Source organism: Lytechinus variegatus, chromosome 17 (genome assembly GCF_018143015.1).
Source record: "Lytechinus variegatus isolate NC3 chromosome 17, Lvar_3.0, whole genome shotgun sequence".
NCBI lineage: Eukaryota > Metazoa > Echinodermata > Echinoidea > Temnopleuroida > Toxopneustidae > Lytechinus > Lytechinus variegatus.
Genome location: NC_054756.1, coordinates 25,648,993 through 25,767,217, shown reverse-complemented (window position 1 = coordinate 25,767,217; position 118,225 = coordinate 25,648,993). Strand labels below are relative to the sequence as shown.

The window sequence follows — 118,225 nt, the reverse complement described above, 5'->3', positions numbered from 1 at the left end:
CCATTTTTTCACTTTGTAATTCTATTGTGCTCATTCAGGACATTAGATAATCAAGCTTTGGTAAAAGAGGATTCTGTTCTTTTTTTGGTTCGTCCAATCGGAGGCCAAGACTGAGCCTGCATATTCAACGAGTTGTCTGAACATATTAATCATGGAGTGGCATCGTACAGTAACTACAGCGGACCGTCTGTGAAAGGCATCTGAAAGAAGATTACCCTGACAGGATGGTGAAACTATCAATTGTGCTTGAATACTATGAGACGCCTGTGGTGTGTCGATACTATACATTGTTCACACCAAACTGCTTTCTCTGCAACAGGACATGGGGACTTGTTTACCAGGCTTCTCATGGATGTCTAGGAGAATCATCAAGTGGATTCTAGTGATAACGCTGAATCATCGTAGTAGGGGCTTGAATACCTTGATCCGTTGGAGGATCGATCCTCTTCGTTGGGTCTATACACTAGATGTTCCCTCTCTTCCTCTGCCTCACTCTCAAGATGAGGGTGTCCAAGGGTGGGAATCAGTTCACCTTCACAATATCCAGAGGATAGTTCGGGGACAGATCTAGGGCGTCCAGGGAGTCCCTGGGAGCTAGGGTAGATGCTTTTGCGACTCCTGTCTATTGACAGCTGACTCTCGGAACATTTAATGAGACTGTCCAAATCAATTCCATCAGGTTTGAGAGGGTCCACAGGCTTGAATGTGACTTTACTTGGCTGAAGCTTCTCTTTGGATCCTAAAAGAGAGAATGAATAAGAATTAAAACAAAGAGAATTCTCTGTCCTCATCATTCATTTATACTAGAAATTTGAGGTCCTATGCATTGATCATGCAGTAACACAAATCAAGCACCTTCAATAACTTAATGCAAAGCCACATCAGCAGGAATGCATAAGTATTATTTTCTTCCCCAATCCTAACATCTCTTCAAAAGAATCCAGGGGCCCGTTGCATATAAGTTATTAAATTCCGCATTCTAAGAATCTTGCTATAGGGTTGGACAGAAGTGGGTCACGTGATAAAAAAAATAGTTTCCCCCATCTATCATCACCTGCAGGGATGGACCTTTTTGGTTTCTCTTATCTTTTTCAACCAATAGGGTCATTATACAAATAATGAGAGTGCAATTGGCAGAATACTTCAAGGAGTGAAGGATGAAACGATCCATGAATGGATCATTCATATCATCTTTCACCGAATGAAGCATGCGCAGTTCAACGTTGAGGGAACACATCGAGTACGAGCATGCGCATTTCTCCCCATGAAAGCATATCAAAATACATGTATATACGCAGCTGGAAGAAAATTATACGGAGCTATTTGCAGCGATGTGCTTTCGTATGGAAATCATACTTTGTCACATGATCGCAAATTGACCAATCGATTGTCTAGAATACTCAATGTAGATTTTAGATTTGCAGTTATATGCTTCAATTATGCACTAGATTATATCTTTTTGTGTTAAATGGCTAAGCAACGATACTATACCGCCCTTCCAATTCTAAACTGACTATGTTTCATCTATATGTACCTCTTTCATTTTGTTTCATGTCTTTATATCTTTTCGCGTACACAAGGGCTAGCACAACCACAATGAGAAGAACTCCCCCAAGACAAGATACCATAATCACCAGTGGGGAGGCAGCTGGGGTCTCTGGAAGAAAAGGAATTAAGGACAGAGAACATATGAAATACCTGAATCATATGAAACATAAGAATTATACAAAACAAATTAATCACATCAAAGCTAAGAATCATGAGAAACATAATTATTAATCATTTGAGACATAAGAATTCTCGGTAACAAATGAATCATTAAAAACCTAAGAATGATATGAAACGTATGAATCATATGAGCATAAGAGCTGTATAGGAAACATGATTCCTGAAAAACCTTAAAATTTATATGAACACATGGATTATAATATGAAACACATAGCTCATATGAAACAAGGGTATTTTATGAAATACATGAATTTTACGCAACATAAGAACGGACACACATGAAATATAAGAATTATAAGAAACATATTAAACACAAGAATTATGTGAAACACATGGATGATGCAAAAAAAAAATGAGAATAATATCTAACACATCGACCATGTAAAATAAGAGAACAACATGACCAAGTGAATCATAAACACACAGGGGCCCGTTGCATAAAACTTTTGACCTGAGAAAACTCCGGTTGTTTTTACCGAAGTTTTTGCCCTGTGTTAAAGTCAATGGCAGAAATCAGACTAACCTTAGTTTTCAGTTCTTACCGGAGTTTTCTCGGGTAAAAAGTTTCATGCAACAGGCCCCAGCGATTACATGAAATAAATCTGAACCATATTTGAAACATGTCCCGGGGATGGGTGGCAGATAAAAGACAACTGTGATAGCTTCAGCAAGGTTTGGGGGGAAATGTGGAGAACTATTTCAAAAGAGGATTTCCCTTGTGGTGTAGTTGTGGTGTGGTGTAGATATTGGTAGACAATTTTGGACTACCGACTGACTATGATACATGATTAACCATGTGAAACACATGAGATACACATTAAAATATTCTTAGAAAGTAATGAGCCATGTGAACAAATGTCAGTCTCGAAAACGCAAGAAACTTAATGCCAATAAGAACCATAAGAACCATAATTATGTAATACATTAATCAAGTAAATGAGGTGTATATAAATCAATCCATCATTTTATATCAGAACCAGGAAAAGTACTGGATCTTTATGTATATATATATATATATATATATATAATTGTGATGAGCAAGGACCTAAACATTGCGTGGGTGCTTCAGTGAGTGATATATTGGCGAAGAAGCTCAAAAAGCATTGAAGCGGGAGACGTAGCCTGGATTTCTTCAACTTTTATTAATACAAGCTTTCGGCCATTTAGTTCGGCCTTCTTCAGGTATCTGAAGATGTAAAAGACATAATGGCTTTACATGTAATATGCATATATTTGGATTAATTTACTAAATAGAGGTATATCTTAAAAGAATATGTTTTACATCGGTAATGTTTAATTAGGATTAATCCTAATTAAACATTACCGATGTAAAACATATTCTTTTAAGATATACCTCTATTTAGTAAATTAATCCAAATATATGCATATTACATGTAAAGCCATTATGTCTTTTACATCTTCAGATACCTGAAGAAGGCCGAACTAAATGGCCGAAAGCTTGTATTAATAAAAAGTTGAAGAAATCCAGGCTACGTCTCCCGCTTCAATGCTTTTTGAGCTTCTTCGCCAATATATATATATATATATATATATATATATATATATATTGGAATATTGTAGGTATATGTTATCATCGTTTGGAATACATATATATATATATATATATATATATATATATATTGTCACGAAATGGGTTTTATTTCGTGTTAGGAAATTATTTTTGGTTGATTTATAATGATTTTGTCGTAGCTGGCGATATTACATGCATGTTTCTACAGTAATAACGACGTAGATAAGACATTGAAAGTTATGCATGTTTTGAACCGTTTTTGTGGAATAACAATTTTCTGGAGATGCTTAACTGATTATTATGGTTATCACTAGCTTGATCTAAATGAAAGCTTTAATTTGATATGTCATTCATGCATATCCGGTTTTGGAGACCAAAGTTATAGCTGTTTTAAGATTGTAACAGAGGTTAACTATAACAGATATTGTATAATTAATGCATAAGTACAGTAAGTTGATGTACTCGTGAGGCTTTGCCGATGATCTGTTGAAATACGGCGCCCACGGGGTGCATTGCACGTAAAGTATGCAGATCGATTTGGATTCGCTATCCAATAAATAAAGTTGGTGGATGCGATCGAAATGATTTATATGATCGTTCGCATGTCTTTCCACGGGGAAACCTAGAATCCTAGGCGACGACTGTGGTTAGATTTCCTTGTATGTTGGGTCTTTTGCACGCCAGCAAGAGACTATACCAGGGCTTGCTCTTTTGGTAGTCTGGTTGGTCTGGAGGCGGACGGTTCGGAGTCTGGAGCAGACGGCTGGTGGTCCGGAGCAGACGGGTTGGTCTGAAGCGGATGGTTGCTGGTCTGAAAGCAGACGGTCGGAGGTCCGGAGCAGACAACGGGGAAAACTACAAGTAGAGCAGAGCCAATGGGTGTGGTCGTGGGAGCCTGACTGCAGAAGGACCCATACATATGGTCGAAGAACCAGACGTCGTTCCGGTACTGAACAGAGGTCGCTGGTTGCAGTACGGTAACAGACGTGGTTGCGGTACTGAACAGACGTGGTTGCAGTACGGAATCAGACGTGCATGGTTGCAGTACTGAACAGATGTCAGTGGTTGCAGTACGGACTCAGACGTGGTCGTGGTACTGAACAGACGTGGTTGCAGTACTGAACAGATGTCAGTGGTTGCAGTACGGACTCAGACGTGGTCGTGGTACTGAACAGACGTGGTTGCAGTACTGAACAGATGTCAGTGGTTGCAGTACGGACTCAGACGTGGTCGCGTACTGAACAGACGTGGTTGCAGTACGGAATTCAGACGTGGTTGCAGTACGGAGCAGACGTGGTTGCTGTACTGAACAGACGTAGTAGCTGGTCGTAAGCAGACGACGGATGAAATTAACAGAGTCCATGGGTATGGTCGTAGGAGTATAACTACAGAGAAACCCATACCTATGGTCGAGAGAGCTTAACTACAGGAATCAGATGCATATGGTCGTAGGAGCTTAACTACAGGAATCAGATGCATATGGTCGGGTGAGCTGTTGGAGCTGATAACAAAGAGTGTAGCCGTCTGGAGGTTGCCTGGTGGTGGTACTGACAGGATCGAGGCGTGTGCAAGTGTCAACTGCGGCAGTATATCTCTGCCAAACGGATCCACGACTAAAAGTTTGGAAATCGACGTGGCGACGCACCCGCCGGCGGCAGGCATCCTGACAAGAGCGAGCTGCCGGCGGACCGAACCCACGCCGCCGCCCAGCGGTTCCGTCACAAGTGGTGTCAGAAGTGGGATCCAGTGACAATGGCACAACAAGGAAATATGCAGTATCGACCGACGCCAGGAGAGATGATGGCGCACTTAGAGAGGAGCATGACAGAGATTGACCAAATGATGGAGCAGTTAAGATTGTCCATGAGATTCAGCTCAACGCCCAGAGAGCAGATGAGACGAACATCTACTGCAAGACCCGGTGTTCAATTTACACCCCCACAGTTTTCCCCACATATTCAGGATGCGGGGATGGCAAATTTTGATGCTATGATTGGCAGACGACCACATCTGGTACCGGACAGATTTGATGGACGCACACCTGTCGAAGATTATTTGCATCACTTTGAGGCCTGTGCTGGAGTAAACGGATGGACAAAAAGGGAAGCAGTTCAGTTTCTTGCTGCAAGTCTGAGGGGCCCTGCTGTGAAGTTGTTGACCCAACAACCTGGAGTGGTGTTGACATACGACGAGTTGGTATACAGGCTCAGAAACAGGTTTGGCCTAGGAGGCAAAGCTGAGGTATACCTGGCGGAGTTGAGGCAACGTCGTCGCCAACCAAAGGAAAGTCTCCAGGAGTTAGGACAAAGAATACGGGAGCTGTGTGGATTGGCATATCCCGAATTTGACGAAAAGGGGCAAGATCGGCTTGCCCGAGGGCATTTCCTAGATGCCATAGTAACACCAGAAATAAGAGAGGGATTGTTCCGTGCTCAACCTCGCACATTGGATGATGCTGTGGAAGCTGCTTTAAACACAGAGGCCTTTCTGAGAATGGAGGGTCAGAGGAATGAAGTGAAGCGGGCTACAAGGTACAGCCGAGCTCTGGAAGAGCAGGAGTGTGAGGTTGCAGCAGTGGAGGAAAAGCAACCAAGAAATCCAACTATCGACAAGATAGTAAAGGCTGTCATAGACGCCTTGGATGAAAGAGACAAGAAAAAGGAAACAAAAATCAGGACCAAATATCAGGAATCAAGAAAAGATGGCTTTGAGCCACAAAGAAAAAGAGAGGAACCAAATAAATCAAGGATTGATGAACAAGAGGAACAAAGATGTTTCAACTGCAATGGATTGGGGCATTGGAGGAACAACTGCCCATATCCAAAGAAAATAAAAGGAAGAACAGCAGCTTTACAAGTACCCGAAAGGGAAATGATGAACGAAATAAAAGGAAAAGAGGAACAAATCAGAGTCAGAACGACTCTAGATGGACAAGACAAGAAAGGAACAAGAGAACAAGAAACAGATGAACAAATCAGAGTCGAAGCGACTCTAGATGGACAAGAGAAAAGAGGAACAAAGGAACAAGAAAATGAGGAGCAAACAAGAGTCGAAGTGACTCTAGATGAACAAAATAAAAGAGGACAAACGAAAGAGGAACAAACCAGAGTCGGAGCGACTCTAGATACCAAGAGAAAAGGGCTTTACCTTCAAGGCAAAGCAAATGGACAAGAACTGAAATTACTGGTTGACACTGGAGCTACGAATACTCTCATCGGAGAGAAAGTGTTTGACCAGATAGAGGAAATCAGAAGACCAGAATTACTACCAGTGACAAGTGTTGTACTACAAGCAGATGGATCTCAATTGAGAATCAGAGGAAAGTCAATGTTGGAAGTGCAGATTGGAGATATAGTCGTCACTACAATGGCTACAGTGGCTAGTCTAAAGAATGAGGGCATTCTAGGGCTAGATTTTCTAGTCAAAATCAATGCTGTGTTAGACTGCCAAAAGATGGAATTGAGGACCAACTATGGCATAATTCCATGCCTAGATAGTAACGGAGAATCATTCTGCAGGAGGATAGTGGCGGGAGAAGATTATTCAATTCCTCCAGGACACGAGATGGTATTAGCAGGTAGAGTTACAGGCAGAAAAGTGTCACTAGGTGATGGATTAGTAGAACCACCTGCAAATCCAACAGAACTAATCAAGAAAGGACTCATCGTCGCCAGATCTGTTGTGAAGGCAGACGAAGATGTACTACCTGTTCGGGTTTTCAACCCAACCAAGGAACAAAGGATCATAAAGGCAGGCACTGCCATTGCTTCATTGTCAGGGCTGGAAGAAGTAAGCATGGAAATGTGTAACCTTGCCGAGCCAACTGAGACCAATACCAACAAAGACATACCAGAACATTTGAAGGACCTCTTTGTTCGCAGTACTGACGAAGTGCCAGCCCAATGCCATGATTTGATAAAAGAACTGCTGGTTGAGAATGCAGATGTTTTCTCTACAGGACCTTCGGATCTTGGACAGACCAGTTTTGTCCAACATAGCATAGATACTGGTACTGCGAAACCAATATGTCAAGCCCAGAGGAGACATCCCCTGACGCAGAGGAAAGAAATAGACGAGCAAGTAAAGAATCAACCAGCTCAAGGCCTGATTGAGCCAGTGAACAGCCCATGGGCATCCAACATCGTACTAGTCAAAAAGATAGATGGCAGCCAAAGATTGTGTGTTGACTACCGTCAACTCAATGCTGAGACCATAAAGGATGCCTACCTGCTGCCTAGAATTGATGACATTCAGGAACAGGTACAACTGGATGAAACATCACTGACCGGAGCTCACAGGAAAAAGCTGACTGGCAAGAAGAAGACAAGGACATACGTCCTATCTACACGGCCAAGAAACTTGGCAACAGGCCAGATCAAGATGAAGTATGCACGTGTTCCATGGCTTCTAGACATCTACTGGAACATTGGGATGCTTTAGAACTGACGGAAGATTCTACATGCCGTCTTGTTCGAATAGACCCTGTTCCGCCGGACCGGGAAGATAGGGAACTGCGAGTGAGTCGATCTCTTAATAGGTCACTATGTCGCACTGACTCTCGCTCACCACGTCAGTCAGAACGTGGAAGCTTGGCTCGACGCTCCTGTTCCCGATCACCAAGACGGAGGTCCAGGACACCACAAAAGGACGTACCTAAATCATCCGTTCCAGATCGTCCAAAGTTTCCTCAACCTGACCGACCAGAAGTATCTCCAGTGCATGGTCGGAATTCTACCCTTGAACCGGAGAAGGAGCTGGACTATGATGAAAGGTCACCGTCACTGATGTGAGATACGCTTCTTGGAAAGTGGAGTCGGAGATGCCGTCTCCCAGTGACTGGATAGAATGCACCGGTAGGAATGCTGAGTCGCAGACTGACAACCCCCGCCAGAGAATTCAGACTATGAGAACCGGCGGATCAGAAGACAAGGTGACCCTGAACAAGTCAACAGACACATTCCAGATTCCACCAGACGTCACCTAGCTTTGTTCGGAGCGGTACATCACTATGGAAGGAGAACTGTTAAAAGTAGTGATAGTGGAACTCAAAAAGGCGTCGTCTTGAACAGTATCTCTCGTGTTCTCTGGACTTATGTTGTTAATACAAGGACACTATATGACAGCATGTCACCATGTACCTTGGACATTATTCTTCATGCCGAGTTTACTTTGGACTTTAGCTGTTGTGTTTTGTTGAACCTCAACACTAGTTGTTTTAGGACTCCTTTATGCATTTTTGTTTGTGGAGAAAAGACACAATGCATAGTTTGATATACAGATATGATTTATTTTCGTGCTACAGTGTCTGATGTTGTTAAATGACGCTCGGGGGCCGAGCTTTGAAAAATAAGGGAGTTGTGTCACGAAATGGGTTTTATTTCGTGTTAGGAAATTATTTTTGGTTGATTTATAATGATTTTGTCGTAGCTGGCGATATTACATGCATGTTTCTACAGTAATAACGACGTAGATAAGACATTGAAAGTTATGCATGTTTTGAACCGTTTTTGTGGAATAACAATTTTCTGGAGATGCTTAACTGATTATTATGGTTATCACTAGCTTGATCTAAATGAAAGCTTTAATTTGATATGTCATTCATGCATATCCGGTTTTGGAGACCAAAGTTATAGCTGTTTTAAGATTGTAACAGAGGTTAACTATAACAGATATTGTATAATTAATGCATAAGTACAGTAGGTTGGTGTACTCGTGAGGCTTTGCCGATGATCTGTTGAAATACGGCGCCCACGGGGTGCATTGCACGTAAAGTATGCAGATCGATTTGGATTCGCTATCCAATAAATAAAGTTGGTGGATGCGATCGAAATGATTTATATGATCGTTCGCATGTCTTTCCACGGGGAAACCTAGAATCCTAGGCGACGACTGTGGTTAGATTTCCTTGTATGTTGGGTCTTTTGCACGCCAGCAAGAGACTATACCAGGGCTTGCTCTTTTGGTAGTTTGGTTGGTCTGGAGGCGGACGGTTCGGAGTCTGGAGCAGACGGCTGGTGGTCCGGAGCAGACGGGTTGGTCTGAAGCGGATGGTTGCTGGTCTGAAAGCAGACGGTCGGAGGTCCGGAGCAGACAACGGGGAAAACTACAAGTAGAGCAGAGCCAATGGGTGTGGTCGTGGGAGCCTGACTGCAGAAGGACCCATACATATGGTCGAAGAACCAGACGTCGTTCCGGTACTGAACAGAGGTCGCTGGTTGCAGTACGGTAACAGACGTGGTTGCGGTACTGAACAGACGTGGTTGCAGTACGGAATCAGACGTGCATGGTTGCAGTACTGAACAGATGTCAGTGGTTGCAGTACGGACTCAGACGTGGTCGTGGTACTGAACAGACGTGGTTGCAGTACTGAACAGATGTCAGTGGTTGCAGTACGGACTCAGACGTGGTCGTGGTACTGAACAGACGTGGTTGCAGTACTGAACAGATGTCAGTGGTTGCAGTACGGACTCAGACGTGGTCGCGTACTGAACAGACGTGGTTGCAGTACGGAATTCAGACGTGGTTGCAGTACGGAGCAGACGTGGTTGCTGTACTGAACAGACGTAGTAGCTGGTCGTAAGCAGACGACGGATGAAATTAACAGAGTCCATGGGTATGGTCGTAGGAGTTTAACTACAGAGAACCCATACCTATGGTCGAGAGAGCTTAACTACAGGAATCAGATGCATATGGTCGTAGGAGCTTAACTACAGGAATCAGATGCATATGGTCGGGTGAGCTGTTGGAGCTGATAACAAAGAGTGTAGCCGTCTGGAGGTTGCCTGGTGGTGGTACTGACAGGATCGAGGCGTGTGCAAGTGTCAACTGCGGCAGTATATCTCTGCCAAACGGATCCACGACTAAAAGTTTGGAAATCGACGGGGCGACGCACCCGCCGGCGGCAGGCATCCTGACAAGAGCGAGCTGCCGGCGGACCGAACCCACGCTGCCGCCGAGCGGTTCCGTCACAATATATATACACACACAGATGTGTTCTATTCTGTGCTTTTCAAAAATATAAATTGCATTTTCATGGTCAAATACATGGATAAAATAAATGAGAATAAATTACTTCAAATGTCAGCAATAGTGTCCTTTGGCAAATTATTTTAATATTACATTCATTATCTGTGCTAGTCTGAATACAAAAGTGAAATGAATGTTTTGCATTGACAACGAAAATATATCTAACCTTTGATATAAACAGACAAGCTACACTTTGCTGTGTTATTGTAGGTATCTGTTATCTTGTGCTTGACAGTGGTGTTCACACCCACAGGAAACGTAAAGAAGGTCTCATCGTTTGGAATACATGTATTGGGATGTGAAAATGGTCATTACCGTGTCCGATGTGTCACTAAACTGTGGACTGTCCGAGTGGATTTCTGCATTTTTCATCTTAAGTTGTCCGTTCACATAATGTTTAAAGACTTTTGTGTATGTGTATTCTGACTCTAATTCACCCTTGATTGCCTTGAACTCATACTAATCTGATTCGCCCGGGATCTCCACCTTGTTATGTTGTCGTTGGGATCTTTTACACTTTTGCTTTTAACCAGACTTAAATGAAGAAAACGTAATGCAGGAAGTACGGTTCATACATTTATTGAAGATGATTATAAATAAGTTGATGATAACAAATATATGAGTAACTCTGATGGTGACTGTACTCTGAAGGTGACGATAAACTCTGCAGTATAAAGTATAAACTCTTCTGAGCTCTTTCTCTAATCTATCTGCATGCTGGAACAATTTCTAAAGTAATCTAAACTCCTATCTCTAATCTGATTTGGGTTCAGAAGTGAACCCCTTTTATATTGGTCTGGTCAAGACTCTTTATACAGAAGTCAGGATTGCATCTTATCCTACAAGTGTAAATGAACTTAACATGACATTCTGACCATCACGCAAGGCACCGACGCTCGCAATAAATATCCACACTTCCATTCTTCAGAACTTCTTGCTATTTCTCTCTCTCTCTTTCTTTTTCTCTATCCATCTTTTACCTCCTATTTCGCTCTATCTCTAACTCTCTCTCTCTCTTTCTTCTTTTTCTTTTCTTACATACCTGCCCTGACTTCGATATTGAAGGTGCATTCAGACACTGATGAATACTGCCATGCCACGTTCCTGATGGAAGTAGTCGTCCCAACTCGGAAGGCAGTACTAGTGTTATTTGGATCATGAGAACTATTGGAGCCAGACCCGCAATCGCCCTGGAAGACTGGTGTTGGAGGCGACCATTGGACGGGAATCATCTCATCCATTGGTTTCCTCATTTCAACCTCTCTGATGATGTCATGCTCTGGGCAATTGTTGAATTTCGGTGCTACACCTGAAAAAAAATCGCTGTAAGTAATTACTCTACACCTGAATAATTATCACCTATCATGTCTATAGAGAGGAGACAAATAAACCCTCTATGAAATATAACAGGGCCCTGTTGCATAGAAGTTATTAAAATGGTAGCTGCCATGGTAACAATGCTCAACAGCTAATCAAAATTACTATTGGATGGTAAATTCAAGGCCAAGGGTAGTTCCCTCCATTGGACTTCCAGCTGAAACTTCCAGACAAGGGAATTGCTATGAGTTGTAGTTTACGTATGTGGGAGGTAGGGAACGGCACATGTTTGTAAAAAGATATTTTTTAAGATGAGAGCCCATTTTTTTAGGCAGATGGAGGAATTTCACACAGACAAAGTGAATCGTTCAATCTCGATACATGTGATAATAATTTGAGGCCCCTCTAAAGATTTGTGTAGAAAAACACAGATGTCTGTAATTCAAAGAATACCAAAGTTCAAACAAGTGGAGCGCCTCTTTGAGAATGACTATGAAATAATTATATTCCCGAAAACACCATTCATATAATATGCTACTGCGTTCATTGACCCTAAATGATTTTTGACCTTGAATAAGTGACCTACAACTTGTGCAAGATGAGCGATGATACTGGATTACCCCGATGTCCACATTTCAATAACTATATTCAAAAACGTTTAAAGTTATGATAGCAATTCAACAATTACTTCCAATATGGCCAAAGTTCATCGACCTTAAATGACCTTCGATCTTGGTCATGTGACCTGAAACTCGCACAGGATGTTAAGCAATACAATCACTCTTATGTTCAAGTTTCATGAACTACATGTAGATCCATAGTTTTGACATAAAAAAACAACCTCAGTTAAGATTTTGTTTGATTTCCCAACATTTTTGTATTGATTAATAAGATCCAATCTTGGCCATTTAAAAAGCCTCATATTTCAAAGCTTCAAGGTGCTCCGCCCCCTCGAGCCCATCAGGGATTTCGCTGGTAGCGCTAGCTAGTGGAGCAGTATACAGATTCTCAACAAGAAATGTGGAGCTTCAACAGAAGTAATTGAGAATGGCTGGTCTAGGTTCATTGACCCTAAATGACATTTGACCTTGGTCATGTGATATCACACTCAGGCAGGAAGTTCAGTAACACTTAATTACCCTTATGTCCAAGTTTCATGAACTACATGTAGCTCGATATACTTTCTAAGTTATGATGACATTTCAAAAACTTAACCTTAGGTTAAAATTTCAACGTTGACACTGCTGCCGCTTTCGGAAAAGAGGCGCCTATATTCTTGCTCTGCTGTGCAGACAAGACAAAAATGTATTGCGAGAAACAACTATTTCATAATATTAAGGCATTTCAACTTTACCTTGAACTTGAATTTTAGTCACGTTTTCCAGACACAACTGGCACTCTTCGGGTTTAACCTAAAGTTGTATATAAACATTTAAAATTATACAGTATTATTATGTTTCTGCTTGGTGTTTTTCTTTAAAGTGGAACAAAATATTACCCCCACAGTTTAAACCAAGGGTTCTCAATTAGCTTCGTGTACACGAATTGCGGCGTCTCACGCTTTGCAAGCAGAGCATGTAAACTGCTATGAAAAAGTATTGGTTTAGGTTTGATCTGTGATTACAGAATCGTTTTTATATTTTTTAGATCAAGATATAAAAAAGTAGCAGGTTTAGGACCAACTGATTAAGGAGACCTCATATCTAAAAGGATTTCAGGAGGCTGTGTCCCCCCCCCCCCCACCCCACCATGGGCCCTAAAGCGGTTCTTCTGGACCCAATGCCATGACTACAGAACTAGTTGAAATGTTTGTGTTAAACAAACCCCAAAAATAAGCTGAATTCCTTTAGAAATATAATTTGTCGTATGACAGACCTTTAACACACATGAACAAAAAGACAGCATATATCACTGCAAACAAAGCAATACCTGTATAAAACAAATTTTTAAAAAGAGAAAAAATGCTTCAATTATATCACTAAAGCTAAAAGTTGAAATTCATTTTTATTTACATATAATTTCAGCTTAGCTGTTGTTGGCTCTATGCACTCAAAGAGGATATTTGTGCCGTTTTTCCCATCCATCTCATAAATATCTGCAGTCTGGAGAGGAAATTGCAAAGAAATAATACATCATTTTAAAGTTTTTATATCTCTCTTCTTATTGATTGATGATTATTACGATTGTGTTATGGTCTCGGGTGCCCAGCCTTAGAAATGCCATTGGCCTATGCTCGCTCCCTCATATTCTCATTTATTCTCTTGTTTAATGTATTTTTATGTATCTTTGATTTGTATGTTGTATGTTTTTAATGAGAATTTGGAATAAATAAATGAAATGAGATGATGAAATGCTGCCTACATTAGTGTTATATTCGTAGTATCATCATGTTTCCCTGAGCCCCCAGAGGGCTTATAACAAAAGTACCCAATCAATATATAAAATTTAGGTTATCAGAGAATCCTATTCTTACACATCACAACTATATCATTAATGATATTCTGTAAAACTATTGAAACACGATTTCCCTTTATCAAATCATCAACAGAATAAATGTACGGGGAACTCAATCACTCGATTTGAAAGAGGAATACATAATTTATTCATTCCTCTTTCTAATACTCCACAATTTCTGAACAGTTTAAATCTTGTTTGATTTATCCCCGCTATTGAATACATACATGTATGATACCTAATGCAAACAACATATACCTCTTAAATGACAACAGACGTGAAAAGAATTAGCTCACAATAACAAAACTATTAAATAATTTTCAATGAAAAAGTGTAACAATAGTAAGGTGTAGCATTATTCAGAAGTAAAACTAGCAGAAATCCTTCAAATTGCCACTATTAAGACTACTAATTGGCTCTTATATCTAAATGTAACATTTAAATGAAATCTCACTAAAAGTATAATAGAAGAGAACTATCAAGATGGATGATTGTGCGAACACTGAAGATAAAATGCATTGTGTGAGACAGATAGATTACTGGTACATACACTGAAATCCACAGTTAAAGAGCGTGGTTTGTATGGATCATCGAAAAGACGGACTTTAAAACGTTGGAACCCGTATTTTAGATCTTTGAAGAGGGTGAAATTGACGGCAAATGGTGTTTCATGGATTTTCAGGTCTGGAACCCAACCTAGATAAACATTTAAAATAAACGAAAACAAAAATTAGTTCTCTTATATGAGCTCATATTACTCTACCGAGGGCAGGGGCAGATGCAGGATTTTCCATAAGGGGAGGGGATTTTTGGAGGAAAATTTTGACAAGCCAACAAAAAAAAGTTTTCAACCGTAAATTAAGGATGTTTTGTACTCGAACAAATTTGACAAGCCCCCCCCCCCCTAAAAAAAGTTTAACCGCATATTAAGGAGGTTTGTATCCGCAAAAAAATTGACAAGAAAAAAATGGGTCTTCAATTTCCAAACATGCCAAAGGGGGCACATCTCGGTTTAAATGACATTTCTTACATTACTAATTTTAACTTTTCTTCTCAAATGGGTTGGGGCACGTGCCCCCCCCCCCTGCCTGACCGGGGGGGGGGCACTGCTCTACATCTGCGCAGCCACAGGTTTTACAAGCCCACCCTAAACAAGTTCAATTATTTTCCCATGCCTCTTCGATGATTTTTGCCCCGCAAACAAGTAAAAACTCCAATTAAAATATTAAGCGTTAATCGTCGAATACTGTATCGTAATTTTATGGTCATTTTTCATTGATAATGATGTTTTACGAGGATCGATTCATTGAGGAAAATATACTGTACTTACAGGACTCCCAAGGGATTTCTATATTTTTTGATAAATTATTATCCCATTGACTCCTGGTTGGTAGAGTTAAAACGCTGACTGTATAACGTTCTCCTGGTACGAGACCAATGAAGCCATCATAGACGAACTCATGCTATAAAACAACAAGTATATATATCTTACGATTAATACATAAATTTCACAATTTGTAATTAGATCTTTTAGGGTGTTTTTCATATATAAACTCCTCAAAAAAGTTTGGAAATCTGAGTTTGGCCGATAATTTCTCCCAATTTTACGCAATGCATATTTGTTATTATTCAAAATATTTAATTTTCTTTAAAATGATATCCTACATGATATGGGGCCCGTTGCAGAAAGAGTTGCAATCGCAACTCTAAAAATCATACGCAACTTGATTTTCAACCAATCAACAGCGCGCATTTGGGACTTGCGATTGATTTTTTAGAGTTGCGTTTGATTGCAACTCTTTCTGCAACGGGCCCCAGATCATGGTTCACATTGAGGTGCAGGGTCTTGAAATGTGGATCAAGGTCAAAATTCAAAAGTTGCAAAATGACACAATAATCATTATAATGAAATCCACTGTTCTTTTTTTCCGTAGTGATGAGTGAGTTTCTCCGCGGTTTCTTTTGTTTTCGTGCACGTTAACATTGACATTAACATGGAGTCATACACACCTCTGCACAAGCAAACACATAAGGAACATGCATGGGTATTTCAATCCACGACTAAAATCATGTTATCTCACAGATCTCTATGTTAATGTAAGTGCCCTCAGTATGACGTTTTGAATGACACTTAAGTTTCTTGATCATTCAAAATAAAGCGCTTCAGGATGAGTTTAAGAAATTATGCATCATCTTTCTTATATAATTTCAATAAATCACAGAAGTTTCAACTTTTGCACTCTATTTTCCTTATAATGAAGTTTGATCATCTTTAAAAATCAATTGAATTAGAGCCGTATTAGAGATATTACATGCATTATTTTGTTGAAATATCCACCCTTTGCTATTTCAGTTTCATTGCTCTGCGAGGGGAGGAATATTTTCCTCCCGGTATATACACTTTCTTCTTTTTTTTTGGTGTTTTAAAATGCTATATGCACCGTCGCTAAATTGTTTCTAATCAAATGTCATCTTTCCAAGGGAAGCATTCAATATAACTTATAGAATCCCCTTTTCCCGGGACCCTTTTCCCAAAATGCTTTAGCTTCCGCGCTTCGCGAAAGGTAATTATTATTTCAATTTCCTCTATTTTATCCCTTTTTGTGCCTTCACAATAACTTTTGAATAGAAGGTTCAAAGTCACACAATAAAGTCAACTTACTCGGAGCTGATGTGGGTACTAGAGACAAGAGACGGCTACTTCTCATTTTAATTTATGAAACATCGAAAACTTCGCGCTTCGCGCAAGAGGGGGAAATCCCTCTCCCTGTGCCCATGCCCTGCGGAGCGAGTGCGCTTCGCGTGCTCTAGCTCTGTGTTGGCACGTTTCGCGTGCATTTACCGCCCCCTCCAAAATGAAAGCCTGGCTACGCGGTTGGCGAGTAGAATCATATACAATACTCCTCAGTAAACATTGATTTTTAAAAGAAAAATACATTTCTCTCCTGTATCTTCCCCTAATATTTTCTACATTTTACATTAATGTAAATGATGAAAACAAAAAGCTGAAAAGGAGATGCAAAGGAAAGATATTGTCGCGTCGCTGCAAGAATTCCTGTAGCAAAACATTTTCACGTGCTTCCAAGGGAGAGCGTTTTTGCATGCATACGCAAAAGTGTGGTGTCAAGGGTGATCTTGCAGTGACACAACGATATTTTATCCAAAAATAAAATCCATAAGTAGATAAAGAAAAATAAATAAATGCATACGTGTTTCAATGCAGCCTGCGAAAGTCCATTTCGGTTAAATCGGAATGTGACGCAGTGCACATAGTTGAAGCTTCGGCCTTTATGACGTCGCAGCGAGATAGTGATGGCTTGCAGATGCTCAGAAGCTGAAAAAATAGGAATACATTCTAAATAAGAAATACCCCATAAAATTCATAGGACGGCAGATGCATTTCAAAAACAGCATTTCCACATTCTCTGACAAGTCCAGACTAAAAGTATGAAATGCCCCCCCCCCCCCAAAAAAAAAGCAAAATAGAAATCTACACTTAATAAATAATAATAATATATAGCATTTAGAGTGCGCCTTCTGTCTAGTTTCCTATTCAGAGGCGCAGAGACAATTATTACACAGAAGTAGGCTGTTATTTTAAATATGATGAGAATATATATGAATAGCATATATATCTTAGGGTTGGCTTTGAATGATTCTATAGACTTGACATTGCGTATTGTTGATGACAGTGCATTCTACAAAGTTTAAGCACTATGAGCAAAAGCTTTTTCACCAAATGAGCATTTGATTCAACGAGTTGTCAACAACTCGGTTCCTGAAGATTTTAATTTTTTAGAGGGTACATATTCCGAGATAAGATCGTTAGAATAATGAAGAGCATTTTCCATGTAAGCAGAAAAATCTTGAATTTTATTCTCTCCACCACAGGCAATCAGTGAAGTTCCTTTAGAACAGGCGTTAGATGCGTATATTTAATAGTTTTACTAAGAATTCGGGAGGCGGCATTTTGCACTCTCTGAAGCTTGCAGATCATTGTTAGCATTGAATAAAACTGCATTACCATAGTCCAAACGAGAAATAATGTATGAATATATGAAGTTACATTTTTGGACATGGATTTTAAAACACTATCAATATTATGAATTTTGGAAATACAAATTTCTACATGTCAAATTCACATGGGAAGCCATTGACATTTCAGAATCAAATTGAACACCAAGGTTCCGAACACTGGGCTTTGCATCAATATGGAAATTACCAACATACAAAGATCGACACTGAATTTGGCCATTATTTTGATTACGTGACGCGATGATCAAGAACTCACTCTCAGGGGCCGCGGAACGGTTTTCAAAGTGGGTGGCTGAGCCAAAAGTGGGGGGGGGGCTGACTATGCAAAAATCACAATCCTATGATCATTTTTACGTTTTTGTACACGGTTTTGGAAAACATTGGGGGCTGAAGCAACCCCCCCCCCCCCCCCCGCTTCCGCGGCCCCTGAGGATTCTCATATCACCATTAATTGTTGCATATTATCCAAGTTTTCATTTCAGATATACAGGCTTCTATACGGGTTCTTGCATTTGCCTCTTCAAGTGGATCAGAAGGATTAAGTGAGGAATACAACTGTGTGTCATCTGCATAAAAATGCACACTAACATTATGAGATCTGGCAATATCAGCAAGCGGGGAAGAATATACACTAACAATGATGGCCCCAAGACAGCTAGAGCCCTGGGGCACACCATATTTCCCTTCACATTCAGAAGTCAAAGAATTTTGTTTCTACTTGTTGTGGTACTTGCTGTGGTCAACAATTGGGAAGAGTGTCAGATATTAGGGCATTAGAGAAATCACTTTGCAGAATCTGTCTTTAACGCAGAGAATCTTAAGTCAAAAGTCATTCATAACAAATAAGCGTTTTACGACATATTTGCGAATTTTTTTTTGTCCAGTCCTGAACCTAAGACGATGTACTATTTCAGTCAACCAACTATACAATGTCCTCTACAAGTTATTTCTCCATTGTGATTTCACAGGAATTTTCAATAGATTCTCAAAATTGCAGAAAGTGTCTACGACGTTGACTTTAAAAGCAAGAGAGAGAGTGAAAGGTGGGACCATGGAGCTAGCTCCATGGTGGGACAATGGAAGAATGGGATAGATATGAAGGGACAGGGGTAAATAGGAAGAGGGTGGTTTGGAGAGGAGATAATAGGAAAGGCGAAAGCGGCAAACAGAACTACACAAAATGTGTTATTACCTATGTACCATCATGTGCCATCACAAAAAATAGTTTTGCCCCCCTCCCGTTCTTTAAATTAATCTCGTACAATTTTGTATTGATATTCCTTTTCCTTCACCCCCATAAGTCCTCTGTTCTTTCAAATTCGATGTCTAATTCATCCTTTTTGAAACTCACTCCATGGATCCGCTTTGAAAGTGATATTGAGACCAGCATGGACCGTCCCGTTGCCATGACTACAAGGGGTGTGGCAGGATGAGGCAGCCAGGGGCTTCTTGTACATGTTATCTCTATTAGGTGGGCATGAGGTGAAGTAAAGTTCTATGTTGAATGGGTCTACCGGCCCTGGTAAGTCATCGAGGGGTGCTATCGCTTCATCGGGACAGGTGTCTGTGAAAGCAATGCAGACAAATTCAATTCAAGAGTTAAAAAAAAATCAAAACACATATTAGATTATTCCTAATTTTGCAGAAACGTAGTAGGCCCTAAAGCCAGGCAATGCCATGTTTAAAAAGCAGAGACATGAAATACTGTACATAACACAGCATGGGAAACAGTAACATCAATAACAGCCATGGATGTTTACTTACTGAAATGATCTACTACCACTACGTATAGTATTATGTAGTATTACTACTTCTTCTACTTCTTGATCACTTCCAAAGATAAGTTGACCAAATATTGGCGAGGGGGAAATTCTGCAAAGCTGGTGAGTTTAGAGAGAAAAAATCATCAGTAATCATGTTATCCATACTTACTTAATACCCTTGAAAAATGTATGATCATGATCTAGACAAGTCCATCCAACAAAAAAGTTTATTTGAATAAAAAATAAAAATATCCAACAAGCATAACACTGAAACTTTCATCAAAATCGGATGTAGAATAAGAAAGTTATGACATTTTAAAGCTTTCTTTAATTTCACAAAACAGTTATATGCTCATCCTGGTGGGTACGCAAATGAGGAGTCTGGTCACATCATCCACTCACTATTTAAATTGTATTTTGTTGTATAAAATAGGGAAAATCCTATTCTCTTCTCATTGCCAAGTGAAACAACGATTAATTCATCCGTGAAGACGTGGAATGAGCATTGATTAATACAATATGATTCAGTCAAGTTGGCCCTTATTGTCAAATCTACACAAAATGATATATTGTATAATTCAAACAATAAAAAACAAAAGAAATAATGAGTTAGGGACATCACTGACTGTGCAATTTGAGTTGTGCATATCACTGTTTTGTGAAGAAATATAAAGGAAAATTTTAAAATGTCACAACTAACTTATTTTACATCCGATTTTGATCAAATTTTCAGCATTATGCTTGTTTGACTTTTCTATATTCATTCAAGTCAACATATTTTCTGGGGTGGACTTGACCTTTAAAGGCGAATCCAACCCAAATAAAAACTTGCTTTTATAAGAAAAAAAGAAAAATCAGACAAGTCGATAGGTGAAAGTTTGATCAATATTGGACAAACGACAAAAAAGTTATGAATTTTTGAATGTTGTAAATATTGGTAATCACTATACCCATGGAGACTTCAAATTGGCCACATATGGGATGTCATAGTGATGTAAGGCAAGGACTACTCTTCCATGTACTCCAATACATATTATGGCTAAAATGTCATTTTTCCAAAAAGTTTTATTTTAAATTGTATTTTTCGTTCATGAGGACATAAAACAATATACTGCCTGGATTATATTTAGATTACTGCCCCAGGGGAATGGGTACTTAGGAGAAAACCACAAATCCCTGATAATAAAGTACATGGCCTATGGGAAAGTTGTCCTTGCCCTTGTCATAATTTACTTACCCAGTTGCCAATTTGAAATCTACATTAGTGATCTCAATTTTAAAGCAGCTATAACTTTCTTATTGCTTGTCCGATTTCTTTCAAACTTTCGCCATTCTATTTAATTTATTTTTCGCCTTCCCAACACAACATTTTATGGCCAAGGCTGGATTCCCCTTTAAATCTCAGTTAACTCTCACAGCCCCTGAAATATTTCAAGTCAACATATTTTCTGGGGTGGACTTGACCTTTAAATCACTGCAACGGAGTAATCTCTCTCAAAAAGTTACTTAGTTGCAATTCTTATCAATCTTACAAAAGAATAATACGATAATCTAGACAATTCTCAATAAGGAAGCCATCCTTTGGATTTTCCTACTCATTATCTGTAGACATGGTAGACATAATTTAAATTTAAAGGGATGGTCTGAGCTGAAAATATGTATATCTTCATATATAGAACAGAATTCGCTAAGCAAAATGCCGGAAATGGGTGGGCTGATGATGTCACTTCTCCACTTTACGTTTTATTACATAAAATCATATTTTTCTTCATTATTTCATACTAGTGTGAATAGTATGTCTCCCTAATAATGAAATAAGTAGCAGCAATAAATATCTAATTCACTAAATCAATTATCAATCGAATTTTTCTGGTTACAATTCCGAAGGTTCGTAATTCCGAAACACGTGAATTGCCTATACCTCGATGTCCGTTAATCCGAAAACGAAAAAGGGTTTGTTAATCCGAACATTTGTGGCGTAATTCCGAAGGTTCGTTAATCCGAAAAGGAAATGAGAGTCGTAATTCCGAAGGTTCTTTAGTCCAAAAACAAAATTAATAACGAGCCTCATTTCATTTTCGGATAAACGAATCTTCGGAACAACGAACCTCATTTCGTTTTCGGATTGTCGAACCTTCGGAACAACGAACCTTATTTCGCTTTCGGATTAACGAACCATCGGAATATCCGAACCTTCGGAATAACGAAGCTTCGGAATTACGAATGTATACGATTTTTCTAGTTCTTGGAGGAAAAAAATTGAATAAACCTAACAAAAGAACAAGTGGAGATGTAACATCATCAGCCCACCTAATGAATATTTATGACGACTGTATTAAAAATATATTGCTAAACTTTAAAATTCAATAACTTTATTTTTTATCCGATTTTGATGAAATTTTCGGCCTTTTGCTCAGTGGATTCTACTCTATTTATTAAGCTTTAAATACTTTCAGCCCGGACCATCCCTTAAAATTCCTCTTAGAACCCCCCCCCCCCCGTAAGGAGAAAATTTCCACATGAACCTAAAGCATTATACAGATATTGACTAATGGGGTGTGTAATATAAACATTCTTTGGACCGCCGGATTTATATTTTCCCGAGGGGTTATATTTTCCCGAAGCGCGCAGCGCTGAGGGAAAATATGATCACGAGGGAAAATATTAATCCTTTAGGCGGTCCAAAGAATTTTTTTTACACATCCCATCAGTCAATATCTGTTATATTAGATAGCCTTTAATGATGTAGATAAAAATGGCCTAACGATGCGTGCAGCCTGTTGTTTACGATAGTCACAGTGATTGATGGAACTGGTATAGATCTAGATGTAACTTTAGTCTACTACTACTCTAATGCAGTGAATGGCCCTTTTCTAATCAAATCAAGTTTGTTTTAGGCCTAGCCATAGTATTTCCGTGTAGTTGGTAACATCTAATCCACAAGAGGGCGCCATACACGTAGAAAAATATATTCACGGACCGGTTGGTCAATATATTCATCGAAGGTGGACCGGCTGGGAAAATACACGGATTTCGATCATATCACGTGACGCGCAATTGACCAATCGCGCTTGGCTATCTGTCTTGGCTATCTAATATTCTGGTATATTTTCGCTACCACCCACTTATTATTACTATTCATGTATGAAGTTTGAAGAATATATAAAATAATGAGTTGGAAAGAAAATTGCTACATGTAATACTAACACAGTAACAACATAATAGTCATATTTGGACTACCATATAAGGACACACTTTTTCGCAAAATCCTGCTTATTTTAAATCGATTACACTACGCGACCACACAATAGTATACTGTTATTTGACCACAAGTTGTCAAACCATTTTGCAATACATTATTTCTCAATCGGTCAAACGTATTTTTTTTACATCTCCTCTTGTAAAGTTATTATCTCCAATCAAATGTAACCATACAAAGATATATCATACCAAGGAATATTTGGAGTTACACCAATATCAGGGCCAATGGTGGATACCCTAAATGCAATGTGATAAATTCAGAAATCTATTTTTACTTTCATGTTTACTTTGATTTCTGATAAATTGTTATTTTATACTCACAAAAGTGGTAACCCTGCTCTGCAATTTCACATTCGAAAAAATCCTGCATAAAAGATGATTCAAAGGAAAGAAAAAAAAAATCATAATTATTTTAGTTCCTAACTCTAAATTACATGATATTTCATATCTCGGACAAACACTATTTCAAATCAATAACATATTTCAATAATTTTGGGGGGAATCACATGAACTACTAATGAATAAGATCTCATGAATTTAAATATGTACTTTAAATTTATACTGGTGATCACCACATCATAATGTCATCCCTTACCATATTAGAACCATACATTATCTGTACATGCACAAGTTGTTATCCGTTATTTCATAATCTGGTTAAGTACAGGATGTACAGTATTAAGCCAATCGGGTGTTGACTAAAGGGGGAAAGTGCATTTGGTCATATAATACAGGTTTTTTTTTTCCTTACAACCATATATTACTTCATTTACAAGTTATAACACTGGGTATGCCTTTGTTATATTCGCCGGCCCATGGCCTTCTGGCGAGTCGAAAATAGCTGATTTGATCATCCTTGTACAAGCTACATGTAGGTGGTTTGTATAGTAATACATAATACTGCTGTTTTGTCTCGCCGTAAGGCAACTGATCAGCGAATGTGACAGAGGCATTAATAATTCTTATTGTTGTGTTAGCGAGAAGGATTCTGGGTCGAATCTAGCTTACTTTATGTGATCTCAAAATGGCAGCAATGAACAATGTATGAAATAGGGAAAGTAATTCATGTGACATCAGAATGTTGGTGGATGTAAAGATGAAATGTTGTTGCATTACTCTAGCCATCATTTACCGGTATATCAAAAGATGTTTTGTGTATAGTATAACGCATATGTAATAAATGTGTCAATATGTTTTAAATGTCTTTGCAAATTTGTGAATTTAACCGCTTTTTCAATAGTGAAGATGCCATGGTTGTGCTGGACCACAAGTATGCTCTAATAAACCAGTGCAGCATTACTGCAGGAATACCTGTAGTACTGTCCTGTGATACTGTACATATGTAGTATCACAGGACAGTACTACATGAAAACCTGTAGTATTGGCCTGTGATACTGGCCTGTCGTATTCCTGTAGTACTGTCCTGTGATATATGGACAGTATCACAGGACGTACAGTACTACAGGAATACGACAGGCCAGTATCACAGGACAGTACTGAGAGTATCACAGGACAGTTCTACAGGAATAGTACTACAGGAATACCTGTAGTACAGTCCTGTGATACTGGCCTGTCGTATTCCTGTAGTACTGTCCTGTGATACTATGGACAGTATCACAGGACAGTACTACAGGAATACGACAGGCCAGTATCACAGGACAGTACTGAGAGTATCACAGGACAGTACTACAGGAATACCTGTAGTACTGTCCTGTGATACTGGCCTGTCGTATTCCTGTAGTACTGTCCTGTGATACTATGGACAGTATCACAGGACAGTACTACAGGAATACGACAGGCCAGTATCACAGGACAGTATTACAGGAATACCTGTAATACTGTCCTGTGATACTTTCCTGTAGTACTGGCCTGTGGTACTAGCCTGTGATACTAACCTGTGATACTATCCTGTGATACTGTCCTGTAGTACTGTACTGTGATACTGTCCTGTGATACTCTCCAGCGGTCCTGTAGTACTGTGTGTGTGTGGTAGTGTGGTAGCGATTGTTGTAGTGGTTGTGGTGATAATGTCCTGTGATACTGCCTGCCATACCTATGTGGTACCACAAGAAGTATGACAGGACACGGACCTGTTGTACTCCTGTTGTACATTTCTGTAGTACCGTCCCAAATTACGTGCACGTAATTCCTGTAGTACTTTTTTGTCATACTTCCTGTCGTACTTATTACAGGGTACTGCAGGATTTTTTTGTAAGGGATGGTACTCAATGAAACCTATGCCCACATATAACATTACAGAACTTTAAAAACTGCACTAACTGTATTTCAATGATAGATTTCCACCACAAATTGGTCAACTTATTCATGAGATGGTATAGTCTATGATAAAACAGGGTAAAAACATCTTTTTGTCTCAAAAACTCTGACATTTCGCCATTTCACACTGAGACCTGACATGTCTGACTTATTTTTAATCATCATCTGTTGAGCTGCCATATACATTTAATTCAATTTCCTATATTTTTTATATGAATAATTTAGAGATATAAATCGAATAAAAAATAAAATTCTTGGTAATTATTTTCTTGATATAAAACGATAATATTGTGTTGTTACCAAATTGATAAGGAGTGGCTGCTGTGACCAGCCCTTTCAGTTTGCATCGGCAGGGCTTGCAGGTGAATAAGATTCATATCAATGGGTATGATCACAAAGGACTATGCAAATAATATGACCGAGTAACGGTGCAATATCTATAGGCTTTTTTATTTTCATTAAAAACACAAACCAAGAGTGATAAAGAATAGTCGTATCATTTCTGGGAAAATATTGAAACCGCTTTCCCAAATGTTGTTACATTTCATCTTGTAGTCCTGTTCTTGTGAAGGTTCTCATTTCAAATACACTGAATACAAATGTAGGTTAACTAAACATGTTAAATTAGAAAATATAAATTGACATTTTTTTCCGAACAAACCTTCATTATAGTGCAAATCACATGTCAAGCAAATAAGCAGCATTTAAATCTTAAGATTTTGGGTCTGCTATTGGGGCTCTTTTTTTTATCTTTTTATTCCCATTTCTAGTTATTGAATTCCAGTTTGTGATTAAACTGTAATGCCTCTTATTTAAAACATGGTAGCTGTACTTAAAAACTCATTAATACTTAATCACAGGCATTTTTCATGCAATCTGTATTTACTCCGAAGAACTAAATGCCATTTTTCTTCTTTCTTCTTCTATGTATGCTGTTTAATAATTGTCAATTTTTTTCAAGTGCAATCAATGAAAAACGTACCCATCTGTTCTACACTCGCAATCTCTCATGTCCACCGTCTTTTTTACTACCACAATTCACCTCTTTAATTTTCTCCTTTCGTCCTTTTCTCCCTCTTGCCCTTCCTTTTTCTCCTTTTGATTTTCGCTAAATTTCTCCTCTCTTTGATTTTCGCTCAATTTCTCTCTCTTTCTAATTCCTTTTCTATCTTCCTTTCTTCTCCCTCTCCTTTGCTCTGTGTAAACAACTTAAGATGGTGAACTCATTATTTCATTATTTGAATCATTTTTCTGAGAAGACGAATCTTAACATTCAGATGTGATATTTTTTACAATTTTAAAACATAATTTAATCTCTAAATGCATGTATTTTATGCTAATTTATATCATGATATTATAAGCGTGTTGTATGATTCATCTCTTTGCGGCCCTCAACTCCAATAATGTATACCTTCTACTGATCTAGTCAATCTACCAGGATCTATGATAGTAGAAATCATTATTGTTACACTCACTCCACATACTTTCTCTCTCTTTCTCTCACTTCATCTCTTTTTTTTCTTTTCTTTATTCCCCATCCTTCCGTTTTTTATGTTATTTGGCCGCATGAACTTTCAGTATTTTCAATTTCATAATTGTTTCGCTTTTTTCACACATTGATACGTCTCCATCGTAATGAAAATAAGTTGCAGGAATCTAATGCACTAAATCAGTTGTAATTCCATTTCATTCAGTTATTGAAGGAAACCATTTGAATAAACCTAATATCATATGATTAAATACGAAAGGACATGTGGGATATGACATCAAGTTGCTCATTGAAATAATACGAAGCAGTCCGTCAGACACGATCTTGTTATTCCAAGGTGTCGTTCTGATTATTGCAAACCTTATTTTACGCCTGTCCAAAACTGTGGAATAGCTTGCCGGTCATCATACATGAATCGTCATCTTTAAATTCATTTAAATACAATCTTAAAAAGCATCTCAGGTCGATTGATAATTAAGGTTAACGATGACACCCGCTACTTTGTAAAATTTATGTATTTTGAATACCATTGAAATAATCTCTCTATTTTGCAATGTTTATTATTGATGTCTTCGCAATTCAGCTTGTATTGCATTTTTTGCATATGTTATGTTATTTTGAATGGTTTTAGCGGTAAATATCTGTTGTACAACGCCTACTCAGCTTGTTGTACGCGATCAAAATGGGAGGCTGAATGTCACACATTCGTACCGTTGCACACAAGACGTAGTCATCCAAATGTACCATTGCACGGCTTTAGGAGGTGACGTCACAATGCGATTTCATTGAGTAAAATGCGCGTACATCCCGCTGTCTAAATGCGCAACGCTGTCCAGTGGGATTTTGCTTTTCGCTTTCAATATTTTTGCTCCCTTTTCATAGATTACTGGAGGGGAAACTCATGTTTTTTTTCATATTTTCGCTAGATTCCGAGGCGTTGTACAACACAAATAGCGAATATTCTTATTCGTGCGATGGTGCGAGATTTCGCATTCGGTGAAAGAAAGAAACGCTCTATTCAACTCGGCTAACGCCTCGTTGAATAGAGCATCTTTCTTTCATCTCATGCGAAATCTCGCACCATCGCACTCATGCCTATTCGCTATTTGTATATTATTACATTCTTGTGTATAGGGCCCCATGGGAGATCGACTGATGTTGAATGGGCTACCCCTTATTGAATAAACAATTGAATATTCATGAAGACGTGCACAGAACTGTTTCATCGGAATAATAATAATATAGGGCATTTATATTGCGCATATATCTACCTTGTTAGGTGCTCAAGGCGCTCCTATATTATCCGGCTAAGCTAGGCGTTCATAGCTCACACAGCTTCTTAAGGAATTACTTCCTACCGGTAGTGCAAATCTTTGAAATGCCATAATTTTGTTATTCCTTGTCTCATTTTGTATTTTCAGTATTTTGTTTGTCTGATTTTTCTTTATCTGCTCCTTATTTTCAGCCTGGAGTACCCCTTTAAATCTGAAATCAGATTTAAAATAGATTAAGTGCACTCATTGTCTTTCGTTAAATTGCATTACAGAGCAATGTTTTCCTGGCTTTAAGCCATTCCATTGTACAAAAAGGGTATCTGTAACTATCGCCCAATTTCTTTATTATCATCCTTGTCCAAAATTTTAGAAAAATAGGTTCATAGCAAAACAATCTATTTTAAAAATTTGCAACAATATTTTTCTAACTTTCAGTTTGGATTTAGAGAAAAACATAACACAGAACATGCATTATTGAATGTCGTTGATAAAGTAGTCCACGCGTTTGATAATTGCTCACATCTAGTCGGCATTTTTCTGGACTTCTCCAAGGCCTTCGACACCATTAACCATGACTTCGTATTACATAAACTTTCTCATTCATAGGGTGCGCGGGAAGGCCTTGGAGTGGTTCAGAAGCTACTTGTCCGATAGACGTCAATTTGTGTTTGAATGGTCATGCATCCAACATGCAAAACATTAATTGTGGAGTCCCGCAAGGCAGTTTGTTAGGCCCTTTATTATCATTTATATTAATGACTTTGGTAAATCATATGATGTCCTTTCATTCATTCTTTTTGCAGACGATTCTAACATATTTCATTCCCATAACAAAATCCATATACCTTAGTAAATACTGTTAATAATGAACTTTTAAAAGTCACACAATGGATAAGATCTATCAAGTTGTCTCTTAATCTACTTAAAACTGAACTATAAGCTAATTAGCAATTCCATTGATACACTTCCTATAGACATTGTTTTAGATGACATTAATTAAGAAATTGTCACATTCATTAAATTTCTCGGTGTTACCGTTCAAAATAAGCTTTCCTGAAAATACCACATAGATTGTATATATTTAAGATCATTTCGCGAAATATTGGCATTATCAATAAAATGAAATATCATTTTTCGTCGTAATCACTTTTAATGCTATATTCTTCCCTGATCTTACCTTACTTGAATTATGGGATACTTGCCTGGAGCAGCAGCCACCAAACCATTTTAGATAGACTGTAATTACTGCAAAAGAAGTCCCTTCGTGTTACTCGTAATTCAGCTTTTCGTTCACACACCGACCCACTCTTTTCTCCTCCTTTAGGGGGTTCACATTATACAAGCTATGCTTTTGAGTGAATCTCCCATTTCCACAGAAACATTTCTTCTATCTAAACTATATATTATAATTTGTCTACAAAATGTTTTGTATTATCTTTATATGTTAATTATCATGAATGTTTTGTATCGTAAATATTTGTTAAATGTATGAAAAATGATTTGTATCAATATTTATGTCATTTCTGTTGGAAATTAATCTGAATCTGAATTGATGATTGAATTCAAATTATTTTCACAACTCACCCGAAAATAAGCATAGTTATGCTATGGGTATCAATAATATCGGATTATCTCCAAGAGGTTACTTTTATTTTTATGCAAATTGTTTTCGATTTTGCTACTTACAAAGCGAGGGAAGAATGGGGAGACCGTTATCATGGTTATGTCAAAATTAAGACACAAATATTCTTGATTGTATTCTAATTGTTTGAACTTTGAAATCAAAATGAAGTACTTGAGCATTGAGCAATGTAAAGACGGAGCATATATTCTACTAACACCCAGTCATTCTTATCTAAATTGTCTGGTTATATCTAATGATAAAGAAAGCTGACAAATATGTAAGCAATTCATGCAAATCAAATAAGAGATAAGATAAAAATATTCAAAATGATTCATATTTCGTTTGCATGATGACATGATCATCGCCCAGCCTGTTTTATCATGGTGGCATTTAAAAAAAACAAGATCTCGAGGCTCTAACCCAGGGGGCCCAGTCAAATAAATTGCTGTACACATGCGTGACCCCCCCCCCTCAAAAAAACGCGTTGAAAGGGGTAGGGTTTTTCAGTTTTGGACGCGGGCCGCGCGTGCACTCGTTAAGAGTAACAAAAACACAGATTTTCCAAAAAAAGGGTTTTGAAAGACTGGTCAATGGTCAATCGCGGGGTCAAACGTATTTAGGGTATGTTTTTCCAACAATTTCATATTCTTGTTACAACTTGTTTAGGGGTTCATTTTGCACACAGTGTAAAACTTGTTTATGGGGCGTTTGGAAATAATTTGGCCACGCGTGTGTACAGTAATACATTTTGACTGGCAGCCCTGGGGCTCTAAATGGACATGGAATGATTAATCCCAATTTTCTTTGGCAAACTAAAGTCACTTCAAATTCAAAACACCATGAAATATATATGTTAAAAAATATTTAATACTTTGAACATGCCACTCCCCCCCAAAAAAAAATAATAATATGATAAAAATTATTATAATAAAAAAATATTATAACAAATAAAAGTCTATCGACCTTGTCCAGGTTTGAAGTTGTAGTCATGTTTGACTAAAACCTGACTAAAACTGATTTTGTTATATGAGTAGTACATATAGGCCTATAACCTACTACTTCACTGGTTAATATGTAATCCTTAGTTTTTGGTCAACTGACACACGGCTGTTTAGCTTTTCTTTAGGAATCTAAATGATTAGGAATGTATTGTACATGTTGAGACTTGAAAAATAAACAAAGAAATAAAATATTGTTCTGTCTCTATTTGAAAATATAAATATTTTCTTGCCCCATTGCCAATAACAACAATCCACACTTCCAAATTTCAAATTAAGATTAAGCACTTGTTCTAATGATCAAGTCATATCAAATGAACAGAAAGTAAAAAAAAACAGAATCAAATTTTAATCTTAACCAGAACACGGAGTTGATTTGATAGCAATGATTATCGTGTATGATCTGGGCGTTGTGGCGTGCGCCCGTAATCCAAGCTGTGGGGAAGTTACAAATTGATGCAGAGGTTCGAGCCCTGGTCACGTCTTCCGGATGCTGACGTTAAAGGTCGGTCCCAGACGTAAATAATCATATCTGATTGATACACGTCTGACAAAACTAAAATACACACACACGTGTATGATCAATTTAAAAAAACAATCAGTCTCCAAAACAATTGTTCGTGATTTAAAGGGGAAGTTCACCCTGACAAACATTTGTAAATATTGTAAAGGTGGCAGAGTAAATAATGAAACAAATATTGCCGAAGGTTTCAGGAAAATCCATCGAAGAATAAGAAGTCAGGGTGAACTTCTCCATTAATTAAGCTTGAAACACTACGGTGTAAAGTAGCGAGTAAAAGATATATTAAGCCCACTTTCAATAGAAAATTTTCATTCCGTGAAATTTAATGTAGGAGTATAAATGCACGACAAAATGAATAAGTTTTGATTTCTTATCAATATATAAATATATGATCAAACACAGCAAAAGCTGTGGTGTTAACCGGCGTACATAGAGAACCACACCAGTTATTTTACACCGGTGTTAAATTGGTGGTGTTAGTTTTACACCTATAGGTGTTATTACAACACCTTTTGTTGTTACATTTACACTCTTTAGTGTTAAGTTTAGTCTCTACGGTGTAATTTTAACACCTCAGGGTGTGGTCCTGTATTTCTAAACACAAATTGGTGTCAGTTTTAACACCGCAGTTTTTACAGTGATTTGATAAAAGACAGAGCTGTTGAAAAGACAGGATTGGAGTAAAAATAGCCGAAAATTTTAATATATTCATAAAAGAATTTAGATTCAATTTTCGTGCTTTACATATTTTAGCCATTTCTGAATCAGCAAATGCTTAAATTACCTGCATGCCTTTGGAATCTATGATTACAGTACTTCTTTATCAAGCATTTTTTCGCTTTAAATGGCAATCCATTTTCTGCTACCAATTATATGCTAAGTGATATATGCTTTACTTATTGTCTGATGTCAATATATTTTTGTTATTATATACAATTTGTTGTCATTTTCATTCTACCCGGCAAAGTAATGAAGATCTGAAAGTGCTATATACTTCTCTGACTGACAAACTAAATTCGAACAAAAAATAATAAGATTTATATCTTCTTTAAGTTGTCATTGATGACCAATTGATTTTTAACCTCCACTGACTGCATGCAAATTAGAAATACAATTTTGATGTTACGATTACTTTTTGCAAAAGTATCCGTTAAGAAATGTCAGGGAAATTCAAATGACTTAATTTTTCTCAAAATATATATGTCTAAAGGCCTATATACAGACTGCTCAAAATCTACTATATTCTAAGAACAAGAGAAACTAGAGTCTAGATTATAATTCTTAAACATGAAAACAAATCAAACAGATCAACTCCATCAAAAAGGAAAAAGAAGGCACAAACAAACCTGGCCGTGTGAAAAGGAACAATCCGTTGTTGGGCCTTGTTCTTCGAGACAGCAAGCATCCCCTGACGAACAAAATACCAACACCAGCAAAACTAGAACCATGGAACACGAGCGGCTCCACCCCGGTGGTCCCGGCGTAGGGGGAAGCCGCATGATTGCAGATGGAGAACCGAGAACCGCTGAGGTTTTTGGTGTCGTTCAGATCCAAGAACTTCACATCCTGATCAAAGTGATGTTGATCAGTAATACACAGTTCATCACATTTTAAACTTAATAGAATTCAACCTCTCTCTTAGGTGACCCCCGGAGGTGACCCCTTCACTGTTTTGGAGATCCCCGGAAACAAATAGAACAAATCCAATCCGGTAAGTTAGAGACTTAATTCGCACGAAATTGGAGCTGTATAGTCATGAATTATATGTATAAAAAATAGAGATTCGAGGAGCAGACTATATTATTCACTTCAGATGAACCATCAAGATGTGGAACACTCTCCCAGTTAATGTTGTGACAGCACCATCAACCGAAGCCTTTCGCCTGCAACTGACGAAAGGCAACAGCTAGATCTATACCTGTTTTTACTTGCACCACATATTTGGCACATGCACTTTACCCTTGTGACACACACTCAGGGCACACACTTCCCCAAGTTTTGCAAGAAACTTCAGGATTGAATGAAGCAGACTATACATCGAAGAAGAAGATGGGAGACCAGGTTGATGGGTTAATAAGGTAGCACAGGAAAATGTATTGGTGTGAATCATCAACTGTATATAAGTATAGGTAATTCGGGTGATCCGCGCCATCATAAGCCTACTCTGCATGATTAGACTATAAATTTCTTCCGATAAAGCACTATAACTAATCAACCTTTGCTGCAGCAGTCAATAAAAAATGGCAATGTTTAAAATCAGGTGTTTGACAACGCATTGGTTGCTAAGGAAGGCTGTATCTTAGCAGCCATCTGACCATGGCCAAAATATTTCAGAATTTTCTGTCAGACACTTGGGGGGACATCAGTTTGGTGCGAGTTTAAAGAAAGTCGAAGGGGTCAAGCATTTGATTTGACATGGATTGACCTATGATTTGCTTGACTAAATCAAGAAGTACTACAAGTTATTCCAGTGCATTTATTTCATATCTTGTTAAAAAATGTAAAGAGAACAAAAATTATATGATTCAAATTTACCGGTCTACCTAATCTTAGCAAACGTAAACGACGCTGAAAGCCATGGTAATATAATAGCCCTTTGTATCATCAGGCAAAAAGCGCTTTATAAATCCAGCTAATCTCTTTTATAAGAAGCTCAATTTTCTTAAGAAATTTAATCATTGAAAGGGGGACATTTTTTTAAATATCATATTTAATGAATTAAGGGAGAGTGGGATAAATAGGGATACCTTTTGATTCCATTTATATCTTTTTAAAGGTCAAGTCTATTCCAGAAAATGTTGATATGAATAGAGAAAAATTAAAGGTCAAGTCCACCTCAGAAAAATGTTGATTTAATCACTAGGGAAAAATCACACAAGCACAATGCTAAAAATTTCATCAAAATCGGATGTAAAATAAGAAAGTTATGACATTTCAAAGTTTCGCTTATTTTCAACAAAACAGTTATATGAACGAGCCAGTTACATCCAAATGAGAGAGTCGATGACGTCACTCACTCACTATTTATTTTGTTTTTTATTGTTTGAATTATACAATGTTTCAATTTTTACGAATTTGATGATTAGGACCTCCTTGCCTGAAGCACAAAATGTTAAAATAATGGAATTCTACGTGTTCAGGGAGGAATGAAACCTAATTTCACATGACAATGACAAGAAAATCACAATAGAAATAGTGAGTGGGTGATGTCATCAGTGCCCTCATTTGCATACCGACCGAGATGTGCATATCACTGTTTTGTGAAATGAAGCAAAACTTTAAAAATGTCATAACGTTCTTAATATACATCCGATTTCGATGAAATTTTCAGTGTTTTGTTTGTTGATTTTTCTCTTTTTATTCAAATCAAGTTTTTGTTAGAGTGGACTTGTCCTTTAAGCTAGTACAATGCTGAGAATTTCATCAAAATCGGATGTAAAATAAGAAAGTTATGGCATTATTTCGCTTTCTTTTTACAAAACTGTGATATGCACATCTCAGTGACATGCAAATGAGACAGACGATGATGTCCCTCACTATTTCTTTTGTTTTTTATTGTTTGAATTATACAATATTTCATTTTTACAGACTTTACAGATATTCAAGAAATTGAACATGTTATTTAGGATCATCTTTTCTTCAACAGTCGACGATGATATGAAAATGTATTAATTTGAACACCAATAAACCTTTTTCAAGAAGAAAGAAGATGGTGAAATGTTGTAGCAAGAATCAAAAATACATTCTATTTCTAGACAGTATTTAAAAGTGATTACATTTTGAAGAGAAATAGTCATCGATTAAAATTAGCTAATATTTTTCATGTTATATTATGTGACATTTGGATTAATTTCATGTATTTTTCTTAAATGCCTCAATATTCATACTGATAATTTTTTTGTTGATAATTGCAAACCATTTTATGCTCTTTTTACATAACGAGCTATTCTTTTTTATTCTGCAGGAACAAGGAAATTTGCTTGTAAGCATACATGTATCTATTGTACAAAGTTATTATGTTACTAAAATATTGGACAATTTTGATGTACAAAGTTTTAAAAGAAATTGTTTTTTCACCTTCATACTTGGTTACTAATCACAGATTGTACAATTTTGAAGTAGTCCAATGCCTTTTAGTAATGATGTACTTTTAAAAAAAAATGAAAATGAATGATCAAGGAAAACTATTGTTTTAGAATGAAAAAAAAAATCCTCTCAAAAGTCATTCTCGAGATAGATTTCTGAACGAAAATGAAGGATTTTACTTTTATGAATGATATTTTATGTTAAATTGAAAAGATACATACAAGAAATCAAAATGTTTATCAGGATTTGATGAAAAGATAAGATCTGTCTTAAATTGGAAAAAGAATCCAAATAATATATTTTATTTATATTCTCTCACAAAAGTCTATTGTGCAACGTGATACATCTCTCTTCATCTCATATCTTTCAGAAATACACACAGAATCAATCACAAGCACTCACCTTATAAAGAAAGCAAATTGAAGCGATCTTGTGTATGGCATAAGTCTTAGTTTTTAATAATCGGAGCTAACTATTCACAACCGCACGTCATCGCAGCTCCTAGCGAACTGACGTACTTCTCCATAAATGCAAGTATCACAACATAAAAATATAGCCCTCTAACTATGAAATACATTTTAAACGTTAACTCATTATGCTACAATATATATACAAACAACAACAAATAGGAAAACAAATAAAAAAGAGATCTTAACAAATTAAACCAAGTACATAATTTAAAAAAAGAACAGTTTTGCATCACCCACCGGAATTCCTAGCTACATGTTGATCCTGGTGGTGCTTGTGCCCTCCTACCTGCTGCTCTTTTCACCAACAATTCAAGGGGCAAACCCGGTCAGCTCAGAACTCACATGAGCTCTAGCTTATAATGGCACCAGCCCCCACAGGAAGCCAGTCAGACCAGTGAGTGAGGATGAAACAAGATTTAGAGTGTACTTTACATGTATTCAAAACTAATTTCTAATAAATTTTGATTAACTTTAAAAGTGTCATGCACTTTAATGCAGCAGAGTGACCAAGGTAGTTGATTCTACAACTTGGCTGCAGCATTATTATTTTGTAAACTGTTCTCTTTTAATATTCAATTTTTTCTTAATACCGGTAAAATGTGAAAAAAAACAATGATTAAAGGTTTGGAAATTCATAATTAATTACAAGTGCAAAACAAATACTAAATTATCCCACGTTTGTTTGTCTGGAAATGGTTTGGGCAACGTCCAAGAAAGCCAGGGGCCTAGAAAATAAAAGCTGTGACAGACAAATTCATAAAATTTGAGCCAAAGCACAAAATTATGTTTCTGGATCAAAGAAAAAAAAAGATATATGTGTATTCAACCATTCTCATTAATAGTGTACATTTAACAGTTTCCTCCTAACTACAGTGAGCTATTTGGGGTTTTTTCATAGCAAAATCAAATGAAAGCATATTTTCACGTCATTTTTGTCATATGTTTCTTCTCTTTTTTCAGTTTACTACATGCTTTCAAGATGTTGGTGCAGCTGTTGCTGTCATGCTTGTTGCTTCGGGTGGGTGTTTCCTTAAGCTGGTGATCCTTTCTTTTGATAAATGCTTTCCACCACTGACGATGCTTTAGTGCATAACAAAGCTTCACCAGTCGGTCTTAAAGTCGCTCTTAACTTACGAGCAGCTTCATGAAACACCCACCTGGTGCATTCTCACCCATATGACGATTCTTCTGAGTACTACCAGTACTTGAAAGAGGTGACTGAAGAACACAAGAATGAATTGCCACACGAAATATGTCTGTACATGGCATGGTGACGGTAGGATCAAACAATATACAGCATTTACAGGAAAAATACGGAATTTAATGAAGGCCTAACAGCAGGACCAAAGACTGACATCCATCACTATCCAATTCATGTTGTTTTGTAAATTGAAACTGAAAGTTCTGAACTTAGATTTCTAATCGTTATACTGCTTTGCACCCTTTCTCAATCTCAACTGAAGTTTGTGCCCTTGGCCTTGCAAGAAATGCCTAAAATAACATAGGAAACATTTCAATTTCACCATTTTTGTCTTATATCACAGATGTTGATTTATGCAGAATCTGACCAAATAATCCTTTTGCAATCATGAGTTGTTTGAAGTCCATTTGAGTTATTTAGGGTTCCATAACCAAGAACTAATAAACATGCACTTTTCAATATTTAATTGAGTGTTTTGCCCCTGACACCAAAGAAACATGTTTTAAGGATTCAAGTGGTCATAGCCTTTCCACACAAAATACACATTTTCAAGAGGAAAAGACCTACATGTAAGGATAGAAAAAAAATGACATGGAAATTGGTATTGATATTATTCTGATTGAAAATACATGTATTTGCTTTGTTGCTGCCAAGATCATAATTTAATTGAAATTTTTCAATTTTCCCATCTATTTAGCAAGACTGCACAAAACTTATTATGGCACTACAATGTACGATTTCAATCAAATTCCACTTAAAGGTAAATGCCACTTATGTTAAGAACAATTTTGACATTGAGTTTGTACAGAATTGAATCGAATTTAATTCATAAGCATCCGCAATGCTAAAATTATTGTGTGTATTTGTTGCATTAAGATCATATGCATGTTATTGTTATTATTTTGATTTACAGAAATTCGTGATGGATCTACAGAGAGCCGATCTTGAGCGTGTAACGGTCCAATTACTGTGCAGGTTCCCAGATGTTTATTTAGATGCAGTTGCTGCTGTCAAGCCCTCCCAGACTCTTGAGAGACCTGGACCGAGTAATCAGCCTCCCTCGTGGGGTAGATGTACAAGGTGTGTGCCAATGCCAACAGAGATAGAGAGTGTGTGCTGTCGCCTGCGTACTTGTGTGACCACAGCTCAATTCTTTACTGATGCAGTAATAAATGGCAATGTATTGGCTGTGTGCATGGCAGCCAGTAATGATGCATTCCCACAAGACATTCCGCGTTCTAATGAATCGTATAGGCACTACGCATACAAACAGTTTACGTACATTACTCATGGGCACCTTGGAGTTGGTATACTTCCTGTAGAAGTATTGATTAAATATTGATTATGTATGGTTTATAAGTACTATTTTTCGGAAAAAAAATTGCCTGCCCCAAAAAACAAATGGATAAACATCAAAACCAGAGAAAAAGACCACCAAATAAAGAAGCTGTGGCAAAAATTTTTCTTCAGAGTAGAAGGCAATTCAATGGTAGTTCTATAATTTGTTCACTATTTGCATTGTTTATATCCTTTGCTTATGATTTGTGAACTGCTTCGATACTTGGAGAATTGTTGATTGCTGTTGTTAAATGAAGCATAATTGTATGGAAATATGTTCCTGAACTGTTTATTTCGAGTGTGTTCGGAATATCGACCATCAAATTTATAAACTACCATCCTCTATTAAACTCCTGTGGCTTAATTTGTTACAGAAGCCACATAAGTTCACAATTGCAAGACACAAGGATATCAGATTCATATTTTGGGAATGATGATGTTACTTCGCTGAAACATTCATGTAGGGGATACATGGGGACATTATCCCGACACTACAAGGAACTAGAGATTTTAATGGCAGACTTTGAAAACAAAGACATAGTAGGGCAAAAACATTTCCAAGTTGAAAGGGTATTCACCTCCTACACTGAAAAGTGAGGTAAATACATAAGCATGGAGCGGAAGCTGAGGCTGCGTCGGAAAAATTCGAAAGAAATGTTAAGAACTAGCAAGAGTTCCAAGTCAGAGTGAGACTAAGGGATTGGATGGAAGCAGTGGAGAAACAAGTTGAGGTGGGAGGTCAGTCAGCTGACGTTGATGGCGACATTGATGACAGATGGTCAGTGCGGTCTTCCCGACCAACCATTCTCATTAATAGTGTACATTTAACAGTTTCCTCCTAACTACAGTGAGCTATTTGGATTTTTTCATAGCAAAATCAAATGAAAGCATATTTTCACGTCATTTTTGTCATATGTTTCTTCTCTTTTTTCAGTTTACTACATGCTTTCAAGATGTTGGTGCAGCTGTTGCTGTCATGCTTGTTGCTTCGGGTGGGTGTTTCCTTAAGCTGGTGATCCTTTCTTTTGATAAATGCTTTCCACCACTGACGATGCTTTAGTGCATAACAAAGCTTCACCAGTCGGTCTTAAAGTCGCTCTTAACTTACGAGCAGCTTCATGAAACACCCACCTGGTGCATTCTCACCCATATGACGATTCTTCTGAGTACTACCAGTACTTGAAAGAGGTGACTGAAGAACACAAGAATGAATTGCCACACGAAATATGTCTGTACATGGCATGGTGACGGTAGGATCAAACAATATACAGCATTTACAGGAAAAATACGGAATTTAATGAAGGCCTAACAGCAGGACCAAAGACTGACATCCATCACTATCCAATTCATGTTGTTTTGTAAATTGAAACTGAAAGTTCTGAACTTAGATTTCTAATCGTTATACTGCTTTGCACCCTTTCTCAATCTCAACTGAAGTTTGTGCCCTTGGCCTTGCAAGAAATGCCTAAAATAACATAGGAAACATTTCAATTTCACCATTTTTGTCTTATATCACAGATGTTGATTTATGCAGAATCTGACCAAATAATCCTTTTGCAATCATGAGTTGTTTGAAGTCCATTTGAGTTATTTAGGGTTCCATAACCAAGAACTAATAAACATGCACTTTTCAATATTTAATTGAGTGTTTTGCCCCTGACACCAAAGAAACATGTTTTAAGGATTCAAGTGGTCATAGCCTTTCCACACAAAATACACATTTTCAAGCAGAAAAGACCTAAGGATAGCAAAAAATGACATGGAAATTGGTATTGATATTATTCTGATTGAAAATACATGTATTTGCTTTGTTGCTGCCAAGATCATAATTTAATTGAAATTTTTCAATTTTCCCATCTATTTAGCAAGACTGCACAAAACTTATTATGGCACTACAATGTACGATTTCAATCAAATTCCACTTAAAGGTAAATGCCACTTATGTTAAGAACAATTTTGACATTGAGTTTGTACAGAATTGAATTGAATCGAATTTAATTCATAAGCATCTGCAATGCTAAAATTATTGTGTGTATTTGTTGCATTAAGATCATATGCATGTTATTGTTATTATTTTGATTTACAGAAATTCGTGATCGATCTACAGAGAGCCGATCTTGAGCGTGTAACGGTCCAATTACTGTGCAGGTTCCCAGATGTTTATTTAGACGCAGTTGCTGCTGTCAAGCCCTCCCAGACTCTTGAGAGACCTGGACCGAGTAATCAGCCTCCCTCGTGGTGTAGATGTACAAGGTGTGTGCCAATGCCAACAGAGATAGAGAGTGTGTGCTGTCGCCTGCGTACTTGTGTGACCACAGCTCAATTCTTTACTGATGCAGTAATAAATGGCAATGTATTGACTGTGTGCATGGCAGCCAGTAATAATGCATTCCCACGAGACATTCCGCGTTCTAATGAATCGTATAGGCACTACGCATACAAACAGTTTACATACATTACTCATGGGCACCTTGGAGTTGGTATACTTCCTGTAGAAGTATTGATTAAATATTGATTATGTATGGTTTATAAGTACTATTTTTCGGAAAAAAAATTGCCTGCCCCAAAAAACAAATGGATAAACATCAAAACCAGAGAAAAAGACCACCAAATAAAGAAGCTGTGGCAAAAATTTTTCTTCAGAGTAGAAGGCAATTCAATGGTAGTTCTATAATTTGTTCACTATTTGCACTGTTTATATCCTTTGCTTATGATTTGTGAACTGCTTCGATACTTGGAGAATTGTTGATTGCTGTTGTTAAATGAAGCATAATTGTATGGAAATATGTTCCTGAACTGTTTATTTCGAGTGTGTTCGGAATATCGACCATCAAATTTATAAACTACCATCCTCTATTAAACTCCTGTGGCTTAATTTGTTACAGAAGCCACATAAGTTCACAATTGCAAGACACAAGGATATCAGATTCATATTTTGGGAATGATGATGTTACTTCGCTGAAACATTCATGTAGGGGATACATGGGGACATTATCCCGACACTACAAGGAACTAGAGATTTTAATGGCAGACTTTGAAAACAAAGACATAGTAGGGCAAAAACATTTCCAAGTTGAAAGGGTATTCACCTCCTACACTGAAAAGTGAGGTAAATACATAAGCATGGAGCGGAAGCTGAGGCTGCGTCGGAAAAATTCGAAAGAAATGTTAAGAACTAGCAAGAGTTCCAAGTCAGACTAACGGATTGGATGGAAGCAGCGGAAAAACAAGTTGGGGTGGGAGGTCGGTCAGCCGACGTTGATGGCGACATTGATGACTGATGGTCAGTGCGGTCTTCCCGATCGTCGAGTAGCAATACATTCTGGTTCACCATAGCAAGCTCGACATAGTCAGTACGACTAGGAGAAGCAAGAGCCAAGGCGGCTGTTGCATCCATCAATAAACAGCACAGAACAAAGGCTCATGAACTAAAACAAGAACAATTAAAGCTTGAGCAGAAGTTTTAGCTATGAAAGCCAACAAGGACATTGCAATTGCTGAAGTGGAGCGCACTCAATCAATGATGACCAGGTTCATGGCTCCAACATTTGAAGCTATGACGATGCTCGTTGAGGAGTCTGCCCAGTTAGCAAGTAACTTGTTTGGCAAAACATTGGCAAGTCAAGGAACAAACCATCTAACAAATCCTCAAAGCCAAAAGGGGGCTCAAGGTGACAACAATATCCACTCAGAGTAATCCCACAGCTGGTAAAGGTATGGCCGCAAAGTATAAAGCGAAGAGAGTTGTCCATGCTGCTCTGAGCGGCATAGCCTAGAGGACTGCAGGAACTTCATCGAAAAATTTGTTGAGGAAAGAAGGGGTATTACCAGGAAGCACAAGTTGTGCGATAACTGCTTCCGAACATCGCACATGTCATCAGGATGCATGAAGTTGTGATATACCTAGAGGGGATTCCAACGGAAGCATCACACCCTACTTCATGCTCCTGCATCCTTCTTCAAGGAAAGAAAACCTGAAAACGAGGATACCTGAGAAGTCCAGAAACTCTCAAGAATCCAACTGTGCATAACACTCTTGATGACATAGAATTTCAAGTTATAAATCCAACTGATCAGAATATACATTGTGCAAAATATCGAATTGTAGGTGAGGCTCAAGAAGAGCCATCAATTGATCCCAAAATGAGAACATCCTAACAACAAAATTATCCAATCATGAAATTCCGCCTCATGTCCAAGATTTATAAAAGCTTTGTTACAGTACCTTCCTGAATGTTTTAGGCCGCGTAAGGTACACTTGGGACAGAGATTCAGAGAAGCACTGCGTCTTTAACGGGTTGCATAGCAGTACATCGCGCTATGTTTGTTAGGGGATAAGGCGGATGAGTTTGCGCTTGTAGAGCTTGTGAACTCACGATGGCTTGCAGAGACTCCTTGAGTTTCCAAGCCGAAAGTGAAGAGTTAGTGTCTCATCTGAAGGACATTACATACAGCACAAGAAGAGCAAAAGTTCTTTCAGGGACTTCAGTTCCTGAGCTCATGGAAGAATACCCTTGTCTAGGATGGAAGCAAGAGGTTTGTTTCACGAGTTGTTTTAGTTTTCCTTGTTTATTTTTTCTTTGATTTAATCTTATGTAGCAATATTTTAATAGTTAAATATATGCATTAAATACAGAAGAAATAACTTTTTTGAAGGTCCTTTAGTATAAATTTTGCACCTAGATCATGAGCTTAAATACATTGTAAAAAAACACAAAAATGCAATTTTTTTACACTTCTGAAATATGTGTAATCCTGCTATGAGTACGAATTGTAATGCACCTTAGCACAATGTATCATGAACAGAATAAAAAATATGCACAAACAATACTCCAATGTTTATGTTTTCAACTTGAGTATAATTCTGCATTATATTTAGCGCTGTATGCAAGTTCATTTTCAAAGAGCCAAAATAACACTAACCTCACTAAAAGGTTCTATGGTTATAGTACATATCATGACTTGCATCGCTTTTAATATCAGATGAAGCTTGAGATGTTGCGCACAACAGGGGTGGACACTGCTTGCAGAGAATTTACTGAGAAGCTTCAAAAGGTTTCTTATCACATCCTGTCCACACACCAGCAAGAGTTGGAAGTTCAAGGTTTGTATTTTCAGATTATTATCTAGAAACTATGTGATAGGTAAAAATAAAAAGAAATGCAGATAATGATCCTACTAGTATGTACTCCTCCTTTCATATTTTCGCATTCTGTATGATGATCTTGACATCGAAGGTTGCCACCTTTTGAAAACTCGATCATATGATGTGTTTCCCCTATGCATATCACATCTTTAGCGAAGTATGACATAGGGTTGAGATTATAATCCCATCCTCACTCAATAGGACCGTTCTAACTGCAATTCACTTGTCCTTTTGTGCACATAAGATCACTTCTCTTCAGTACAAATTGTTATAACAGAGAAGCACTGCGTCTTCAATGGGTTGCATTGCAGTACATCGCACAATGTTTGTTAGGGGATAAGGCGGATGAGTTTGCGCTTGTAGCGCTTGTGAACTCACGACGGCTTGCAGATACTCCTTGAGTTTCCGAGCCTAGAGTGAACATGCCTGCAGCATTGATTCACTACCATCCTTTAGCTTTTCTGCTGGACCTCCTCTCTTGATAACCAGCAAAAAAATATATCATTGAGTTGAGAGAGGTAACGGGAAGACGAGTGCCAGAGATTCCAGTGAGGTCTGCGTCTCACTCAAGACAGCCAGCTCAGGAGCGTGTGACCCCGACGTCGGTCCCTCCACCTGTGCCTCAGCCAGGGGGAGGTCAACCTGACTTGGGCCCTGCTTACCCAACTGAAACCATATTGACCCTTAGGGGATTTGATACACACTTTCACCCGGACCGTCTTCGTGCCTTTGCCAACTAAGTCCAGCATCTTGCCCCTATGGCCCCTGGGAGGGCACCCGTCTATTGTGTTAGCGTGCAAAGCAGAGTGACAAACTATTGTGAACTATTGAGTTTTTCACTAACCCCGCCCTTGAACAGGATATCCTGAATCTTCAGGAAGGGTCCTTGTGGAAAATCGCGGATGGGATCCGTCCTAAGAAGGCCCATCTCTATCTATACCACGAGACAATGGGACCTACTATTGCATTACCTTGCTTTCCCATGGGTTATCGGATTCAGAGGACAGGCTCGATCACCCCATGAGTACAAAGGTATGGAGACATCGGGAGGCTTTCCTTATCGTCTCCTAGATCTTGGTACCTTGGGAAAGGTATTGATAATGCCCATCCGTGGATCCGATCGGGACCGTTTGGGCAAAGAGGTTTACCCTATTGGCATTACGGGAGAAGTGCCTGGTGCATCAGAGGAGCCATCTCCATTGTTTCAGTTTCAGAGTTTTATTTCTATCATTCATTTTATTTCTATCATTTATAGTATTTCTGTCATTTATAGAAATAATGGAAATTTGAATGAATTTTAGCAAATTGAAACAGTTTTCAATGTACATTGGAAACATTATTATGAAAATATTGCAATATCACTGTGGACATAAGTTCTTTTCCCTTCTGTTGTGGCAGCATCATCTTCAATGGGTCAACATTGAAATTTCAATTACCCAGTTGATTGACTGTAAGTCAAGGTCAGGGTCAAAGTTTAGCCCTATCCAGACTGACCTTTTTACGTAGGGCGGGAGTCAAAGGTGGCACACCCACCCCCATGATTTCAGTAATGGAAAGTCTGACATGAACATGACAATAATATATACTTTTGCATGCTTAAAATGTACAATATTTTAAAAGTAATTACCTTATAGATTATGCACAATTGTAATATTATGCATGTACTACAACGGTAAACTTCCTGTCTTTGTCACTGAAGCAATTAAGTGACAAAAGATAGCCAAGTGATTTTTTTTTAAAGAATTTGAAGTTAATTGTGTGAGAGACAATGCAGATGATAAGGATGATGAGAGCATTGAGCCAATAAAGAAGCACACGAAGACATCAAGTGGCAAGTTTACTATCAATTCACTAGAAATGAATCTCTAATCAAGTAATTGTCTATGACATAAAACCTAAAGTTAAAAACCTGAATACTCAAAATCTGTTTTTTAATTTGCACTTTCTCTTGCAATTATCATTACCATTATTTTGTTTAGGTGTCAAGCTTGCAGGGGGAAAAAAGAGAAAACAGCTAACCAGAAAACACACCAAGTGTTCAAGTGGTAAGTTTCATTATTCAACTATTTAATGCCTCATTTGGATGGAGACATTTTTTTGAACAGCATAAGAAGCACGTTTCCCAATTGTGGCAGCATCATCTTCAACGGGCTAACATTGAAATTTCAATCACCAGTTTGATTGACTTAAGGTTATGGTTACAGTTTATATTGATCTTTATATCCAGACGATTGATATGTTGCTGCCATTTGCCACTACCCATTCCCATTATGGTGTTCTTGAATCACATTTACTTATGTTTTTTTCTTGTTTTCCTTTTACAGAGAAACCAGCTATGAAGATGCGCACTACGGACAACGCTGAGCTGAGGGAGATGCTGCGTCGTGTCCTTCAAAGATCCCGACATGTCATTGACCATCCCGGTCTCCTATTTCTGTGACCACGCCTACCGTTCACCTGCCCACTGACAGTCCAGCAACAGACCTATCCTCGCCCATCGCTTCTGAGGATCTGTCCGTGCCATCCAGTCCCGACGTAGTTTCACTGGTACCAGACACTGGCAACATCCATGATAGATCACGAGACTTCACCAACCTGTCCATGGATCTCGACAACGAGAAAGAGTCTGACTCTGTTCTTGCTCATCGATCTGAGTGCAAGTCAGCTTTCCAACCTGTCTCCCAACCAGTTCCCGCTTGGGCTGAACCAACCCATGTGGACTGGAGGACATTGTGGTTCAGCTGGTGACTGAGACAGGCACTCCACCACCAGAACGCCGTCCTCCACCAGCAGAACCAGACGCTTCAGTAGCAAAACTAGGCCATGTTGTTCGAGTTCGCCAAGCTGAGGAAGGAGGTGCATGAATTGAAAGGGTTACGCCAGGAGAAGGCTTCTCCGTAGTACACAACCCTCGCCGATGACCAGGTCCTGATTGGGTCTTCAATTGACAGTGTGACCATCGGCCATGAGGTGTATCTGCAAGCCTGGGAGTCTGCCGCAGATGCCAAGGACCTAGTCCTAAGCCTTATGTCGACTCAGTTCACGAGGGATGAGCTGGCAGCAAGCGACTTCAATGGAGGCGACGTGTTCAACGGAAAGGAGAGGACCACCAAACGGGGACTTCGTGAAGACAATAGATTTCAAGCGATCCTAGCGCAGGCAGTCATCCAGTTCCCTGGGAGCCTCAGCAACGACCAAGCAGAAGCAGCTGAGAGAGGCCGTTAACAACAAGTGCAGGAAGAGTGCATATTTTCTCAGTGCGATATGGATGGACTGTAAAATTGTGACATGATGTACCGGATTCTGTAGCTAGCGATGCTGGTCAAGAACAAGTGATATGGATACATTTTAAATATATAATGACATGATTGAACTGAATCTGATATTATTTAATTATGTCAATGTGTAAATATGCAACTGATATGTAAATATGTACATGTGTAAATATATAAATGTGTAAATATGTATATGTGTATGTAAATAATGTGTATGTTGTAGTGTCCTTACCTACAAGGAATAAAAAAAACTAAGGAATCAATTTGTTGAACTAGGCAAAGAGTTCGATGACGAGCTATCACTTAATTGCATGCCTTGAATTATGGAAACTTACAAGTGCTACCCTCATGACAGAATTGTTAACCATTAATTTTGTATTGTTACTCTGACCTTAATTTGAATATTCTACGTACCTTGTAGAAAAGACAACCAAGTTGTCTCTGTCCCATTCTTCTTCTGTGTCGGGTCGAACCAACAAATAAGAGCTAAAATTTACAATACAGCTCCCACATTCTTACTACTAAATCAGGAAATATAGATTTATCTCTAAAGATTTCCTATGTCAATCAGGAGGCAAATATACTTCAAAGACATTACAGAGAGCAGGAAGATTATTGGAAATGAAGAAGGAGCTCGATAAAGAGTTTATCTCAGTGATATGCCAAACATTAGCTGCGTTTGGCCAGAAGACATCAAAAAGATATGAACCCCACAGAACGTATCAAGAGTTCCCAAGAGAATTCCAGAATGACAACCTTTTTGGAAGAGAGGAAGGACTATTCCTTCAATGACACAGTTCACATGCAGTTGTAGTGTCCTAACTTACGAGGACTCAACAAAATTATGGAAAACAGGTTTTTAATTAAGAGAAGCGTTCAAAGACAAACTGTCTCTTAATTGCATGCCTTGAATTATGGAAACTTACAAGTGCTACCCTCATGACAGAATTGTTAAACCATTAATTTTGTATTGTTACTCTGACCTTAAGTAGAAAAGACAACCAAGTTGTCTCTGTCCCATTCTTCTTGTGTTGGGTCGTACCAACAAATAAGAGCTAAAATTTACAATACAGCTCCCACATTCTTACTACTAAATCAGGAAATACAGATATAGAACGTATCAAGAGTTCCCAAGAGAATTCCAGAATGACAACCTTTTTGGAAGAGAGGAAGGACTATTCCTTCAATGACACAGTTCACATGCAGTTGTAGTGTCCTAACCTACGAGGACTCAACAAAATTAAGGAAAACATGTTTTAATTAAGAGAAGCGTTCAACGAAAATCTGTCTCTTACTTGCATGCCTTGAATAATGGAAGCTTACAAGTGCCAACCTCATGACAGACTTTTTACCCCAATTTTGTTAATAGTCACAAAAAATGAAATCAGCAATAACTTTTACGAATTATTTTTTTTATCAATTGCAATTTAATAATTTAACAATTGTATCAGGGAAATGATATGAATCTGCTTTGTAAAATGCTAATGAGACATCCATGCTCGCTCATGTGCACAACACATTTTCAACGCTTTCAAATCCTGTACCTGCTGGATTTTCTGTATATATATATATATATATATATATACGAAATGGCGAAAAGATCAAACTGGGAGGATGGAGAAATACAAATTTTACTGGGTCTATGGGCTGAAGCTGAGGTCCAGCAACAACTTGACGGGACCGTCAGAAACAAAAAAGTGTTTGACAACATGGCGAAGTAGATGGCTGTCGTCGGATATCAACGGACCCCCAACCAGCTGCGGGACAAACTAAAAAAATTAAAGGACTACAAAGATGCAAGGGCGAATAATGCAACGAGTGGGGCTGCAAGGCAGCACTGCCCATATTATGACATCTTACACCCAATAATTGGCAATGGTCCAGCCATAGAGCCCCCGGTAAGAAGATATTTTGGCAATATAAAATATTTATTTTTTTGTCAGAAAATGGGCTAGAGCTCGAACTAGTAGGGGTACCATGATAACACTCTCCGAAGTCGAAGACCGAAAATAGAAAGGTTCACAACATTCAACATTAACTAATTAACAAACACACTCCTGTCAGGTCCCTTCGTTCATCCAACTCTGGTTCCTTAGTTGTTCCCAAATCTGCAGCTAAGACATGGGGGGTACAGGCTTTTGCTCATGCTGGCCCTGTTCACTGGAATGACCTTCCCCTGGTTATCCGTGACTGCAATTCCACTGACACATTCAAACACTACTTTAAGATGCCTCTGTTAAATGCTTCATATTTTTAATTGTTACTTAATTCATCTTTGTATTTGTACTGTTCTCTCACTCTCTCTTTCTTTCACTGCACCTTGGGCACTCTGCATAGTGGATTTTACACATTACAAATCACATTCATTATTATTAACAAAATGTCCGATGATTGATAGGGCCAGGGACAGGGTAGATCTCTAGCATCTAATCCAACAGGTAGAGGGGTGAACAAGGAAGATTAATAATAATCTGCTTAAAGGTAATTTTCCTCAAATAAACAACCTATAGAAATACTACAGACCATACCACAAATTCTGAATTATTTATTTCCTTACCATGACAATTACTTTTTTAATTGCCTCCCCCTCTCAAAATACTCTGGCTGTAATTCTGCCCCTAAAACCCCGGGATTACCACGGGTCTATATAAACTAAAATTCTGAACCCTACAACAGGATTAAACTGTGTTGCTTTAATAATGGAATGTAGATCTATGTCTTTCATGGCTTTAAAAAAAAATGAGCACTGAACACTTTTCAAAGTTTTGTTTTTGTCATGGAATGTAATGTTACATGATGCTTTTCCAGGTGTTGGTTGACACAGCAGATAACAGAGTTGAAGCTGCAGGTGCTCACCATGATGAGGACATTCCCGAGGCTAATGATCTCATGGCTAATTCCATTTCCAGAGTAAGTGACGACGACAAGGAAGATGATGACGTCAGTGTTGACGAAGATGCTGTCCTGGGTGGTGCCCTAATGCAAGGTGATGACACTACTACCAAAAAGACACACCGTCGACTTCAACGACAAAGAGCAAAGTATGTTAACCTCTTTGATATTATTTTCATAATCGGCCATTCCACACAAATCGAAACAAAATATGCCAATGATTGATCTGCATCAAGGGAACATTTTTACAAGTTGCTGGAGGAATTCCCAGAGTTGGCAAGTGTAATATTCAGACTGTGCAAGGTGGGGCCTAACAAGGAGGTTGTGAGGTTAAACGAGGCACTCTGTACCCCAAAGGAGCTGCGAAATCACCAGCAGCATAGAAGATCGAATTTATATATTCTTCCATCACCAAGGTTAGCAAGATTGTTTCCATTGTTTCTTTGTTTTTAATACCCTGGCTGTAATTATGTTCAAATAATTTCTGCCCCTAAAACCCAGGATTACCACGGGTCTATATACATGTAAACTAAAATTTGGACCTAGACCTCTGACCCCTGCGACACGATTAAACTGTGTTGCTAATGGAATGTAGATCTATGTCTTTCATGGCTTTAAAAAAAAAATGAGCACTGAACACATTTTTCAAAGTTTTGTTTTGTCATGGAATGTAATGTTACATGATGCTTTTCCAGGTGTTGGTTGACACGGCAGATAACAGAGTTGAAGCTGCAGGTGCTCACCATGATGAGGACATTCCCGAGGCTGATGATCTCATGGCTGATTCCATTTCCAGAGTCAGTGACGACGACAAGGAAGATGATGACGTCAGTGTTGACGAAGATGCTGTCCTGGGTGGTGCCCTAATGCAAGGTGATGACACTACTACCAAAAAGACACACCGTCGACTTCAACGACAAAGAGCAAAGTATGTTAACCTCCTTGATATTATTTTCATAATCGGTCATTCCACACAAATCGAAACAAAATATGCCCATGATTCATCTGCATCAAGGGAACATTTTTACAAGTTGCGGGAGGAATTCCCAGAGTTGGCAAGTGTAACATTCAGACTGTGCAAGGTGGGGCCTAACAAGGAAGTTGTTAGGTTAAACGAGGCACTATGTACCCCAAAGGAGCTGCGGAATCACCAGCAGCATAGAAGATCGAATAGATATATTCTTCCATCAGCAAGGTTAGCAAGATTGTTTCCATTGTTTGTTTTTAATACCTTGGCTGTAATTCTGTGCAAATAATTTCTGCCCCTAAAACCCAGGATTACCACAGGTCTATATACATGTAAACTAAAATTTGGACCTAGACCTCTGACCCCCGCAACTGTGTTGTTAGGTGCCTGGAATGTAGATCTATGTCTTTCATGGCTTTAAAAAAAAATGAGCACTGAACACTTTTCAAAGTTTTGTTTTTGTCATGGAATGTAATGTTACATGATGCTTTTCCAGGTGTTGGTTGACACAGCAGATAACAGAGTTGAAGCTGCAGGTGCTCATCATGATGAGGACATTCCCGAGGCTAATGATCTCATGGCTAATTCCATTTCCAGAGTAAGTGACGACGACAAGGAAGATGATGACGTCAGTGTTGACGAAGATGCTGTCCTGGGTGGTGCCCTAATGCAAGGTGATGACACTACTACCAAAAAGACACACCGTCGACTTCAACGACAAAGAGGAAAGTATGTTAACCTCCTTGATATTATTTTCATAATCGGTCATTCCACACAAATCGAAACAAACTATGCCCATGATTCATCTGCATCGAGGGAACAGTTTTACAAGTTGCGGGAGGAGTTCCCAGAGTTGGCAAGTGTAACATTCAGACTGTGCATGGTGGGGCCTAACAAGGAGGTTGTGAGGTTAAACAAGGCACTCTGTACCCCAAAGGAGCTGCGGAATCACCAGCAGCATAGAAGATCAAATTTATATATTCTTCCATCAGCAAGGTTAGCAAGATTGTTTCCACTGTTTCTTTGTTTTTGATACCCCGGCTGTAATTCTGTGCAAATAATTTCTGCCCCTAAAACCAAGGAATACCACGGGTTTATATAAATATAAACTAAAATTTGGACCTAGACCTCTGACCCCTGCGACAGGATTAAACTGTGTTGCTAATGGAATGTAGATCTATGTCTTTCATGGCTTTAAAAAAAAATGAGCACTGAACACTTTTCAAAGTTTTGTTTTTGTCATGGAATGTAATGTTACATGATGCTTTTCCAGGTGTTGGTTGACACAGCAGATAACAGAGTTGAAGCTGCAGGTGCTCACCATGATGAGGACATTCCCGAGGCTGATGATCTCATGGCTAATTCCATTTCCAGAGTCAGTGAGGACGACAAGGAAGATTATGACGTCAGTGTTGACGAAGATGCTGTCCTGGGTGGTGCCCTAATGCAAGGTGATGACACTACTACCAAAAAGACACACCGTCGACTTCAACGACAAAGAGCAAAGTATGTTAACCTCCTTGATATTATTTTCATAATCGGTCATTCCACACGAATTGAAACAAAATATTCCCATGATTCATCTTGAACTAGTGTGAAAATATTAGTATATTATTTTGAATAAGAGCTTGTTGATAAGCAAAGTTGTTGCTTTTTTATTGTTGGTTGCTGTAGTTAGACCTGAGTCATAACATTTTTGAAGAACTGTGTCCACTATTGATTTTTGTGGAGATCTCTAGAAATACAGATGATATTCATTGTAATGAAAGACCAGTTTTATACTAAAATTTTAACATGTAGTTTCAAAGTGATGATATGATCGGTTTGATGTTTGTGGTCACAAACCAGACAATAGACGCAGGTTGGATGAATTGATTTTTATTTTCTTCCAATTTAAGGAAAAGCAAAAAGGAAGCGAAATGAAATGTTTTCTTTTTTTCTTTCTTTTTAATTTGTTTTGTATTTTATTTCATTTTGTATATAATATGTACAGTATAATGTATAATGATTATGTTTGTTATATGTATAAGAAGTTATGGATAATAAAAAATCACTGAAAGAAAAAAAAAAAGGAAGCGAAAGGCCGACAATGAAGAGTTCACCGAAAAGACGATGAGGATGGTGTTGAATCACCAGGCGCCTGCCAAAGGAGAGCACAGAGAATATGAAACAAAAGAATTTTTCAAATGGAGAGTAACTGTTTTTCACGATGCGGGAACCGTCAAGTCCACCCTAAAATGTTGACATTTCTACGCAGCGCTCCCTCATTATCTCTCGATAAAGTTATAAACAATCCTCATAGAGTGAATATCTTTCACAATTCGAGATTTGGAACTAGGGATAAACCTACGTCAAATATCATTCTCTTAGTTTTCAATCTTACAAGTTGACATGGAAATCCCTTCAGACTAAGGTACGTGTAACGCACATGTGAATGATGAAATGCGTATTACTGAACTGTACCACATCATTGAGTACATCACCTTCATGGATGCGATTAGCAAAGCGGCATATGGCCCCGACTTTATTGTAGGGGAGGATGGTGAAAGATTGTATGAACCAGGATTGGTAATGAAAAAAATAGTAAGTGAATTAGACGTTTCACAGATCGAACAGATATATCTACACACATCAAGGGCTATGCATAAACGGCCAACCCTCCTGAACGCAAAACCCTTTATAGACTATCTTCAACGTCAAATGAAATACATGTATTTGGAGCAGATGGTTCAAAAGAAATGTAATCTCGCTTAAGCCTCAAGACGGATGTACGCATGCTAAGATGCAATCTCTCCTGGCGGGAGAATGGTTGCACCATGAAGCAACACTCAGTGGTATTGAGATCAAACATCATTTCAACGGTGGGGAAAGGAAAGTGCATGGGAGGTTTGTTGACGGCTATGGGGAGGGGGAAGATGGGAAGAAATATATTTGGGAATTTTTAGGATGTTTTTACCACGGGTGTCCCACTTGTTTTCCAAATCCTTTGGAATATATATCCTTTCATTAACAAATTTGGCAAATATCCCATCGGACATCCAACCATCATACACTCGAATTTCCCACCCTTGAAAGATATATTTGGTCTCGTCAAATGTAGTATTCTCCCGCCTAAGAGATTGTTTCACCCCGTCTTGCCATACTGTTCAAGAGGGAAATTGACTTTCTCTCTATGTAGGACATGTACTAACTCTCTTAATCAAGGCCCTTGTTCCCATGACGATAGTAAACGCGCATTGCAGGGGGTATGGGTATCGGAGGAGTTGAAAAAGGCTGTGGAAATGGGGTATTCTAATCTGAAATTCCAAGAAGTATGGCATTTTTCAGCTTCTACACAATACAATCCTCAACCCACAAAGGTGGGTTATTTGCCCTCTATATTGACGCGTTTATGAAAATAAAACAAGAATCCTCGGGTTGCCCCACCCATGCAATTACCAGCGTAGAAAAGGAGAGTTATATTGCAAAATACCTCGAACATGAGGGAATCGCGCTTGACCACGCCAAAATTGAAAAAAATTCAGGCTTGGGTGCAATTTCGAAAAGGAATCATAAATGTACTTTGGGGAAAGTTTGCTGAAAGAAGCAATTTACGTAAAACCACATTCATTAAAACGAACGCTGAATTATTGGACATGTTCAATGACAAATCCTTGGACATTCAAGATATTATTGTCTTGAATGAGCATTTAATCGAGGTACACTACACCATGGCAAGTGGTTTTGTCGATCATAATGTCAATACCAATATAATCATTGCCTCGTTTACAACGGCTTTAGCCAGGCTAAAACTATGCATTGTCCTTGAACAACTGGGGGATAGGTTTCTGTACTACAATACAGACAGTGTCGTTTTCAAGACGGACCAACGACAATGTTGTTGCAGTGGCACTGGTCCGACGATCCCAGACCAGTAAAATTGCCAATGGGCCAGTAACTTTTCAGAAATAGCTAGATAAGAAGATAGATTTAGATGTACTTCTCCGACAAGGTACATGACCAGTTAAAAAAATACTGTACATATCAAACCGATACAAATGATGTTATAAAAATGGCTCTCCAAAATTGAAAAATGGTTCTTATGAATTATGTTATGTATATTGTGTGTGTGTACTGTTTGTTAATTTTTTTTGGGGGGGGGGGGGGGGGGTGGGGTGGCAAACAAAGCAAAATAGGTCCAGGTGTTTTTTTTTTAAGTTTTCTTTATTCAGCTTTTCCTGTAAAATTTGAGGTTCGGACCAGTAAAAAAAATTGAAAACTGGGTAACTACTGGTCTGACAAGAATAAGTTGGACCAGTAAAAAAAAGGTTTAGTGTGGAGCCCAGCTTATTCTTGCTTGGATTTTTATTCTATGTCAATTAGGTGAGGAAGTTGCAACTGCCACAGTTGAACAGCCAAGACCCATCTGATATTGCAAGCTCGAGCAAGTCTTCTAAAAGTACACGTCCAACAGCAACGACAGGTCCATCTTCGTCTAAAAAAAAACAGAATCCAAAAGGTAAGCAAGGACAATAGCAGCACATTACACTGCTTCATGGTTGAACCCCAAAATATATTTACTGTGTCATGCTTAGAATTAGAAATGAGATTATGCAAAAAAGCCAGTTGTGTACATGTGCCAATTTATTAGGAAGTATTAATTACTGCTAGGTCATATTTTGACAGCTTTTAAGAATAAAGTCTTATTTCAAACTTCCAATGATGATGCAGCAAGTTAACATAGCAAATGGATTTTAAAAAAATGTTTCCAGTATTTTTTTCCTTTTACAGATTTCAGTTTTCTGTATACCAATCCAGTAATGCAACGCATTAATATTTTTTTTAATCAGTATTTAATCAGGGTCTAGTATTTCTAACATCCCATTGTGAAACAATGTTTGCTCCCAACTCCTGCGTATGTAAATGTACAAGATTTGCATGTATTTGAAAGCGTTTTTTTTAACAAAATAAATATTTCCAGATTTTGCTGTGTTCTCATTTTGTGACGTTTTTCAAAGTGAAATATTGAAAATATTAACTGACAAATAAATATGCAAATACTTTTTAGTGTATAGAATGCCTTACAAGATGAAAACAAAAATCGTATCATAACAAGAATTTTGCCTTAAGCTGTCAATTCAGGACAGGACTTGGAACTTTTTACTATTAATTTTCAACTAACACTTTTTTTTTTCCAGTTTACAGGCCATCTACACTGACAAAAGATTTAGTCTTGGAGACGAAGGCAGAACGAATGAAAGGAATAGTAGAAGGTGTTCAGCATCACAAAGACTTCAAAACCAAGCATGGATACGGAAAAGACGTCATCCACCTATCACAGTCCCTCATGCAATGTATCAACGATGCATCGTTTGAAGTATTCTGTGAACAAGTTACCAGCGACATGTGGGGAGTTGCCTCATCTGGGGATCAATTGCCAGTTGGCCCATTAAGTCAGGAAGCCATGTGGAAGAATTTCCACATATATCGATAACTTATCTACTAAGTGGAACAACCTTTTGGACTCTTGCAATATACACTCAAAGCATATCGTCGAACAACTGCTGTTGCAGTACGTACTCTGGCTACTTTTATTAGCTCTTGTAACTGAGCGAAATGCTGCAGAACTGATGGAAGAAAATGCTCCCTGTGATGTAAACTTATCTGAGCAGGATTTACTTGCTATTAGATATATGAGTGGATACATTCCTTTAAACCTTATCAAGAGATACTCCAAACAATCTTCTGAAACTGCCCAAGAGTATGTACATTTGTTGTCTTCTTGGAGGAAGGATGAGATTGACTCAACCTCATTTTTGAGCTACACAAATGTGTGGATCAATATCCAGGACAGAGGGGGGTTGTTCCATGTTACCGATAGCATTTACCGTTTATTCAAGTGTATGGAGAAGGCAACTCAACAGAATGGGAAGCTTAAGGAAAAATAATGTCAAGGAAGAACTCATAAATGTACTTTGGGGAAAGTTTGCTGAAAGAAGCAATTTACTTAAAACCACATTCAATAAAACGAACGCTGAATTATTGGACATGTTCAATGACAAATCCTTGGACATTCAAGATATTATTGTCTTGAATGAGCATTTAATCAAAGTACACTACACCTTGGCAAGTGGTTTTGTCGATCATAATGTCAATACCAATATAATCATTGCCTCGTTTACAACGGCTTTAGCCTAGTTAAAACTGTACATCGTCCTTGAACAATTGGGAGATGGGGTTCTGTACTACAATATAGACAGTGTCGTTTTCAAGACGGACCCTCATGTGGAATATCTTGACCCTCCCATGGGAGATTTTGTAGGGGACCTTACCGATGAAATCGATGATACCAATAGCAAGTTTATACAAACATGGTTATGCGGTGGGCCTAAAAATTATAGCTATCTGACAAACAAAGGTAACACCAAATGCAAATTCAGGGTTTTTACTTTAAACGTTGCCAACTCCATGGTCATCAATCACGATACCATAAGGGAACTCATTCAGGGAGCTCCTGGTAGGATCAAAACAATTCATGATGGAATCATCTTTTATTTTTTCATCGGTATGAAACAATAGAATTTAAAATGGAGAGTAAATGTTTTTCATGATGCGGGGACTGTCAAGTCCACCCTAAAATGTTGACATTTCCATGCAGTGCTCCCTCATTATCTCTTTATAAAGTTATAAACAATCCTCACACAGTGAATATCATTCACAATTCAAAATTTCGAACTAGGGATAGAGCTACGTCAAATATCATTCTCTTAGTTTTCAATCTTACAAGTTGACCTGGAAATCCCTTCAGACTACGGTACGTATAACGCACATGTGAATGATGAAATGCGTATTACTGAACTGTACCACATCATTGAGTACATCACCATAACGGATGCGATTAGCAAAGCGGCATATGGCCCTGACTTTATTGTAGGGGAGGATGGCGAAAGATTGTATGAACCAGGATTGGTAATGATAAAAAATAGTAAGTGAATTAGACATTTCACAGATCGAACAGATATATCTACACACATCAAGGGCTATGCGTAAACGGCCAACCCTCATGGACGCAAAACCCTTTATAGACTATCTTCAACATCAAATAAAATACATGTATTTGGAGCAGATGGTTCAAAAGAAATATAATCGCACTTATCCCTCAAGACAGATGTACGCATGCTAAAAAGCAATCTCTCCTGGTGGGAGAATGGTTGCACCATGAAGCAACCATCAGTGGTATTGAGATCAAACATCAGTTCAACGGTGGGGAAAGGAAAGTGCATGGGAGGTTTGTTGACGGCTACGGGGAGGGGGAAGATGGGAAGAAATATATTTGGGAATTTTTAGGATGTTTTTACCACGGGTGTCCCACTTGTTTTCCAAATCCTTTGGAATATATATCCTTTCATTAATAAATTTGGCAAATATCCCATCGGATATCGAACCATCATACACTCGAATTTCCCAACCTTCAAAGATATATTTGGTCTCGTCAAATGTATTATCTTCCCGCCGAAGAGATTGTTTCACCCCGTCTTGCCACACTGTTCAGGAGGGAAATTGACTTTCTCTCTATGTAGGACATGTACTAACTCTCTTAATCAAGGCCCTTGTTCCCATGACGATAGTAAACGCGCATTGCAGGGGGTATTGGTATCGGAGGAGTTGAAAAAGGCTGTGGAAATGGGGTATTCTAATCTGAAATTCCAAGAAGTATGGCATTTTTCAGCTTCTACACAATACAATCCTCAACCCACAAAGGTGGGTTATTTGCCCTCTATATTGACGCGTTTATGAAAATAAAACAAGAATCCTCGGGTTGCCCCACCCATGCAATTACTACCGTAGAATAGGAGAGTTATATCGCAAAATACCTCGATCATGATGGAATCGCACTTGACCCCGCCCAAATTGAAAAAATCCAGGCTTGCGTGCAATTTCGAAAGGAATCATAAATGTACTTTAAGGAAAAGTTACTGAAAGAAGCACTTTCTTCAACGTCAAAAGAAATACATGTATTTGGAGCAGATGGTTCAAAAGAAATATAATCGCGCTTATCCCTCAAGATGGATATACGCATGCTAAAAAGCAATCTCTCCTGGCGGGAGAATGGTTGCACTATGAAGCAACCATAATAGTGGTATTGAGATCAAACATCATTTCAACGGTGGGGAAAGGAAAGTGCATGGAAGGTTTGTTGACGGCTACGGGGAGGGGGAAGATGGGAAGAAATATATTTGGGAATTTTTAGGATGCTTTTACCACGGGTGTCCCACTTGTTTTCCAAAATCCGAATTTAAGAACACAAAACTTGACAAAACAGTGGGTCCGTTGTACAATGAGACAGTGCACTGGATTAAGCTCTTGAAAGTTGCTGACTACACAGTGTGCTACATGTGGGAGTGCTAAAGGAGAAAAGTTTTGAAATATCCCGATGTCCACCCTTACATTGGACACCTCAAAGATGCCTTTCAAGAACCACTCAATCCAAGGGATTCCTTTTATGGGGGCGGACGGGTGGGTGTTCACTTTTCTACCACGCAAACCAGGTGAAAAGATAAAGTACTATGACTTCACGAGTCGATATCCTTTCATAAATAAATTTGGCAAATATCCCATCGGATATCGAACCATCATACACTCGAATTTCCCAACCTTCAAAGATATATTTGGTCTCGTCAAATGTATTATCTTCCCGCCGAAGAGATTGTTTCACCCCGTCTTGCCACACTGTTCAGGAGGGAAATTGACTTTCTCTCTATGTAGGACATGTACTAACTCTCTTAATCAAGGCCCTTGTTCCCATGACGATAGTAAACGCGCATTGCAGGGGGTATGGGTATCGGAGTAGTTGAAAAAGGCTGTGGAAATGGGGTATTCTAATCTGAAATTCAAAGAAGTATGGCATTTTTCAACTTCTACACAATACAATCCTCAAACCCAGAAAGGTGGGTTATTTGCCCCCTATTTTGACGCGTTTATGAAAATAAAACAAGAATCTTCGGGATACCCCGCCCATGCAATTACCAGCATAGAAAAGTAGAGTAATATTGCAAAATAAATCGATCATGATGGAATCGCACTTGACCCCGCCAAAATTGACAAAAATCCAGGCTTGCGTGCAATTTCGAAGGAATCATAAATGTACTTTGGGGGAAATTTGCTGAAAGAAGCAATTTACGTAAAACCACATTCATTAAAACGAACGCTGAATTTATTGGACATGTTGAATGACAAATCCTTGGACATTGAAGACATTGTCTTGAATGAGCAATTAATCGAGGTACACTACACCATGGCAAGTGGTTTTGTTGATCATAATGTCAATACCAATAATCATTGCCTCGTTTACAACGGCTTTAGCCAGCCTAAAACTGTACACCGTGCTTGAACAATTCGGGGATAGGGTTCTGTACTACAATACAGACAGTGTCGTTTTCAAGACGGACCCTCATGTGGAATATCTTGACCCTCCCATGGGAGATTTTGTAGGGGATCTTACCAATGAAATCAATGATACTAATAGCAAGTTTATACAAACATGGTTATGCGGTGGGCCTAAAAATTGTAGCTATCGGACAAACAAACAAAGGTAACACCGTATGCAAAGTCAGGGGTTTTACTTTAAACGTTGCCACCTCCATGGTCATCAATCGCGATACCATGAGGGAACTTATTCAGGGAGCTCCTGGTAGGATCAAAACCATTCATGATGGAATCACTGGATAGTACAAAAGAAGCCGAGATGTGAACTATGGAATTGAGATATTTCTACAGTAGATATGTAGATTTTATTCAATCTGAAATGATAAAACCAAACAGCATATTTTGAGTCATCTCATCCTGAATTAAAATATGCAGTTAAAAATGAATATCTTGTGTAATCTGGTCTTGATGCATTTGTCCATCCAAGTATTACTAAATATTCTGTCCAAAATTTAATTTCATTGTTTATAGTAAAAGCATGGATTAAGACTAATATAAACCAACTGTAAGTCTGAATGTAGCAGACAATATTATTTTCTATCATATATTTGGTCTCGTCAAATGTAGTATCCTCCCGCCGAGAGATTGTTTCACCCCGTCTTGCCATACCGTTCAGGAGGGAAATTGACTTTCTCTCTATGTAGGACATATACTAACTCTCTTAATCAAGGCCCTTGTTCCCATGACGATAGTAAACGCGCATTGCAGGGGGTATGGGTATCGGAGGAGTTGAAAAAGGCTGTGGAAATGGGGTATTCTAATCTGAAATTCGAAGAAGTATGGCATTTTTCAGCTTCTACACAATACAATCCTTAAACCCGCAAAGGTGGGTTATTTCCCCCCTATATTGACGCGTTTATGAAAATAAAACAAGAATCCTCGAGTTAACCCACCCATGAAATTACCAGCGTAGAAAAGGAGAATTATATCTCAAAATACCTCGAACATGAGGGAATCGCGCTTGACCCCGCCAAAATTGAAAAAAAAATCCAGGCTTGCGTGCAATTTCAAAAGGAATCATAAATGTACTTTGGGGAAAGTTTGCTGAAAGAAGCAATTTACCTAAAACCACATTAATTAAAACGAACGCTGAATCATTGGACATGTTGAATGACAATTCCTTGGACATTCAAGTCATCATTGTCTTGAATAGGGGTAGTTATTTGTTGACCTTGAACAAGATATCCCCGAAGAATTACATCTTAGAACGAATATTTTTCCTGGAGAACTCAATTCGCTTACATTTCCAAAGTATAAAATTTGATTAAATTGTATATCGGGTTTAGTTTAGTAATCGTGTCTCAAGGGGCTCATTGACGCCATCTGCGAGTGTGTTTTCAACGTGGTCCGTGGAAATGTCAAACTTTCTCCCACGCATAAACGTTCACTGAATAAGCATAGGCATCATCTTCGAAAACTGGCAGACAGAAAAACACTGTTAAAAGAACGAAAACGAATCATCACCCAGCAAGGGGGCTTCTTCATCTCTCTTATTTCCAATCTCGTCTGTCCTGTCTTGGGTGCTCTTTCCAACCTTGTCACCGCACAAATAAAAACAGAACTTGTCTACAGATGGAACACGTGCATAAAATGATGTTGGTCCCGCCAGAAACATTAAGGACTTTACTCACAAAGGTCCAGACGGTTTTCTTACTGACAGGATTTTCTAAGCCAACCAGTATTTACAACTAGCACCCAGCATGGAAATTTTGTGATGAAATGTTGATTGTTATGGTGATTTGACTGATTGATTAAAAATGCCACTACACAATATCACATGCATGATAAAAAATAAATATCCTTCAAAATTTAAGACAAGGATCAGGAGTCCTCTTCTTTCTATTGTAATTAAAGGAGCCTTTAAAGCTTCTGTGCTGTGCGTGGAAGGGGAGAAACTACCCCCTCCCTGCACCCTCCCCCCAAGCGTGGCTGTGTAATTGATGGCACAGTTCGTGGGCAGGGCTACTGCCCCCCCCCCCCCCCGAAACAAGATTCTACCTATGCAGTTGAGCTGAAACACAGTTTCTTTGCGATCCAAAAGATATTCACTCATCGAGAAAGACGTGCTAAATGGCTACATGACATCAGAGCGGATAAATTTGATGTAAAGAAATAGAAATATGTGCAAAGTCAGGTGGTATGTGAAGATCATTTTGAGCTACATTTCCTCCAGGAAGACCTATCCGCCACACAAGATGTTTGTTCATCGCCCCAAAACCAGCTTCAGAAGCACCAAAGGATGGGATATACCCCCAAAAGGAAGCTACTGAAACATGACACCATACCGACATTGATTTTTTTCTTCCCAAAAACCAACTTCACAAAGGCGTCTACCGAATGCTGTTATCAAGAATTATCAAGAAAAGAGATGAGCTTTGTTTTTTTTATAAAGATATACTCCAATCGCTCTTCAGTTTGGTGCAACTGCAGAGCTGTGGCCAACTGTTCACAGGAGTTCCATTGCAGCCGGCATGTGCCTAGGTCATGCCTGGTGAGGTACTAAATACTCCTGTGTAGAAGACCTATTTATCTCCGCAATGTCAACAAAGCAACTCCCTGTGATGATTTACATGTAGCAACCACTTTCCATGCCAAGTATGGCAGTAAACTGAGCAATCTGTGGAAAAGGATGGCTCTGCAGTGTCTTTGAAGTTGCAAGAATGTCAGAGTGTTCAAAAAGTGTGATAAGATGCAAAAGCATCTTATCATAATATAAGCTAAGCTGTATGTGAGAGCTAGGAAAGAAGAAAGGCTAAAAGTTAAACAATACAAGGAAAAATATGAATTTGCTCTCTTAAACTGTAAGGTTTGTAAAATGAAGTCTGCCAGTGCCTCATTTACATGTAGCCACCACTCTTCTAACACAACTGATTGCATCGATATTCAATCTGCTTCCATTTCTCATCCATCTGTCTCTAATCCATCTGCCTATACATGTACCTCCAGTGGTGGGCCGTGACCAGGAGGAGACAATGATTGGAAGGGCACTGTATTGCTTGTGAGCAATGTTGTGCCCCTCCAATGCTTTGTCTCCTCTGTAGAACTTGATGTAATCAAATTGGGATATTTCAATTTGTTTTCTTTTAAACATGCTGATAAGGAATTTTTCTCAAACCTTAGTTAAGTTGCTCTCCCTCCCCCCCCCCCCCCCCCCCCCCGGTGCCCTCGACAACCTTGTATATGCTTTAAGGTTTTGTAACCACTAAAATGGTCCCTCTACATAATCTTTTTCTTCCCAGCCATTGGCTCGATCCCACTATATCGGCTAAATTCATCTAAAACTATTGGGTCAATGCCAAGCAACTCTAGTACATTGTAAAATGGTAAACGTTTTATGATACTGGTTGCTAAAGGGCAATTCCATAAAAAAAATCAACCTTTTTGTACATCCGACCCCCATTTTTCTCAAGTCTTACTTCACTTCATAAACTGACCAAGTCATGGTCCTTTGAGAACATTACAGTCTGTCAAAAGAACAAGAAATCAGAGACAGAAAATATCATGAAGGTTACACATAAAGGGGGTTGGACGTACATATTTTATAGAATCTCCCTGAAGTGACCAGTTAAGGACTTATGCATAATCAAAGAAGCTGACATCATTAGGGTACCTATTGTGGAGAGGGTATTTTCAATACCAAGGAGGGATATAAGGGGACAACAAATATGGGTTCAATGCCAAATGCCATTATAAGCATTAACCAACACATGAGTACAAAAGTGTTTACAAGACTTCCCTTTGATGCATGCAGTAAAGTGGAAGGATGTATCGTTGATCAAAAACAGTGTTGTCCTGCAAGGAGATGGATGCGTGACCTAGCACGCTGATTTCGTCAGTGTTTGTCTGACACTAGTTGTCACGAGAGTGTTTTTAATAGCAAGGAGGCATATAAGGGGGCACTAAAGTATAAGGGGATACCGAACATGGCTTCAAATGCACGCTCCTCCGGCAATTAGCTAAACAATTTAGTGAAAATTCTAAGTATACGATATTGGCCGTTGTAGCGAGCTGCAAGAGATGGATGCGTAATCTAGTACGCTGATTTCATCAGTGTTTGTCTGACACTAGTTGTCACTAGAGTGTTTCAATAGCAAGGAGGGATATAAGGAGACACCAAACATCGGTTTGAGGTCAAGCTCCACCAGTACTCAAGTAGTAAAAATGTCTAAGTTTCAGATATTGGGAGCAGTAGCGAGCTGCAAGGAGATGGATGCCTAATCTAGCATGCTGATTTCATCAGTGTTTGTCTGACACCAGTTGTGGTGAGGGTATTTTTTTATATCGTGGGATATAAGGGGACACTGAGCATGGGTTCAAGGCAAAGCCCTACAATAACATTAACCAACACATGAGTAAAAACATGTCTAAGTTTACAAGATTTCCCTTTGTTGCGAGCTGCAAGTGGAAGGATTGATCATGCCGATTTCTTCAGTGTTTGCCAGATTCCAGCTGAGGCTGGGGTATTCACCCTTTGCTAGGAGGGACACATGGGTATTTCGACCTAGTGCTCGAGGCCATGAACCACAACGAGCATTAACCAAAAAGTGTTTGCCACACTCACTGTCAAAATTTAGCCAGAAATAAAATTAGTTGAACTTCCCCCTTGTTATTTGACAACACCGTCAATGTAGAACTTGGACTATGCTTTACTTTACTTTACGATAGAACATGTAACATCACCATCGTTATAAATTATCTTCAATCAATGAAAAACTACTTTATCACCAGAAAGCTATGATAAATGAAATATTTTGTTTCCAGGGATACTTGTCAGCTTCACTCACTAGGCATACAAAAGAAATCATTACAAGTTCAAGCCCAATTATTGTACAATATACTGCCTGAAGACAAAAACTGTAGGGGCCTGCTTCTCTGCATATTATAAAATAATAACAAAGATTTTGTGATCATTGATTTTATTATTTGCATACAGGAAAGTGTTATATATATGCAAATAGAAGTTATAAGCAAATAACTTTCTTATTTCACATTCTATTTTGAGAAAAATTACAGCTTTATGCTTTTCTCTTCTACCAAAACTTTTTGTTGGGGTGGGCTTAGCCTCTACAATTAGTGATAATTGCTTCGTGTGGTCCAGTGGTTAGAGCATTTGATTCATAATCGCAAGGTTGTGAGTTTCGACTCCCCACTCTGCCATTGTCTCCACTTCAATAAAAAGGCCCAAGAGTAACACATGCCGTCTGTAACGTCAGCCACTATGACTGATTTACCAAGACGGAAAATATTTCCTAGGTAATTGGTTATATACCGGCTTGACGTTCACCAGCAGAAATGCTGACCTGCCAAGAACCTACGGGAGTTACCAGAAATAGAAACAGAATAATCAACTTGTGACTACTTCTTCTTTGATGTCTTTGTCGTAAACTTCATTGTACATTTTCTTACTCATCTCCTGAATAAAGGCCGCATCAAGATGAAGAGTGGACAACCATTCATCAATCTGCATGGGATCAAAATGAGAGAGAGAAAATTGGATAGAATGTTGAAGGTAGAAGTTATGGAAAAAGATAATACTAGATACCACTACTACTACTATTACTACTACTACTACTACCACTATACTACTACTACTACTGCTATGATTACTACTACTAATACTACTAAAAATAGTAATAATTACAATAATACAATAATGATAATAACATTTGTATCAATTATATTCCATATAAATAAATCACTTTCCTATAAAAACTTGGAATTCAAAGAATTTATACATGATATAATACATAGGGAAGCTGCTCGCATATATAATCACAAATTTAAATCTTTAAAACATTCATTCTTTGATAGATATTTATTGAACCTTCACCATTGTTTTATAAATGCACCAAGTTCACTCTGCAGAGTGCTCAATGCACAATAAAAGCAGTGAGGAAATAGAAGAGTCAAGCACAAGAAAATGGAGCATCAACTTGACAATGTCTTTACTAAAAGTGCATTCTGAGATAACCAGGGGCCAATCATTCAAAGACTTGCTATAGATCCAGAAGTGCAACCACAATTATGGAAAGCCAGCAACGCCAACATCTCAAATGCATGTTTGTTCTAAATGTTCTCTAGATATGTTATATATTCCTACATCCATTTCTTTATTATTTAGTGTGCTCCTTTTATTTACAAAGGATATGTTGGAAATTTCCTGTAGAAAATTTTTTGGCATTGATGGATTTCCATATAGTTGAGGTTGCCCGGATCAATCATAACTCTTTGCAAGACTGTGGCCCCAATGGTCAATAATATGAAATATCACTTGGGACAGGAGGCTTTATGCCACAGTCCCTGGTGTCCAGTGGTTGATAATTCTTATCTTGTATTGTTAATACTGAAATGTATGGTTCTTTGTACATTTCTTTGCCTAATAAATAATAATAGTAGTACCATCAAACATTACACAAATAACCATGTCATCTCTCATTCAAACTTCCTCTATGTATACTCTCTCATTTGTAAAAATATATATTTTTTTTCAATCAGTATTTTTTTTGCAGCAAAAAAAACTTACCAAGAACTCCATCTGGCATGGATTATTGTTAAAGGACACATCCACCCCAACAAACAGTTTATTTGAATAAAAAGAGAAAATCCAACAAGCATAACACTGAAAATTTCATCAAAATCGGATGTAAATAAGAAAGTTATGACATTTTAAAGTTTGGCATAATTTTACAAAACAGTTGTATATGCACAACCTGGTCAGTATGCAAATGAGTAGACTGATGAAATCATCCACTCACTATTCCTTTTGTATTTTATTATGTGACATATGAAACATTCCAATTTTCTCCTCATTGTCAAGTGAAACAACGATTAATCCCTCCCTGAGCATGTGGAATTAGCATTGTTTAATACTATATGGCTCAGTCAAGATGGTCCTTATTGTCGAATCTCCAAAAAATGAAAAATTGTGTACATTTCAACAATAAAAAACAAGAGAAGTAGTGAGTGAGGGACATCATCGACTGTCTCATTTACTTGTCACCGAGTTGTGCATACACTGTTTTGTGAAACTTTAAAATGTCATAACTTTCTTATTACACATCCGATTTTGATGAAATTTTTCAGCGTTATGCTAGTTTGATTTTTCTTTATTGTTTTCAAATCAACAATTTTCTTGGGTGGACTTGACCTTTAATATTCATCAAATACCTTTAACTAAAAATTTTACTTACTTCTGCTAAAAGTTGATCATTCCTCATCTTAGTGATCGAGACAGCACAGATTTGAAGACTCTTCAAGATGACTCTGAAGAAACAAAAGAGAAGTGTGAAATCAGTCTTCATGAATTCATTATATCACTACTTTGCTGTTCTTATATAGTATACAAATAATGAATGTTTATGAGTGCAATGGACAGAATACTTCATGAGGTGAAAGATTAAATGATCAATTCAATGAGGCGTAGCCAAGTATCATCTTTCACCGAATGAAGTGTTCTGTCCATTGCACAAATGAAAAGAACATTCATTATTTGGTTTATATGACACCTAAAATTAGATTTGTTTTCATATCAAATCAATGAATTTCAATGCAAAATATGTTCATGCAGTGTGAGCTCGGTCTGTTGATTGTCGCATTCATACGTCATACCTATGGTACATACAACATGCGCGCTGCAAACACGAGTGATTTTACGTGTGGTATGGTGCCTGCAGCAGTCTGGATCCAAAATTGCACCATGAATGGATCCAAAATTGCACGGTTGATGACATCATTGTAAAATGGGCTGAATAATCAATATCACACAACCGATCAATTGACAAGGATCTAGCTAGGTGTCATATAATACATATCACCATACATTAATAATAATAATGGTGGCTAGTTTTTATAGTGTACAGGCCCACCTTTTGGTGCTCATGGGGCTTCAAGAAAAATAAACATACATGCAAACGATATAGAAAAGAGAAAAGACTAGAATTTTGAATTCTCCAGAATATAACACACTATTAAACTATTAATGGGAGAGGAACAAAAAGTTCCAGTTGGGAATTGAATGTTTCTATTGACGAAATTTGGCGTGAATGGATAGGCAGTTGATTCCATAGCTTTGGTCCTATAACAAAGAATGCATGGTCCCCCCATTTTATGTGTCTCTATGCGCTTGGACATTGTCGTCCCTGCTTTGGCCTGGCAACAACTATTTACAGCCCACAATGATTTTAAAGGAGTACATTCCTACCAGGTACCCATTTCCCTCACCTGGGTTGAAGGCAGTACAATGTGGATCGATTTCTTGCTGTAGCAAACTACACCATGGCTGGAATTCAAACCCATGACCCTTGATTTCATCATCATAATCATCTATACCTTATCAATTTTATCATTATCTATACTTACTTTGCTCTTAAGAGGCACTTAACAGCTTCCATGACAACAGAACATTCTTGTTCTTCATCTGTGTCGCCAACACTTTCATCCATCAACAACCCGTTAACTTGAGATCCTGAAGACACAAGGGTACCTTTGCCATCTAGAGACAACTTTGATAGTCTGTCTAGGTCAGAATTATTGTCTCCGGCCGGCGATGGTCGGCACTGCCTTTGGATATTCCCTGTCAATGCTGGGCTATCTTCCTGCTTCAACGACACTGATGATGACCTGGAAGATGCCGTTGACGACACTGACGAGGATATTGATGAAGATACTGATGATACTGATGATAAAGCTGTCAATACCGATGATGATGTTGATGATACTGACGATGAAGTGAATGACACTGATGATGAGGATGATGCTGACGACGATGTGGATTGTACTGATGATGATACCAACGATGATGCAGATGATGATACTGAGGCTGACATTGATGACATCAATGACGAGCTTTGATCGAATAATCTCTTTATGCATCCATCACTATCGTGACCAACATGAGAAACACAATTCTTGTCCATACCATTCTGTGATTTCTCCATAATGTATTCACCTTTCTTGTCCACTCTACATTCTCTGCTCATGTACTTGTGCCTGCCCTGTCCTGTCAATGAAGAACTATTGCCATTCTGTGCAGAAGCATGTTGAGTGGAAGAAGAGCTTAACTCCACATTTGCAGAGTCACAATGACTAGTCCTTTCAAAGGCAGAATGGCTTTTATCCGAAATGAAAGACGTATTATCACTGGATTGTCCTTGGAATCCCTTGCTTTGTAAATTATCCGCAGCTGCATCGGGATTCGATACGCTCCTGCAACTTTTTGACGTGAATTTTTTGAGGTGTACTTTGGCAAGCTGAATCCAGTGCTGAACGCTCAAAGGTCGTAAGTCCAGACATAGCCTGAGGCTACTTGCTTGATCTTTCAGGGGATAAGAATTGGAGCAGAACATAAAAAAATTAACTAATGCTCAAGAAAGGGTTACCACTACAGATATATTATATATTTGGTTCAGCCAATTTGAAATACATTCATTGTCTAGAATTCCTCAAAGATGGATTCAATTGTACCATGATACAAAACCATGGACTGTGCTTATTTCTTGTATTGCTCTCAATTCAAGCGTGAGTTAAGTGCTCTTTGCTAAAGGTGTACATTTACAATTGGACTTGTTAGTGTACACAATGAAATATCAAGGCGTAATTGTATACACAAAATCTGCATAATACCACGGCTTTGTACCTTGGTAAAATTGAAAAAATCTTTCTGAATTCGGGCCACAGTATGTCTACAACTCTTTGAGCATCGTTTCCTCAACGTTGCCATCGCAATAACAGTGGAATCCTGAGTTTTGATTGGCTGAGAAGTACTGTTTCTATAAGGCAACATATGGATAAATATCCATGGAATATTGGAACTAGGCTTTGTGACATGCATCCGTTATTCAGCCATACATGTATGTTGAAGTTACAAACTGACTAAGATGATTCAGGCAAGGCTCTTATAACATCTATTGGATGGTGACCTTTAAGAGAGATTGTTGTCTGTTTCCATAGGAAATCTGACTCCATTTGGATATCAATCATCCAGGGTAGAACAATAGATAACAAAAGCAGACAACATGTATGGCCAATGCATGCCAATAGCATCATGGTAAAGTAATAATCTCACTTTTCCAGGCCCAACAATTGTCCAAAGCTATTTAGGTTTAGCCAGCTCAACGACTTTTATGCAATGGTGCCCTGGTGTTAAAGATTGGTTCCAAGACAGGCTTATGTGATTGAGGCACATATACATGTATCTGTTAAAACCTTAAAATGTGTATGCATATACTTCTTTATGGGAATGATATACACTTACTGTCAGCATTTCCTGCTGCATCATAAAACATGGCCAGAGCAGCATGTGCACAGAACAGTTGATGATCATTGCTCGATTCCTCAACCTGTGAAATACATGTGTAAGCCAAGAGAATGTCCAAATTTTATTTCACAATTAAAAAACATATAAATATACAAAATCATTGACAAAAGAAAGTTTTATATGTGAAGGGGTCAAAGAAGCACAATTTCTTGCATAATCTGTCCCCATCATTTGAAAAATATATATCATTTATGAGTAGCTCTTTGAAGTGGATGTGGATATTGAACGTCTTTTCTTCAGGTAAAAAAGTATAAAAGGGTTAGAGGCCTTTTGCCCCAAAAAGCTCAAAAGCCAAGGAAATAAAAAGGAGACCCCATTCACTCCAATTAAAGCTTATCCAATGTTGCAAAGTCAGACAGTAAATTGCGAAGATTGGCCCCTGAAAATAAAGAAAAATAATTTTGTGTCCTGCCTCTCTTAAATATGTTGATATACCAGTTCATCTCATCAATGTGAAGGCCTATACCCTATAACTTCTGGTGTGGATAAACTAGAATGCATTTCAATGGATGTGCAAGTATTTTTGCAATTTTGTAATCTATCAAATTTATCATATTTATTCATATTCCACAAATCATTAGAGTACACTTTATAATAAATCAGGATCCTATACATATCAAAATAATTCTCCCTTTTTTGTTAAATTGTATAATTAAGCATGAAATGAACTGAAAATAGCTTATTAAAGATAGTTTTCCAAGATCCAAACCTATGAAGATTTTGGTAAAATCAGTTCAGATAATTCCTTGTAGTGCATACCAATTTCTTCCCCATCTCTACCGCTCCATCAGCATCTCCCAGTCTCCACCGACATCTAGCGACGGATTCCAGGAGCAATCGCCTGAAGTTGCCGTTGTTAGGGGCAACGTAGTCCAAGGCTTCAGTATAGGCATCCAAGGCATCTGACCACGCCCTCCGGTAGTAATGCTGGTTGCCACGGAAGATGTAGAAATGAACCTTATCAATGTCATCATCTGGTGAGGCCTGGTCATCCATGTACCACTTTTTATAGGAATATAGCAAATAATGCACAGACAGATAGTGACAAAGATCCATGATACATCCAATGGGGGGGGGGGCGTGCCAAAGAATTAAGTGTGATTAATTATAACACAACTTTCAGTTAGAATACATGCCATAATGAACATATGGATAGAAATAAATGGAGGACTACAGTATGATTACAGGTTTACATGTTTGTATGTAAAATCAGGTATTTTTGTCTCTAGATCTAGATTTCGAATTTCAATTATTTGAAAAATTTTCACAAGTATTATAAAGTTTTCTCCTGCTTAAATTGGTTTGTATGCAGGTCTAGACAATAATGGAGAAGAGCCATTGCCTATTTGGCACAATTTTTCATCTGTATTTGCATCGAGATTAGGGCCAAGTCAAAATGTTTAAATGCAGTTTACACAACCGATGAAAGCATACCAGTAATTATTTTCCAAGTTTGACAACCGTTTCACCATATGAAAAACAAAAAACCTTCCCGAAAAAATGCTGAAATTTCACATTTCATATCTTTACATCGATGAAATGATCATCTATTGTCCATATTTCCTTGAAATCATTTTGATTGAGTTGGAAACCTATCAAGAACAAGAAAGAATATTCCCTTCTTTCGTGGACTCTGAAAGATAACACATTTTTTTTAGTTCGCTGATCAGCCATAATTAGATCGTTATTAAATGCCAATCCGATTATGGGTTACAGGGTCATTTCAATCATTTGAAAACGGACATTCTGAAGCACATCAGAGTAAAATTGCATGAATGACTAGAACGCTAGAGCAAAACAATATACCGGTATAAAAGAACTGAAAGAAACAATGGACGCTAGTAATCTTGACGGCCAATTACAGCTCACTGTTTAGCGTCCAATGTCTCTCTCGGTTTTATTACATATTGCTTCACTCTAGCGTTCTAGTCATTCATGCGATTTGACTCCGATGAATGCATGTCGAAAATCAGTATACATGTCAGTTCTAAGGGCTATTTTAGGATTTTGTGGTACCAAACACTAATCATTTGACTAAGATCCATATCACCACTTTGTAAAGACAATCTATTACCAACCTGAGGGGGGACTGATTTTGGTTTATAATCCACTGCTTCAGCTCTCTTTGCCCTTTTCTCCGTTTCTTGAAAGAGATCATCATCAAATCCACTGAACTCCATGACCCAATTGGCTGCTTAATGCGATGGAAGAACCTGCAAAGTACGAAAGCAAAAAATCATATTGTTGTTTTCCTTCATGAGCTAAGTTCACAGACCTTAATGACCTTTGAAATTGACTTCATAACATTCCATGCGGACATTGTGATAACCATGTTGCAGTATTAAGTTCCATTAAATTTTACAACATGCTTTTGAAATAATGAAGAAATCATAAATTGTCATCAAAGTTAATTAATCTGAAATAACCTTTGACCTTGTCCCAGTGACATGAAAAATGCAAAGTCATCCGATTGCAATCCCTGATAACTACTAATTTTCAAGAACATGGACTTCATATAATTTCATTTTGAAGTCATCTTAAAAATTGAAAATCCCATTGGGCGTTTCATAAAGCTGTTGTAAGAGTGACTTTAAGAATGAATGGTGATCCTTTCTTGTGCAAAATGGTATATTCATTGGTGATGGTTAAGCGCATAAGAAAGGTTCACCAGTGAGTCATTCTTAAAGTTGCTCTTAACTTACGAACAGCTTTATGAAACGGCACCCTGGCCTTTGGTAATAAGCTTTTGATGTTGATAGACAACATGGTGAAAGTTTAATGACCCAAATGATATGACATTGGACTATAAATACATGTAGCTACATGAACATTCAGCTATCAATGTCACCATCACCACTTCAGAAACTGGTGCCTATGGCTATGCCTTGCTTCTGCTTTGCAGGAGAGACAATCACTATATAGAGTTTTAGTTGGTAATATTCATTTTACAGGAAATAGAGGCGAGATATGGGTCGCAAAAAAATGATGGGTTGAACGGATGGACGGACAGATGACCCAGAATAATGAATGCCTATGGCAAGTGCTATGTGTAGCTGAACCAAATGGAAGTTCGCCAAACATGGCACTTCCAAACCACATCGAACACAGAGGCTTGGTTCAGAGGTTCAGTATTAAGCCCAGCGCACACTACGGTGTATGCGATGCGACTGAACTATAAAGATCCGATTGCTACCAGTTGCCAATCCCATCTCATAGCAACCACCACACTGCAGGCCAGCGCAACCATTTCAACAGCTCTGCAGAGCGCTGCATCTCATGGCGCTAGCTCTTCTTAACTGTAGCATATTGGTCATGACGTCATCGTCTAGGACAAATTTGATGCTGAAATTAGCATCATATTACTCTTATGTCTAAGTTTCATGAACTACATGTACATGTAGCTCCACAAACTTTTAAAGTTGCGCTGGAAATTCAACAAATACCACCAACATGGTCAAAGTTCATTGACCCTAATGAGCTTTGACCTGAAACTCGGACAGGATGTTCGTTTTGAAGAACAATTTATAGATGAAAACTATTATTTAACAAATAATAAAATTTGGAACTTGATTATAAATAATTATTATTGTATATTAAAATTATGTACATGTATTAGATTTTATTATTTGTCATGTTTGTTGAATAATTCTTATCTATAAATTGTTCTTCAAAATGGCATTGTAAGGTCACTAATCAAAGGTACGTCATAACGAAGTGCTTCAAGGGTCAAGTTTATTGTATTTGCTTTGTTTACAAATGGATCGAAGGATCTACTTCTTCTTCTTTGTTGTTCTTCCCCCGGTACTCAAGGATCAGCGGCTATCCGCAGGTTGGTTGTTGTAATTTCTCTTAGCTAATATGATCAGCCCAATCTACAAGACATTGGTCTGATAACCGGTGTGTTGGCTCAGTTGGTAGAGCGTCCGTCTCACAACCAGGTCGGGGGTTCAAAGCCCGGCCGCGTCAGACATTTAAAGATGGGAGTTGTTGCTACCCTGTTTGGCGTTCAACAATTAAAGGGATAGAGCCTTGTCTATCTGGCGCTGCACAGTGGCTGCCGGGCCCACGGTCAATTGGGCAAAGCAAATTTTCGGAGTATTTCATTTCATGTCTATTTCAAACAATAAATTATGGATTTATCATTTATCACAAGAAACCTCAAATTTTTCATCTTTTGACTAACACACTCTTTACACCTTCAGACGCAGTAGGCGTATTGTTGTATCGTGGCCTATAATAAACCACTCATGGTTTCAAATCGTCTCGTGTGTGAAGGATTCATATGCACCTGGTGCACGCGAATCTTTCACACCATTTTCACTAAAATAACTATGACTTTACATCATAGCTATGACTTATAATTTTTCTATAACACTTACCGAACCATATGGATCGTTTGTTGAATTCTTTTTGTTTGTTTTAATAAAATAAGAGCATTTTTCGTGATCTTCACGTAGATGCCTCTTGATCAGCGTTGATATCAACTTTTGCCAAAAGAGGGCGCGCGATATTATTCACCACCAAGCCGGTAGGCACTTAAGAACCAATTTTGAAAGGATACTCGTAAAATTATGTCACTCTCGCCGATGAATATTCATTAGATCGTGGTCGTGCGTGTTCAATACACACCGAGTGCATGCATGCAGAGAGTTTGTATTGAACACGCACGACCAGGATCTAATGAATATTCATCGCGAGAGTGACATAATTTTACGAGTGTCCTTTCAAACTTGGTTCTTAAGTGCCTACCGTACCTTTGTTTACGGTGTTGCAAGCTAGCTGCATTCTAGGCGATCAGCATTATTTTCTTGCTCGTTCAATCCACTTTCATCATCATCTTGTCAAAAGATGGCGTACTTTACCAATAAGTATATACATGAGATGCAACCTGTTGATTTTTGGTACAATTTCCTATTACGCGCTGACGACTTGAATTGAGAATGTTCGATACGAAAAATTGCTTTTCGATTGTTGTTTGCGTACTTTCCACCGCAGTATTAAGGACGGATCGAACGGAGTATCCTGGTTGAGACTTGGAGGTAAGCGATAAAAACAGTTTTATAAATAATTTCCAATTTATTTTTTTTTTTAAACTAAAACTATTAAAAAGAAATCATTAGTGGAGAAATACTGAAACGTTTGGCGTTTTTTATTCCCTCACATTCGTGTGATGAATGAAAACGTCAAAGTTTACTATGAAACCACATGCGTTGTGCGAGGTTAGTATTACTAACCTCGCATGTTGTGTGAGTGATAATAAACTTATACTATAAACTACTACAAATACAACTAAAGCTTGAACCTTAATTATGGATCTCTAAGTTGGAGATTACAGGCCTGGTTGGATGCTCAGGACTTAAACTCGCGTAGCAGATCGCTCTGATCCCAACTGCAGGCTGTATCTGCCAGTGTATGTTACTTCCACAGGTTAGTATACGCTTTCAGCGATGGATCATTCGTAATCGACTCAAAACAACTCCTCACTAAAACTGTGTCTCCTATTTATACGCTGTGCCTTGCTAGGAGGTACTGCTATGTCATTGCCAAGCATCAGTGAGCAAGGCATGATGTTACAATAGACCCCTATAAATTGCCCAATGCAGCAGCTTAAGGCTAACATACTAGAAATGGATGCATTGTCATCAACATCTTGTATCCAAGACAGGGGAATGTCTATAGTTGTAGTAGAAGCTGTGTTCACACAGCATACAATTTAGATTAAAGGAAGTGTTCACATGATACATAAACTTAGTACAGTCTGTCTCTACAGTATATACAAACGGATTTCACCCTCTAATCCATCCGTTGTACAGGTCTCGCTTATGCGTCTATGGGAAGGGTTACAAGGCTACGTGAGGCATGATGAAAAAGTATATGTAAAAATACGTAAAAATATCATAAGAGAGTCAAAAGGGGCCTAAGCTTTCGATCCTAGCAGAATCTTCATCATCACAGAGTCATCAGTCAAGGCTACTCAAACTAAGTTCTTTCTTTGCCTGTCTCTCTTTCAGTCATTTCAAATCAGTTTTTTCAAATCAGTTTTTTTTTCTATCTTATCACTCCTTGATCACATGAATCCTCTCTCTCTCTGTCTTTACTTTATGGATCAATGTAACCCCAGAAAATATATTTTAGGAAATTGGGATCTGATTTCCTAATATTTATATAAAAGTTAGGTCCTACCTTAAATTCTTGCTCGCCAGAGGATCCAGCCGCTCAGGTAAATTTCACAAATCCAGTGACAAGAAATATATGCACTTCACAATTTCAAATAGATTAGAAAAAAGGGACAGACGTCACAAAATGTCTCGCGAAGTAATGAGCTCATTAAGTATGCAGAGAATATAAACTTCAAAGGAGTGGAAGTGACGGTATGAAGTAAGAATTGAAAAAGATAGAGAAATGAGTATAAAATGATCCTCCACAAGATTTGGTTTGATCCTCACTAGCAGCTGGATGAGATGGTCAGCATGAGTGGTTAGGACGAAGGCAGAGAGTAGAGTGATGATGTGGTAGAGAAAACAGGTTGTTTTTACCAACATCAGAAAAGGTGAAACAAAGAAATAAGCGCCAAAAAGGGGGGCAAAACACAGTTGAGAAGAACAAAGAAGAGAGAAGCAGACTGTGAGAAAAGTAAACATGCAAGCATCTCTGTAGTGATGAAGTATACTTGCAAGTTCATTGCAATAAACAAGGAACAATGAAAGGATGTTTGCTCCAAGTCTAGGACAAAAGAAAGGTTGTTTCTTAATATAAGAATGTGTTTGCCAAGTAGATTTGGGCAGGAAATGAGTTGCCTTGTTCTGTGCAAGTAAAGTATAGTACATTGCACATGTGGCAGAAACAAGTTAGAATATAGATATGAAATTGGAAATAAAAGAAAGAATTTATATACAACATGAACAGAATATTGAAATATAAATGAAAATATATACAAGAAAAGAATATATAGATGTAGATATATGAAAAGCTATAGTCAAGTCACTACAATATCTTAGGCCACTGAGATTATTGGAATTGTAACTAATCTACATAAAAAAAATCAAAATTTATCACAAATGGTGCTTGATACATTGAGAATTCAAAGTACCAAAAAACTTGTTAAAACGTTATCCCCTCTTATGTTTTTCTTTTATGTAATATCTCATAGATCTTCGATCAACAACCTTATCGTTTTCGGGAAGTAATCCCCCTATTGTTTGCTGATATCTGATTCCTCAGTTTTTTGTTTTATATGTATTCAAATGTTTTTTTTTTATTCTTTCTTTCATAGAAAAAAGGAATAGATAAAAGAAATAATAAAAAAAAATAAAAAAAATAATACTAAATAATACTAAATAAAATTGTTACCCTACTTCTCATAGTGTGTGTCAAAAATAGTCAATCATAACTTACTGCCAAATAAAAACAAGGAATGGAATGGCCTAGGGAGGAAGTGTTTTGTGCTCAGTCTTAGTCTTATACGACATACTGCTATTTAATTTCAACAATGCAGCAACCAGCTGTAGATCTCCGGGATCAGCAGAGCCGATTGCACGAAAGGGTCTGTACCAACTTCACGTTTTCTTCAAATTATACAGAACTTCATTTTTAAAGTGCATTAACCTTTGTAAATCACATGTTTTCACATATTTGACAAGCGTACAAACATTTCCTGTTTTGTAATACTTTTTGACATGTACGCGCATTCCAAAGCTCCATGTTTTGTAGACTTCTGAACAGCCAATCAAGTTTTCTTTACAATCCATCAACGAATTACAGCTTTTGTTTATGGTCAACAAACTTTTATTCAACCAATCATTTTGGTAAGGCATGGCTTATGACGGAGCTTTTTCTGTGAAAATGTATTTACTTCACTTCTTCTTGTGATCTCGAGGAGTCAACTTTGTGGTCACGCGTTTATTGAAGAAGGTTGCTAAACCTTGTGGTTTTACAATTAAACCATTCTTGGATTCTATATACACCCATATCTGGATTTATACACTTGGATATTTATATTGGAAATACATAGTTCTGCATTTCTAAGTTCAACTTTTCATCTGTGGACATACCAGTGGATTATTTTATTTGTATTTTCTGTGTGCCATAGAGGAGCTTCAAATTCATTTTCTTTTTTTTAGCCGACAAGTTTTCTGTTGTGTTGGGATTGTGCAATAACTTTGGACTTCACTTTCAGTGATTAATATCTTCTGCGGTTCGGTCATCAACTAAAGCTCTAGTCGCGATTCATTGTATGCCCTCAACGGACTAAATCGCTTATAAACAACTGAAATCGCTAGTTTCATATTATCTTTGAAGCTTAATTCATGGACTCCGTGAATCAACTTAAGTGTGCCTTTTTGGATCAGAAGTCAGACGGTTGGTGAGTAGAAGTAGAGAACATAGAAAAATATTAGTTTTCATATCAGTATCACACCCTGTCAATCACTACTAAAGGTCTAGTATTAAAATCAATATAATATTTATAGTAATAATGATAATCTACATATAGGCCTAATGCCTATGGTATGACAGAAATTTTCAGAAAAAAGGCACAATGTTATCAAGTAACAAACAATTCAGATCGATTTGCGTGCTGTCGCGAAGCCGAAGACAAAGAAATCAAGATGGCGACGTAGACACGGCCGTAAGCTCTTCCCATCTTTTCGTAACAAATCTCTCGTTTTTTTAATGAATTCTTCTTTAAAAATGAAATCAATATCTCAGAAATGTTGGAAGTGAATTTGGACCCCATGTACATGTTTTAGGGCTAGATCTTCAGTAGAGGCGCTAGTCCAAAAATTGGGATTGTCCCAGAAAACAAGGATATCCCCATAAACCAAGACAAATCATGTCTTGATAAATTGAGACTGTCCTTGTTTATGGGGACGTTTTTTTTTTCACTTCCCCCTACGAGACAAAGACAGCAATTACGGAAATTGAGAGTGCTAAAAATAGATTCAGTGACCTCAATGATTGGTGTCGGCACTTGACAGGTGAATGAACTTTCCTAGATTTCTTGTGTGAAGAAATCCTAATATAAACTGAGACACTGCAGTACCTGTATTCTGTAGTAAAATGGGACGATCCCAATTTTCTGACCAGCGCCTCTACTGATCTTTTAGAGGGAAAGTAGAATTCTCGGGGGTGAAAGTTTCTGGTTTTGTACCCGTATGTGGGGAAATATAGGTAGGAGTACCAGGCGTTAGTGGGGAGTGATACGTACAGTATATGACTTTCACTCCCCAAAACGCCCCAGCCCAGGCTAGCCAATCGGGTCGGCTGCCGCGCAGCAATGTATGCCATGAATGCCCAGCAGCCCAGGCGACGTCACTGCGCCTGTGCTGCGGCAGCCCGAACCGAAATGTTTCGTGGCGACGTCCCAGTACCCGGTGCTTGGCCTTGGAAATGCCTACGCATGATAATAGTATTTCTTCTCATTTTTACGACATTACGTGGTAATAAGTATTCAAACTTACATTAATTCATCATGGAGCTATGATTTCATATAGGCCTAACGTTAATGACGAAAACTAGGAAAAAGCTACCAACCTTTCTTTCGTTCTCCCTTGCTATTTTAGTATTAACTTCGTTCCGTCTCTCGATCGTGGCTATCAATTAGGCAGAGATAGATGTTGAGGGCGAAAAATTCTTTTATATGTGTCGCACGTCGATGGCCAAATATAGGGGCGTCCAATGTGGATGATGGCCCACGATGGACGGGCGGGGCCGAGCGAGGGGCTGATATGGATATGGGACCCAGATTTAACAAATAACAGATGCTTTTGCCCTCTGTGTATAGCTTTTTCCTATAGGAGGGAGTTGGAATATGCTCAGTCGAGAGCCCGCGGGGGGGGGGGCACTTACATTGACGAGTTGATACCATGCGCGACCCAAAAAAAACACGTAAAAGGGTTTTTTTTCACGATAGGGCACGTTACGTACGTAACGTGATAAGGGTATCAAAAACACCAAAATAATGGAAAAAGTGTGTCTATTTCGCTAGGAAAGCTACGTGTTTAGGGTCAAATTTTCGGGGATGATATACTAAACCAACTTTAAATGTTTGATAAAGGATGTCCTTAACACTCATAGGCTGCGGAAGCGGGGGATGGGGGGACAGATCCCTCCAAATATTTTTAGTTGATAACCTTTTTTTTGCTTGTCAATTTTTTTTACATGTGTCCATCACAAACTTCAGGTAGACCCATTGGCGGCGGAAGCCAAAAAATTTAGGGGGTGTCCACCTGAAATTTTTGGATGGACACAGGTAAAAAAATTGGACAAGCGCCCCCAAAGAAGTTTATCAACCTAAATTTTAGGAGTTGCTAACCAAACATTTTTGACAAGCCAAAAAAAAAAAAAGGTCATCAACCTAAATTTTAGGGGGTGACAACACATGTTTCGGGGGGGTCCACGTGAATTAAGGGGGGACGCTGGAAAAAATTGACAAGCAAAAAAAAAAATCAATAAAAAAGTTAAATTGGGGGGGCCGTTTCCCCCCCCCACCTAAAATTTTTGGGGGACACGTCACCCCCGTCCCCCCCCCCCTCGCTTCCGCCGCCTATGGGTAGACCCCCCCCCCTAACTTTTTTTGCTTCCGCCGCCAATGCCAACACTACGTGTTTAGAGTCCGATTTGCGCGAGTTGTGGAAGGTGGGGCCGTACGAAACCAAATGGTATGTAAATGTAAAACCGACGACCGACAGACCCGTACGTGACAATCATATAGATGTACTTGTTTAGGGGTTCATTTCAGGGAATACTTGCCAAGAGTGTCGTTTTGTTTTGAGACGCCAATACTTGTTAAGTAAAGGGGTGCATTTTCAGAATATGGAAAATACGTGTTTATGGTACTTTTCGAGACCCCATGGTCGCGCATGGTATCCACTCGTCTATGGAAGTGCCCACCCCCCCCCCCCGCCCGGGGGAGAGTTAAGTTGAACTGCAACCAACCTTATAAAATGTTGTATGAGAAAGTTAAAGGAGATAAATATGATAATTTGATTTTCATTTGAAGAAAACAAACTTTTATAAAAATTAATGATGGCGAAAATATTCAATTAAAGTGCCATTGGTCGCCATTGTCTCGCCAAACATAAAAGAAGACCCCCCCCCGGCCCAGTGAAAGAAATAGGTCAAGCGGAAAGAAAGCCCGTATATGAAAGTCATTATAAGGTCAAATCCACACAAGAAAATGTTGATTTTAATCCATTTATACACAATGAAATTTATCAAAATCGAATGTAAAATTTATTTTAAAAATTCAAGTGACATTTCAAAGTTTGGCTCAGTTTTCACAAAACAGTGCACATCACAGTGATGTCGGGCCCCCACTCATTTATTTTGTTGTTTTTTTAATTATACAATATTTCAATTGACACTCAGATTTAACAAACTAGACTGAACCATAATATTTTAAGATAAAAGTAGGGGAATAAAACTTTATTTGAACTGGGCAAGTTGGGAGAAAAAATAGAACATTTGATAATTTATATAGTTCATATACTCAACTCCAATACATGAGAAATGGTGAGTGGGTGACGTCACAGTCATGCATTTACATCGACCGTAGTCCGTACGTATATATGAGTGTACTCTCTAATGAATGAAATTAAGCTAAATTCAAAAATGTCATTAGTTTTTTTTAATGAAATTTTCAATGTTGTTTTTATTTATTTTTTTCTTTTCAAATTAACTTTTTGTTGCGGCGTCTGTCCTTTGAATAACACTGAGTCTCTAGCTATGACTGTATTAGACTTTCACATTGTAATATTTCGGGGTATAGACAAGTGCATGGTGACAGGGACACTTTCCCCTGATATGTGTATCAAAGGACAAAGGTAGGCATAACGAATCTGCGGCAGTAATCAAAATAACCAAGGTAGCATATCGTTTTATATGTCGTCGAAAAAAAAAATTAAAGCAAAACTTTTGAAAATAAGATTGCATATATAGGGCATATATATTATTTTAATTAGAGGGAATAGTCCGTGCATTACTCAATAATGTCCGGCGGCAATTTTAAGTCTCCATGAAACAGTGACGACCTGTTTTCATTGCACAGCTTTTAAAAAATCATATTGTTCAAACTTTCTATTGTCTGATGTTTTCCTTTTTTCCTCTAAAGATTTAGTTTTGTGTAGGATTCCAGTTATAGAGCTTTTGGCATTTGTTTTCGTCTTTTTTGCCATTCATACTGTGCCGTCAGCTACAGGGGCCGCCCCCCTATATTCACCCCTGAGTCATGATTCTAGCTCTGCTCCTATCGGATCCATGGCGACCTGACCCCCTCCCCCCCCACCATAAGCAGCGCAAAGCCGGGACAGAAAAAGGGGGAAAGGAAAGAAGAAAAAAGGAGAGGTAAATTAATTAAGAGGAGGAGACTTAGATTACAAGTTTGTCATGTCATTAAATATTTTTCGCTAGCACTTTGCACTCAAATTGCTGTTCAGTGTATGTTACCTTACCGACGGAGATTTTGCCTTAAGTTAAAATATCTAGTTTTGAAGTCAATATACAAAACATATTCGAACGACGGGCACCAAGTTTTTTTTTAAATTGATATTAAAAGTGATCAGTAAAATACCCTGTTTAAAGCCCAATATCTGAATATTCATTTTTTTTCAGCTCGCACTATACTTGCTTATATTAGATTAGTGATAAATGTATTTTATATATGCTTGAGTTCTAACAAACCAATTATAATTTTTCGTGATATTTTATCAATTTATGACTCGCGCTGCCTTAATCCATGCATCGATCCTGCCTATAAGGGCCAATCCTAAAGGACGTGATAACAAAACTCAGCACTCTCATTTGGCCTATATGATTAATGGGATGCATATCCATTTATAGGCCTTAATTTGTCCCTTTTCCAGATCAGAATATTTTTTAAAAATCCAGCTCTATATAACAATTTTTTTTTTAGAATCAGGCCCGTCTCTATAGGTTGAAAATGCACTTTTAATGAGCTTTGCTCTCTCAAAATTCAGTTAGGGAGAACTTCATCCTCATGTCAAATTATGATCAGAGATTGTACCATTCGAAGGTATAATTTTTTTTTTTTTTTAAATTCGCGCTTCGTACTAGCATCAATAATGAGTTGCATGATTATACCTTAATATCCGATTGTTTTCAGGATTATGAAGAAAAACATGAAAATGATTAGGAGGATCGTCAGTTACCTAACGTACACGTGTTCTATAAGAAAGTATTGTTTTCGCATCATGGAAATTATGATAATCTGGTGAAAACAAATCAATATCTCCGGTAATTTTGCAGCATTGGTCAACAAATTGACTGAAAATTCATAACTAAGTCGATCTCTCATTTTTTTTCCATTATTTTCACCAAAATGTTTTTTTTATCATTTGTCACAAATAAGAAATAAAAATATTGGTGAATTATAATTATTTTTTTTGAAGAAATGAAAAATAGCTGGCTGTATATAGGCCTATATGTAATAAAGTTCTCGGAGGGGGGGGGCTAAACTTCGCCCCCCCCCCTGACCCAAAAAAAGTATTATTTGAAATAATCAAGCGTGATTTTCCGATACCCGGATCTATTGAGCTCAACATTTCTTAGGAAAAAAAGATCAAAGACCAAGTCCCCCCGCACCCTTCCCGCGCCCGCCCCCTTTTTTAGCAGCTCCGTCGAGCCAGGCCAAAATGTAGAGAAAAGAAAATTACGAGTGCACAATTTGAGACTATTGTTTCTTGCGCATGGTTGGTCGAAGATTATGGCGGTGCTCCTGGATGGAACTGTGAAAACGGGAGTTTTTAAGAATGTACTACTTGGACAGACGTCACCATAACAAGACAACGTTTTTTCACGCTGAAATAGACACAGTAGGAGCTACCAGAACTGCACAAAGCGGAATTTTTATTACTAATCCCGCTTTTGCTACTTTCAGACCCACATTCAGCGACACAGCGCAACACCGGCAACGTACACCGCAAGGCCGCTCCGACACACCCGGCATGCACGACGCTGAATGACTGCATGCACGCATGCCACGGCCACGAGCTGCTGCTTTACAACTCACAATCGAATCTCAGACAGAAGCAAGCAACGAGCCTGTCTTCTATCATGTGGAATGATGCTGCACTCGTGAATGGAAGCTAAGTTTACAACATTAATAATCCAGAATAAATGATGTTGCTTATTCTACCTGTCATAATCATATCTCAATAAACAGAAAGAAACTTTCCAATTCCATTTTGACCTCAAAATTTAGCTTTCATTTAAAATTCAGCTGTTAAAATAACGTACATGTAGGCCTAGTCTTTGAATTTGAAATTGGATGGAAAATTAAAGATTATAATCTAGTCAAGATGAGCAACCAGAGGCAGAGAGGAACACAGTTGTTGAATGTTGGTGATAGGAGGGAGGTATTTGTTACTGCATTCGAAGTTGATAAGCAGGAGAATGCATTCAGATTTTGGGGACAGTTTGACAATGAATCTGTGGAGAGGCTTGAGACTTTGATGCAAGAAGCACAGGTTCATGCAGAGCAAGAAATGTTCCCACCTCCGGGCGCACTTTTGGCAGGTGATGTGTGCTTGGCAAAATTCATGGAAGACGGTCAGTGGTATCGTGCAAGAATTGAGAGCGTCACGGGCAATGATGTCATTGCATACTTCATTGATTTTGGAAACACGGAGATCATTCCAAGGGTTCGCGTTAGGACTGTTCAAAGGGTGAAGAGTATTCTTGATCTACCTCCACAGGCTACCAATTGCAAGCTTGCCAATGTGGAACCCATGCTGGAACATTCATCATTGAAGGCAGGCACGCATGATTACCTCCGCAAGCAGCTGGAATACCAAACGTTTGCAGCTGAAGTTATTGCAAGAATAGGAGGGAACCTGGAGGTGAAGTTGTGTGAAGTCGGCAGTGGGAAAGATATTGCAAAAAACATAATCCGTGATGGATTTGGCCAAGCTGCTACCGGTGAAGCGAGCCCGTCAAAGAATAAGGGATTCAAGACGATGGGACTGGATGTTGGCAATAGAGATCGGGTTTTCGTCAGCAATGTGAATACTCCAAATCAGTTCTGGATTCAGCAAGAAATGATGATAAAGGACTTAGATGAACTCATGAATGACATGCTGACGCACTATTCACAGGCCCCAAACAGCACTCCGATGAGGAGGCGCTTTTCTAAAGGAGACCCTTGTGTGACTACCTTTTCTGATGATGGCAGTTATTACAGAGCAGTGATCTCCAATACCATGGGGGCAGATAATTATGAAGTGTTTTTTGTTGATTATGGCAACTCGGACATCAAGACTGGAGAAGATTTGTTGGAAATCCACCCCAAGTTCCTGCTTCTTCCCGCACTTGCTATTGAGTCTTGCTTGAGTGATGTAGACCCAGACTCCTGCAACTCTGATGCAGCTGCTGCCAGATTTGAAGAGCTAGTTATAGAGAAGACTGTTTGCTGCAAAGTGACCAAAAGGATCGGAGACAAATGTTCCTTGCTCATGGTGGATCCTACAGGAGGAGAGAATGCAGATATTGCAAGTGCGTTAGTTAAAGAAGGGCTTGCAGGACGACAGGGTAGCAGCTTTAGTAGCAGCCCACCAAAACAAAGCCCTCCACAAGGATACAGTGCCCGGAGTCTCCAAACTAGGGGTGCTGATTCAAGAGTGCCATCAGCTAGGGAGTTAGATTACAATCTCCCTAAATTCAAGAAACCGCAGATTAATATTGGTGATCAGCTTGATGTGCAAATAACCTCTGTTAAATGTGGTGCTGAATTTTCTTGCCACCTTATGAAAGATGCAAATCAGTTTGATCCAATGATGGAAAATCTAGATCAAACCTATTCAAATATCTCTCCAGGGGATCAAGGAATCAAGCAAGTGGCCGGAGGTGTGCCATGTTGTGTGCAGTTCTCTGAAGACAATGCGTGGTATCGCGCTGAGGTGACATATGTCCGGGGACAAGATGTAGAAGTGCGCTATGTAGATTATGGAAATAGTGAGACTGTAACTCCAGCGCAGTTGAAAAACTTGAAGCAACAATTCTTCAGTCTACCTATCCAGTCTATTGTTTGTACTTTGGATGGCATCCCTCAGGCCAAGGCATCAAAGTCTTCAGAAGTAAAGGATTTCATGGATTCCACGGTAGCTGAACTTGACTTGGTAGCTACCATTGTAAGTGAGCAGAGAGGTGTGTATAGTATTAAACTGACAGATCGTTCCAGTGGGGACAGTATCAATAGTATGGTTGCTAATATGCTAGAGGATAGTAGTCCAAGAGGATCACCACGAGCAGAAATGTTAAAGGAATACAACAAGCAAATATTGAGAGAAGGAGAGAAACTCCAGGCTTTCATTTGCCATGTAGATGACCAAGGCAAGTGCTACATCCAGAAGTCTTCAACAGTTGGAAAGCTAGAAGCTCTTATGGAGCACATGAGTCAGCAGTTTGCAAATGTTGGATCAAGAATACCAAAATTGACAATTGGGATGTCATGTGGAGCCCAGTATTCAGAAGATCAGGCATGGTATAGAGCCAAAATCACTGGCATTCGTAAGAATGGGGATGTAGAGGTAACCTTTGTGGACTATGGTAATTCTGAGATGGTTAATCAAGATCAGATAAAAATGTTGTCTCCAGACATGCTTGAGTTACCAGCACAGGCAATTGCTTGTATCTTGGATGGCCTTGCTGCTGGTCAACAAACAAGTGAAGAAGTTGCCAAACTTCAGGAATACATAGAGAGTGAATGCAGTCTTGAGGTGAAAGGCAAAGATCACATCAGTGGTGTTTACAGTGTCCGTCTTGTGGTAGATGGGAAGTCCATCAATGATCAGTTCAAGCAACCAATTCATCAGAGAAGGCAGGCACAGAATGAACGTAGTGTGAAATCACCCCCTCGCAGTTCTGGAACTTTCGGGTCACATGCAAAGTCTCCACCACAGAGTGGGGGATTTGGTCAGAGTGATAAGAGGCAGAGAGGCAAAGATAGCCGTTTTAACAGCGGTGGCAGTGGTGACGCCCCTGATAACACAAGATACTCAAAACCACGGGGAGATAGAGCATCGGTGTCTTCTAATGTGTCAGACAGGTCAAACAGATCTGGCAGTCGTAGCAATCGTTCAGATGACTCGAGAGGTATGGGATCTGGTAGGAGGTCAGATTCTGGTTCATCTCGAGTAAACAAAGAGCCATCTGTTCCACTTCAATTTAAGGAAGTCTCATTTCCATCTGTGGGAGCTGTCGATGTGTTTATTTCGCACATTAATAATCCAAGTGAGTTTTGGTGCCAAACGGCTGAATCGACCCCACAGCTTCATAGAGTGATGTCGGAACTTCATGCCAGGTACAGTAGCCTTCGCCCTACTGACAAAAGACTTACTAATACAACAGTCGGTACACCATGTGTTGCCAAGTTTTCAGATGATCAGTGCTGGTATCGAGCTGTTGTTGTGAACAAGTTTGTCAGGAAGATAGAGGTGATGTTCGTGGACTATGGAAATTCTGAGAAAGTAGTGATTGGCAACTTGAAGGAAATTGTTCCTGACCTAGTAAGGCTGCCAGTGCTTGCTGTCAAGTGCAGTTTGCCAGGTGATCGAGACTGGCATGATGGACAAATCGATGCAATGAAAGAAGTGGCAAATCAGGTTGGACCATTCAAATGTGAGGTCAAGTCTGCAGACTGTGGAGTGTATGAGGTGGAGCTAGCATGGGCGGGGAAAAGAATGACACAAGAATTGAGCAGGATCAAGCCACCCGCTCCACCAGTGTCATCTCCTAAACAAGCAGTGGCACGTGTTAAAGATCGAGTTCCACCAATACCAGAGGTTAAAGCCGCTACACAATCTACACCAGTTTCAAGTGTCAAGATTTCATCAGAGCAGGAGGGAATGGTAGTTGACCAGGTTGAGGATGTTGTTATCTCTTATTGGGAAGGTCCTTTTAAGTTCTGGTGTCAGTTGGCAAAGAAGAGTCCGGAGCTAGATGCGGTGATGGATGGCCTTGTCAATGCAGAATCACAAAGAAAAATAGATCCATCTGCTGTGAAAGAGGGGCTAGTATGCTGCGCAAAGTATGCTGAAGATGGTGCCTGGTATCGGGCAAAAATCATCAAGGCTGTGCCCACCAGTTCTTCACAGGTACTCTTCATTGATTATGGAAACCAAAGTCCAGTAGAAGTAGGTGATTTGAGGGTCCTACCTAGTAATCTGACTTCACTTCCTGCCCAGGCTATTCAGTGCAAGCTACATGGCCTATCTGCAGCACAGGCCCTGTCAACTCAAGCTGGAGAGAAGTTCACCGAGCTGATATCAGAGAAACAGCTGGTAGCAAAGGTTGTAAAAAAAGAAGTATCCACACTAACACTCACTTTGCATGACACAAATACAGAGGATGATATTGACATCACAAATGAAATCAAGAAGGTTGTCACTGATGTAAAGGAACCAAGTTCATACCCCTATCCTGAAGTCGGCACATCAACAGAGAATGTATATGTTACCAATGTTGATGCTAACTCAGGAAAAGTTTTCCTTCAACTTGCATCCTCAACTGAGCAACTTGACACTGTGACCTCGACCCTTCAATCTGTGTATGAGTCTAGTGGTCCCATGGAACATAAACTTGTCCAACCTATTCCATCTCAAGCATGCTGCACCAAGTTCTCTGAAGATGAGCAGTGGTATAGAGGTGTCATCACAACTTGTGACTCTTCCACAGCTTCAGTCCTTTTCATCGACTATGGAAACAGTGAAGAAAAGCCCATAAGTGAGTTGAAGCAGCCAACTGATGACCTCCTTCAAGTGCCACACCTTGCTCTTGAATGTTATCTAGAAGGAATGCCATCGTTACATTGGACACAGGACACTGCTGATCATTTCCTGAATATTACTGCAGAGAAAGAGCTAACCTGCTGCTTTTCAAGCACCACTCATCCATTCCGTATTTCGCTCAAAGATGGGGAGACAGATTTGAATGCAGAGATGATGAAGTTTGCAGGTTGTGGAACATCGGCACAAAAGACAGAGTACTCTCTTCCACCTGTCACTGTTGGAGATCATATAGGGTACGTTGTCAATGTTGATGCTGATAGAGGTAAAGTCTACATCCAACTAGCATCAGCAACAGAGAATTTGGACTTGGTGACAGATTTGCTGGAGTCAACCTATGAATCATGTGACAGATATCTTACTGAGCCTGCAGTCAAACAGGCATGCTGCACCAAGTTCTCAGAGGATGGTCAGTGGTATAGAGGCAGCATAGCCTCAATCTCTGGAAATACTGCACATGTCTTCTTTGTCGACTACGGCAACAGCGAAGACAAACCACTCGGTGAGTTGAAAACTGTGACACAAGAGCTCATCAAGATACCACAGATTGCTTTGGAATGTTCTTTGGATGGAGTTCCCAAGTCGCCTTGGCCACAACATGCTGCAGACTATCTGATCAATGCATCGGCAGATAAGCAACTGACCTGTTCATTTAGATCAACCACCAGCCCCTTTGAGGTTCATCTGAAAGTCGATGATGTTGACTTAAATGCTGGTGTTGTCAAATTGGTAAAGGATGGAGAGGAAAAAGATGCTGACCCAGTGACATCGTACCCAATTCCGCAACTAGCATCTGGAGTACAAATGGGCTATGTTGTAAATGTAGATGCATCAACAGGAAATGTCTTCATCCAGCATGCCTCTTCAGCAGAACAGCTCGACTCTATCACTGCACTTCTGGAAAGTACTTACAGCACCTGCAGTGAAAGTGATCATCAGCTCAAGCAATTATCAGTAGGCCAAGCATGCTGTACAAAGTTCACTGAAGATGAGCAATGGTACCGAGGCATCGTTACCGTGGTAACCTCATCCACTTGCAAAGTGTTCTTCGTTGATTATGGGAACAGCGAAGAGAAGCAGTTAGCAGACGTAAAGGCTCCGACTGCAGAACTCTTGAATCTACCACGAGTTGCTGTCGAATGTCGTCTAAAAGGTTTGGCAGAAGCACCGTGGCAACAGGATGCTGTCGACCATTTCTTGGACATCACAGCCGATAAGGAACTTACCTGCACATTCGATGCAATCAAGAAGCCTACCCAGGTTGAGTTAAAAGATGGCGAAACAGACATCAATGCTGACATGATGACTCTTGTAGGTGAGAAGCCAAAGGGCAGTAAAGAAATTACAAGAAAATACAAGTCGCTTAGTTCCGGTCTCCAGGTGCAAAAGAGAGCCGAGATCTACATCACAGCAACCACCTCGCCAAGTGAATTTTGGATTCAGCCCCTTGCTGGAGAAGAAGCCCTTGCTATTCTCATGGATGAACTAAATACCTATGCCGAGAATCCCGACACCGCAGCACTTGCCAACCCTGCAGTGGGTGATCCTTGCGTGGCCAAGTACTCCAGCGATGAAGGGTGGTATAGAGGAACCATCACATCCCAGGATAAGGAGTCGGTGACTGTCCACTTTGTAGACTATGGAAACTCTGATTCCGTGGGCATGAAAGACCTGAAGGTGATCACTCCTGAGTTGATGGTTTTGGAAGCCCAGGCAATATGTGGCCGTCTTGCTGGTGTTGGCCCGGTAGATGGACTTCAGTGGAGTGGATCTGCAGCTGAGTTCTTTGAGAATGCTGTTGTTGACAAATTGTTGCTGATGGAAGTGGTTGCAGAATCAAATGGTGAGTTGATGCATTTATTTAAAAAAAAAATTAATCGGGGGGGGGGGGGGGTTAAAATAGTGCCACAAAAACTTTAAAAGAGATAAAAGTACAGTGCCCATACATGTATAATTTATTTATTTTTCATTAATTTGTGTGTCAGGGAAAACACTTGTTTTCAAACAAAAATTGTGAACCTGAAGTGCATTTTAAATTCAAGTTTTGATGCTTTGATTGTGTGAAGAAAATACCTACCTGTTTTTAAATACATGTACATGTAGAAGTGTTCTATTATATAGTTTCTCATTGTTTATGTGATTTAAATAGATCAATTTATTGCTTGGATAATTCAGACGTTAATACAATTGGGTCGTAGTCCACATTTCTTTAATACCAGGTTCATGTTTCATATTCTTGGGAAACATAATATACCAAATAATCAATTGAAATTGATTTTATACTTGTCATTTTCCTCTAATTCAATAGCTATTTTTTTTCTGGCAACTTTTTACTGCCGGATTAAAACTTATTGAGTTGTACTTAGTAAATGGGTTAGCAACTGATATTCCAGTTAGTTTGGTCTATTCAAGTCAACAAAGGATTAACTGCTGCATGATTACCACCCACTGTTTTAAGATGAAGATGATTAAAAATGAAACCAAAATATCCTATATTTATTAAGTACACATAGATATTGAATATTATTTCTAGCCACTTCATTTTTATCTCATGTTGAAAAAGGTAACCATTATATTGTTTTTCCCCCCTTTTTATTACCACTATTCAGATACCTTAGAAGTGAAATTGATGGACATGGGTATGAATATTGCAGAGAAGATGGTGGAGAAAGGGCATGGCGTGGCCACTACTGAAAGGGTCAGGCAGTTCCCCTCGGTCACATCTGTTGCCTCTTCAGCTAGCTCATCAGGTATCAAAAGAAAATCTTTTCAGCACTTTTCATCATTCACAACTTCAGACAAACGGGTATAACAAAAAGTGAAACATTTGATATGTACAATTTTTTGTAACTTTTTGTTCATGATTTGTCATAGACTCATATTAAGTATTCAAGATTGAACGATTGATTACATCTTTGAAGTTGCAGTGTGAAAGTCGATTCATTGATTAAAGCGGGGTTGGTGCCTTATCATTTATCCATTTGATATTTGTGTTCACATGACCTTTAAGCACACCATTACTTGTAATAACCAATATGATGGGATGTAAAAATCTTCCATCCGATGTTTAATGCTTTGATATTGATTTGCTGATATGCCAGGAGCCCTTGAGCAAGCTTCGGTTGACCTGGTAGAGAAGGTCTTATCAGTGAGCCTTCAAGAGCTGGAACTAGATGTCAGCGAAGAAGGGACGGATCTTGCTGAAGCCGACATGGATGCTTGCTCACCGGTGGTCGAAGTTAAACAAGAGGTAAGTTGATCTTGTGGGGGCGTTTGCAAGGAATTGTTTATCGATTGCAAGTTCAATTTAAGTCCAAAAATCAATGACAAGTATGTCCATTCACTGCAGATTTACAATTGAATGCTGTTCTACTTCTAGCATCCATCAAAGTATGAATTGATTTGCTTCAGTGACAACTGGGCCCCATCTTACAAAGAGTTGCGATTGATCCGATCAATCACAACTATGGACGGCCAGCAAGGTCAACATCTTTTATGCATGTTTGTTCTAAATATTTTTTAACTATGATGTATATTCATGCATTCATTGTTTTCTTGAAAATTCACTGTGCTTCTCTCTGTTTACAAAGGACATTGTGCAAATTTCCTGTAGAAAAAATTATGGCACTTTTTGTGTATGCGTATTCTAACTCTAATACACACTTGAACTCATACTTGGTCTCGATCTCTACTCAATAACTAGGCATGTCTGCTTGGCTTGGAGTTACATTCACAACTAACTTTATTCCCTATACTAAACTACAATATATAATTCACTGTACATAGTTACATAACATTCTGAGGAAGGCAAAGTGATAAGGAAAGTATAAACAGATGGAGTTGAACAAGGGGTTGTTCATGGTGGGGGTAATACAGCATGGTCAATATTCACACTACTGGTCTGGGGAGGAAACATGATGATAGTGAGCTTGTGAACGGAGATGAAAACAGTAGTTGAGATAATGAGGCATGAATTAATAGCATGATAAAATTACAGAATGAAAGGATGGTTTGATGAAGAATGAAATGTGTGTATGAACACAATAACACTGATGGATTTCCATAGAGTTACGACGATTGGATCAATCATATCTCTTTGTGAGATGGGGCCCTGGGGTTCGTCTTACAATGACTTGCTATTGATCTGATAAATAGCAACTATGGAAACTCAACATATAAAATGCATATTTGCTAAAAAGAAAATTCTAGATAGGTATATTCATGCATTAATTGTTTTCTTAAAAATTCACTGTGCTTCTCTTTGTTTGCAAAAGACATTGTGCAAATTTCTAGTAGAAAAATATGACACTGATGGATTTCCATAGAGTTATGATTGATTGGATTAATCGTAAGTCTTTGTAAGACAGGGCCCAGATCCATCACCTGTGAATTTGCAACTGAAACTTGCAATCGATTTGAAAAGTATTTTCTTGCAACTCTCTCCCTTGGTCAGAGTTATTTGCTATTCATTGCATGTTATGATCAATGCGATCAACCTAAAAAATAAACCCCTAACAGACAGAGTTAACCCTATTAAGACTTTTGGGGGATGATTCAGCTCCCCCCCCCTTCAACATTTTTCGAGATAAATCTGCCGTGCATTTTTTTTTACCGCATCACTCTCTGACTTTTTTACTTTCAAGTCTTTTTTAAGACCAAAATCACGGTCCTCGCCCCCGTGTTCTTAGTGCATTTAGACTCATAATCGCTCCATTATGTGAATTTGTATACAAATCTAATACAAAAAGGCATTTTAGTCGAAATTCATGTGTCATTATTTTTCTTTTTACTGATTAGATTCAATTAATGTCATCTTGTTTATGGTCAAAGAGTCTGCAAACCGAAAATTAGCATTTTAGGAGCATTATTTACTTTTGCAGAATTTGATTGTTTAGTTTTGTAGATTATGCCATGGGTAACGCGCATGCCAATTTTTGTCGCAATTGCTCAATTGATGGCTGAGATCATTGGGGGGGCGATCCTCACTGATCCCTGAAGTAACAGTGGATTCAGATTCACACGTGAGTTTCTGCGCAAATCGTTTCTGATATGCCTCAATATTTAGTAATAATAATAATTATACTTGCTTATATAGCACTTAATACTTACTTTGTCAGAAGTCTCTAAGCGCTCTACAGTATATGCAGCATAATTACCCTGGCTTTAGCAGTGCAGCTGTTACGCGCGCTGCGTTTCAAGGAATAAATTCCTGCCAGGTACCCATTTACCTCACCTGGGTTGAGTGCAGCACATTGCGGATCAATTTCTTGCTGAAGGAAATTTCGCCATGGTTGGGATTCGAACCCGCGACCCTCTGTTTCAGAGTCCGGAGACTAATCCACTGGGCCACAACGCTCCACTTTATTGTTTGTAATCTGCCATTTGTGAACGACTTGCTAAGCTGTTGGTTTCAAACAAGAGATGAGATTCCACTCTTGCCATGAGTGTCAAATTTATAGTAAAAACATTTGAAAATAGGTTTCCTTTTTGTAGGACATACTATATACATGTATCAGTATACTCACTTCTAGACTGAAGTAGAGACAGTAATTTTCTTTTCCCTTTCTGAAAATCTGTAATTCCATTTTAACTTGATCTAAAAATGGAAATTCTGTTTTGTCACTGAAAATGTACACAGCAAAAACCTGAATTCCGTTTTTGCAAAGGTGAATTCCATGAATTTTTACATGAAAAGTATAAGAACCAAATAGAATTTCTATTTTATTTACCGGTAAAATGGAAAGTCACTGTCCCTACAGTGAAGCTGTGAACCATATTTTGCCTGAATGGTCCATTAATTTCATTCATATTCATACTCGCTCCTTCAGACTGAAGCTGTATACCATGTCTGGATGCTCTTTTAATCATTTCATTCATATCTATGTACCCATTCCCCTGGAACGAAACTGCATACCATATTTATCTACGGTAATTGTCCTTTGATCATTTCATTCATTCATTCATGTATCTAATACTCCCTTAGACTGAAGCCATAGCCCACTTGGTGCTTGATAATCTCCTTGCAGAGATCACATGCAATGCCTCGCCCAATCTGCTTGCTCCACAAGTAGAACAGGTATGTTTAGCATGAAGCTAGGAGATTGATCGTGGCACTGATTTTTATGATCGATCATACACAATAATCAATGCGATCAATTGCAGAAATAGGCCATGTCATCAATTGCTAAGCTTTATGTTGCAGGGCCTCAGGTCCCTCTGCACACCCTCTCCTTGGGATTCCATTATCTGATTTGTAGTTCATCACATTATTACAAGCCCTGTTTGAAAAATCTTTACAAGTTGCAGAATCAGGGAATAATTTTCCTGGTATCGCATCGCAATTTGCTCCACATTTTCGAAAGATTTGCATAAAGTCTCTTGTTTAGCATAGTTTTACATAAGACTGTACATTACTTTTATATAGTTGAGAGCTTTTCTCTTTTATGACCAAAATGCTATTCAAATTTTTTAAGCAAAATGATTCCCTGTACATGTGCGAAAAATCAGTGGTCTTTTATTTTAATCTTGCAGTCGTAGTTCAAAACAAAGTCGAATTAGGCTTGCTGCCATGGTAACGCATGAATTTTGAAGTCTTGTAGAGATCGTGTGAAAAGCTCCTGTTTGTCTGCACTAACAAGCATTCATGGGTCAGTTTCGCCAGGTTCAGTAATTAACTACATGTAAACCATTGATATACCATGCAATCCCACATTCATTACATGAGTATTTTTCTTTGCCTATCTTACCATCATCTATGATGAAACTTTACTCAGAATGTGAAGTGCTGTCTGAGTTGTTTTTTCTCTCACTTTATTTTACCCCCCCTTACCCTTTTACTTCTATGTGATACTTTTCACAAATTATAAATCTGGGGGGTGTTTCACAAAGATTTAAGTATGACTTAGAGTCGCACTTAAATACCGGGTTGCGTACGGTATGAAAGGCTTTGACCACATTGGTCAGATCGTCTCAAGAGGACGCGCACTACTGCGTATCTATCAATAAGATCGCGCGTTGCATATCTTGTACGCGTCGGCATTTAAGTGCGACTTAAGTCATACTTAAATCTTTGTGAAACACCCCCTGGAGTCTTGTAGAGAGGATGTAAAAAAGCTCACGTTTGTCGACTAACAAGTATTCATAGGTTAGTTTCGTCAGGTTCAAACCATTGATATACCATGCAATCCCACATTCATTACATGTGTATATTTCTTGCCTATCTTGCCTACATCTATGAAGCATGATGAAAATATACTCGGAATGTGTAGTGCTGTCCTAGTTATTGTTTCTCTCACTTCTTTATTTCACCCCCCCCCCCTCCTCCCTTACCCTTTTACTTTAGTGATACTTGTCACAAATTAAAAATCCTGTGCTGGTTCCCATTATAGAATGTATTGCAATCAAAGCATCTCTGACCAAAAAAAATACATACGTAATAGTATTTTCAACCAATCATAAGTGTTCATTAGGGCCTTGTGCTTAATATTCCGAGTTGTGTTTGTGGTTGTTACTAACTCTGCCTGTTATCCCTATACTCACATTCTGAACCTTAATCCTATTTTCAGTGAAATGAAAGGAGAAGCAATTTCCAAATATCTGAACTTCCTTTAAATCACTGACAGATTATTATTTTTTAGAAGCATTCACTGAATGCTTTCTTATTCTTGGGGAGTCACAAATTTTCGCAATTTGAAATTTCTGTCCTTTTCTGCAATATTGGCAATTTGGAGGCAGTATTTCTTTTGTGTTGGGGGGATACAACAAAAGATCCCCCCATGAACAAAGGGTAATCCTCTGCGCTAATGCCCATGCCTACAAGTATGGATTTGTATTCTTGAGGAGATATCTTGCTAAAAATGATTTAAAATCATGTTTTGCTCAGTCCTAAACCATGTTGATCTTTGTACATTTAGGAGGAAATCAGCACTGACAAGGAGAAGACGGGAGAGACTGAAGGAGGAATGGAAGATGACGGAGTGGAGGAGGATCAAGGGATGGTGGATGAAAGAGGAACAGGAGGAGGGGAGCTTTCAGAGAAAGTCAAACCTGAAGATGATGTCTTTGATGAGAAGAAAGAACTGGAGGAGGAGATACAAGAAGAGCAGAAAGCAGAGGAGGATATTGTGATGGAGGATAATAGAGTGAACCATGCTGCACCGGTTGATGAACAGAAGGTAGGAACTATGCTTGGCAGAAGTGGTGACACGACATTTGCTCCTGCGACAGTTGCTCTGAGCTTAATTTCATCTTAAGGCCACCGCACACCTTACAACCCGACTGGCTTGCGACTGAGTGAAGGGAGATGTGATGTCACAGCTCTTGTCAGCTTGAGAGTTGCCGACCAGTCAGGGACAAGTCGAATCCTTATGACTGGAGGGCAAGCTTAATCCGACTTCCAGCCGATCAGACAGCAGAGTTGCACGACAAATATGATATACAACGTGCATACGCTGTAGTAAACGTCATTTTCTCAGGTTAATCTGGTCATAAGGTGTGCGATGGCCTTAAGATGTAGCGTTAGGGTTACAGCAAGGTTTTATATTGGGTTAAGGTGTAGGGTAGTGTACAGCATTAGACCCAGGGTGGAATTTGGTCATTCGATTAGTGCGTGGAATTTAGAGCAGAGCAATTGTCGCTGGAGCAAATGTGTTGGAACCGGCAGAAGTACATGTACCAAGGACGCCTCTCCCTTTACAGCACTGGACACAGGAACATCAAAGTCTTTGCCTGAGTTGGTTAATTATTTTTTTAAAGTTCCAACATAATGTTGAAGGCTTAAGTTCCTACTCCCTTAAACTTGTACTTAAGTGTTGACATATACCAGTATGTATCACTGAATGTTTTAGTATCTTAGGCCAATTGATTAAGATCCAAGGTCATTCCAGGGGAGCATTTCATCAACATTTTCATCTATCTGACATTTTTCCTTGATTCTTAATGGCTAAGGAATAATTTTTCTATGGTTACTGTCGACTTGTTGGATAAAATATCTGATACTGTAAACCCTTTCATGAAACACCCTCAGGTCACCAAAATGAGACTATTATGTTGCATCAACATAAAAAAGCTTGAAAATTTGAAAGGTATAATTTCCTGTTCCTTGAAAGCTCGGAGGAGAAACTTGGTTACAGAGTTTATGTAATGACCCTGTTAATATCACTCAAAATCTGTCCATATTTTGTTTCAAGTGATCTCTGAAAGCTGTTGGAACATGGATTGTACTAGAGTGAGCTGACCTTAATGTTACTTCTGTTCATATTACAGGATAGTGAAGAAGCACCAGAGGGTACTGATGAACCTCAAGAGGTTGAAAGCATGCAGCCATCAGAGACTAACCTACAAGAAGAAGCTGTAGGAGGGGAAGATGTCCAGGGAGAAGCTGGAGAAATGCCCGAAGATGATGCCCCTAAAGTAGCTGCAGTCCAGGAAAATGCAAAGGAAGTTGTCAAAGAAGATGTTTTGGCAGATGTCCAGTGTGAAGCTGGAGAAATGCCTGAAGAGGATGCCTCAGCAGAAGCAGTGGTCCAGGAAAACATTGAGGAAGATGCCCAGCAAGAAGCTGGAGAACTGCCCGAAGATGATGCCCCAGAGGATGAGACGAAGGAGGATTCTATGCTAGAGGATGTTGCCCAAGAAGGTGTGGTCTCGGATACTGCGGCCCCTGAGGATGAAACTGAAGATGCCACAAAGCACCAGGCTGAGGACAATGCTACGGAACTGACAGAAGGCACAGCTGTAGATAAACCTGAGGCAGATTCAGCTGTTCAAGAGGCTGATACTGTCGAGTCAAATAGGGACATCAACTTGGAGGAGGCTGTCCAGTCAGAAGAGGCCGTCCAGTCGGATGATGACTGCTTCAAGGATGCGGTCGCCACTGAAGCTGACCAGCACAAAGAGGTAGGTTCACCAACTTCCAAACTTCTTTCTTTACCCCAAACTACCTAAATACTCCCAAGGTACACTGGTAAGCAGTTGAAAAGGATGGAGGATGTGCATGCAGGAAGTATGTTTTCTTTTCTTAGAACCCACACTTGCCCTGAAACACAGAAACATAACTCCCAGCTGCACAATTAAAGTTCATTGACCCATTAACACACTATTACAATTTGGCTGTCCTAATCAATGAACATTGCCTTTCTGGATATCTATTGGCACTCTCAAATAATGATCAAGTGTAAAAGTCATATTAAATTGCCATGAAACTGTGTCAGCACCATGTGCATGTATTTGCTTGCTTGCATGATTGAAACAATTCACAACTTCAATTGTTTGGTGGGTTTTCATGCTTGTTACTTCATTTCTTCATTACTTTCTTTCTTTTGATTTTTAAGGCATTTATTTGTTTTAGTCTTCAATATATTTTAATAATTTTTTTTTTTGGTTTTCATTTTTTTAATGCTTTTTTTTATTATAACATTTGATTGATTGTGTTGGTATTTCATGTATCTATGATTTATTGATTTATTTTCTTTTGACTTTATCCATTTGAAGAACGAATTTTAAAGAGGTGAGCCCCGACTGTTTTTTTCTTATCACTTTAGAGTAGTTATACTCATTTACTGGTATAGCCTTATTTTTTCCCCTCTTCAAAATAATAATAATAATATGCAACATTTATATAGCGCTTAATACAAATGTTCCTAAGCGCTGCATACTATTACCCGGCTTTAGTATGGCTACCCTGATCGGGCGCATCGAGCATTCAAGGAATTCCTTCCTACTGGGTACCCATTTACTACACCTGGGTCGAGAGTGGCAAATGTAGATAAATGCCTTGCCAAAGGACGCTAGTGCTGCGGTGGGATTTGAACCCCGGACCTTGTGGTTCAAAGTCCGAAGACTTACCCACCGAGCCACAACACCTCTACATACCTAGGTCGTAATATATTGAGAATGGGATCAGGGTATGAAAAAGGGGATTGTCGGAAGGTTTCCCCCTTGCGGCTTTTGGTGATATCTACGTTTTATCAATATTCTGGCCTTTTTGCACATTTGACTTGTTTATTTTGTATCAATTTAATATTAAAAAACAAGTGGACATAGTTACCAAGAATGCATATTATTCATTTATTATTTTTAATTCATTCATATTTTGTCTTATATTATTTTTTGTATGATTACCTGTATTCATTTATTTAGGCAGCTTACCAGTACATGATTCTTTACTGCTTGGCTTATATCTGTACATTCTTATTATTTCTTTTGTCATTCTTCTAAATATAGTCGTATATGTACACTGGTTATATTTATTCATTTTCTGTAGGCCTTAACCACAAGCTTCTCTGTATGCACACAAAATTCATTAACTTCTCCATAACATCCATTATGTGCAGTGCACATGTATTGTACTTCCTTATTTCTTTTAGGCTATTCCTATGGCACATCTCATAATGCATATTAGCCCAATCTATTAACCATTCAATAATAATAATAATAATAGGCATTTATGTAGCGGCATCTACATGTATCTAGAAGCAGGGATTCGATTTTAAGGCGCGCGAGAGCGATCGCGCGCTACATGCGCGCCTTAATCCATTTTAGGTAGCACGATTAATAGCGCGCCTCACGATCGATGACCTGCACGGAAATGCCTAAAGTCGCCCTCGAAATCACCCAAAATCATGCTTATTGCTGAGTAATAACAACTCAATATGCTCGAGCTCCACTTACCATTTAAAAATCATCCAAAATCCAACACTCAAAGTCATGAATAATCCTTAAAAGAAGCGAGTAGCGCAGTTTCAAATTCCGACGTTGCGTTATTTTTTCTGTACCACGTATTTCCATACACATGGTACCAAGTACGGAAAAAAAATCAATGCAACGGTCGGGAAACAGTTGCATGTATAGGGGTCCATTATGACTACCACCATGTGCAATTTCGAATGCACATGTTTCCCCTACAGATATCACAATTCTGTGATTAAATAATTCGAATTACACAGGAAATAAATCCCTGAGTCTTGTAACCTAGCATTGGTGAGTTGTCATTCTGCTTTGCTTTTCAAAATGGCTTATAAAACGGCTAATTTATTAATTATAACTAAAAAATCATTTATTTTCTTTTTCTAGGGGATGAGGTATTATATCAGACAATAAATCATCAAACAAAGCTCCATCTATTTTACAAGGCTGGCAGCAGGCTCACGCATTGGCGCTTTTACTAGCTAGCCAGTTAGAGCTCTGTCTCTGCCAGAGCTCTGGGGGACAATTCACTCAGTAAAGGCCTCAATGATGGTGATTTTCCGTTTCAGACAGAGTTTACATTTCATGAATATTATTCAAAACTGCCAATAAAGTTTGATGATTTCTTCATTGTCATGTTTATTTAGTTCTTAATGCATACATTCTCACCGAATTTAGACTCCCCAATAGAGAAATGAAATTTTCATGGAGATCTGCGTTTTCAAAGAACTTCAGGAAAAGTTAGGGGATGTGGGCCTTTATTACATGTACATGGCTGAGTACAGGGTTTTGTACTGGAATAGATGGAGTAGAAATTAAATATTGAATTAATTTATATCCAAGTCCAACTTACAGTCACACACGCACTCACCCACACACACCCACATCCAAGATTCTAAGCATGAAAATTACTTTGAAAATCATACAATATTGAACAAAAAGTCAGAAGACTTATCCACTGGGCCACAACTAAGCCTGAGTCATATCGATTATTTTGAAAACCGGTGTTCGACAGCTTTAATTCGATCGAACATCGATGCATCGAATATTGAAGGCGGGAAAAAATTTGCTCCGGCCATCGCGTCGATGCGCTATGCATGCACTACGCGCACTGACGGTATGCGCTGGCGTTAGCCGGGTGAGCGTTGCACAAGCAGATGACAGAGCAAAGTTCGTTTGTATTTTCCATGACCACAAAACACACACAAAAAAAGGCCGGGGACCAATGCAGTATTCTTCCCAAAATATCTTCAACAATGATATTTGCAGATGACAACATATAAGTTTAAAGTGAAACAATAATAAAGACATGAATCACGCAGAGTCGATCCGAATGATTTTCGGTCAACTAGCATTCGCAGTCCAGACTCGCATTCACCAGCCCCGTCCGCAGCCCCGTACACTCACTCTCCCGAAACGACAGGCGTGCTTGTCAGCGCCAGCAAACAAGTGCAACCAACGGAGAGCGCTATAACTTGCCTGAGCTGAGATTGTGCAGTTGGCTCCAAAATGAGTTCCAAATAAATTTATGCGAATAAATACGTAATTTTCTCTGGATGGTCATTTGAATTGCTATTCAATGCTGATATAACGATTGTGAGGAAAGATTGTGGAATATGAGTTATGACGATGTTCGAGAATTAATCCTGATGATGACAATCCATTTTTTTTGTTGACACAATAATATTGAGCATGCGATCGAAATAAATACGAATGTTTCGAATCGAGCCCTAAATAGGCTAAATTCATATAAATTATTACGATTTAACAAGATTTTATGGTCATACTAAGAATATTGATGACGTCAGCAAAGTATGTTATGTTCATATGGAAGAATACTGGCATTATTTTGTTATTCCATCTCTGGACGTCTTCTCCGAGCTCCGAGAAAAGAAGCACAATGCGCATGCGTGTTCGATGACGTATGACATATTTTCCATTCATGAAATCAGAGCCCAAAGTTGGGCACAAACTAGCTTCAAATTGATGGGAAAAAATATCAAACGCAATTTTCTCTGTTTTGTCATGTAAAATGTTATTATATGGTTATATTACGATCTTGAAAAGAGTTTTTGAATGTAGGCAATGTTCGAGAATCAATCCTGATGTGATAATTATTTTTTTTTTTAGACAAGTGCACTCTCTCGACTCAAGTCGATCGTCATGAGATGTCCGCCATTGAAAATTGAAACGAAATACAAACGTTTCACATCAAGCTCTAAATTCATATTAATGATTATCATATGCAAATTATTGTTAAATATTACGATTAAATAATGTTCTGTGGTCATGATATTAATATTGTTCATGAAAGCAAGATTTATTTTACGTTGATCGCGTTAATCTCCGGCCATTTTCTGGTTTGATTAAAGAACAGTACTGCGCATGCACGATCGATGGCCATGACTTCCATTCATGAATTCATCGTGCATAAATTATCTCAGCACGAGCAGACGAGTAAGACTCGAAGTATGATCGAAATAAACTTCAAATTAATGGTGAATAGGCATCATAATTACACAATCGGTTTCATTTGGGGGGCAATAGAAATCAAGTAAGTAGTAGTCAAGTTGGACATTACTGATATTTTGATGATTGATTGTGTGATCCAAACGAATCGGCCGGCCGACGTATTTTTTTTTTTCGATGCACCGATTTTGCAAAATCTGCACCGGTGTTCGATGACATCGATCGAACACCGATTTTAAAATCGATTCGACTCAGGCTTAGCCACAACGCTCCAACATACATGTATGTTGGTCCACTGTTGACATGATACATACATGTAATACTGATATGTTCTTGCTTGACTGCATGCTTCATTACATTTGTACTTATGGAGAAATTGATAATAGCGCTATGGTAGGCATTGCTAATAGAGGCCAATGCATCCACTTGAATTGTGCTTCACATGTTTAATATTTCCATTCATTTTATTATTCAAGGGAAGTTCACCCTGGCAACAAGTTTATTGTGAAAATAGAAGAAAAATGATTAAAAAAAATATTGCCGAAGGTTTGAGAAAAATCCCTCAAAGAATAAAAAAGTTATCAGAGTTTTAATTCTTTGATTTGTGACGTCATATGCGAAAAATCAATGAAATGTCATTTTTCAGAAAATTAGAAATGGTTTTTACTATACCTTCAGTGTATCAGTAGACAAATCATTTCACACCCGTTCATAAAAGAAGTCATCACGAACCATTAAAAAAATTAATATTTATGCAATTTATCATATAATATATGGGGCAGGTGCTAGTTTATGACGTCACAAATCCAAAATTTAAAATTCTAATAACTTTCATAATCCCTAATGGATTTCCCTCAATCTTTGCCAATATTTTATCATTTTTTATGCTATTAAAAAAACCTTTTCTTCAGGGTGGCCTTTGCTTCTAAAGGATTAACCTGACATGTAAATATCAGACTTAAAACAGCATTTCATTTCAGCATGCCCATCCATAATTTTCTTCCTTTCCATTTCAATACTTGCATGTTCAGAAGCGAGGTGCATGTAGGCCTATGTAGTCCCGTTTGTGGAGAGGTAATGTTCCTAATTTTCATCTTCATTGCTTTGCTGTGTTCATTGTGTTTTACTTCTGTTGTTTGCTTGCAGTCGACTACTTTTTTTCTTTTTTACAGCCATACCCTGTCTTGAAGAGAAATTCAATGGTGACACAACATTTGCTCCGGTGACAATTGCTCTGGGCTTTATTTCTTCCAAGACATAGGGTTAGGGATGCAATGGGGTTTTATGTTGGGTTTAGTATACCTACATGTAGGTATACTATAGCGTTAAATCCAGGGTTGAAGTTGCTCATACCGATTGTTTGTGGAATTTATTGTGGAGCAATTGTCGTTGGAGCATATGTCATGGAACCGTAAACATTTGGCTTTAAAATGTCTGAGCTGTGAAGCTCCCAATCTGTTGGACATGTGTCTGTGGTATGTTGCGATAAAATAAGAAGCCCTAAAGAGCCTGCACCTGATGAGAAAGACATTTTGAATGCCTTAAAAGTTAAAATCTACAAATGACTTTAAATGCTATCCCATTCTCATTTCATATTCTGGGTGCTGTTTCATAAAGCTGTTCATAAGTTAAAAGCGACTTTAAGAACGACTGCTAAACCTTTCTTCCGTGGTTAACCATCTCCAATGAATATACCATTTTCCACAAGAAAGAATCTGCTACAGCTGAAATTGGGTCTTTGTAGATCAATAAATTGTTGATACCAAGTATCTTGATATGAAGTATTTTTTGTCATCATTTAAAGGGATGGTCCGGGCTGAAAATATTTATGTTTTAATACATACAGTAGAAGTTACTGAGCAAAATGCCGAAAATTTCATCAAAATCGTATAACAAATAATAAAGTTATTGAAGTTTAAAGTTAAGCAATATTTTCTGAAAACAGTCTTCATGAATATTCATTAGGTGGGCTGATGATGTCACATCCCCACTTTCCGTTTTCTTATGTTACATGAAATCATATTTTTTTCATTATTTCAGACTTGTGTGAATAATGCGTCTCCCTTATAATGAAATAAGTTGCAGCAATAAGTATCTTATGCACTAAATCAGTTGTCAATCCAATTTTTCTAGTTCTTGGAAGAAGAATTTTGAATAAACCTAATTTCATATAATAAAATACAAAAGAACAAGTGGAGATGTTACATCATCAGCCAACCTAATGAATATTTATGACGACTGTTTTCACAAAATATTGCTGAATTTTAAAATTCAATTTGTTATTTGTTATCCGATTTTGATGAAATTTTTGGCATTTTGCTCAGTGAATTCTACTCTATTAAGCTAATTTTCAGCCCGGACCATCCCTTTAATAAAGGTTACAAGAAATTCACTCTGACAAATAAAAAAAAGGTGGAAAGGACAAATCTCATTTGGCATTTAAATAGGTGCGGAATCTCCATGTGCCTTTGCAAAGGTGGTACTTTCATGTAGCTTTCAAAAAGTTTTCTGAATAGTTTTAGGGTGTGTGTCTGGTTCACATCTGGTTGTAGTTGCCGAATAATTTAGAATGTAAATATTCTTGATCTGAAGCCAATCTCTAAATTATTCTTTTTCATCATTCACCCATTCATATTTGATCTTGAATATTTTTTTTATATAGCACAACTTGTTTTATCTGTACTGTTCCTTATACACCTTTATGTTGCACAATGTAAATTGTGAATTGTTTTATTCATTTGCATGCTAAAATAAGAGTACTCCAAATATTTGTGCATCATGTTCTTCACTGTTTGTTTCTTCATTGTGTGTTTTCCATCCTGTTGATAATCTTGAATCTAACCGAGGCTTACCCTCCTCAGAATTTCTGTCAGATTTTACTCTTAATTCTTGATAAAGGACTTACTAAAGTTGCTTTTTCATGTCTTTAGTTATTTCTTATTTCATATTTAAATTGTGTTTTTGTTTCTCATAATCATAATCTCTGCTGTTGCATTTTATCTTATTTTACCTTTGAAGCTTCCGTGTATTGACAAGTTGCAGTTGGTTTCACTCGGTCATCAAACTTATTCTTTGGATGGATCCATATTTGCCCCTGCAACATTTGCTACTGATAAAAATCCACAGTTTAAAAAAAACCTAAACCCTAAACTTTAATCTAACCCTGAGGCTTACCCTCCTTGGGCGTATTATCTTTATGTACATTTCTTGCCCAGTGGCGATTAGCCTATGATCTATGCAGAGAATGCAGTGTTTGTCTTTGCCTTTGCCTTACGAGTCTGTTACGCACAACGTCTGATGCAGAAGGCTGTGCCTCCAATGAAGCCACCACCTATACACTCCAGTCTTTCATTTACTTCTTGTTCTTTTTATAGACAAATGTCTGGTTGCAGTTTTTTGTCAAAAACTGCCAACAGACGTTAATAAAGAGAAAGCAACGAGTAACCTAAACCGGAGTGTATGGGCGGTGGCTGCTTAGTGCGTAGTATAAATCTTCGGCATCCCGCGTTTTGCGTAAAAGCATCAGACTTGTGAAGGCAAAAAAACAATAGCTGCAGCCTTCGCCTCCTAGTGGTGATGCGCTGTGTAGGTGTATGAGATTTTTTTCAGAATTGCATATTTTTGTCTCGCCCACCTGGAGGTGAAGGCGAGACTTAGGGATCCAAATGTTGTCCGTCGTCTGTCGTCCGTCTGTAACAAACCTAATGACACATAACTCCACAACCGTGAGTCACTTTTCAACCAAACTTGGATGGTAGAGGGACTTGGGGGACCTGCATGTTATGCTGAAGTCGTAGGTCACATGGTAAGGTCAAAGGGTCATTTTCAGGTCAACGTAACAATTTACATGCAAGACTCTCTTATGACACCTAACTCACAACTGTAAGTCACTTTTCAACCAAACTTGGATGGTAGATGGACTTGGGGGACATGCATGTTATGCTGGATTCAGAGATCACATGATAAGGGCAAAGGGTCATTTTCAGGTCAACGTAACAATTTACATGCAAGACTCTCTTATGACACCTAACTCACAACTGTAAGTCACTTTTCAACCAAACTTGGATGGTAGAGGGACTTGGGGGACCTGCATGTTATGCTGAAGTTGGAGGTCACATGGTAAGGTCAAAGGTCATTTTCAGGTCAACATTAAAGTCTACGTTCAAGGCTCTTATGTCAAGTGTTATTCCATCCCAGTCATTTCACAGTGAAGTTTCGATACAATTCTGTTGCGTGCCCTCGCAAATCACGATATTTCTGGTTATTTTTCATGTGGGCGAGACACAAAATCACTTTTGCTTTGTGTTAAAAAATGTATCACTTTGAACATATATGCAATGTACTCACCCGACATATCAATCCATTATAAGTGTACTTCTTTCTTTATATTCTGTTGTGCAGGTTGAAAAAGATAAGGCTAAAACTGAACCTCAAGAAGAAGAGGAGGAGGAAGATGATGATGAGACAGGATTTAGTGATGCGGTCCAAGAAATGGAGGACAATTCCGCAAAGACTCCAGAACAGAATACTGAACCAGAAGCAGATCAATTAGAAACTGCAGTAGTGACCCCAGATGAAGGGGACCAGTTGGTAGGTGATGAAGAAAGGGGAATGGAAGTTTCCACCCTTCCAGAGGATGACGTTGCAATTGCAACAGAAGCAGGAAATGAACCCATGAGTGTCGCTGCTGATGAATCGCAAGGGGATTTGAGGGCTGAGTTTGCTTCCATGAAGCTGGATGACTCCAAAGACTATACTGAAGCCGCAAGTACTTCACCAGCTGAAGGTGGTGTTGATGGAGCTGTGACTACAGGTGACAGCAAAGAGACAGTAGAGGTTGTTTTCAAAGACCACGCCTTGATGATGGATGGAAGCGGTGATGCCCGTGTGGTCACCAAGGATGCTGTAGCGGAGGGCAATGCCCGGGTGAAGGATGTAGAAGCTGATGCCAATGAGAGCTTTGAGACTGCCCGTGGAGACATCTCGAACGCCACCAGTCCCGGAGGAGGCGACGCTTCCCTCTACGCCAGCCTCAGCACCATCTCCGGCGGGAGTGGAGACCTGGACAGCACCCTTGAGTGTGACAAGACCTTGGACCTCAGCGAATCAACAGAATCAGGAACTGGGAGTGGTAAGGGAATCGGTGAGATGAATGGCATTCAGGGAGATGATGTGTCTCCTCCTCGATGTGATAGCGGAATCATGGACGATCGGGAGAGGAGCAAGGATGTATTCGACATCGGTAAAAAGGAGTCCTCCTTTTTGGAAGGTGCAGAGGTAGTCGATGGAACGATCATTAATGGAACTGATTAAGATTGATATCATGTTTTCTTTCTCTTGTATGTTTTCCTTCAAATGCCATGTCTTCCAGATTCTATTTAGGTTGATCATGAATAATGTTTTCTTGTATTCTATCAGAAATCTTTTTACGGATTTTGTTTGATCTTGCATGTTGCAAGACAAAGATTGTTATAGGCCAAGTCCACCCCAGAAAATTGTTAATTCGAATCGATAGAGCAAAATCAAATAAACATAATGCTGAAAATTTCAGCAAAATCTGATATGAATGACATTTTCAAGTTTCGCTTATTTTTCACAAAACAGTTTTATGCACAACTCGGTAATATGCAAATGAGAGTCAATGATAACCCTCACTCATTATTTCTTCTGTTTTCTATTGTTTAAATTATACAATATTAAAATTCTTACAGATTTGACAACAAGGACCAACTTGACTTAATCATAAACTGTTTAAATAATAGTAATATCACATGTTCAGGGAGGAATAAAATTTTGTTTCACATGACGAGTAGAAAATTTAGTGTTTCCCGAAATTCAGGAAATTTTGACTTTTTTCAGGAAAGGTTTGAGAAATTAAGAATTCCAGGAAATCACAATTAAACATAGCATAGCCCTTTTAATATTCATGTTAACTTTAAGGAACTGTTTAGATCTATATGCAGCTCGAAATTTTAGCTCGCACTCTGCAAGGATGTGAACAAAATGTGTAAAATTCCTTGATTTTGGTCGGTTGGACCAAATTAAGGCTCTCTGTAATATTGCCCAATTTTGTTAAAAATCAAACTTGAAAATTGCAGGAAATGTCTCTGAATTTCGGGAAATTTTTTATTTAGTTTCAGGAAATTTGTTTTGGATCTGTGGAAACACTGAGAAAAATAGAATTTTTCATGTTTCATATAATACAACACAAAAGAAATAGTGAGTGGGAGACTTCACCGCTCTTCTTATTTGCATACTGACCAGGATGTGCATCTAACTATTTTGCCAAATTAAAGCAAAGATTTAGAATGTCAAAACTTCCCTATTTTACATCCGATTTTGATGAAATTCTCATCAGGTGAAATGCTTAATGGATTTTTCTTTTCTTAAAATTAACTTTTCATTTGGGTGGACTTGCCCTTTAAGAGCTATAAGTTCAAGATGGTTAGGATAATTGTGTCCAGCTTTATATTTAAGTCAAACTCATGTCATTAGTAAGACTATTTACCCATGTAGATTTGGTAGTGTATATGTTGAGTTTATTAATATTCAGGTAGTTGTATTTATTCTCCTAATCCTCTCTCGTGTGTGAATGTGCATCTCACTTTCTCTCCGTCTCTCTACTTCTTTCTCCGTCTCTCTACTTCTTTTTCGGTCTCTTTACTTCCTCTTCCTGTCTTCCGCTTGATGGGAATATCTCGCTTTCTCTTATTCTCCTCTCTCCCTCTCTTTAATACTATCACTTTTAAATTCGCCCTCTTTTATTTCTCTCTCTCTGTTTTTTGTCTCACCTGCATAGCAGAGTGAGACTATAGGCGCCGCTTTTCCGACGCAGCGTCATTTGTTGAATTTGTTGAATTACCATCCTATCTCTGTAAGTGTATTGGTCTAATTCATAAAACGTGGAAATAAGAGTAACCAAGTATCACTGAACATCTTGTGCGAGTTATAGTAGTTTTCAGTCAGCACTGCTGCTATGTTGAATCGCGTGATGCAGGTGAGACAGCCAGAGGCATTCCACTTGTTTTACTCTGTATCTTTGCCACCCATTTCTTCCCATTGCCTTCTCTCTTTTCCCCCCTCCCACCTCTCCCCCTCTTCCTTGCTCTCTCTCTCTTTCTGTCACTCTCTTCCTCAATACCTGTCACATTCTTGCTGTCTCGTTTTTGTAATATCTGATTACTGTACAGTATTCAAACTTTAAGCATGTATCTGCAGCTGAAAGATATGATCAAACGATAAGATATTGAAATAGGTCCATATTCTGAACACAGGGTTCACTATTATACCAATCATTTGAAATATCTTGGCAAACATGCCATTGCCAGCAGTTGATTGATGATTAATGTTAGGGTTCCCATTACGCAACTGGAAATAAAAAATCCTATTGGACAGTATTTTCAAAAAAATTTAAATCTCGAAAATCCCTTTATGATATACATCTATGTTTATCAGAACTACTTTCAAGACACAAAATCTTAGTTAATATTTGAAATGCATGTGTACCCACTACATCAGCTTTTATTATTCTGACTTTTGTCCCTACACATACCACAGCAAGGTATTTGAAATAGATTTTTTTTTTTCACTTGTCCTACAGTTCAGAATATGGGCTATCGTATGCAAACTTCTCAGGAGAGTTGTGTGACTATGTATGCTTTTATTTAGTCAATTTTACATGTGCATGTACATATGCATTCATTTTGTTTAATTGTTTTGTGTTGTTCATGGCTGCAGGTGGCAACTAATAATTTTTTATGTCTATTATCTATTCTAATTTTTTGTCTCACCTGCATAGCAGAGTGAGACTATAGGCGCCGCTTTTCCGACGGCGGCGGCGGCGTCAACATCAAATCTTAACCTGAGGTTAAGTTTTTGAAATGACATCATAACTTAGAAAATATATGGACCTAGTTCATGAAACTTGGACATAAGGTTAATCAATTATCACTGAACATCCTGCCTGAGTTTTATGTCACATGACCAAGGTCAAAGGTCATTTAGGGTCAATGAACTTTGGCCGAATTGGGGGTATCTGTTGAATTCCCATCATAACTTTGAAAGTTTATGGATCTGATTCATGAAACATGGACATAATAGTAATCAAGCATCACTGAACATTTTGTGCAAGTTTCAGGTCTCATGATTAAGGTCAAAGGTCAATGAACTTTGGCCGATTTGGGGGTATCTGTTGAATTACCATCATAACTTTGAAAGTTTATTGGTCTAGTTCGTTAAACTTGGACATTAGAGTAAACAAGTATCACTGAACATCCTGTGCGCATTTCAGGTCACATGACCAAGGTCAAAGGTCAATGAACTTTGGCCGAATTGGGTGTATCTGTTGAATTACCATCATAACTTTGAAAGTTTATGGATCTGATTCATGAATCTTGGACATAAGAGTAATCAAGTATCACTGAACATCCTGTGCGAGTTTCAAGTCACATGATCAAGGTCAAAGGTCATGTAAGGCCAATGAACTTTGGCCATGTTGGGTTTTTTTGTTGAATAACCATCATATCTCTGTAAGTTTATTGGTCTAGTTCATAAAAAATGAACATGAGAGTAACCATGTATCACTGAACATCTTGTGTGAGTTAGAGTAGTTTTCAAAGTCAGCACTGCTGCTATATTGAACCGCGTGATGCAGGTGAGACGGCCAGAGGCATTCCACTTGTCATAAATAATGGATTAATTATGTCAAGGCCTCTTCAGAAGAATTTTAAATGGAAATCACATGCATCAATCAAAAAGTCAAGTCCATGTTCTTTTTTCTTTCCCATTGCTTCAAGCGATACAGAACTCCAAGATGTTTACTTTATTTTGTTAATGTATAGATTTTAAGACTTTATCGGTTAAGACTTCTTCACCGTACACTAGTTCAACTCCACTTATGTTCAGGTTGATTTCGCTTGTGATGACTATGAGATTCATACATTTTGCCACTAGGCTTTTCATGTAGTCTGCATATACAGACCCTGATCGAAGCTTTAAATATCAACAGGTGGATATTGAGAAAAGTCAAAGATAAATCAAACTGGTTTCAGTACACAAGTCCAAATCAGGGCCTTGAGGGTGGCAATTCTTTTCAGAAATTCTTGATGTGCCATATAATCCCCCTCCATTATAAGATAAGTTTTCTTTGGTTTAAGTGAAAGTCTTCAGAATTGTAATATTTGTACTGCAGTAGGGGTAAAAGTAGAAGTAGTTTAAGTAGTAGTAGTAGCAGTAGTAGTAGTAGTATCCTTTGCCTGGCTTGCAGAAGGGGCAATAGGTTGTACGTACGTGCCCCTTTTATTTTTTGTGTATGGCACAATAGTGAATTATAGAGATTACATGACCTTTTTAGACCGACAAGAATGGGGATTGACGTGCACGGAAATTCTAACGCCCCACAGCAAGCCAGGAAATGTAATGGCGATGTTAAAAAGATAACTGCAAAGATGCCAAAACATTTTTTTTTCTTTCTAAATTGGTTTAGTTAAACTCCAGTACTGTTTTCTCAAGTTGAAATATATTTTCAGCTTGCATTACAAAATCATTGAATTGCCCAAGTATGCTATGGATATAGATATCTTCTACATGTATGTCAGTTAAAACTTAAAAGTTGTCTGTGTTTACCTGAACAAATATGCACTCTATAAAGAAAATGATGAGATGTTTTGAATCTGTCTCAAGAAAAATGGGAACAAGAGACCATTCAGAATATACTTTCAAATAAATGTAATGTAATATAATTTAGAGTATTACGAAAAAGATAATAATTATTTCAACCCTCTGTGACACACTTGCAGGGTTGTGGAAAAGTAAAAATGCATTTTGAAGACCCAGACCGGACTTGAAAAGTGAAATTCACAAATCACAGCAAGGTCTGTGTATTTTCACCTCTTGCCAGCTAGGTACTTTGCTTGAGAACAATCTGTTTGTTACAAGAAGGATTTCGCTTTGCTAACTACACTCTTTAAGTGAATAAATGACATTTTGGGGTTAATGTGTCATGATAAAGAGATAAAGGGTAATTTCAAGTTCGGTGTTGGTGTCAGAGGCACAATTAAGATTGCTTCCCCTACACGTAGCTTCAAAACCTATTCTGAGTTCATAAAAGTCATATACAGATCACATCATCAACATCTGAATCCCTCGCGATTTTTTTCCCCATACCAGTTTCAATAGAAATTTGATGTATGCTGACAATAAATTTGACCCAACACCAATAGATCAACACCATAATCGAAATTGCCAGCTGATTATTGTTTTCATCTTGGCAAGTTTCTGTCATAGAACTTATTTATAGATCATCATTGAATCACTCAGATTTCCTAATTCTAATATTTACTTTTGGGGTAACGTGTCATGGTTAAGAGATAATGGGTGATTTCAAGTTTGGTTATTTCAAGTTTGGTGTTGGTATTGGTGTGAGAGGCACACTTTAAATTGCTTCCCCAAGCTTTAAAGGGGAAGTTCACCCTGAAGAAAACTTTGTTGCAAAAATAGCAAAAAAAATAGTAAAAAATATTGGTGAAGGTTTGAGGAAAATCCGTTAAAGAGTAATAAAGTTATTAGAGTTCAAAGTTTTGGATTTGTGACGTCATAAACGAGCAGCTGCCCCATGTGTTATATAATGTAAAATGCATGAATTTCAAATTTTGTATGGTTCCTGATGACTTAATTTTGTTTTCTATTCATGATCGGGTGTGAAATGATTTGTCTATTGATATACAAAAGGTACAGTGAAAACCATTTTCAATTTTCTGAGAAAATGACATTTCATTGATTTTTTACCATTCGGTATGTAGGAATGCTGCTCGCATATGACGTCACAAGTCAAATAATTGAAATTCTAATAACTCAAACCTTCGGCAATATTTTTTATTATTTTTTCTGCTATTTTTACAGTAAACTTTTTGTCAGGGTGAACTTCCCCTTTAAAACCTATTCTGAGTTCATAAAAATCATCCAGATCACATCATTAAAATCTTGATCCTTGTGAAATTCGTCCCCCGTACCAGCTGCAATTGAAATTTGGTAGATTTTGAGCCAACACCGATAGATCAACACCAAACTGGAAACCACCTGCTGATTATTGTTTTCATCTTGGCAATGTTTAGTAGTAGAACTTATTTATAGATCATCATTGAATCACTCAGATTTCCTAATTCTAATATTTACTTTTGGGGTAACGTGTCATGGTTAAGAGATAATGGGTGATTTCAAGTTTGGTTATTTCAAGTTTGGTGTTGGTATTGGTGTTAGAGGCACACTTTAAATTGCTTCCCCAAGCTTCAAAACCTATTCAGAGTTCATAGAAATCATCCAGATCACATCATTAACATCTCGATCCATCGTGAAATTCATCCCCCGTACCAGCTGCAATTGAAATTTGGTAGATGCTGACATTAAATTTGACCCAAACACCGATGGATCAACACCAAACTTGAAACCACCCGCTGATTATTGTTTTCATCTTGGCAATGTTTAGTAGTAGAACTTATTTACAGATCATCATTGAATCATTCAGGTTTCCTAATTCTGATATTTACCATCATTGTTGATTTCTCAGTACACCCTATTGTAGTTAATGAGATAGTGACATTCCATGTGCTATGTACAGCAGATGTTACTGGTAGTGATATTATTCAAGAGTGTTGTACTTTCTTTCATGTAATAAGACAAATGCAGACATCAGCATGATCCAAGGAGGATATAGTGATACTGTATTGCATTTATTTTACTTGGTAATGACTAACTTGGGATGCCTTGTATAAAACGCGGTTTACGGTAGATTTTGCGTATAATACCTTCTGGTGATTATAAGCTTTCTTGAACATTTATTGCCAATGACTTGTCCTGTTAAAGTCATGTCGTTGATAGTTTCAAAATTACGACAAATAATCAAATATCAGTCATTAACGACTTAGATTAGATACAGTGTAAATACAGGAAAACTTTTTAAGAAAATGTGTTAACTTTGAGTTTGAAGAAAAAGAATTCAAGAAAAAATTAATGGAAATGAGTGCAGTGGCAAGTTTCCTACTCAGCTTTTTGTAGCAAGAATTTCTTGTCATAAATAATAGTTTGGTTTGTTTCCAATTATGCTTCATCATATTTCATTTCTCTTTTGTATTTTTTGTGGTACTAATTGCATGATATATTTTCCATTATCATTCAATCAAATTGTGTCAAAGAAAAGAATAATGTATAAAAGTTTGTTTTGTTTCTAAAAAAAAAAATGCTGTTACAAGTGTTATGAAACCAAAGTTTCTAGTATTGTGTTCTAAAAGGTGTTAACATTGAAGAAAAAAAATATAATAAACAAGAGTTTCTGAAGAAAATGTCATTTTGGATGTTGATTGTTTTTCACAATGTGCGTCTACTTTAATGGCATTCCCCATCTTCATTTTTCATGTAAAAAAAATCCTACCAAATTAGGTACTGAATGTGAAAAGTGAAAAATAAGAAAAAAATGAAAGATGGAATGTGCAGATCGCCATGTGGATAATCTTAACATGAGCTGTATGGATGATGGTTGGAGTGAAAGGAAATTGTTTCGAAATGATTGAGTTGGAAATTGAAAGATGAGTATCGGATGGATGAGAGAGAAAAAAAAAGAAATATTTTTGGGGGATAGGTGTAGTCAGACCTGCCAGTACGTATTTAGTACGTGTTTGCAACCAAAATATGGCAGTATGTTTCATCTTTAAAAAATGTTTTTGTAAAAAAAATTAAATCATAATTTATTTTTAACTGTTATCGTAACATGTTTATTATAACAAGTTTTATGAAAAAGGCCCCTAGTGAAATATGGCTTGAAGCAGAAGAATATAATTATGAGGTGAGGATCGTCTCGACGGCAAGGAGTTGGTGAGAAAAGGGAGGGAGGAGTTTCAGGACACGTAGGTGATTTCCACTGGCAAATTTGCTCTGAGCCAAACGGATGCAAGCATTTCAGTAGCTTTTTCAAATAATGGAATTCAAGTACTGTTTCGTGAAATGCTCCCATTTCAGGCAACTTGACAGTCCTGGGCCCATTTCATAATGACTTGTTCTAATAACAAACGCAAGATTTCTATAACAAATTTACTATCAGCCAATCGGATTAAAGGATTTCAGTAGCTTTTAACCATCATTGTAATTTTGTTATTGTAACAACTTTAATGAAACGGACCCCTAAGGCCCGTTGCAGGAAGGGTTGTGATCAAACGGAACTCCCAACAATCAAATTTTCAACCTGTGAAATTCGCGTATAAGGGATTCACTATTGATAGTACTTATAGTCGGGTTTAAAATGAGACTATTTCTGCAATGGGCTCATGATCAAGGACAGTCGAGCTAATCAAATGTTTTTGTGATATTCTCCTTTTCCCTGCCCAATCCCTTTCTCTATCACCTCTTCCCCTATTGTCCTTCCCTTCTTTTCTCCTCCGTCTATATATCCTCTTTATATCTATCATCTTCCTCTATCTTCTCCGTACTCTTCAATTTCTTTAAATTATCCATTCACCTACTCATCCCCCCATGCCTCTTCTCTCCATGTCCTAGCCCTTTTCTTTATATTTCTACTACCCTCTCTTCAAGTTCTTCTCTTTCATCTTCCATTCCTCTTCTCCAGTTCCCCTACTCACCACCCCCCCCCCCTCACTCCTTCCCGAAATCTCCAACATGTAGCAACCTTTCTCCTCTCTAACATGTATATAGTCTAATGCTCTGTATCTCTCTCTCCCTCTCTTCCCTGCTCTCTCCTCTGTTCATATCTCTCTTCCTTTCCTTCCCCTCCCTCTATTTCTCCCTTGCTCTCACACACATCCTACCCCCTATTTCCCTCTCACCCCCTCACTCTCCTTGTACATTCTCCAGTTGTGCTGTCTTTTTTCACAATCCTAAGGGTTCAGGGGTCCGTTTCATAAACTACTTGCAACTTTTGTAACTTTGCCTTTATGGCAGCTACCATGGTAACCTTGATTATGATTGGCTGCTGAGCCCCGTTACCATGGAATTTGCCATTATTGCAAAGTTACAACAGTTTCAAGTCTTTTATGAAACAGGCCCCGAAACTTCAAGAAAAAAATACATGCAAGATACATACGATTATCCATTTTTTTATTGATATATTTCAAAAGTAAACATACTATTTACAATATTTACAGGTCATTATGATTTGATTAGATCCCAATATAAAATATTTTCGTATTTTCTAAAAATCAAATTATGTATGCTTCAGCATACTAAAACTGTGTTTTCTTTTGTGATATACGTGTGCGAAACAGTAGGCACAATGCTGCCTGGATATTGAACTTGTAAATGGAGAAGTACCCCCCCCCATCACTTGAAATTGATCTTTATCATTTAAAATCAGGAAAATTAGTACCTTACAAATACAATTAAGAAAGATATGAATGTTTGAGCCCATTATCAATCCATAAAAAATTGACAAATGTATGAAGAATTGCGCAAGCTTCTAATAATGCTCAATAGAAAATTAACAAAAAAGTTTAAATATCATCAAAATTTAAAAATTCATAACTCAATCATATTTTTCTTAATAAAAGGCACAACTGTGTCTCTAAAAATATACATGTATAAAAAGTAATAATTGAAAATATGTATAATTCATCATTTTCACAGACACCCCCCCTCGAGTATGCCCTCTTGCCCACAATCAGCCCCCTTCCACCCCCCCCCCCCCCCCCCCCGCAACTTATTTCAGACATAACATAACTAAATTTTTAAAACATAAACTGTAAAATAAGAATTTTAATGCTTCTTTAGAAAAGGGAATCAGTACCCACGAATAAGTGAGCTTGTCATGTTATATTAAA

The 118,225-nt window shown here is 38.3% G+C and overlaps 3 protein-coding genes and 1 long non-coding RNA gene across 10 annotated transcripts; 1 reads left to right on the top strand and 3 right to left on the bottom strand.

Annotated features, from left to right (window-relative positions):
* Positions 1-368: 368 nt before the first annotated feature.
* LOC121430592 lies at positions 369-32,987 on the bottom strand. Its single transcript, XM_041627910.1, has 11 exons — positions 32,647-32,987; positions 23,437-23,479; positions 19,443-19,655; positions 17,266-17,390; positions 15,387-15,519; positions 14,607-14,752; positions 13,615-13,704; positions 12,957-13,014; positions 11,328-11,594; positions 1,535-1,657; positions 369-739 (listed from the first exon to the last, which is right to left on the bottom strand). Exons 1-11 carry the CDS (start codon positions 32,797-32,799, stop codon positions 369-371), a joined length of 1,722 nt encoding a protein of 573 aa, XP_041483844.1. The 5' UTR covers positions 32,800-32,987.
* Positions 32,988-54,812: 21,825 nt separating this feature from the next.
* On the bottom strand, positions 54,813-62,833 carry LOC121430672. Its single transcript, XR_005972054.1, has 2 exons — positions 60,377-62,833; positions 54,813-57,202 (listed from the first exon to the last, which is right to left on the bottom strand). It is a non-coding gene; the product is annotated as an uncharacterized LOC121430672 (long non-coding RNA).
* A 2,509-nt stretch (positions 62,834-65,342) lies between these two features.
* Positions 65,343-80,025, bottom strand: LOC121431324. 4 transcript variants are annotated; one of them, XM_041628841.1, is made up of 7 exons: positions 79,987-80,025; positions 72,534-72,668; positions 71,215-71,457; positions 70,393-70,477; positions 68,499-69,453; positions 67,331-67,403; positions 65,343-65,601 (listed from the first exon to the last, which is right to left on the bottom strand). In XM_041628841.1, exons 2-7 carry the CDS (start codon positions 72,633-72,635, stop codon positions 65,485-65,487), a joined length of 1,575 nt encoding a protein of 524 aa, XP_041484775.1. In that variant the 5' UTR covers positions 72,636-72,668; positions 79,987-80,025; the 3' UTR covers positions 65,343-65,484. The 4 variants fall into 4 exon arrangements, with proteins under 4 accessions (XP_041484775.1, XP_041484774.1, XP_041484773.1 ...); XM_041628840.1 differs by having other exon boundaries at positions 79,914-79,994; XM_041628839.1 differs by lacking the exon at positions 79,987-80,025 and adding an exon at positions 76,639-77,395.
* A 4,114-nt stretch (positions 80,026-84,139) lies between these two features.
* On the top strand, positions 84,140-108,954 carry LOC121431173 (tudor domain-containing 6-like). Of its 4 annotated transcripts, none has more exons than XM_041628682.1 (8): positions 84,140-91,095; positions 91,862-92,002; positions 92,354-92,502; positions 95,236-95,328; positions 97,166-97,426; positions 98,517-99,149; positions 99,744-99,759; positions 107,808-107,895. In XM_041628682.1, the coding sequence occupies exons 1-7, from the start codon at positions 84,771-84,773 to the stop codon at positions 99,753-99,755; spliced, it is 7,614 nt and encodes a 2,537-aa protein (XP_041484616.1). In that variant the 5' UTR covers positions 84,140-84,770; the 3' UTR covers positions 99,756-99,759; positions 107,808-107,895. The 4 variants fall into 4 exon arrangements, with proteins under 4 accessions (XP_041484616.1, XP_041484615.1, XP_041484613.1 ...); XM_041628681.1 differs by lacking the exon at positions 99,744-99,759 and adding an exon at positions 104,438-104,480 and having other exon boundaries at positions 107,808-107,894; XM_041628679.1 differs by lacking the exon at positions 99,744-99,759 and having other exon boundaries at positions 84,141-91,095; positions 107,808-108,954.
* The last annotated feature ends 9,271 nt before the right edge of the window (positions 108,955-118,225 follow it).

Excerpts from the sequence above, each read along its gene's own strand:
- LOC121431173 (XM_041628679.1), top strand. The coding sequence starts at position 84,771 with ATGAGCAACCAGAGGCAGAGAGGAACACAGTTGTTGAATGTTGGTGAT. Across the intron at positions 97,427-98,516 it reads CACCGGTTGATGAACAGAAG|GATAGTGAAGAAGCACCAGA; the intron begins GTAGGAACTATG and ends TTCATATTACAG. Across the intron at positions 99,150-107,807 it reads AAGCTGACCAGCACAAAGAG|GTTGAAAAAGATAAGGCTAA; the intron begins GTAGGTTCACCA and ends TCTGTTGTGCAG.
- LOC121431324 (XM_041628841.1), bottom strand. The coding sequence starts at position 72,635 with ATGGAGTTCAGTGGATTTGATGATGATCTCTTTCAAGAAACGGAGAAA. Across the intron at positions 70,478-71,214 it reads TAGAGATGGGGAAGAAATTG|GTTGAGGAATCGAGCAATGA; the intron begins GTATGCACTACA and ends TGTATTTCACAG. Across the intron at positions 65,602-67,330 it reads ATGATCAACTTTTAGCAGAA|ATTGATGAATGGTTGTCCAC; the intron begins GTAAGTAAAATT and ends GATCCCATGCAG.
- LOC121430592 (XM_041627910.1), bottom strand. The coding sequence starts at position 32,799 with ATGCGGCTTCCCCCTACGCCGGGACCACCGGGGTGGAGCCGCTCGTGT. Across the intron at positions 15,520-17,265 it reads CGCAGGCTGCATTGAAACAC|CATGAGTTCGTCTATGATGG; the intron begins GTATGCATTTAT and ends GTTGTTTTATAG. Across the intron at positions 740-1,534 it reads CATGAAACAAAATGAAAGAG|GATCCAAAGAGAAGCTTCAG; the intron begins GTACATATAGAT and ends TCTCTCTTTTAG.